The sequence below is a fragment of the Neofelis nebulosa genome, chromosome 9 (assembly GCF_028018385.1).
Source record: "Neofelis nebulosa isolate mNeoNeb1 chromosome 9, mNeoNeb1.pri, whole genome shotgun sequence".
NCBI classification, from domain to species: Eukaryota; Metazoa; Chordata; class Mammalia; order Carnivora; family Felidae; genus Neofelis; species Neofelis nebulosa.
In genome coordinates this window covers 12284257-12427646 of record NC_080790.1, presented here as the reverse complement: position 1 = coordinate 12427646, position 143390 = coordinate 12284257, and the positions used below count along the sequence as shown (strand labels likewise).

Here is a 143390-nt window from a genome sequence, read left to right as displayed (position 1 = left end):
AGGAAAGAAAGAAAGAAAGAAAGAAAGAAAGAAAGAAAGAAAGAAAGAAAGAAAGAGGAAAAATAAAAGAAAAAAGAAAAGAAAGAAAAAGGAAGGAAGGAAGGAAGGAAGGGAGACAGGGAGAGAGGGAAAAAGGAAAGAAAGTTAGAAACAAAGAAGAGGAAGAGGGAAGGAGAGGAGAAGAAGAAAAGGTAAATAAAGGGGGAAAAAAGGTAGGAAAGAAAGAAAGGGAAAGAAAAAGCCACTTATCTCTTATCTTTCATATTTTTCTTTTTCTAAAGCCAAAAAAGCCAGCTATCCCTACTTAATGTTGCTATAGACTCTTTCCTGTCTACAGGAGGATTCTGAGTACTCCCCATGGGAATTTCTATCCCAGGAAGCTAGGGATCAGGCTTTTGTGCATGTGAACACAGGACACCTGGATGGGCCACCTCTGAGTAACGTCCAGACCACTTTTGAAGCAAAGTCCAAAGGTTGCAACATTTCCAGTTTCAGGATAAGTAGTGTTTTCAACTCCTTGAAAAAGAAAATAAACGCCAAATAATCTTATTTTCGATTTTATCAGCACTCAAGGTAACAGACTTTGATACATTACTTGTCCCCTGGAGAACAAAACACTCATTAACGTTTTGGTGCCAGTGCAAGGCTGGTTTGGGCCACCTCTGAGCAGGAATCTCAGCAGTCTGACTTGAGGACGGGGTTCTAGCCACTCTTTGATTCGAGAACAATAAATAGCAATTAACTGAGGCAATTGACTTGCCAGTCTTTGAACCAACTGGAAACTAAGATCTAGCAAAACAATTTGGTATTTCAATGCAAGTGAAACTCTTGGAAGTGTCTGCCTCCACCTAACTCATAACTCATGCTCTTTGAAATTCACTGCATCTCAGGAAATGGGTAACTTTCCAAGCACAGAACTTCCCCCTGGACTCTTATTCACTAGCTTGTCAATCAGATGTTCAACCTTCCTTTAAAGTTTAAGCCTTATTAACCTACACACTGGATTTGACTGGTGATGGGCCACTGCAGACAATGGAAACCCCTCCCAGGTTCCAAATCCTGTAGTCCTGGTTCAGATCCCCACAAATTCCCTGGAAGGGATGAAAGAATCACTCGCATGTCTGATCCTTCGAACGTGGGCAATGAGAGGACAGTGTTGAAAAAAAGAAAGTTTCTGGAGGCCCTGCTGATTGAGACATCTTGGAGGGAAACCAGCTCTGTTCCAAACCAAACTGCCCGGCGGAGCCGTGAGTGCCCAGCCTCGGCCTTCACAGGCTCTGTCGGGAGCATGCTGTGCACGCCATATGCAAGATCCGAACCAAACATATAGTTGGCAAAGGTACTCGTTTCGGAGGCAGGCATGCCAAGGTTGCCCAGATACTGGTAGAAAGTCAGCTCCAGCGCTGGGAGCGCCTAGTCAGGAAGATTCTACCGGAAAGTCAGTAAAATTATTAGCGGAGGCAGTTTGGAGGCAAAAATACGGTCTCTGCAGCGGGGGCAGGGGAAAGGGCAATCTGGGGTCATCCTTTGATTTCTGTCTCTTTGTTTCATCACGGCGGAATGGGACCTCCTTGCTGAACAGCTTTTCCATGAGCCGTGGCACTTCTGTCCCTTTCCACAAATGTCGGCTTAACAACAAAATAACAGACATATCTGAACTGAGTGGAAACTGACTAGAAGAAACTGAGACAGGTGGCGTCACCGACATGGAAATCCACAAATGAGGATTCCATTTGTCACTTTCCAGAGCACTGCTATGTTCCAAAGCCAGGGCGGCTGCTGGAGAAAAAAGAGGAGCTCCCAGTTTCATGAAGTTGACCTGACATCTATTTCACCTGCCTTTTTAAGCACCCAAACCACCTCACGTTCCTCAAATTCTTAGTTACCCAAGGAATAAAAATGAACTTGGAGGAGAATGGAAGTCCCATCCTGCCCACCTGGGATTCACTGGGTCACAGGTCCTGAAGCCCTCGGGCGGCAGGCTCGGGGGGACTTCCACACAGATGGGAACACGGACGGTCCTGAATCACCCAGGAAGTCCCAGGGCCTCAGAACTCCTCTCCCACACCGACCTCTGTGCAGGAGGAAAGGGGACACACGGGGCTTTCACTCTATTCTATTCATTCGTGTTTCTTGCCTTTGACACTGCATTAAGCTAACATTAGTTGTGCGATTACAAAAAGCGAGGCGGGGAGCATCTAAAAACAGATTCGTGCTGCAGCGTCTACTAACTGCTAGTCTCTGAGCAGGAATGCCAGCTCAGTCCCACTGATTGTCATCTGTAGGACTGCCCACCCAGCTGGGAGCCCCCACGGTGAGGGCTCCTGCCCAGCCAGGATGTCCCAGATGGACAACCCAGCTGTTAACCTACCCAGATGCCCAGCACGGGTTGGCGATAAATGCTGCTTCCCTGGACCCCTCAGGTTTTCAATGGACGGACGTTGGGTGACAGTTAAAGACGTTCCAGGTAACGATGACCCAGACCTATGTACGGCTCCCCCAGCTGAGTCCCTGCCTGTCCCTGTGCCCATGTGACTGAGGTGTCTGAGGCTCGAGGAGTGTGTGTGGTTTATGATGGGTAGAAAATCTCCACAATTTCTGGTAACTAATTCTGAAATGACACTGAATCTTTGTCCAACACCCCTCTCTCAAAAGTCACGGGGCTGAACAAACATTCAAAATGTATATATACTATTATCAGTCCAAAAATCTGACTTTGTCCTCTTATTGTCTCTTAGAAGTGCCATCGTGGTGTATTTTTAAGAGAAAATAAAGGGGCGCCTGGGTGGCTCAGTCGTTTGAGCGGCCGACTTCGGCTCAGGTCATGATCTTGCGGTCCGTGAGTTCGAGCCCCGCGTCGGGCTCTGTGCTGACAGCTCAGAGCCTGGAGCCTGTTTCAGATTCTGTGTCTCCCTCTCTCTCTGACCCTCCCCTGCTCATGCTCTGTCTCTCTCTGTCTCAAAAATAAATAAACGTTAAAAAAAATTTTTTTTTTTTAAAAAAAGAGAAAATAAAAACAACAAAAAACAAGTCCTATGTTCTGTTTCAAGAAACACGGGTTCAGAGAAGCTATTGTTTAGTTACTCGGTGATACCCCCCCCTTTACTTCTTAAGGGAAATGGTGAAAATAAATCACAACAACGTAAAGACCGTTATTCATTTAGTGCTTCCTGAGGGTACAATAGCTATTATCGATTTTTTTTTTTCAAGAAGTTTATGAAAAGAAGATGAAACAAAATTCCCTCTAAGGTTGCTAGCTTATTATGTAATTTTCAGACCCTGGGATCAGGTGAGAACTATTTATAGGGAAGAATGGGAAACCATGAGAGAAAACACAGATGCCAAACACTTGAAGTTGTATTTGCTTCCAAAAACCCCTCTCGCAGCCCAATTCCTTCCCCACTCTATTTCCACTCCAGCAACCAAGTCCAAAAAAGCTTGAGGGCCAAACGGTGTCTTTTTCGGAATGCAGGCGTTGCAGGGAAATCATCCCCGACCCCTGTGGCTCCTTCTCCCCCAAACCTGGAGCTTGGCGTAGTGGATGGGCATGCCGGCCAGAAAGGCAGTGAGAGCATGGCTGGGGTTACACAGAGCATCTAAAGGTCAAGGCCACAGCTGTCCATCCACTTGCAGGGTCCATGTTATCAGAGTAATTTACTAGCAGGTGAAATGTCTTACTCCCATCAGGGGCCAGGCATATTCTTCCAAGGACACCCTTGCAGGAAATCGTGCTGAGTTATGAGCAGGAAGGGTCCACGCAGGAGGTGCCGAAACAGCCGAAATGAGGAGAAGAGATTAGGCGTGACTTTGCGGGATTAACTTTTAGTCTCTCTCATTGGGAATCTACTCCAGAAAGTATGACCTGTCAGCCTCCACAGTTATGTAGACCGACTGCCCAATAGAACTGATCTGAGTAATTCAGGACGCTGCTGGATGAAGAAGGCAGCCTTACTGGGCAGAAAAAGCCTGGGGTTTTGAAGTCAAACATAAAATCTTACTCATGAGCTGCCTGACTTTAAACTCAATGAACCCCATTTTCCTTACCCGCAAAACAAGGATGAAACCCCTGTAACTGAATAGCTGTAACCTCAGAGGTGGAAAGGGACTTTTTCTACGCACAAAGTCAACGCATCGAAACACAGAAACATAACACACACAACACACGAAACCTAAGACACAGAACAGAAAATGGAAGACAGTGCAGTCTCTAAAAGTGATGAAGAAATTAATAGAAAATTCCACATCAGAAAAACATTTGCAACTTTACACGTACCTGGTGGAGTCATATTTTTAACATGAAAATCGCTTTGTAGGTCAGTGATAAAAATGGCCCACAGCGACCATTTTTAAATGGACAACAGACATAAAAAAGATACTTCATAAAAGATACATCAATGATCGATAAGCCTGTGAAAAAGTATTCAACGTCACTAAATACCAAAGAATTATAAATTACGTCAAAATGCAATTCCATGTTTGACCTATCAGATTAGAAAAGGCTTTTTGAAAGTGTCCAGGGCTGGCTGAAATGAAAGAAAGCATTCAGAGCCTAATACTGTAGGGGGAAGTAGAAACTGGCATCATCTTTTTGGAGACGATCCAAAAGTTTTAAAGATGGTCATACTCTTTAAGCAAACAACTCCACCTTTGAGGATTGATCTTAAGGAAATAATTGCAGACATGTTAATGATTTAGCTAAAGGATGTTTGCTGCAGTGCTGTTTGTAACAGCAAATATTTAGAAATACAACCTGACTATTCGGCATTCATTCAAGTAAGTCATCCATCAAATATTTACTAAGCACTCAGTCAGCTGTGGGCCATGGACACCATAGACCAAGTGAATCAAAGCACGTCAGTGTAATGAAATACACTTCAGCATGAAAACGAAAATGTTTCATGACGGGAAAAAAAGGAGTCACAATACATTGTTAACTGGAAGAGAGCATGTTAAAAACAGGATCTGTAATATCCCATCTGGGGAAAAATATACATGTATTTCATAAAATTTTGGAAATACGCGACAGATTTTCTTTTTTTTTTTAACTTTTTTTAAGTGTATTTATTTATTTTGAGAGAAAGAGAGCACAAGTTCTCCGGTGACTGTGCCATCCAGGCACCCCTAAAGATGCCACAGACCTTCAAAAAGGTTATTGCTGGATGATAAGACATGATTATTTAATTTTCCTTCCTTTTCTTTCCCTACAACTTTTTCTCTACTAACATGAGTCATTTTATGATTTTTTTAAAAAAGTCTATTTATTTATTTTGAGAGAGAGAGAGAGAGAGAGAGAGTGCAAACTGGACAGGGGCAGAGAGACAAAATCCCAAGTAGGCCCCACACTGTCAGCACTGAGCCCGACTTGGGGCCAGAACCCATGAATGCTAGATCATGACCTGTGCTGAAATCAAGAGTCATCCTCTTAATCGACTGAGCCGCCCATGATTTTTTTTTTTTTTTGAGTCACTAACTTAGTAAAAACACCTACATTGTGCCTTGAAGACAAAATGAGGAAAGTATCTGGTATATAACAAATGTCCCAAACAGTTCATTTGTCTCTCCGTTTGTGGATTATCCTAGCACCTTCGGTGGCCAACCTTCTGGAAACTTGTCGCCTGAGTGCTAGTTCGAGCTAGGTCTTTGGGAATGGGAACCCTGGACACAGAGCACTTGGGGTCCCCCGAACAGCCCGTACATGTGCCGATTCTTTCCTTATCGGGGAAAGAGTCCCCTGTCTTGGTGTTCTTTTCATTCTAATTTTTGGTTACTTCCAAGGTTTTTGGTTTGTTTGTTTGTTAGGTTTTTTGTGTGTTTTTTTTGTATTTTTGGTCTACAATCATTTTGTTTTCTATTTCTTTCTTGAGCTCTGCCAGCTTATTTGAAATCTTGCGTTGATTTCAATTCAACCATTGAATTCTTAGGGTTTCTTCTTTGAGTTTTTAAAGTAATGATAAAAATTCATGTGGTCTATAATGCCTTTGAAACTTTAGAGAACTATTTGAATTCGCGTTCCCTTAGGTAATGTATGTTCCCCATCTGACTTCTCAGGTGTCCCTTTCCTTTTTGGAGGGGTTGGGGGGGGGGGCGGGGGAGAGTATAGTTGTATTTCAGAAGCTTGCATAGCTTCAATATCCAGGTCGTTCTTTGTAGTATCCGTGCACAGATTGGATGCTGGGCGCCTTCATCATCTCCTTCACCTTTAAACATGGACAGACACTTGCTGGTGAGGAGTTTGTGGGACACAAAGTGAGCTAAATCAATCAGCGGTTTTGCCTTCAGCTTGCTACCTGTTTCCTGGATCTCTTATTGCCCTTACCTTCGGAGAGTATCTTCCCATAACTTTGGTGTTTAAGCGGTAGCTTCAGCTCACCTCAAAGCCGTCTAGACAACTCTTCTCAAAGTGTAAAATGCAGGCAAATCACCTAGAGATTCCAATTCTGATTCAAGAGGTCTGAGGTGTGGCCTCAAATTCTGCATTTCTCACGAGCTCTCAGGGGAAGCTGACAGTGTAGGTCCTGAACCACACTTTGAATAATAGGCCTCTGACAAAGGAATTCTGTGTTCCTCACCTAATTTACCTCCCCTGGCCTCTGGCGACTGCCTCACCCCCAGAGGTGATAAGAAGGGATGGAATTGGTATCTGTGTATTTCTTCAGAGCCACCTCCCCTGAAGTTTCTAGAGGCATGATGTTCCCTGCTCGGGAGGCCGGTCCACTTCCTAAACCATGCAGCTCTCTTCAGAGAAACCAACAGCGAAGATTTCTGAGATCTGGGTTGTTACTTCTAGAAAAAAAAAAAAAAAATGTGTTCCATGTTCAAGGTCTGAGGAGAAAGGTGAGAATTTCAGATTCTTAAACTTGTTTTCATACAGATTTCACAGAATTTGGTTAGTATGCTTCATAGTGTGCGGTTTGAGGTTATAGCCTTCTCGTTTTAGTGGAAATAGAGTTTGGTTTGTTTACGCATCTGTGTTTGGTTCTCTTTTGTGGGCTTCATGTGAAGAAAGGGGAGAGAAAGAAGCCTCTGCATCTTTACATGGAAACCCAGCCCTGCAACTTTTGGTGAATTTCTCCAGGTGATCAGCTTCCTGGGATGTTGCCAGAAGGCAGTTAGCTCCTCGGCTCAGCCAGTCCAGGCAGCAGCTGTGCCTGCCAATCCCCATCCGTCCTCCTCCCATCCTTCTCAGCAACTTGTCCAGCTGTGTCCCCTTCCTCGGGTCTCCTGCTCCCTCTCAGAAGAAGACTCTGACTTCTATTTCAAAAAGAAAATTTAGTGACCCCCTCCACCCCCACATGACCTTCGTGGTTAGACCTTTGTTCCCCTTCACTACAAACTCAAGCACGGTCCTCATTGTTTGCAGATGCCGTATTTGCACATTTGCCTACTCCCTGGAATTGATTTGTAACCCCCTCCCAACCCCGCGTGAATATTCAGTCACTCGTGGGCAGGCACCAAGTGGTGAACAGCCTGAGTTGCCCCACGCTCATGTTCCCAGCAGAAGTCGACCAAGGCAACGCTCTGTTTCTTGTCTCAGCTCTCATAATGTAAACAAGTTTCCTTTTTGCTCTTTAGTCCCACGTTTTTTGCATTTTTTGTGCCTTGCGTTGGGGTTTCACTGTTTAAGATGGCGGCCGTGGGAAGTGGGGAAAGGCCGCCCAGTGCTCCCAAGCGTGAGAAGGCTGTGGAGGCCAGGGTTAGGCTCTAGGTGTGTTGGGGTCATACAGCTGTTGGCCATGAGTTCAATGTTAGTGAATCAACAAAATACATTAAATTAGGTATCTTTAAACGCAAACACACATAAACCAAGGTTACGTACCAGTCGACAAAGACGGGAAAGGCTCACGGGAACCTAACTGTACATTTATTTGCCCTGGGAGCGGTGGTTCAGTGTTTACTAACTCAGTGTTCGAGGTGACTGTGCAGGATACAACTACCCTGAATAACGGGAATCGACTCTACCGCCGGAAGCTTCTCACGTCCGTTCCTCCGGTCCTGAGATTGAACGCCATCATCTCCCCTGTCCTCCACTCCATCCCTTCTTTGAGGCCTTGCTCTATCAGTTAGCTCTGTGCACTGTGCCCTTTCCTCTCTCCTCTGACAATTTCTGAAAACCTACACATACGCTGAAGTTTCTCCCATCCTGAAAAATAGTCCTCACCAACCTTTATTAGCCATATCCCATCCTACGACCCTGAGCTAAGTGGTTTCCATGCAGGATTTTCTTTGACTCCTCAGACCAATTCTGTAAGGAAGGCGCTCTCTGCACTTTCCATATAGGGAAACTTAAAATACAAGGGTATAACGGGTCCAAGGTCATAGAAGTAGGAAGTATTGAAGGACACATCCTCCTCTGGCTACCATCCAGGCATTTCCTGTCCTTCTCATCCAAACTTCATAAATAGAATGTAAAATTCATGGCTCTATGTCATTGCCTGTCCCTTACCCCCGAACCCACTGCAGCCTGGCTTGTGCCCTCGCCACTGCCCTGGTACAGCTGTCACCAGTGACCTTGAACAATCTCACCCAGCGGGTCTTTTCAAGTCCTGTCTTCCTCCACCTTGCCCTCGCATGGGACCCAACGGGCCACAACATCACCTTGAAACTATTTCTGTGGCTCTGAGGACACTAGTCTCTCCCTCCTCCTCACTTAAGCCAGTCACTTCCTCTCTGTCACCAATATGCCCCAATATGTCACCCTTGTTCACCAGAGTTCACTGTTCTTTTCACTTGACACCCCCTTACCTAGTACTGGCCTCTGTGTCTTGAGAAGGTCGGAAGCCCGGGGCCCTACTTGCTGACAAGAATTTGCAGTGTCGCCTGGAAGGCAAGACCCCTGTGGCCAAGGTGTACCGTCCTAGGTTCAGCCCTGCCTCTCCCTGCCCTACATCACCAGGGGAGGGAGAGGCCTCTGAGGACTAGAGCCGTGCGGGAAGACTTCCTGGAGGTGGCGGTGTGGACCCCGAAGCTCACAGAAGATTTGGCTATGAAGACACAGGAGGGGAGACATTCCAGAACAAAGGACAGAGAGCTTCTAATGCTTTCACGGACACATTCTCCTCCCCATCCTGACAGGTGCCGCGGGGCTTCCTCCCACCTCCCAAGCACTGCAGGCCGGTGCCCCTATTTGCATGTGGACCCCACTCTGTCTAGTGCCGCCACGGCCTGGCACATAGGCCCGCTACAGGGGGTGGTGAACCCCTGAAAGGTACTCAGCAGACTTGCCGTATAGTCATTGGCACAAGCTAGGAGGTCAGACAAGCCTGGCTTTGAATTCCAATGTGACCACTTTCCAATGTGAGACCAGGGACGGTTTCCACTTTGGTTTCCGTATCCTCATCTGCCTAAAAGTCGCTTTCATGGGTTCTCATGCAGGTTGAATAAAGCAAGTCGAGCGTGGTGGCCGGCACGGAAGTAGATGCTGGATAAATGTTTGTTGGCATTATTTGTCTCTGGACGCCCCCCTCCCTGGGCCTCATCAGGCCCTACACGTGGAACCGAATGCTCCTTCTATCCCCCCAAGGATGAGGGCCACACGTTCCTCTCGGGATATTAGTGCAGGAATTTTCAGAACGTAAAAGAGACAGAGGATGGTCAGAGAAGTGAGAAAAAATTGTGCCGACGGGCACTGCGCGGGGACGATTGCCTGAATATATTTTTCAAAAATATTGGGTGCTCCAGAAAAACCTGCCCAAAGAAAGAGCCAAAAAGATCCCAGGCGGGCACAGCCCAGCTCATGGCCGGGGCTTCTCAACAGCAAGATGAGGCACTGCGGGCTCCTGGGCCCCTGAGAGGCTGTGTCTTCCGCACTGAGCACAAATTGGATGCCACCAGGCTCGAGGGCTGAGAGACCAGGCATGCCACGTGCTTCCTCAATGGCTTTCAACCCAGTTACATTCCAGGGGTTTCCAGGAATGCAGGGGCCCTGCATTAACTGTTAGCCTGTATGAAAAAGGAAAGAGGAAAAAGAAGATATTAAAGAAATGCTCAAGAAAACGTCGCCCCTGAAGTATTTTTAAATCTGATGGAAATAGTTCTCTCCAGATGTGTTTTCCCGACAGGATGACCCTCCGTGGCCGCGATGGTGGCAGAGAGGAGCCTTCCCATAGCCCGGGACACAAAGCTGGTGTTGTTGAACTGAGAGCCGTGTAATCAGCTGAAGAATTCCTAAGCAGAACCAAGGGCAGCAGATACCCAGACCTTGAACTTCTTTGCCTCTCTGCATTTTTCAAGTGCTTTCTGGAGAAAAGAGCACCCAGGGGCCTGGAGCTTCTTCTAACTTAATTAGGGGTGTGCAGGAGTGGTGTGGACCCTGGGGACTCCTTTCTGGAGGCCCAGGGCTCTGATGGCCCCAATGCAGAGGCAGCTTCGGGCTGTGGGGAACAGGGGGAGCGGGGCAGAGGGGATTTTCGCAAGGATGCTATGGACTTCTCCAGACTTGGAATGATAGGGAAACGGCAATCCCCTTCCCCGGCCGGTGGTCCCGAGGCCCTCTCCGGATGTTCTCCACAAGAGGCTCCCATCTCGCCTTTGGGGCCCGCACCCCCGTGACCCAGAGAAATTAATAAAGAGCCAGGAACCAGCCATTGCTTCTCAGCACCTGCTGTGTGCCAGGCCTGGCCACGGGCTCTGACACCAGACTGCCTGGTGCGGCTTGCATCCTGGCTTTACCACTTCCTAGCTGTGTGGCCTTGGGCAAGCCCCCTAGCTTCTCTGTGTCTCAGCTTCCTCATTCGGAAAACTGGGATTTTAAGCGTAACTAATTCATAGAACTACGGTGCTAATTACAACACATGAGGCGTCTATGGGCTCGGAGTGGTTACCTAGCAATTAGAAAGTGCCCAGCGAGAGCGAAGGTCATCTCTCGTTATTGTGAGCACTTGCCCCAGAGCTTTCTGGTGCGTGTGGTCACACCCTTTCCAACAAGGGGAGTGCTAACGTGACAGGCCCACAATCTCACAGGAAATAACTCATGATGCAAGTGTTGAAGGTCTCGGGCTCCCAAGCTTGGTCTGTTGTCAAAGGGGACCTTTGGACCCACCCGTGAAACAAAGCTCACGGCAGCTCGGCAGTTCAGCAATCGCGGCTGCGGGAGGACCTCCCGGGGCTGTGCGGACAGGTGCAGGCGGGAGGGGCTGGGGGAGCAGCCCCAGCCGCTGCCCACCAGCTGCGCTCAGTCTGCCGCAGGGGCCCTGCGCATATTGCCACAACGTAACGAGTGAAACAAGTCAAACAGCAGACGTACTAAAGGAATCCAACAAAACCAAGGGAGAGACCCCGAGAAGTTTATCGCCCCTGGTTCCCAGCGTTTCTGTAGATGAAGCAAGAGGGTTAGAAAGCACGATTTTTCATCTATTCAAGAGTAGGAGCTCCTGCCTAGCAGGTCGTCCAGTAAATATGTATTGAGTTCCTTTGCATTGGATGTCGTTTTCCACGGCTGGGGTTTTCGGGCCGCGCGTTCCTCTACCGCGTGGCCTCCCGGGGCCTTCCCACCGCTCGGGGTCTGCCGTCCGAGACCCTCGGGCCTGGACCAGGCTGACCGTGGTTCTGCTCGTCACCTGCTCTTTCCCACTCACTCCTGGTGTCCTGTGTCCGGCATGGCATGCTGGTGGAGCCACCTCCCGTAGGGAGGGTGCCCTGATGTCTCAAGGCCTTTTTTAGAGCCCCACGGAGGGTTCTTGCTAAAGCCATAGGTTCAATTGCACATACCCTATAAGTGACTGAATCGGAGCCCTTGTGAGATCCTTCGAGATCACTAATTCCACCCCCACAATGTTACAGAGAGAAAAACGAGATCGGTGTGGGAAAGAGATGCCTCCAAAGTGGATCTGAACAAGTGCACGGCAGAGCTGGGACTTGAGTCTAGGGGTCCTGACCCCGCCCCCGGCTCCCTCCTCTGCCCCAGGCAGTCACCCTGACTGCACTGAGAACACGTGGCCTATTTCACTGGCCGTCGCCTGCTCCTGCCTGGCTCCCCGCTCATCAGCTCCGAGGTGACTCTCAGATTCTGCCGTGGCTGCTGCTGCCCAAGCCGGCCAGGCTGGGGCCAAAGGGGGCTGGAGCCAAAGGAGGGAGCCCAGGCCTAAGTCAGACGGCCTTGTCTCCGCCTCCAGTTCCACGATAGCCAGGGTGCCTGCGGTGGAGGACTGGTCAGGACACTGAGATCTGGCCCGGCTCAGGCACCGTCCACAGACAGAGTGACCCTGGGCCTCAGTTTCTCCAATTCTAGAAGCAAGCAGCCCTAGCCTAGCCGCTCCGGGAACACCCTCCCAGCTGGGCACAACTGGAACCCCCTTCCCTCGATGGCCCCCACCACAGTCCCAACAGCGCATTCCCCTCTGGAGGTGGATGCAGCAGAGAATATGCAAACACGCCTAATTAAAGCTGGAAGTCAAAACAGCATTGCTCGGTGTGATTCACCCAATCCCCACGACGCTGCAGAAAGTGGGGCAAAGTGAGCTTTCATCGTATGCCAGATGGAAGCGTGGGCAGCCGAGGTAAAAGAACAATTTTCTCTTGTTCCAAACATGTTTTGGGGGGTGTCACATACCAGTGTCAGCTCTCCTTGCCGGCTGCCTCTCCGTCTCCGGGCACTTGATTACCCCCTGCCCCCAGAAGCATTCACAGTCTTGAACTTTCTAATCATGGCCTGCCTTTGTCTGGGCACTTGGGATCATATGGCATCAATTGAGAGCGTAACCCGACTCAGGTTTGGTATTTACCATACCTGCTGCAGAGGAAGTGTCTTTGAAGGGAAGGCCATGTGTGGTGGCCCTCGACCCTCCCTTCTCCTCGGCCCAGCCCTTCACCTCTTAATCAAGCTCCCAACTAACCACGGAGGTCTCACAATGGAAAGGCAATTACCAGGGCGAGGAGATGAAAGAAACAGCCCCAATGGTCCGAAAGGTTCTTTTGCTTTTAAATTATCCATGATTTACCTGCATAAAAGGAGAGGAAGTGCCTGAAGATTATTCTAATTGAGCCAGACTTTTCAAATCATGGAAATACCAGCATTTCCAAGGGGAAATCCAATCCGTTCAAATTGCCCCCGTGAGTAACTCATACAAACAGAAGGAAAGAGGAGGCTTTCATTTGCCAATGTGGGTCTGATCAGTGTAAATTGGATAAATGGCGAGGCCAGGAGGGCATGAAGCTCCCAGAGTCCTCTGCCCGTGTTTTCTTAGCCAGGTTTGTAAAAGGGGCCATTCTGGAGCAGAGGATGTTTGAGGAAATGCCTCCATTTTGGCACTAAGCCTCCTCCTCGTGTTACTGAAAACAGGCGGGAGAGGGTTTTTCCCTGGTCTGATCTGGGTCCTTCCAGCTTCTCTGCCCTGAAGGTCTGCAGATAGCGGGCACCTTTGGGGGGCGTACATGGAACCAACTTGACTGCATTACAGTCACAGTCCGAGACAAGAAGGAGACGAATACTGGGTGTGACTGCCGGGCCTCCCTCCCAAAGGAGGGTGAAAGCCTTTATAAGAATGGCACCTCTGTAAATGGGACAGGTCTGGAGAGGAGGGACTTGGGACAGAGAAGTAAGTCCGTTCCATAAGGTCAGAGTTCGGTCCCCAGAAAAGCTAGCGTGGAACCGTCCCGCTTTGGGGTTCCCCCCCATTGAGACAATGAGCCTTTTCTTTGGAGCATCAAAGCCCTGTATGCTTAGGAACACTTGTATTAAAACTCTACGTGTGTTCACAGGGGCTGCCTACCTATTTGCAAGTCTGGCTCGAGAACTCACAGCCTAAAAATAAATGCTATTCCTTCCTATATATGTTCCATATTGGTAGTTCTCAAATACAAAAAAGAACACACATCTATGAGTTCACATATATGCAAAGTGCGCGTGCGTGCATTATTCATAAGACACACCTACTTTGCATCTGTACATAACCAGGATCCTGTTGACCACGATTTCAAAATAAATTCCAGACCACACTTGATAAACCAACCCAAAGCCATCTTTTAGGGTACAGAACTTTAATTGGTCTGTTCAAAAAACAGAACCTGCATTTGCTAAGCTATGATGTTGCTCTTTTTGACATTTTCCAGAAAGTTAACCTTCACGTTGCTAGACCCAGTAACCAGACTCTTGTCTAACAAACAGAAGAGCATAGTGCTTTGCAACCCACAAGGTGTTTTCACTTACCTCATTCAAGGATGCAAAGCTCAGAGCAATGCTAGAGGGGACGGATGGGGTGGTGTCTTCTCCTGTTTTGCAGAGCAAGGTCAGAGAGTTGGGGGCGGGGGGGGGGGGGGAGGAGGGGGGAGGGCATACCTAAAAAGCACATCCATGTTCCGTGCTGAAAACGCTCAAGTTGACCCAGAATCCCACACCTTCCCAGTCTGGAATTCCAAACCTTCCCAGTCACTGCACCCCCACCCCCCCCCCCCACCACCTTGCCACCCAGGAACGCTTGAATAAATTGAGTGAGAAGGCTTAGCCAGACAAAGCATAACTTATTCTCATATACTTAAGTCTGAGAAGCTGAGGTCAGGGATGCTTTGAAATATTTCCAAAACTTAAAACACATCAAGAAATGACTCTACCAAGAAATGTAGGAGCCAGTTATATTCGGTAGTCATGAAAGTCTGCAGATCCGAAGTTTATTTAAAACAGCAGCCGTGAGTGGTAACCACAGCTCTGATGCTGGGATATTTATGGGATACAAATAAATTCCGTCTCCAAGAACAATAATGTAGCTGCACATGCTTTAGCCTGTCCGTGTAGGGAACACACACAGCAGTTGATTAGAATTTAAGACATATATCTGTAGCTCATGTTTGGTTTTTTTTTTTTTGCAAGTTCATTTTACTGAGTGCCCCCCCTTCCTATGCAAATGGAAACAATTTCACAGTTAAGGCATCATTTTGACTAAATATCGGAGACATGAGGATAAAGTGGAAAGCCTGATGCAGCTCTGGAGAAGGGCCTGTGTCCTCAACTTCACCTCCTTGGGGCTGTGGCCTTGGGCCTCTCACCCACCTCAGACTCAGCCTCCATTCTTTCCAGGGAGGGTAACTCTTTCCCAGGCTGATTCCTGTGGCTGCTGCAAAAATCTAAAGACAGAGCATAGGGGAAGCTCCTATGGAGGAAAACCAGCACTTAAATCCCCATCTGCCAATTCGGGGCACCTTCTGTGGGAAAACGGGAGTGGCTCCCTTGGGGGGGATATCTCAGCCATCACCCCAACCCTCTTGGAGGTTAGGTGGGCCAGGACCCCTGGGAAACATCCTCCGCGTTCCTGTGAAAGGAATTCCTAACACCCAGCTCTGCTCCTGCCTTTGATTAGAGTCAATCGTCATGACTCGCGGATTCCGTAAGGGCAAATTCACCTGCTCCCTACATGTGTACCCACGGCACCTTCACGGTCCTCTGTGGACACGCACAGACCTGAAAACCATGGATTCACCCGATGCCGCGTTCCCAGCTGGGATCAAACGGGATGAAACTCTGCCTTCTTATCTCAGCTCTCATACCGTAAACACGCGTCCTTTTTGCGGTCTACTCAGTGCCACGTTTTTCACGTTTTTGTGCTTTTTTGTTGGTGTTGGCCTTCAAACATAGTGCTGAAGTGTCGTCTAGTGCTCTCCAGCAAGAGGAGGCTGTGATGTGTCTTACAGAGAAAATAAGTGTGTTGGGCGATCTTCCTTCGGGCATGAGTTACAGCCTTGGTGGCTGTGAGTTCAGTGTTCACGAATCATCCGAAATTCATACATTAAGTAACAAGCCTTTGGGTAGAAACACAAACAAGGTTTGGTGTTGATTAGCGGATGAGAATGTTGCAACCAGACGCTCCCAGGGACCTACCTTGTGTTTCTCCCACAGTGATGGTTCTGGATTCGCTAATTCAGTGTTTGTGGTGGCTGGATAGAACACACATACCCTGAATAACGATAACCAATTGTCCTTCCCCAACATCTTAGTCCTGGCAGGCAGGCAGGCAGGCAGACGGGGCTGGCCTGACCTGGCTCTGATGCCTTTGGCAACAGTAAATACCGCATCCAGTGTGCCCAGCCTCATTGTCACCCTCTCTAAACTTCTCCAGCCTCTTCAGCCAAATCCGTTTCTCCCATCTCTGTGCCTATAAGGCACCCATCAGGCCGGATCGCACATTTCCTCAGAAGGCAGGAGAGCAGAGTGGCTGAGTGATCAGTGTGCTTAACCACCAGAGGTATTGTAAGAAGTATACCCACCCAGACACCCCTAGGCCTTGCAGACCACAACATTCATCTCCCCATCCCCGTGACCCTTTGGTGTCCCCCATTCTAATAACACCCTATGGGTTTACAGCAACATTCCCAAAGGAGCTCAAAGCCCAGAGAAGACATTACCTCATTAATCCTCTCTCTGGCAGGGAGAAGGCAGTTAGTTCCAGCAAGTGTGGTCCATTGGGAGGAAAATGAGGCCCCATGAGTCACCTGTGTGGCTGGATACAGATCACTCCAGACCAGAACGCCCCTAAGGTTCCTCCTGCTTCCCATTTCCCCCCTCCCAGGGGGATCTGGCACCAGTGATCCCACCCGCCTTGATGCGCGTGGTCCCGTCCGGGGGTTCCGAGAGCACACACTCCACAGATTGCTCTGAGCTTGCTCTGTGGGGGCTGAAAATACATCGCATCCAAGTCTGGCCTTGCTCGGTTCGAATCAGGGGCTTTTCTCACAGCAAAGATTGACAGCCTGTTCTAGACAGCCCGGCTTGTCCTCCATACAGTGCCTATGGTGATAGCCAAAATAGGAACTATTTACTCCCTAGGTCCCGAAGAATGTACTAAGAATAAATACAAACTAGATCCCTCTTCCCGAATAATGCATGCCTTCATAATGGGCCTGTTTTCACATCCATGTTTTGAAGGCTTATTTTTTTCAGGGCCCACACATTACACACAAACCCATATCGTATCGCCAAGGCACATTCTTCTTGTGTATACATACTTCTAAAAATACAAACATATGCGCATGCATCACAGACTTCTTCACACATATTCATGTAATAAAAGCCCGTAGCACAAACACTCCTACTTACACCCATTCATACTGGCCATATGTGTGTTCCCCTTTGCACATAGGAACACGCTATGCATGGTACATAGGTTAAGACACACAGCCGGCCTGCACACCCCTCTTTCTTGCTTATGCTGTAGCTCCTTCCCTTGAGCTTCTAGGCAACATTTCCTGTTCCAAAAACTAACTTCAAGGGTGATTCTGACTGGACCCGCGGTGTCTGTTTCCCCAACACAAGACGCTTGCCCCTCCGTGTAAGGAAGTGGAGGGCTTCCGAACTCAGAGCCCGGGACGCTCCCATCCGGGACTGCACCTCGTCTTCTGTCTGTGCGTCTGGTCAGGCTACTCCTGCAAGGTGCATCCCTCACGTGGGGCCATCGCATTTCCTGGGGTGTGTGGCCTGACTGCCCGGCCAGGCCAGCCCTGGGCCAGCAGGGACTATGGACAGCAGGGTACTCTGGGGTTCCCCGGAGCTCGGTCTAGGGTTCCACCCATGTAGAAGAGACCATGGGGTTGAAAAGACAACCTGGGAAGGAGAACCAGACAGTCAGCGGGACCAAGGGTTTGAATGATAGAAGTAGCCAGGAAGGAGAGGCAGGGCCCCTGGCTCCCACTCTCCTGCTCCTCCACAGCATTCCAGAGACTTGTGTCCAGTCCTTTAGCCTCCTTTGTTCTTACCTCTAAAACAAGGAAAATGATAACTACCTGGAGAGGAGTCTGTGCTGGCTACGTGAAGTGATATATGCGAAACCCCCAGCATTGTGCCTGGTACCCAGAAAGTATTTGATAACCAGCATAATTTTCTTTCCTGATAACCAAACCCGCCTACACAGCCAGCGTGGCCGGACCTCTAGGTCCTAGACTGTAAATCCAGGAGAGGGCAAGCTCCCAGATTCTTTGGTCCAACCCCATCGCCATACAGATGGGGAAATGAGAGAAGGAGAGAGGGAGGGACAGGTCCAAGGTCACACAGCTGTGAGGTAACAGCTTAGAGCTGAGATCTCAAACTGAGGACAGATCTTAGAAATCAATGCATGACAGGTGATGAGATGTGTTCTGAAAACCCAGCTTTCCCTCAAGGGGGTCCCCTCAGGGGCCAAGGGGAAACCTAGCAGGAGACAGAGCCCCCCCATCCCAATCAACAATTGTACTCTTCTTATTAAATTATAAAACATGACCGACGTCATCTGCACCAGCCATTTTATGGGTGAGAAAGCCAAGGCCCAGAGAGGGGAGGGGAGGATTCATGCCAGACTCAGGTTTCTGGACTATGAGACCGGGGCTCTCTCTCATCTTTGTGACATCATGCTAAATAGAACAGTGTTATTAATACGCTCTGTGTGTTCAGAAGTGAGTCACCCAGGAAGCTTGGTTACGGCTTAGAATGTGTCTGATCGCAATGAATATACCTAGATTTCTCTACCTCTGGACACCACCTCCTCCATGAAGACTTTTCTGACCACCCCTCGGTCAGGGAGAATTGACACTGTGCCTCACAGCCATCTCCCCAGAATTTTTCCAGGATCCTCATAACTCTGCTTTACATCAGTTGGCTTACATGCCATCTCCACTAGAATCTTATTAATCTCTGTTCCCTGAGAAAAGAAGAGACACAGAATCTGGCAGAGAGTAGATGCTTAGCCAACATGTGAATGAATGAATCCATCAATTAAATGATGAATCAAGCTTCTCCCCTAATGTATGATCTCCAAAGCTGATCTTCTGTCCATAGTAACTGCTCATCGCTGAGCCGCTAAACACAGGGAAGGCACGGCTGGTCCAGTGGCACTCGATGCCAACCAGTCCCAAAAGAAGCCAGAGCCACGCCCAGTACCAGAGCTCTGAGCACTCTGCTACTCTACCCTAGGGTATCCCATGGAAGCCGAGTGCCACCCACACTGTATGAAAAGGGTGCAAATGCTTTGCCCCCATTAATAATGGGCCCATTTCTCATCTGACTTCAGAGCCTGTGAAGCTGGTCCAGACATGGAGGCTTCTTGGCTCCAAGGCCCAGCAGACTGAAATGGGAATTGCAAAATGGGATTTTTTTTTTTTTCTCATGGAAAACTCCCTCTACCCCAAAAGAACACAGACTCTAAAATCAGGTCCACCCAGCATGGCTTTATAAACAATACACCAAACTAAAGTTAAGACAGAAAAGGAAAAATCTATTCTAACTGGGTGACTGCGGAAGCCTGATCCTAGAGGATCTTTCTCTCCCCTAGACTTTAGCCACCCCATGCCCCCCCCACAGCCCTCCTACGAGCCTCAAATTCAGCATTAACCATGCCAGATGGGAGCTATAGGACTGAATGAATCTCCCCACTAGACTGTAAACAGAATGTTATCTTGTTCATCTCCTACCCCCTCAATGCTTTGCACAGCGGTTCAGGCTCAGCACTGTTTTCTTTATTCATTGGTTTGCTGGTCAATTATCTGTCTTCTCTACTACTAGACTTTAAGATCCATGAGATAAGAGACGTGTTCTATTTTGCTTGCCACTATATCCCCAGAGGCTGGAGAAGAGGTGAAAATATAGTTGGCACTGAAAGAAATATCTGTTGAGTAACTGTTAGATATTTGGCATATGCATGAACTTATGAATGAATGAATGAATGAATGAATGAAGTGTCCATCCATGTGGATGATAGCAGTAATGGGAGACTTTTACAAATGGGAAAAAGAAGCCAAAGCTGGTTATTCAGGAAATGGTTGAAGGACGTGGGGTTATTTTCACCAAGAAACCGAGACCAAAGGGAACATGTTGACTCTTCTCAAGTCCTTAAGGGTATCCACCCGGGAGGCAGGACTGTATGTATTCCCTGGAGCTCCAGGGGCTCAGAGCAGGAATCATGGTTGCAGGTAATAAACAGGCAGAGAAAGAGACAGAACTAACAATCACATGGTTCCCACAGAGGAATGGGCTGCCTCGGGAGCACACTGGACTCAACACGACCATTAGTCAGGAGGGTCCTTAACATAATCACAGTATTAGAGCTCTTAGCAATGCCCCTATTAGCTTATAGGGAGCTTTCATACAAATTAGGAAACCATCCCCCTCTGCGTGGACGTACCCCTACAGGCACATCTCGCCAGCTGACAGAGTCACCAGGAAAAAGGTGTCCCTTCTCGGGAGCTTCAGCTGGATTTCACCCCACCTGCTTCCTTACATGTGTATAGTGCCAAAAGCGCACAATTATTGGTGGCTGTCCCGTTGGGTAGACCAGCAGCTCCAGGGGTCCCCACACAAGGTGCTGTGGGGACATTCTTCATACGCAGAGTCCTGGGCCCTCCCCCAGAGATTCTGATTTGCTCATTGTGCTGCTGTTAGGCTGTTCTGTCTGTGTCTGGAGCTCCCACATGACGCCGGTGACCAAGCAGATATGAGAGCTGCGGGTGGATGGCTTCTGTGCGCTCATTCAATTTCAGGACCCTGGTTGTTCAGGACTCACTGTGTGGACCTCACAGCTCCTCCAAAAGGGGATTTCATTTAGAAACCAGTGTGTCACTTCCTCTTTTGGGGAAAATCAATAAAAAGCTTTTCGAAGAAAAATTCCCCCAAGCAATCCAATTTGAGAGACAAGAAAAGAGAGCATTGATTTAACCCAGCTTAGAATCTTAGCAAAGAGCAGCACAGGGCAAATCACACTGATTGTTGATGGAATGATGCCAAATACCCAAATGTTTAGGGTCATCAGGACAAAAAGAGAAAGAAAAGTTGTCACTTAGCCACTTGGCAACGTTGTGTAAGAGTCCAGTAGGTAAAGAAATATCTAGAAGAATGGCCACACCTCCTCCTCTGTGTTAGGGTCAGGACATGTTAGCAATGGCCAGGGAATGTTAGAACTGGCCAAACCAAAACAGAGTCTAGTCTCTGACCATTGTTTGAAACCCACCTTATTCAAGGCCAATGGCCCAGAGTGTGGTTGTGTCCCCAGGAATAGAAGGAGAGGCTGCAGGGAGGATAAGAATGGAAGCAAGATCCAAGTTCACAGAAGGCCTGACCTTGCCCCGTATCTCCCTGCTCTGAGAAGACTTAGGGACTAGAGACTCCTCAGCCATGCTGCATGACCTCAAGGATTTGACTTATTCCCTCCTGTCGACCTTCCCCTCTTCTGGCCATGCTAAGCCTCTCCCTCTCACTCTGTCCCAGTCACGTGTGATGCCCGCTCAGTGGCCCTTGTTTACAAAGGGTGCAAGAGGTTTCAATCCTACTTCTACTACTCATCGTCCATACCACCTTTGGATGAAGTTTTTTCCATCTGTATAATAGGATAATAAGTGTATCTGATTTTAAAGCAGGGTAATAAATGTGAGAATTAAATGGGTTAATGCATTTAAAGTTCTTAGGGGCGCCTGGGTGGCTCAGTCAGTTGAGCGTCCGACTTCAGCTCAGGTTACGATCTCACGGTTCGTGAGTTCGAGCCCTGCGCCGGGTTCTGTGCTGACAGCTCAGAGCCTGGAGCTTGCTTCCGAATCTGTGTCTCCCTCTCCCTCTGTCCCTCTTCCCTCACACTCTGTCTCTTTCTATCAAAAATAAATAAGCGTTGAAAAAAACTTAAAAAAATAAAAAAAATAATAATAAAGTTCTTAAAACATTGCAGAGTGCAGAATATGGTGTGTTTGCACCGGTTCCTTTAAATCACCTGATTTTTGTGTTTGAGTGCCCCCTCCCCCTGTCCCCATGCCGCCCTGTGCTGCTTTCTCCCTGTGTACTTCTCACACTGCATGGTGATTGTTCCATGGCTATTGCCCACTCTGCGCTCCCTGTGGGAAGTGTCGACTTGAATCTGGATCCCCAACACGAACACGCCGTCTCGCCCACAGAGCACACTCCTGGTAAACGTTCGGGGAACAGATGAATCAGCAGAACATCCTATGACCTTATGGTCATAAGGCATTTAGACATTTATTTGAACCTCACGGCTACTCTATGAGATGGGATGAGCAATTTTTATTATTCCTATTTTAAAGCTTATTAAACTGAGACCTACAGAGAGTAAGTGGTTTGTCCAATCACTAGCGACTGGAGCCCAGCTAGGAAACAACTGCCACAGAGCAAGACATAGATGGAACTTTGGTCCTAATAGTTTTCCAACCATCCAGGACCCCTTGTCCACAACACCATCCTTCCTACAAAGATGCACTCAAGGAGGGCCTCCATGATGTCATTTGAGGCCTCTCATAAGCATTCTCAAGAGCCCTAAGGTACGTTATCCTGTCTGCTGCTTTCTAAACATCTTTAGTCCCACCAACCCCAGAGAAAAGGAGTTGGACAAGAAAAGAGAATTCAAACCTTTTGGGTATTCAAAATTGGCAAAGCACATTTTTGGAAATTTAGCGACTCCCAAATGGACAATTTTATGGTTCATTTAATTCTTTGAAGCAATTTACCTAATGACAAGTTCACGTACGAAGATTGGGAGTGGATTTTTTTATGTAAAAATGCCTGGAATGACTTGCATTTGGTCTGTGACCCTCCAGTAACATCCTCCACCACCCCACCCCCAAGACCGCTCGTACCTTCTACTTTTGGCAAAACTGATCGACCTGCTTCCATGGGTTCCTCTTACCTTCCTGAGATTCGAAAGGGTGTGCCACAGGGTTTGTGAAGAGAAATTCTTCACAGTACAGAGACACTGAGAGGATAGAGAGTATCATTCGGGCACCTCGGATGGTTTCCCTAGGGCTCCCCACAGGTGGTCAGCCTTGAAATATCCAGGTCAGCGGCACTTTGCTCAGAGATGCCACAAATGGAGAACTCCTTTTGCAGTGACAGAGATACAAATCGAACACAAACTGTGCAGCTTTATACATAGGATGACCATACAATTTATTGTCCAAACCAGAACGCCTTTGAGAGTGGACAGAGGCACTATTAATAATTGTACTGGGATAAGAAGGGTCAACCTGCACTTGCCCCCTGCAAACCCAGAAACGGCCTCCTCTTCCTGCTCTCTTAGCACATAAAATGGGGCACTTTACGTGGTTATCTGTCCAGACTACTGAAAGTTACCTTCGATGAGCTATCATCTGCTTTCAGTTTTGCTACCGTTAATGAAAACATTTCTAAGGAATGAGACTACGCACCACTACCTTCTACCTTTCTCTTGTGGTTTAGATTCATCTTTTGCCTGGTACCCAGTTCACTTGCGGCGTCGTTGAGCGAGTGACCTTCTATAAATGATCACGGCGGTGTACTATACGATTAACTGTGACCGCCCACAGGGTAATCTGAGTAAGTTATTCTACCACTCTGGGCCGGGTTTTCTCAGGTCTAAAATTAGGGGCGAGGGGCGCCTGGGTGGCGCAGTCGGTTAAGCGTCCGACTGCAGCCAGGTCACGATCTCACGGTCCGTGAGTTCGAGCCCCGCGTCGGGCTCTGGGCTGATGGCTCGGAGCCTGGAGCCTGTTTCTGATTCTGTGTCTCCCTCTCTCTCTCTGCCCCTCCCCCGTTCATGCTCTGTTTCTCTCTGCCCCCAAAATAAATAAAAAACGTTGAAAAAATAAATAAATAAATAAATAAATAAATAAATAAATAAATAAATAAAATTAGGGGCGAAAACCAAAGGATCTTTCAGGTCTCTTCAAGTTCTAATACCTTCTGTTTGAATTTCCTAATTTGCTCCCAGGAGTGTCATTTTAATAAAGCTACTGTAAAAAAAAAAAAAAAATTTAAGAGAGGAATAAAAGACACACCAGGCAACTTGTAAGGAGCCCAAATGGCCCTAGAGTGGTTTTCTATGTGCAAAGGCCCTAGTTGTACTCTTGTGCCAACGTCGGGGTTTGGCAACAAAGAGAAGACAGCATTTTCTCACAGTCAGGGTTTCTTCATCATCTATCCAATGGGCACTTCCTGCTCACCCGGTCCCAGAGGGAATGTGAGTGTGAGTCCACTGATTCCCAGTGCTCCAGGAGGTCAGTTTCTAGCAACTTAGAATAGGCAAGGCTACAAACGGGTTTAGGACAAAACATTAAATAAGAGGGTCATAAGGGGAAGAAAAGATCCCTTCGGGGAAGACATGATGGGGTCCAGCTTGACTAGGAAGTTCAGGGAACTAGGAGAAGCTTCATGAAGGAAGCATCATTGCAGACTTGAACGATGAATGAAACTTGAAGGTTCAGAAATGTAAAGGTGGAGAAAACAGTGTGTACAAAAGCACAGAGGTAAGAAAATATGTTGGCAAGAGCAAACGATCAGATGTACCTGAGATATACAGCACTCAAAAGCAGAGTCAGTGTCTCATTTATCTTTGCCTCTCCAGAAGCTAGCATATGATAAATGCTCAGTGATGACTGACAGATTGTAGGAATAAATGAATGGAAAGTAGTAGAAGATAAAGTTGGGATGGTCATACTTCACTTGGTAGAGTACCTGCCCGTCCCATAGTAGGTACTCGGTATTTATTGAGTGCATGTTGAATCAATGGATGGATGGATGGATGGATGGATGGATGGATGGTTGTGGGGGCCTAAGATCTTGGCAGTTCTTGAAAAAACCAAACTAAAAAGCCCGGACTCGTTCTGGAGGTAACGGGAGCTACCGAAGATTTCCTATAGGAGACCGTGGGAATGATAACTGGATTTAAGAAGGCAAATCAGCCAGTATGCAGGAGACGCAAAAAGGGGGTCTGGCAGCAGGACGCTATTTTTTCACTCTTGTACTGACAAACTGTAACTGTAGCTCTCACAAGCATCCCGTGATAATGAGTTGAAAATGATGTACAAAAAGACAACTGAAAGATCTCATCAGTGGTCACAGAATTTTTTACCTGCGACCAAAGGTGTCTCAACATTTTTTGTTCTCCACTTAAAAATTGGCTGTGGTGCAACCAAGTCTTCCTGAACCAGGGGTTACTGGGTCCGGTCGCTCGTAGGGGAGAAGGATGAACAGGAGGAGGGACAGGGAGGACCACCGGCGAGGCGGGCACTCAGGGTTGTCTGGGCACGTCACACCCCACATCATTTACTCTCCAGAGCAGCCGCCTTTTCCTTCAGTCCCTTCCCTCGAACACCACGGCGGGGGCTGGCCAGTGACTGAGAGAGTGGGTGCAGGAACCAGGTGACCTGGGTACATATCTTGACTCTGTCACTTACTGCATAAGCCTGGATGAGCTCCTGAACATCCATTGGCCAGTTCTTGGAGCCAGTTCATGGGCTGGTCATGCCTGTGTCTTCCCAAGTCGCTGCCCGCCAATGTCACACTGGGACCTCGAAAGTGGGCGCGGTAGGCATACGGACGTCACGGAAATTGGCAAATGCTGCAGATGGGAGCTTGTTTTCCTTTTGAAACAATTTTTTAATGTTTATTTTTTAGAGAGAGCGCGTCCGAGCGGAGCAGAGAGAGACATCCGAAGCAGGCTCTGCACAGTCAGCGCAAAGCCGGACACGAGCCTCAAACTCAGGAACCGTGAGATCATGACCTGAGCCGAAGTCGGGACGCTCAACCGACTGAGCCCCCCAGGCGCCCCAAGGGCTTGTTTTTATGTCTTTCCCAGTGATCAGTTGTTGACATTTACAGCCCACCGTCCTCTCCGCTCGAGGTGTCCATAAGAATAACAACACTGTGGTCCCCGTAGGGTTATTATAATTAAATTAATTGATGTGAATAAAAAGCTTACAGCAGTGCCTGGCACGCAGTGAGTGTTCAATGTTAGGTGTTATCATCCCGGGCGTTTGTGTCCTTGAGCCCAAGAAGAGAAGGACTTCTGTATGCACCCCTCCGCCCAAGGGGGCTGGTTATTCAGCTCTGCCCTACCGCCCAGCACCAAGCCCAACACCTCGCACGCAGTAGGTGCTCAGCGAGGGTGGGCAGGGCCCAAGTCCCCCCTCAGAGCAGCCTGCGGGGCCCCGGCATCGGCGTTGGTCTCTGAGGCCTCGCTTCGTTAATTAACAGACCCGGCCTAACTTTGACTCCGTGGCCTGATCCTCTCCTGCGTCTCCTTCTTTCTTTCAACCCCAGTTCTTTAACAAATCCTTCTTTTCAGGAACGGGAAGCTGATCTGTTCTGGGGACGTGCCAGGGGAGCGGTGCGCGCTGGCACCACCAGCGGCTGTCATTCTCAAGAGACAATGGGATCGGGGCGCCAAGGGGGAGAGTTCTCCACGCAGCGTTTCCCTGCTTAATCCGCTCTTGTGGCTGGCACACAGTCAGCAAAGGAAAGGAACCAAATTACCCGGGCGGCTTTGGCAGGCTGCGGCACTGTCAGGAGGCCAGAAGTTAATTCCCTCGTCTTCCCCCGTGCCACCAGCTCAGGGGGCAGGTCTGGCGAGGCTGGCTTTCCGCGTGAGTCCGTCGGGTGGCGGGAAGGGGAGAGAACAGGAGAGCAGAGGGTGGGCTCGTCACGAGTGTGGCTCCGCAGACAGGCGGACGGACCCATGGCCCGCTCTAGTCCCGACCCCACCCCAAGCCTCAGCACCAGGTTCTGTCTGATGCGCGCGGGGAAGGAGGATGGCCCAGCGCCTGCGGCCCCCACGTGGAAATGGGGGTGATCTTAGCCACGGGGGGACCAGGGCGCGGGGCCCTCTGACAGAGCTCTCGACAGCTCAGCCTGGCACCAGGAGAAGCTGCCGTGGGGCCGGGGTGCCCCACGTCGCCGGTGGAGGAAGGGGAAGGACTGAACACCAGCCTGCCCTGCCGCCAACGCCCCCACCGGCTGCAGCTCGGGTGGGGGCGGGGCCAGGGAAGAAGCCTCTTTCAGAACGTGAAACCCCACACAAGAGATTTAAACCTTTCTTAATCATGTGATAAGAGATATATGTTATCTCATATCCCACTGTAGATCCAGATACACAGAAGCTTACTGAAATAACTCAGACCCTGCCATGTGCAACGCTCTCTGTTTTCTACTCTATTCTCTACTCTTCCATATTTTCCAACGCAGCTCTTGACTTGCCAAGCTGACATCGGGACTCACTAACAAAGCCACAACCATTGTTTGGAAAACACCTTGCTGCCTGCCCGGGGTTCACCTTCCGTGGAAGGAGCCACCACGTACCCCACTTGGTCCTGCTTTCCCTCTGAATGCCAGACTACATCTTGGTGGTAATGGCGTGGGGCTTTACAAATCCAAAGGGGTCGCTTCACATCCGATTCCCCAGAGGATAACCTAGGGGTTCCACTGAGGTCGACTGCAGTGGAGAGATCTGGGGGCGGGGGGTGTGAGGCCATCCCGGGTGAGAGAGGATGAGGCTATCCGGGGCCCGAGAGAGATCAACGGGGCTCGTACCATCCCCAGAAGCCTGCTTCTATCCTGGGCCACAGGGATCCACATGCAGCAGGGAGCAGACCTTGAGCCCCATGGGTCTCCTTCGGCCCCAGCAAGTTGCCTGTCATCCGGGGCAGGTGTCCCAGCTCACGGGTGTGCCTGTGTCATGGGATCAGGGCAGCCCCTGGGCAGAAGAGCCCAACCCTGGGAAGGGTCAGATCGGACTTGCCTCAGGGCCTAGCCACAGTGAGCGAGGCTCCCAGCTGCCCGAAGGGTCCCCTCCGAACGGTGCAGGAAGAGCTCAGAGCATCCTGTTTACCACCCCAGCACCAAAAACGCAAACCTGTGGCATCCCCCTTAGGACAGAAGACACACGATGCGGGACGAGCCACTCCAGCCACGTGAGCTTGGGGACACTGGCTTTCCTCTTGGAGGCTCAGTCTACTCGCCTTCAAATGGGCAGACTGGATCAGCCCTGTCACATGAGCAGCAGATATTGACGTGCTTGGTAAACTGTGGCTCTCTACGCAATTTATAATCGGGGTCGTGACGAGATACCAAACATTGTTCTGATTCTCTTTTTCCCCTCATCACCCCCATCAATATTCTGATGTAGCTGAGGCCCCGGAGAGGGTACATGAATCACCCAAGATCACCAAGCCCACAAACAGCAGGGCTGGGAAGCCGGACTCGGCACCACACGTCTCCCCGCTGCCGCACCGTCCCCCGGCTCGTCTGTCTGCCCTGCGCCCCTTGTGTTACAGCTCTTGTTACCATGTGTGCGTCCCGCCCGAGACCGAAAACCTTAAGGACAATGTCTCATTCATCTTCAAGAAGTAGCAGGGGAAGCACAGAGCGTGAGGGCCACTGGCATTTGGTAAATGCCACTGAATTCTTAATGTGCCACTGAATGGCTTATTCAAAACGAATGATTGTTGTGCTCAGAGATAGGAAGTCTCTTACCGATTTCCCCACTTCTCTGGACTTGCTCCCGCCCCTGAAGGGTCCCTGTCCTTCAGAAACAGGACTCTTGCACTGGATCACTGGTATTCCAGCTCTGTGCCCACGTTCTCAAGAAGTGTGGTCCTCGATGGGCAGGAGACCTGATTCAGCCCCATCCCTCGACTCCACAGCGGCCGTCTCCTCTTTTACAAGGCACGTCTGCCTTCAGGAAGCTTCCTCCGAGCAGGACAGCCGACTCCAGTGCCCCTCTTTTGCACCCCGGGGCCTTGAATGTCTCCACCACTCGCGGGGTACTGATGGCCCCTATGGCACCACCGTAGGCTGGCACGTCTTTTCGGGTGCATTACTCTGCCAGGCTAGCGTCAGCTGCTGTTGACGTTGTTGTGCCTGCCCGGTCCCAAACATCTGGGCCGCTCGACACCATGGAGCCTTCACATCTGGAGTCTGCCCCCAGACTTTCACTCTCATTCCATGGCCTCTACCGTCGGTCCAGTGAGCAGGTGGATGGGCTGCCCTGTGTTCAGACGCCAGGCCCCGTCTCTTCTCCAGGGGCCGCTGACTCTGGCAGGCCCTCCCCCAAACACAGACCTTCTTTCGGCAACACTGAGCCTCTGAGCCTCTCTCCCCTTCAGCCGAGAGCCATTGTATCAGCTGTGATTTATGTAAAGGCTTTTGTTGGACTCCTGGTTTTGACAGTCTCTGTGTTGTCGAATGGTAATAATTACGGGGCCTTTTATCCTTTATTTACGGGACTGCTCTGGGGGGAGAGAGGCCTGGGGTGGGGGGAGGGCTGCTGGGGGAGGCAGACTCGCTTTTCTGAGCCTCAGTACAGAACCAAAGGAGGAAGGGTCCTTTGGAAGTTATAAATAGCAGCTCCTGAGAATAAAGAAGTCACCTCTCCAGGCTTGGGGAGCTCGCGGAGGACAAAGGACGGTCGGAGCTGGGAACACGGCGCTTCTTCAGGACTGACAGGGCTAAACAGAATTTCCAGGGCCCGGCCCCTTGTTTTCAGAAAGCTGAATTTTGTCTGAACTCAAGCCTCAGGCTGAAGTGAGGGGAAGCAACTTTATTGCCATCCGCTAGCCAGTCCTAAAACTCTTGAGCCAGGGAGCCTTCTCGTTGCATCACGAGCTCTGGTCGTCAAGAAGTAGTCGCTGAAACAGAGCTGAAGCCAATCTCTGTGAGCCACCTTTCGAGACCTTTTGTGCTCACTGAAGTCCCGCATGCCCCTCAGTATTTCCCAGCCTCCTGTGCAGCTGGGCTGGAGTCTGTGGCTGAGTTTGGACAAGCAGTGGGGTCTGGTCCTCCCCAGGCCAGGTCCTTGACATCATCCCGTGTGGCCGCTGGGAAGGAAGGAAGCCGCGTGCTCCTGATGGCCCCGCCACACGGATGGAACCAGGATCCCCCAGGCAACCATTAAAGGAATACGACCAGGGAGGACTCCATGTCCAGCGGCAGATGTTAACGTCTTCGAGAACTTCACCCGTGTCATATGAGGCCACCAAAAGGTCAGGGTTTGTTCGTTTCTGCGCATAGCTGGCCCTGTCTGACTAGCTACAGCTATTGTTCTAAGAATAGGCTGGACATATGGATGACTAAGGCCTGTGCCTTCAGAGAGCTCACAGTCTGACGGAGGAGGCAGTCAGATGACACAGTCCCAGGGCTTGTTCTCGCACAAGCCCAGGGCTGTAGAAGCACAGAGAAATGGCACCTAACCAGACTCGGGGTGCCAAGCTGAGCTTCCTGGGGAAAGGAGATACGTGCAGCGTCCCAGAGGACAGAGCAAGACTTGGCCGACGGAGCAAGAGGGAAGGGGACTTCAGACAGGGACAGAAAAGGCAAAGCAAGGCAATAAGGCATGCCCAATTCATGGGAGAAACTGCTCACTGCTTAAGGCTTGACCTCACTGGTCTCTCACTTGACCAGGCTTTAATCCAGCCTCAAGAGCCCACAACGCTTGTGTCTGAGAGACGCTCCTCCATCTGCAATGGCTGGGGTAGGCTTTAGCAGGGAGCTAGAGCGTAGATCATGGAGGAGTACCTATGGGACATGGCGGGTGGTGGCCTGAGTGAGCACTGACCCAGGATGCGGAATTCTTGCTGACACGGATCCCAAGACCGCATTCCCAAGACAAATGACGAACCCAAATGACGATCCCAAGGCCAATGACGAACAAACCGTAAGGTATACCTGAAGGTGAGCGAGTAAAACGTTTCCACTTACCCCCAGCTCAGGTCCTCTGTCCTCCTTTTCTCCTTTACCTAAGAATCCCAGGTAGCATCGCCAGAGAGCAGAAGGCTGGAAGAAAGCCAGACCTGGCCAGAGTCCCCAGCTCTACCTGGTGTGAGCAGCTGGGTTTCTGCTTACCGCAGAGCCTCCGAGTCTTGGGGTACAAGGGCAACCAGAAGATGGACCTTGAAGATCTGTTGCAAGCCTTGTGAACCCCCTTCTCCATCCCTCCGTCAGCACCATGCCTGGCAGGAGACAAGCCCTAATATTTGTTAGAGACTATTATCACTGCCATCTCTGTTATCGAATACCTATCCCATAGAACAGAGGTGAGATGCCCACAGACGAAAGGGATTGTCTGGAAGATATTCTCTGAAGACGCAACCTTACCCCATAGGAAAGCAGTGTCACCTTTAGCCACATGATCCTTGAGAAGCCAAGCTCCTCAGACCCGGGCTCCCTGTGGATGGAGCAAACAAGCAGGGAGTCTGCAGAGAGGTGCTGTCCTGGAGGAGGACCCTCACTGGGAGCACCCAGACCTCTCCAGGACAGGACAGCGATGGGTGGTGAGATACCTACAACCCAATGTGTGTCCTACAGAGCAGGCATTGAGCATCCACCCAGGGAAGAGAAGAGAAGGAAGTGCCCGTCACCCACCAAGGTCCTAACTCAGATGATCTCATTTGCTCTTCACAACAAACCCATGAGAAAGCTGCCGTGACCCCCATCTTACCATTGGGGTAACTCAGGCTCAGAGAGGGTAAGTTACTTGCCCACGATCACACAGCTGATACGGATTTAAACTCCCACCTTAGCATGCCTCCAGGATGCCTACAACCTGCCCTTCAGGCCTCTGGGTAGACAGAACAAGTGTAGGCTCCTGACCCTGACCTTGATTCTGGGAACCCCATCTCAGCATATGAGTGAGTACAGAGTGACAGTCCTGCCATTCTTGTCCTTGCCTTTAATCATAACAATGAGGACGAGGCGGGGCAGCTGCGGGAGAGGAGGGGGCAGACAGGAGAAGAGGGAGGGGGTAGTGGGAAAGGAGAGAGAGCAGGGGAAGGTGGCCCTCGCTCAGCACCTGCTGCTAGCTCAGTGCTTCGTGCTGTGCCCTCACTGTCCCTCCCCACAGCCCCTACATGGGGAAGTGTTCTCATTACCTCTTCCCAGAGGAGGAAACGGAGGCCTGGAGAAGTCAGGCAGCTTCTGACAGGTTCCACACTCAGCTATGTAGCAAAAGCTGGCTCAGTGCCAATACCTGTGTGACTCCAGAGTGCCAGCTGTTAGCCAGCCCGAGCTGGAGCTGCCTGGGGAGAAGGCCAGAGGGAAACTTGCAGGGACCAGTCAGGGAGTGGATGACGAGGACGCCGTGTAGCATGCACGGGGCCTCCCAAAACCTCCCAGATGACATGGCCTAGAAGAATCCACGACCCTCCTCAGATCCCTGAACTACTCACTGGATTCCTAACACAACCACCGTGGGCGGAGCATACCGGCCTCTTCACGGCCCCGCAACCCTGTGAAGTCAGTGTTCCATTTTGAAGATGAGGACACTCAGGCCCCGAATCACTGGAATGATCTCCTCAGGGTCAGTCGGAGGTAACTGGTCTGTCGAATCTGTCCCCCCACGCCAGCCCCCTGTGAACGTCTCTGTCGGAGGATCTACTCCCATGTCCGATGGTTTTATTTTTAACGTGCCTGTTTTCTCCAGAGATCTGGGAGCCCCTCACGAATGGAAATAGTATCTCTGTCCTCTCTGAATCCCAAGCTCTGAACATGAGTCTAGCAACAACAGGGGTGAGCAAATGGAAGGATGAAGTGAAAACTGAACTCTGATCCTCCCTCCCCGGCTGCCCTCCTCCCCAGCCTTCTGCAAGGAATAAAGCATGCCCTTTCCACTCCCAGAAGAAGACAAGAGCTCTTATGACACAGCAATCACTGTGAGCAAAAGCTGTCTAGTGTTCGGACAGCCCTGCCTTCTCCTTTTACATATGGGACAGCTGAGACTTGGAGAGGGGACGAGGCTTGCTTGAAATGTCCACTTGGGCTATGGGGACGTTCTCTGACCCTGCCGCTCTATAGCTGTGTGACCCCATGCCAGTTGCCTAACCTCTCTGTGCCATGCCATGGTAGCCTCACCTATAAAATGAAGGCAACCTTCCTGCCTGTGCGGCAGTTGTAAGGTGTAAATGAGGTGATTTATGGGGCAGAACCTTGATGATTTCCTGGTATGGCCCTGGCCCTGGCCCTGGGCAGACCCCACTCCTCTGAATCCCGGAGACACTGTCTCTAGATGTTACCCTCACTTTCTCCTTCACAGCAGCAACAAGAAGGTGGCCAGATGGTCTCAGGATGGAGGCAGAAGAAAGATAAGGCTGTTGCAGGTCTCCTGCCATATATTTCTGCTTTGGGGATTCAAACGATGATAACTCCCCCTGCTTTTTCTCGGAGACGACTGGGTGACTAGACTGCATCTACGGATTTTCTGAGATGTTTAAGATTTCCTATAAAAATCTACAAGAATCTGGGGTACCGTTATTAGGCCCAAAGTGAAGCGGCTCGTTTCCTTCCGTCGGTGTGAATGAGATCACAGGGCTTTATTGTTCCCCGGGTTAAAAGGTACACTTTCCCAGCAAGCGGAGGGCGAGTCATGGTTAAAAAGAACGTCTCCGACAAATTTGCTAAAAACCAGATTATCCATCTTGAAGGAACGAGGGGATCATTTGAATGCATCCCTGCTTCTCGGCCCACGGCGGCTTTCTCCTGCCTCGTGTGTGAGCACCCTTGTCCCTGCTCAGGCAGCCTCTGTCTGTGAGATCAGAATTCATTAAACTGTGCTTAGTTCACGCTTTCTGTGCCATTAGAGCCGGAGAGCTGTTTGAAATAAGATTCCCGCTGATGAATGGCTCCGTACAATTATCGGTGACAATACACCGCAGCCCCTCCACACCGGGCTGAGCGCGGGGGCTCCTCCCAGCAGAGAGGTGGGCCAGGCCTGGGGACGGGGACGGGAGAGTGCCGGTTGGGAGAGCCAGCGTTCTCCACGACAGGGGCCTGTTCCTTTGATTCTGACGAGCACGGACGATGGCTGCAGCTCTCTGTTGATGTGTCAGCGGGGTACCGCGAGAACTTTGGGGTCGTGCCAACCCGGGCTCAGATCCCGCCTGAGCTCTGAGACTCCCAACAAACTTCCGAGCCTCAGTTTCCCTCTCCGCAAAATGGAGACAGCGGCGTGGACCCTGCGGGTTGCCATGGGCACCAAAGGTCAGACCGGGGAGAAGCGTCTAGCACCTGCCTGAGGCGGGGTGGTGCTCGGGGATGGTCCCCGGCTTATTTCGACATCTCTCGTTTGAAATTGCTGAGGTCTGAGCATGGCTGTTCCCTGACATCAGACTGCAGAAGCCCTTCTGAGAACTCCCTTCCTGCCTCATGAATGAAGACAGATTCTAACAGCTGGGGCCAGACAAAGAAACATGTGTCAGGCTCCGGAAGCCGGTTTCCAAAAGAGCCCGGGGACCAGGGAGGAATCTGGGTGAAGGGCAGGGCGGGGCGGGCCGCCAGCTTCCGTTGCCCGGAATACCTAAGGCCCCGTCACTTCTGCCTGATTCCTCCCTTTTCGAGAACAGTTATGAGCCAAAACAGAAAAATATACAAAGCTTCATTTTCCAAGCAGAAGAGGAGACTCCCGACTTCATGAATAGCTTTCTTCATATGGATAGCCATCACTTGAAGGGATAATGGCTCTCCTTCAGACACTCCGCTAGGAGATGTTTGAAACTCTGGACCCAACAATCACACTTGGCGACACAGGGAAGATGTTCAAAGTGTCATGAAAGGGAATGCTAGCTTTGTTAGGAATTGTTGCCCGGGATTATCCAAGAGATGGTGAAAGATGTCCGAAACACCCATGCCTCCCCAGCGGAGAAAATCAGAATTCAAACGAATAACATCAGAAAGACCCCTCCTGGTACTGAAGCCAGACAGGACTTCCCTCACTTTCTAGGCATATGATTTTGTCAAAATGACGTAGCCTCTCCGGGCCGCAGAGCCTACAGCTCTAAAGTGAGCTCTAGTGAGCATAAAAATGTGAATAAATACGTGACCGGCATTCTGCCTGATACAGCATCCTCGGAACGTCCTTCTGGGGACAGAATTCATCTTCGCCCCCCAACACCAGTAAACATTTGTTGTGTTTATGAATCAGAGGCTTCCAGTTCTAGTAGGGAAAATCGAAACAAGCAAAAGAAACTTGTAGAAATAGAAGAGGGACAGTAAAGAATGGTAGGAGTAGGGCCCACCCAACAACTCTGGATGGACTATTTGTCTAGTGAATTTCTGAAGGTGAGTGCGTCTCAAGGTTTTATTTTCTTGCAATCAAAATAAGCCGTCCGGGGCGCCTGGGTGGCTCAGTCAGTTGAGCGACCGACTTCAGCTCAGGTCATCATCTCACTGTTCCCGAGTTCGAGCTCCGCGTTGGGCTCTATGCTGACAGCATAGAGCCTGGAGCCTGCTTCGGATTCTGTGTCTCCCTCTCTCTCTGCCCCTCCCCTGCTCATGCTCTGTCTCTCTCAGTCTCAAAAATAAAGAAAAACCTTTAAAAAAAATTAAAAAAAAAAAAAAAAAAAAGCAGTCCGGTTTGCGCACCAGGGCAGCTGACCTGTAAGGTACCTATAAAGGTAGCTGAAGTCTATACGGGGTTTTCTGTCTGGTTTGCTGTTTGGACACAGTGTAGGCACGACTGGCTACATACTCTGCGGGACCTACTGCAAAATACAAATGTGGGATGCCTCGTTCACAATGGAAATATTCCAAGAAGGTGGCAGAGCAATAAACAGAGGTAGGGCCCCTGCGAGCTCAGGGCCCATGTGACCACCGTGAAGCTGGCCCTGAGTATGGGACCTGTGAGAGGTGACGGTAGAAGGTCCAGCTCTGAGAGACCACCTCTGTGCCACCCAGGCCAGATACCTGCCATCAGAGCGTGCAATGTTATTTTTCCAATAAAACTTACCAGCAGACATGTTCTTATTTATTTCATTGGTTGCTATCTGTCCTGCTCTTCTAGGAGGTAAGAAATGTTGCTGACTTGATCGACACCGTACATTCAGGTATCGCCCGCGGGGATTCCTAGAAGCACACAGCAGTTGCTCGATAAGCCTTTGTGGGCTGACTAAATGAAAGCAAAGACCAAGCCTGGACATTGCCCCTAGTGTAGACGCCAGCACCTCTTTGGGGTTCTGATGGTGCTGTTGTCTGAGAGGACAGGCGATGTTTCTCTACATCCTGCTCCAAAACTCACCGTAAGTGACAGGCGGAAAGTGCCTCAGCTTGAGAGATGACAAACCCTCAACCGTGGCCCAGCTCTGTTGAGTCCTATCTTCTCCAGGGGATCTCACTCCATCCCATGTCTTTGAATAGAGCCTATATGCTGGTGACATGTCTAATCAAAATTAGATTTTTCTCTAAGTCACAGAGACCTGAAAACTAGTGGCTTTAAAAAATGATGCTGAAACCAAAGGTATGATCCGTAAAATAAAAGTCGATAAATTGGACTTTGTCAACATCAAAGCGTTTTTGCTCTGCCAAAGAAACTAGTAGATAAACGAAAGACAAGTGAAAGACTGGGAGACAGGGTTTTCAAGTCATACACCTGACAAAAGACTTGTTTCTAGAACACACAAAGAACTCTCAAAACTCAACAAGAAAACAAACAAGCCGTTTTAAAAATGGACACAAAGACCTGAGCAGACATTTCACTGAAGATATGTGAATGGCACATAAACACATGAAAAGGCAATCAGCATCGCTCCCCGTCAGAGAACCATAAATTCAAACCACGATGGGGTAACACCTCACACCCATTAGAATGGCTAAGATACAAAATCCTGATGATACCCAGTGCTGAGGAGGGTGTGAGGCAAATGACTCTGTCACATGCGGCCAGTAGGAATGTAAAATGATGCAGGCATTCCAGAAAACAGCTTAACAGTTTCTTAGCAGTCAAACATATACTTACCACATGAACCAGAAATCCCACTGCTAGATATCCGCCACCCCCCGAGGGAAAAAAATTCATGCAAACATCTCTACACATATGTTCTTAGTAGCTCTATTCATAATGACCTAAACCTGGAAACAAGTCAGATATCCTTCAGTATAGAAAACCCAACTGATATTTTTAGTTTTTTTAAGATTTATTTATTTTTGAGAGAGAGAGAGAGAGAGAGAGACAGAGAGACAGAGGGTGAGTGGGAAAGGGGCAGAGACACAAGAAGACACAGAATCCGAAGCAGGCTCCAGGCTCTGAGCTGTCAGCACAGAGGCCAATGTGAGGTTTGAGTTCATGAGCAACGAGATCATGACTGAGCCAAAGTCAGACGCTTAACCAACTGAGCCACCCAGGCACCCCCAAAACCCAAATATTGTGCAGTCACACAAAGGAACATTACTCAGGAATGAACAGGAGTGAGCCGCTGATTCACACGGCGACACGGATGAATGTGAAATGAGTTCTTATGAGTGAAAGAAGGCAATCCGAAAAAGTTAGCATACTGTATGATTCCATTCATATGACATTTTCTAAAAGACAAAACTATAGTGACGAAGAACAGATCAGTGCAATGATACAGCACAGGAGCGTTCTTTGGGGCAAAGGAACCGTGCTGGATCCCAATTGTGCTGGCTGTGACACAAATCTACACACATATTAAAATTCTTAGAACCTTACACTTCCCAAAAGATCAATTTCACTATAGGTTACTTTGAAAATAAAATTAGAAATTAAAAAAAAAAAAAAAATACGAGGTTACTTTTCTCCTACATAAAGGAGATCCAGATACAAGCTTCTAGGGCCGGAATAAAGTCAACACAGTTATCCAACAGGTAGGCTTTCTCTGTCTGCCTCCTTCATCCTATCTGAGATACGGCCCTCAACCTCCTGACCCAAGATCACTGCTAGGGCACCAGCCAACGCAGATAGATTCCAAATATCAAGACGGAGGAAAGGGAAAGATAGTAAGGATCTTTTTAAGAATCACTCCCTGTGGGGCGCCTGGGTGGCGCAGTCGGTTAAGCGTCCGACTTCAGCCAGGTCACGATCTCGCGGTCCGTGAGTTCGAGCCCCGCGTCAGGCTCTGGGCTGATGGCTCGGAGCCTGGAGCCTGTTTCCGATTCTGTGTCTCCCTCTCTCTCTGCCCCTGCCCCGTTCATGCTTTGTCTCTCTCTGTCCCAAAAATAAATAAAAAACGTTGGAAAAAAAAAAAAATTTTAAAAAAGAATCACTCCCTGTGATTATATTTCAATGGCCAAAACACAGCCATGCCTAGCTATAAGGCAAGCTGAGGGATGTAATTTATCATCTGACCACAGTTCTTATTACTAAGATGATGGGAGAAATAAATCCTAAAAGCCTAATCGGCTTCCCTGCCGCAGGGTCCCAATCCCTTTCTTCAGCGAAGACCCCTTCCAAAGTTTCTGATTCATACACGCAACTGCCTTCTTGACATCTCCTCTTGTGGGCAACCTGATGCTATTCTCCCCCAAAGAATCTGATTTCCTTTAAAATATCAGGTCCGTGCTCAAAACCTTGCAATAACTGTGCACTGAATTTAAAACCCAAGTCCAAATTCATTTGCTTGGGCTACAAAGGCCCACAGGACCCATCCCCTTCCTGCTACTCTCCCTTGGCCTCCTCATTCGGGACCCCTTATTCACCAAGCTCCATCCACACTCCTAGAATTCCCCATGCCCCGTCCTGGCTCAGAGTATTCGTGTGTGCCCTTCCTCTGCTTGGAACGCTCTTTTCCACTCCTTACCTGACCCCCATCCTCCCCTGTTCATGCCTCACCTCAGTAGGCTCCTCAGAGTGACCTTTGTGGATGAGCTATAGTTCAGAACAGGTGTCTGCCTCCTGAGTCACAGGACACTCTGTCACAGGACAGCATCCTGTGTTCTTTGTGGGACCCATAATCTATTTCCCACCGGCCTCTCAGCTCTAGAATCAAAGTCCATGAGGCAGGCACCAGAGGTCTTTCTGTTCTCTGTAGGTTCTTGGCTGTTGAGTAAATGAGTAAGTGACCATATCATTTCTCCTTGCTAGGAGTGGGTTTTCCCATGTGTACACAAGCTCAGTGACCTCCAGGCCCTGACCTCCAGCCTTCTGAGCATCTAAGGGCCAACCCAGAGACTCTACACATGCTCGGGATGCCCTCCATCAAAAGGCCAGCAAGGGTCAGAACTTTTCCATGAGCTGTATCTTCTACAGAGGTCCCAGAAGGAGATTCCCTGGAGCCCCCCTCCAAGGCTCAGGTGCTTTCCAAGGACTGGCAGGCCTCAGATTATCGGAGTTTCTTCCAGAAGAGAATTAATTTTCCATTACAATTTGGCATGAAGCCAAACTTCCCTGCTTCTAAACAAATCACCGAGTCAGAAAACACTGGGCACCTACAAAGGTGCTCTGCCCTGGGTGACGCACGGGGAGGGAAACAAGCAGCAGAAGGACACAGGGGATCAGAGAAGCAGCAGGCTCAGCCAAAGGGCCCCGCAGACCAGCGGGGTCAGGACAACAAAGCAATATCAAGGATACGATGTAAGTAAACCCATTTCAACCCAAAGCCCAACTCGAAAAAGCAACTGATAAAACTATTTTGATGTTTTCAGATCATGTTTCCAATGAAACTGGAAATGAAACTTTAAAACTACACAGCCAGTGGGCGCCTGAGTGGCTCAGTCGGTTAAGCGTCCGATTTTGGCTCAGGTCATGATCTCGCGGTCTGTGGGTTCAAGCCCCATGTGGAGCTCTGTGCTGACAGCTCAGAGCCTGGAGCCTGCTTCGGATTCCCTGTCTCCCTCTCTCTCTGCCCCACCCCTGCCAGAACTCTCTCTCTCCTCTCTCTCTCTCTGTCAAAAATAAATAAACATTAAGAAAAATTACACAGCCAAGTACTATCAGTCAAATCGTGGGGTTTCCTGAGCATCTATTATGAGTCAGCCTTTGTGGCAGATCCCTAGAAAAGTGGTGGAATGGAGACTTAATAAAATTAAAGACCCTGACCTTAGGGAGCTCCCGCTCTACTGTGGAGAGAAGGGAGAGGCAGAAAAAAATCATTGTCAGTACCTCTAGGCAACAGAAGACACACCCCAGAGGCTCCTTGATGAATTGGTTATGCAGATGAACCACACCCATCCTGGAGTCCAGGGGAGCTTCCAGAAGACAGGAGATCTGAGCTGGGCTAAGACAGCAGGTGAGAAAGTGATCCAGCAAACAGAAAGCAGAACCAAGATCAAGGAGGAAGGAAGCAACACTCCCATCTGGCAGATTTCGAAGGTTCCTACAGCGCTGACAAGGTGGTGTGGGCAGAAGGTTGGAGAAGGCAGGCTGCAGGGGGAATCTTGAGCGGAAGGTGTTTTTTCTTTTTTTTCCATCTAGGTCACGTTCACCAAATCACCACCTCCTGCAGGCTGAATCTGATCCAAAGCAACTGTTGGCTGGTGTCAAGTGTTTAAAAAGAAAAAAAAAAAAAAAAAAAAAAAAAAAAAACACAAAAGACAGTGAATGCGAATGTGAATGCGAATGTGAATGCCTGTAGGGCGTTTTTTAGTCACTCAAGCCTCCGCCCCTCACAGGTGCCCTATCTGAGGCCATTTCACACCTTTGTGCTGCCTGCTTAGCCTGAGGGCATTGGAGTTTGTGACCTTTGCAGGCAGCATCCTGCTCTGTCTAGCAAATTGGAGAGGAGCAAACACACAGCTGAATGTCTAGAGCCCTAATCCAGTTCCCGTGGAAGAAAGATTGCAGAAGAAGAAAGACGCCTGCAGTGGGGCCTGGACCTTACACAATAGAAACGCTTTGGAAGGGCTCCCTGCTCGTGAGGGTCCCTGAAGATTCAGGGCTGTTCGCTTCAAGGTAAATCTTCCTGTGAGCTTCACTGAGGGGCAATCTGATCATCGCAGACCAGACTCTGAGAAGACCGGAGAAAATGATGCAGGCGCAGCTCCTGGGGCCCCAGGTATTTGAGTGTTTCCAGCTTAGGGACCAGGTACGTGAGGGAGAGGAAATTCATACTCCATCGGTCCTACAATCTTAAGAACCCAAAGAAGCCAAGTCACCCTGCACAAACACCATCAATGTCTCTTCTCATTTGTAAAAGGAACCCCAAACTCCCCTGCCTGCACTTTAGGACACGTCCCAGGGGACCCCAGTGGACTTTTTCAATATCACCTCTAGGGCCACATCTCCTCTCCTCTATCAAGATATACACTACACATCCTGTTCTCGCGTCGTGGTGCACCGTCTGTCTCTCGGTCGGAACCCTTTCTTCCCTACCCCTGGTCTCTCCAGCCTACTCTTATCCTCATGGGACCCCAGCTTCCATCTCCCAGGGAGGGTCTTTCCTGGTCCTATTAGCCAGTCCTGGTACCCCACAGTGAGCTGGAACCTCCTGTTCATCTGGGCACTGCGGAATCAGATACAACCATTGCTCTCTCTCTCTCTCTCTCTTTTTGTTTGTTTGTTTGTTTGTTTATTTATTTATTTATTCATTCATTCATTCATTCATTTAGAGGGAGCGAGCCCACAGAGGCAGGGCAGAGAGATGGAGAAAGAGAGAATCCCAAGCAAGCTCCACTCTGGTAGTGCAGAGCCTGACGTGGGGCCCAAGCTCATGAACCAGGAGATCATGGACAGAGCCAAGATCAAGCATCAGAGGCTCAACCGACTGAACCACCCAGGCACGCCCCACAGTCACTGCTGTTAAAGGCTTCATGGTGCATTGGGAAGAAAGACGGTAGGAATATCATGACCATGCAGCATTAAGTGGGCTGTGGGAATTCTAGGTCCTCTGAGGACATGGAAGACAGAGTCTCTGCCTTTCCCTGAGGGTCAGGTAACATGTCACACAGGAAGGTCACCTGACCACCTGATCCAGCTTGAAAAGCAAAGAGGCATTTGTCAGATAAGCCAAGGAAAGACTTGACAGAGGGCTCAGAATATGCAGGGCATACAAGAACAATTCAAGGTCATGTCTGTTTGCCATTTCTACAAAAGACAAGGCCAAAAAAAAAAAAAAAATCCACTGCACCAGGAGAAAGAAGCCACTAACGAATCTTATGGAAATGTCTTTTCAAAAAATACTTAAATCTTGGGCACTACAAGTTCAAAGACTACTGACAAATTGTTCAGTGGGCCTACTTGCCCCTTTTGTCATACATAAAACATCAAGTATATGACTTAACCCCTTGGATACCACTGTGAGCTTCTCAAGGACCGGGACGAGAGCTTGATGCTCTACATTTCCTGGAAGGCCTGGGCAGTGTCCGACCAGAACAGAAGTCAAGAATTACTTCTGGATAAATAGTTTGGTAGATGGATGGAGGGATGATGGATGGATGGGGGGATGGATGGATGGATGGATGGATGGATAAATGGTGGGTGGTTGGATGAATCATTGATGGATGGACGGACAATTGATAGATGGATGGATTCATTAGTTAATTTGTTAATTCATTAATGCGGAACTTCCCAACCTTTAAGCCCTCACAGAACTTCTGAGTTCATCCTTTTCAAATCCTCATAACTTGAGCCATGCTGGAAAGACCCAAGGCAGATGCATCTCTATTTGGGAGTAAAAAATTCTCCGAAGAGAAATTTCTGCAGAATACTTTGGTATTCTATTACTCCCAATACAGGAAGTTGTTTCCTTTTTAGCTCTGCATTTTATGGGAAAGGTAAATAGTCAACTCTAAGGCCATTTTTGTTCATTTTTCAAATTGTTGACTGTATGTATCACACCGCTGCGACCTGGCACCTGTCTTATCTCTACAACATTGTGTAATAGAGAAACAGGTAGCTCTTTCTGTCTTTCCCTGCAACACCCGTCAACCTACTACCCTCCTGTGTGATCTCTGTGACAAGAGACTCTGTTGGATGGAGAAGGGTGAGGAAGGTAGGAAAAGGGTAAATTCCAAACTCATTCGTATGGCTCACGAGGCCGCTATGATGTACTTTCTTCACTTCCACCTCCCAACTTCCCACATGACTCCTCCACTCTGTCACATGCCAGCCACCGGGCCGAAGCTTCCAGCCTCTCCTGAGCCTCCCTGCTTCCATCTTCCCCCCCCCCCTGCCCCCCGCCATCTGTGTGCCGGCCCCGCCACCCTCCATGCAGCTGTGGGAACTTTCACTCAATGCCTTCGATGACATTCTATTGACAATACACTGTGTGTGTTAGTTCCCTAGAGCTGCTGTAAGAACGGTCACAAACTGTGTGACTTAAAATAACGAAAATTATTCTTTCACAGTTCGGGAGGCCCGAAGTCTGAATTCACGATGTCATCAGGTTTGGTACCTTCTAGAAGCTCTGAGGGAGAAAGTGCTCCATGCCTGGCTCCTAACTTCTGGTGATGGCTGAGAATTCTTGCCATTCCTTAGCCACACCATTCCAGTCTCTGCCTTTGCCTTCACCTGGCCTTCCTACAAAGACACTAGTCATTGGATCTAGGGCCACTCTAATCCTGTATGACCTCATCTTAACTAATTACACCCACAAAGATCCTATTTCCAAATAAGACCACATCGAGGTTGCCATCGTATCTGAGGTATCTACATATTCTGTTTGCTGTGCTCTGGAAATGAATTCTACACGATTCTTCCTTCAAGGTGTTTAAAGTGCAGGGTGTACTTTACGCGTCCCTCTCTCATAATGCTCGTCACATATGTTTGCATTCATTTATACATTAATTTGTCCCCCACGTGGGTAGGAGCCAACTCTTACTTCTTTTTTTCTATCTCGACCTCCTTGAGAGCCGGGCCCCCCGACAGTCTTGCTAAGTAAATTGCCATTTGCAATGCCTCTAGGCTACAAGGTCCAGCGACTGGGTTCACACCACATCCCTGCCTGTGCACGATCACTTTTGCCCACTGGGAAAGTATCAGTTCTTGATCCAAGAGCTGGGGATTTGCTCAGTGCCCTGCGTCTTGTTTTGGGACGCGAGTCCCTGGGCTTGGTGCCAGATATGGTAAGAGTGCCACAAAATCGCTTCTCTGGCCACTGTTCCCTTCTTTCCCAGGCTAGATCCCAAAGCTCAGGGTGTCAGGGAGTCTGGGGGCACTACAGGCAAATCGTGCTCTCTGCCTTCAGTTGACATATCTCTAGAGACACAGAAGCGAACCAGCCCGAACTCAATAAAGGAGTCACAGTGTCAGACTCACAACAAATTTGCAGGGTATTTTAAAACACGTAGCCGCGGGTTATTGACAAGGAGGTGCCAGGAAGAAGGCAAGACCAGTTTGGCCCAAACCAGGAGCTGCCCCCCTCTTCTCGGGGACACAGGCCAGTTGTTTGGTAAACGGACATACATGGCCCTCCGGACATCTCCTCTGGAGGGAATGCGTGTCTCCTTTTCATCAGAGGATTTGGGCTTCATTTTAAACAAGAATGTGTTGTTTGTCAAACAAAAATTACTCAATTCGAAGAATATGTGTGGCTTCTAGGCAGCAGCAACAGCTGAGAAACCCACACGGGTTCTGGACGAAATTCAATACAGGCCAAGCTAATCGCCATGACGGGGACTCTGGAATGAGTCTGACATGCCTTCGCGGTACTGGACAAACAGCTCTCCCTCCTTCCCGAGCGGCAGGGGCGTCCCCCCCATGAAAGCCCTTTGATAAGAAGAAGCAGGCTCCTGGGAGGCGAGCCACCCACCACTTTCTTAGGCGCTATTGTCCCCACTTGGGGGATTGTGATGTGGGGCTCCGGCCCGCGAGCTGCCCTGTCAGGTCCACGGGGCGGCCGCCACACAATGCTGCCCCTCCTGCAACGGGCCATTCATGGCGGCCTCAAGGTTCCCTGATGGGAGCCCATTGACCCCAGGATAATAGATGAAAGTGTTTTCTCACTTGCCTTCGCCTCCTGACCCCTTGCCACCATTTTTCATGCACTGTCTCCTCTCCAGCCAGACGGAGGAATTCTTCCTCTGATGGCGAAGGCCCGATGACCCTCTCCTGCATCCCGCAAGTTGGCTGTTTGCTGGAGGGTTGCCCAGAGGGCGGGGCGGGGGGGGGGGGTGCTCCCTGCAAAATGCAACCGAGCCAGGAAAAGGTCATTTCCTCCCTGCTTCCATGCCGGTGTGCGCATGCGCGCGCGTGCACACACACGCGCGCGCGCACGCGCACACACACACACACACCCGCCACAGCACAAGAGCGGTGCTTCTTTGCCAACACTTTCAACTAGGGGATTTTTGTTCGTCTGCACCCTTACTTGTTTGTTTTCCAGTACGTTTGGCTTCTTGGTCAATCCAGCCCACCCGGGATGATTTCCAAATTCAGTGGCCACAGTCTTCATCCCCACTGGCTTCTCAGAAGGGCCAGGTCACCAGGCACATGGTGGCAGGAGAGCAAAGCTGCAAAGTGTGTGCGTGCAGGTCCTGACTGGAAAGACGTCAGATGATCCAGTGGAGACCGGACACTCCGCTGAGGGACCCCAGGGGAAGTGACGGGCCAGGTGGCACAGCCACTTAGCAACACCCTGCGAGCAGCTCCCGGCCCTCCTGTCCACGTCAGAATGCCTCCTACGACCTGCCTCCTTTTCGTCATAACACACCGACAACATCAGGCTTGGCCAAAGGTGTTGTATTGTAGCTGAACATCACAGAATCGCCACATTCTTCTTTGCGTGGCCCCCAAACTGTGGGTGATGGCGCTCAGAAAGTGGCCCACGGACAAGATCTCCCATGAAGAACGGGAAAACGTGGCTGGGCCCAGCAGGGTCTGTGGTAGCCTTGGGTTCTTCAGCCTGCTGGTAGCTCCTAGTGTGAGACCGTGACCCTGTGCTCTGCCTCTCGCTGCCTCATAGCCTCCCACTGCACTGGCCGTGGAGCATGGAAGGTGGGGGCTGGACACAAGCCGAGAGACCCCGACGTCCTGCTATCTGCGGAAAGTGCTCCAAGACTTGTAGGCATGAGCCATGGCAACGCGGCCAGTCTGTGTGCGGAGGCCTTGTCATCACAGTCCGAGCTGAGAAGAGCCCAGAAATCATGTGGGCCAACCCCTCGTTTTATGGAGGGAAAGCTGAGGGGGAGAGCGGGAAGAGGCTGGCTCGCAGAGAGGATTTCACAGTGGAGCTAATGAACCTTAAGCACTGGGGCTCTTCACTTGCTGGGACCCTTCCAAGGCCCTTGAATTAGTCAGGGTTATCCAGAGAAAGAAAGCCAACAGGGTGTGTGTGTGTATGTGTGTGTGTGTGTGTGTGTGTGTGTGTATGTGTGTGTGTGTGGAGACAGACAGGAAGACAGAGACAGAGTCAGAAACAGAAGGAGACAGAGATTTTAAGGAATTGGCTCACATGATTACGATAAACACAAAATCTCCAGGGTAGACCAGCAGGCTAGAAAACCAAAGAAGAGTTGTGGTTCCAGTCTAAAGGCTGTCTGCTGGCCAAATTCTTCCTTCCTTCGGGGAGGTCAGTCTTTTTTTCTAATCAGGCCTTCAGTTGATTGAATGCGGTCCACTCACATTATAGAGGGCAATCTGCTTTATTCAAAGTCCACCAATTTAAATGTCAATCTCATCAAAAAAAAAAAAAAAAAAACAGAAAACAAATGACAACAACAACAAAAAAACACCTTCACAGAAACATCCAGAATAACGTTCGACCAAATATCTGGGAACTATGGCCCAGCCAAGTTGACACATAAAATTAATCATCACAGCCTTGTTACCTTATTAGTAATTTATAATTCATAGTCTTTTTTTAAAGACGAAGTCTCCCCCAGTTACAAAAGTTCCAGTCACACAACAATGCAGAGGTCTTGCCAGGATTAGAACCTAGGGTTCGCACCTCACCTCAGGAGCTCTGCTCTGGCATTCACAGGAGGATGCCAGAGGTCTGCCAAGGGAAAAGATAAAAAGATGCCCAAAGAGGGGAGCCTGGGTGGCTCAGTTGGTTAAACACCAGACTCTTGATCTGGGCTCAGATCACGATCTCACGGTTTGCCAGTTTGAGCCCAGAGTCGGGCTCTGGGCTGATAGCTCAGGGTCTGCTTGGGACTCTCTCTCACTCTCTCGATAAATTAATTACTTAATTAATTTTAATTTAAAAAGAGAGAGAGAGAGAAAGACTTGGCTCCTCAAAGAGACTGAATACAGACAGGATTTACCAGATGCACACTGCTTCTCATTTACTTTCCTGCAAAAGAAAATGTGCCAGCATCCCGACCATCCAGAATATGTCTGAGTGGAGGATCTGAAGCCCAAAGAGGTGGGTGCCGGGTAAAATAATCCAAACCTCTCTGGTCCTCCAGTTGCCTGCCAGCTCAGGTCACCTGTCAGATCTCCTTGTCCAAATGGAAGTCTCTGGGCGAGGAGAGGGCAACACAGCCAGTGTGAGCGGAGCCCGGTCTGTGGGCCCCGTGCAGTGGTGTCCTGCCAAGAGTCCACCTTGCTCTCCCGGTCTGAAGCTGTCCGTGGGCGCAGCTCCTCGTAGGGGACGCTCTCAGGGAAAGAGGACGTGAGTTTGCTTACGCGGCCAGTGCCTGGAGCGAGAGTGCTCTTGGCTGGCTGGCTGGCATGGCAGGGATGAGCAAGGACAGTATTCCGGCCAGAAGTCATAGCTACAAAGACTAGGGCTGGCAAGTCCCAGCAGATTGCCAGACCAAGACCCACGGAAATCTGCTAGTGCAAGTCTAGGTTCAGAGAGAGAGAAGGTGACTCCCCTGTGACCAGAGTCAGGGCTCGGGCAGACACGGCTCGGTGCCCATTCAACGCCCACCACCCGCATACGGTCCTCCTGGGAGCCCGCTCCACTTGGGGCTCAGGGGATGAGGGCTCTGATTCAAGGCTTGAATCACGATTGGTCTAATTCAGTCACAGCGACTCCATTTCTCTTTGCCAGCGATTGTTTGGGGCTGGGCGAGAGACTCCATTCCGGCCACTGTGATGTAAAGATCGGTGATGGGTTTGCAGTGGGTACAGCAAGGACATGGAGCAGTCGGGGGGAAGGAGGCATAGACGAAGCACACTGATCACACGTTGGATGGTAGAGGGCTGGGAAGGTGAAACCAGGGCATGCAGCTTTAGCAACGGGGCAGAGGGGGGTTGTCGGAAGCTGGGTCAGGAGGTAGCTCCCTCCAACCGGGAGGGTGGCTTCCGTGGAGAACAGTGTGAAGAAAATTGGCTCAGGTGGGGTCAGAAGGAGGATCCTCATACTGCATCATATTGCATTTTTTTTTTTTTTTTTTTGCCGGGGTCTTGTAGGAATCCAACTGTATAAGCAATCCACTGTATTTAACAAGCAACAAACAAAGCAACTTCACCAGGATGGTTTATAAGACTGTGACCAGGAACTCTATAAACGTATGAGCCAAAACTCGGCAGAGGAATATCATGCCTTCCTGGAAGATGGGCGAGCTAAACGTGTCAGACAGACTCTCACGATACAAGAGACGTGATAGAGGCTTCGTGGAAGTGTCCAGCCTCGGACTCATATCCGAGAGGAAACGACGGGGGAAACCGAGGTGTGCAGTCAACTGGGGCTAGAGCAGAGTACCATAAACCTGGTGGCTTCAACAACAGAAATTTATGGGGCGTCTAGGTGGCTCAGCGGGTTAAGTGTCTGACTTCGGCTCAGGTCACGATCTCCCGGTTCGTGACTTCAAGCCCTCCGTTGGGCTCTGCGCTGACTGTGCGGAGAAATTTACTATGTATACCCCCGGAGGCTAGGAAGTCCAAAACCAAGAGGCCGACAGATCTAGGTCCTGGGGAGACCCCTTCTTATTTTGCAGTGGGAGGCCTTCTTGCTGAATCCCTACATGGCTGAGAGAGAAAGAGAGAGATTTCATGCTCCTCCCTTTATAGAAGGGCATCAACCCCCCCCCCCATGAGGGCTCTGCCCTCCGTCCTCGTCTAACCCTAATTAATGCCCAACGGTGCCACCCCCAGATACCATCACCGGGGTCCAGGCTTCAACATACGGATTTGGGAGAGCACAGACATGCAGTTCATAGCACTGGGTCAAGCCAGATGCACCCGGGACCCGCCCAAAGTCACAAGGAAATTGTTAGCTACTCTCGAGTCTCTTGGGCCCCACGATGCTGTATCTCATCTCACTCAGTACTATTGACATTTGAGCAGAAGTCATTGCGGGGCTGTCCCACGCCCTGTGGGACGTTTAGCGGTATCCCTGGTCTCCACCGCGACCTCCCAGGCATGACGGCTAAGTCTCCTGACGTTGTCAAATGTCCCCCTGGGAGGCAAAATCGCCCTTGGTTGGAAATCACTGGGTTAGCTGCAATTCAAGCAAAATTAAGATGACTTCTCCAGGCACCTGGGTGGCTCAGGCGGCTAAGGATCTGACTCTTGGTTTTGGCTCAGGTCGTGATCTCACGGCTCATTTGAGCCCTGCATGGGGCTCTGTGCTGACAGTGTGGAGCCTGCTTGGGATTCTCTCTCTCTCCCCCCCCCCCCCCGCCCTTTCTCTGCTCCTCCCCCACTTGCTTAAAATTTTTTTTAAAAATTCAGATGGCTTCCTATCCTTCTTCAAGACTCAGTGCCAAGGTGGCCTTTTTTCTATAAAGCTCTTCCTCCCCCAGATCAGAAAAGTGACTTCCCCCTCTGACCTCATCTCTATCATAGAATGCATGCATTATATTCTTATGGATCTTTAGTGTTTCATCTCCCAAAAACTCAACTGGAAGCTCTTCAAGGACTGGACTGTGAATTATTTCTCTTTATTTTTTTAAATGTTTTATTTATTGGTTTTGGTGGGGGAGAGAGACAGAGAGAGAGAGAGCACGAGCCGAGGGAGGGGCAGAGAGAGAGGAGAGAGAATCCCAAGTAGGCTGTGCACCGTCAGCACAGAGGAGGACACGGGGCTCCGTCCCATGAACTGTGAGATCATGACCTGAGCCGAAATCAAGAGTTGGATGCTTGACCTACCGAGCCACTCAGGCTCCCTAACACCCGGACAGAACCTGGCTCGCGAGAGAGGTGCGAGTGAGTGGGTTAATTCCACACCTCTGAGACCTTCCATAGCCTGGGCCCAGTGTCTGTTTCTGCTTTCATAGCCCCCCTAGCCCCCCAGTGGCCCTACCCTCCAGCCCACCTGAAACGTCCCCCTCCTCTGCAAATGTCCTTCACGCTCCCCTTCCACATCCATCTACCAAAATCCTAGCATCTTCCAAGGCCCATCTTGCATGCCTCTTCCCCTCAGAAGTCATTTCCAAACCTCCCAATTAAAAATAACCCACCACCTACACCTCCCCCATTATCCCTGCCACTGTTCCCAAAGTGCTTTTTAATTCTGTTACAGCCTTTTCCGGATACATCCCGTGTTCCTTACTAGACAGCAAACTCCCCACGGGCAGGAGCTGTCATTATTTATTTCCATATCTTCCTCCAAGCCTAGCAGAGGCCTGGCAGACAGCAAACATCACTCAAATTTGATTCAAGTCTCAGGGAGAGGACTGGCCCGTGTAGACGGCGAAGACGTAAGTGACTGCTTTTTTTCCTTAATGCAGCCAAGATAAAGATCAGAGTTATTTGAAAACATTGTTAATAATACTGTAAAAAAAAAAAAAAAAAAACTATTGCAAAGGAAAATTGCCCCGCAAAATTACTCTTGATGAAAATCAGGTCTCTTTTCATCCAGAATTATTATCGATCCTGGTGGCAGAAGGTCGAAAGGAGCCCTTCAAGGCCCTTTAGACCAGCCCCCCCATCATACAGGACCAGAAATGTCCAGAAGGACGCCAATATTTGGTTCTTAAAGAACTTAAAGGAAAGAGATTTTCTTGTGGTCCCCTCTGACACCAGAGTTGTTCCAGTCATCTGCATATGCCAATAATTGCATCTACAGTTTAGAATTTGTAATTAGAAATGCTCTTAATAGTTTGTGTTGCCATATAGTTCTCCTCAAAGGGACAACTGTAGGGGCGTCTGGGTGGCTCGGTCGATTAAGCGTCCGACTTCGGCTCAGGTCATGATCTCGCCGTTCCATGGGTTCGAGCCCCACGTCGGGCTCTGTGCTGACAGCTCAGAGCCTGGAGCCTGCTTCCGATTCTGTGTCTCCCTTTCTCTCTCTCTCTCTCTCTCTCTCTCTCTGCCCCTCCCCTGCTTGTTCTCTGTCTGTCTGTCTCTCTGTCTCTCTCTCAAAAATAAATCTGCATTCAAAAAATTAAAGGAGACAAGTCTAAGTGACTGGATGGTACAGCAAAAAAATGGCATTAATTTCTGCACTGGGCTTTAAAAATTATAAGCCTTCACACACCTAGTAACTTCTCTGACTCTGCCTTACAGCCCTGTGAGAGAGGCGGGCAGAACAGGGAAACTCATTCTATCAGGGACTCGAAGAAAGGCACAGGAGTCACCTGCAGGATCCAGTGGATGTGACCGCCACCCCTGTGCTCCCAGCCCCCATCCTCATGATGAACGGGAATGAGGATGCTATTCACACCACGACCACAAGGGCAGATGCAGGGAAAGTGCGCTCGGTGCTCAGTGGGAAATAAGCCTGGGAAGGGACAAAGCCTGTCCCTCTTTCTTCACACAACTAGAATCCAGACACTCCTGAAGCTGCAGGAAAAAAAAAAAAGTCATTTGAACTGCGAATTTGGGAGGGAGGGTCAGTGGGGTTCTGAGTCTGCTGGTCTCCAGCGAGTGACTGGCTGAGTCCAGAAAGAAGCAGCCTTTAAGGCAGCAGCCACGGCCAATCTCCAGTGACTTCAGGAGTCCTCTGTCAGAAGGGGGAGGTGCAATGGTGGGCAAGTTGACAAGAGACACCTTAGAGCCAGATGCAGCTTGAACAGGCTGCAGGTCGCCCTTGGACAGTTGAACAGGTTGTGCACTGAACAAGAACCCTGGTAGAGTGTGTAGGTGGTCAGCCTTTCTTTGGCATCTAATTTGCATAAATTTGTGATAGGGACTAGCAAAGGCCCTGGCTTGGGTGAAGTAGGTAGCCCACCCACACGGGAAGTTTTCCAGGGTTCCTGCCTTTACCCATGCCTGAACATACCTCTCTCTTCATTGATACTAGTGCAAAACACGGGAGCTTAGCTTTCCTTTGGGAGTCAGATAGGATGCCCCCTATTAAAGTGTGAAATCCATGGCCAATCTTTCACACTTTAGCTCAACTAATTACGGAATTAACCAGCAAGGGCCAGGGCTGAAGGGGACAAGGGGTGGCAGGCAAGTTAGCTCCAAAGAGGAGACAGAAGTGAATGGTCTTCCCTCACTTGGACACCTCCTAGGACTTTGAGGTGCAAAACACACATTAACTCTTCTCTCTCACGGCAACCCTTTAAGGAGGGCGCTGTTAAGCTTGCTTTGCTGGAAGTTCAGATGGGCCAAGGTCACACCGGTGATAAAGGGCGGGATCTGTGTCCACAGTGAGATTTGCTCAGTTTCCAGCCCCACATGCCCTTCTCCCTGTTCTGCTGTCTCTTATGGAGGCTTTGCATCATCACGAGGTAGGTTCAAAGGGACAAGGCCAATACGACGTTTCGAGCACCCCTAGAGAGTGATAGTGCCACTGACACAGTGGGAACTCTGCAAGGGACACCGGATGGCATGCACACCATTCACAGCCCCATTTTCCGGGTGATGAAACAGAACCACATCAGGTCAAGCAGCTCCCCCAAGACCTCCCAGCCTGTAGGCAATAAAGTGGGGATCTGAAGCTAAGACGAAATGACGTGAACCAACAATTATCTCAAAATTTGAAAGCTTAATTTAAAAATAAGCAAATAACAACCGCACACCTTCAAACCAAAGCCTCACCCAGACCAGCCACCTTGCTAAATACACTGGGATCACAGAAGGGGCCTCTGGCACGTGGCTTCGTGCAGCCTAGAACCACTCATGCCTTCACTCAACAAGTATTTTCTGAGCATTTACTGCGTGCCAGGGTCCTTGAGGGGCGAAACAACACCTTACTAATGTCTGATCAAAAACCAGAGGTGAGGGGGCGCCTCAGAGCCACCGAGGTGGCTCAGCCAGTTAAGCATCCCACTTTCTTTCAGGTTATGATCTCGCAGTTTATGAGTTCGAGCCCCACGTCAGGCTCTGTGCCGACAGCTCAAAGCGCGGATCCTGCTTCAGATTCTGTGTCTGCCTCTCTGACCCTCTCCCACTCATGCTCTCCCTCTCTCAAAAATAAACATTAAGGGGCGCCTGGGTGGCGCAGTCGGTTAAGCGTCCGACTTCAGCCAGGTCACGATCTCGCGGTCTGTGAGTTCGAGCCCCGCGTCAGGCTCTGGGCTGATGGCTCGGAGCCTGGAGCCTGTTTCCAATTCTGTGTGTCTCCCTCTCTCTCTGCCCCTTCCCCGTTCATGCTCTCTCTCTGTCCCAAAAATAAATAAAAAACGTTGAAAAAAAAAAAAAAAAACATTAAAATTAAAAAAAAAAAAATAAGGGATTTGAGGATAGTGTATTAATTGAAGACAAACAACTGGAAGGGCAAATGGTCTCCATCGCCTACCTGCCCGGTATGCAGTGAATTGCATCCTGCTAAAATTCCTGTGTCAAAGCTCCAACCCCCAATGTGACTGTATTTGGCGACAGTACCTTTAAGGAGTACCTTTAAGTCCTTTAAGGACAGTACCTTTAATTGAGGCTACATCGGGTTAGGTGGGGCCTTGATCCAATGGGACTGATGTCCTTATAAGAGGAAGAGACACTTAGGAGTGTGGGCACAGAGAAAAGGCCATGTGAGGACACAGTGAGAACGTGGCCATCTATGTGCCGTGGACAGAAGCTTGAGAAGAAAACAAATCCGCCAATGCCTTGCTCTTGACCAGATCCAGCCCCAAGAACTGTGAGAAATGAATTCCTGTTGTTCTAGCCAACCAGTCTGTGGTATTTCGTTATGGCCAAGGAGGTGGCGAATGGCCTGGAAAGAAAGGATATGGGGTCCAGCAGACCTGGAAGAACTCTCCAGCATGATCACCACCTACTACGTGTGCCCTTGGGCACATCATCGTGTGTCTTTGAGTCTCAGTTTCCTCACGTGCAAGGCAGGAGGAGCCCCTACATGGAGGGGATGGTAACGATCCCATCAGAGCCCGAGTGCAGGAAGTGGAAGGGTGTGGTGATCCCATGGGAGAGCCATAACCATGGCCCGGAGCAGGCCATAGCCCCCAGCCCACCCCTCGCCACATCCTCTCCAGAGAGGGTGCCAGAAGGATGATTCTGTAGGAAGAATCTCACCCCTCAATGGCGCCCTATCACCCAGTCCAAACCGCATGGAGCTTCAGGTCCCTCGACATCCCCGCCCACCCCCTGCAGCCCCGTCAGCGGCCCTTGACGCCTGTCACTATATCTGGAGCCCACCTTGGACTGCCCCCCCATCCCCCGCCTCAGAAGTTCCACACTTCATTGCACACGCAAACCTCAGCTGCTCCATGAAGACCCTCTTCTTCAGCAAGCCTTCCCCCACCCTCACGTCTAGGTCAGGACAGCCCCTTCCGAGCTTCCAGGCTTGGTGACTGCGTCCCGTTGTGCTGTCATCGAAGGTGTCCTCATGCGTCTCCTGGTCCCTGAGTGCCTGCTCCTTGTGTGCCTCAGGCCATTTGTCCCCGGGGGCAACACAGAGAAAGTCGTTCGAGAAGGGAGGGGTGCAGGCAGCCGTGGTGAGGAGGGGGCTTTGCCTCTGTGTTCCTTGTGGTTCGAAAGGCACGATTCACTTTCGCGGTTCTGGTTTAAACATGACGAAGTCAGGAGGAGATGCCGTGCGAGGAAGCCATGATGGTCCACTCTATTTTCTGAATTTCAGGCTCCTGATTTATAACAATGGAGACTTCATCCTAAAGTTTTTTCCAGCCAGACATTCTGGGATCCTGGGGTTGAAAGAGAAAAGGCCCTCCAAATGGGACAAAGTATTTTTATGGCCAGTGGAGTGGACTATAGCCTTCTGGCCTGTATGAGAACGGACCCCCACCTACTGCCACAACACTGCAGGAGCCCCTGCACGAGTAATGTGCACCCCACCCCCACCGCCAGAGGGCTTGGTCATGTGACCCTCCTCTGCCAGTGCAACAAGAGCAAAAGTGATTTTCCTGCCTCCCGCAGAGGCTGCCAGATGCATTGCCTGGGTGCATTGCCTTTTGTCCCCCTTTGCCACGAGGTCAAGATAAGAGGCTGCTCTTTGTCTCAGAATGAGGAAGTGCTGGGATCAGAGCCTCAGGACTAGGAGAACCTGCAAAATAAATAAACAACAATAATAATAATAACGTTTGTTATCATCCACTGAAATTTGGGTCATGTTTGTTTCCGCAGCATAATCTGGCCAAAGCTGACTGATACAGGTTTGAGTCACATCACTCAGAGGAAATTTGGCTTGTGTGAAAATGAATTATGATCATACTGTGAAGTTTAAGATGAATGTCAAGGTTGGGGTATAATAGTGACCCATCTAACCTTCCAATCGGTCAGAAGGCTCCGTGCTGCGGCCCCAGGCAAGACAAAGTCTCCCTCTCCTCCCCCATGCCTCCCTGTTGTCTAAGAGTCATGGTCAATAATTTGCTAAGTTCTTTGAGAACATATCCGTCGAGTGTCTACTATGTGCTTGACATTGTTAGGTGCTGCGGCTACCACAGTGAACAAGGCACAGTGTCTACCCTCCTGAAGCTTATATTTTACAGAGGCTTATGTTCTGAGAGGCCCTTTTGGGACAAGTGCTGGGTGAGGTCCCCGCCCAAAATCATGCCCCCCCTACCTCCCTAAAGGAAAAAAAGTGGGAGCATCTCAAAGGCAGTGACCTTATTCCAGATCAGACCACGGCCACAACCCTGCTAAGAGAGTTGCACACACGCAGCCCTCGAAGGATTCCAGAGAAGCTCCTGGAACAAAAGTGTGTTTCTTTCCCCCGTGCCATTTACAAGCCTCTCCGGGGCTTACCATCTAAAGATCAAACGAATGAAGTGTAAATGGAGAATGAAATGTGAACCTCGAGTCAAGCCAAAGTCAGCCTAAGCCTGGTTCCCCTGAGTGGAAAGTGTATCCCAAGCACAGAGTAAGAATTCACGTCTACCCAGAGGCGTCGGGTTGGGCACACTTGGGCTGAAACACAGCTTTGGTACTCCACAGCTGTAAGACTGGGGGCGAGACACTTCCTCTTTGAGCCACGGTTTCTTCCCCTGTGCTAAGGGAGTGTGCCCGTCTACAAACAGGACGCTAGCTAAGCCGGATTTTGCAGGGAAGTTGCAGATCCACAGAAAGCCTGAACTAGAGGCTCCATGGAAAGTTCAGCAGTCCTGACAGGAGCCTGCTCTCCAAGGCTCAAGCATGGAGAAAACCTCTCGAATGCCATCGGTTGGTGTTTGGGGGGCATCGCCCAGGATTTCCCAGGTTTTCAGCCCCATGTCCCCAGAGCATGCATTTCCAAAGACCCCTCTGCGTATTCATTGGACGTTCGGGTCCTGTGCGTGTCAGAGAGAGATCACAAGCAATCCTTCCTTTCTCCAGAACAACAAGCCCCCAGGAAGGTTTAAAGAGACACTCTTTGGGCGCCTGGGTGGCGCAGTCGGTTAAGCGTCCGACTTCAGCCAGGTCACGATCTTGCGGTCTGTGAGTTCGAGCCCCGCGTCGGGCTCTGGGCTGATGGCTCGGAGCCTGTTTCTGATTCTGTGTCTCCCTCTCTCTGACCCTCCCCCGCTCATGCTCTGTCTCTCTCTGTCCCAAAAATAAATAAAAAACGTTGAAAAAAAAAAATTAAAAAAAAAAAAAAAGAGACGCTCTTTGCCGCAGGAAGCGTGAGAAAAACCTGTGCTTCTTGATTCAGCTTCGCAGATCGGAAGAAGGAAAGGTCTGCTGCACCGGGCTGGGCGGAGACGCGAGGGGAGGGCTCTGTACAGCACACACATGTGCTCACACACACATGCACACACATACATGCACACACGCACTCACGCACTCACACACACGCTCACACACACACACTCTCATCCATCCCTGCCATTACAGGGATGCCCACAGCCCACAGACCCGGAGATCAAGGGCTGCCCAGAACTCCAAGGGTTTGGCACAGAATTCATCCACCTGGATCCTCTGTCCTCTGTTCTCCCGGGCAACCTCCTGCGGAAACTGAAAGATTAACTGTGTGCCTTCTCACACCAGGGTGGAATGTTCCTTACCCTTTAAAGAAGCTAATGCTGGGGCACCTGGGTGGCTCAGTCAGTTAAGCGGCTGACTTTGGCTCAGGTCACGATCTCACGGTTCATGAGTTCAAGTCCCGCATCGGGCTCTGTGCTGACAGCTGGGAGCCTGGAGCCTGCTTTGGATTCTGTGTCTCCCCGTCTCTGCCCCTTCCCAGCTTGCACTCTGTCTCTGTGTGTCTCAAAAATAAATAAATGTTAAAGAAAAAATTTTTAAATAAAAAATAAAGATGCTAATGCTTCACGGTGTCTTTCTGGTCCCAGGGCCAATGTCTTCATGGATTCAGGAAGCAAATGGCTGGATTTCCTACACTCCGAGCTATCATCGGTATTTCAGAAAAAAACAACATCTCAAAATCAGAACAAATAGAGTCGATCGTTAGCTACCAATGATCAGTAGGTCTAACGAGTTGAGCTCCACACAAAGAACTTCATGTTGCCAAGCTCGTGGGAACCTCACAACTGGGGGAGGAAATGCCATTTCACAGGAGAGGAAACTCAGGTTCAGAAAAGTGAAGCTTCTCGCCCAAAGTCCCATGGCTGATGAGGGACAGAGTCTCTTTCAAGCTATGTACACCCTTCTAGAGAGACTGTGGAAATACTCAGATGGGGATGCACCAGCCCAGAAGGAACAGACCAAACACGATCAACTCTGTTTGTGTGCACCTCCCTGCGCTGGGTTCTTCACAATGGCTCCTGTCTTGATCCTGTTTGATGGGACGCAAAGGCAGATCTCAGGCTTCCAGGGCCACCGGGGTCTGGCCCAGCGGTCAGTGCTGGGAGCTGTAACAGGAGACCTTGCTGAGAGGGAACAGGGCTTCCCCGTGACTCTGTCTCCCTTTCTGCTGCCCTCCGAATTGCTCACTTTGGCTGCAACCTCCTTGCCCTGGGATGGCTGAGCCTGTCTGCCATGACCATGGGGAGGAGGAGGTGGGGACATCAGGGAGGAGGCCACCCATTGGTTCATTCATCCTGGGTGCTCGTCATCGGTGAACAGTTTTGGTGCCCACCGGTCAGCAGAGAAGCTAGTGGAGGGCACAGAGATGAACCAGACAGTGATGCAGCTATGACAAATGGCAGGCAAGACCAGAGGAAGCCAGAGCTAGGAGAACATGGGTTCAGAAGGCCGTTCAAGGTGGACTCGCCAGGACGTGGAGGTCTATCGGATACAGAGCTAAGGAGAATACGTCCCAGACACCTGGGATCCCAAGCCAGGTGACCCCGACGCTCTTCCTTCCATCTCTCACTTTCTGTGGGGACCTGATACCCCACCTGTCAGCACCCACCGGTGCATCTCCCGTCCCCATCTCAAGGAGACCTGCTATCCTCAAGGAAAGAGCGAAGGACCTAACTTTTCCTGAGTATCTGCTAGGTTCAAGGCATCGTGCCCGGATTCTTGCACACAGTATCTTCCATTAGTCATTTCCACAGCACGGAAACAGAGCTGCGGGCATTGTATACATAGAGGAGAAGCCTTAGGAGCAAACTGGTGTGTTTATAACTTATCTTCAAAGAGTTCAGCAAGAAACAAGGCATACATACAAAAAGCATGCATACGCATCATGTACACATATGTACATCATATATGCATCATCTATGTACATAGATTGAGAGAGAAACACATACAAGACGTTTGCAATTGCCGAGTTCAAGTAGAGGATATACAACGTGTTCCTTGTTCTCTTCTTTCAACTTTTACGTCGTATGGAACCTTTCGAAATAAAATTTTTTCGTGTTTATTTATTCTGAGAGAGAGAGAGAGAGAGAGATACAGACAGAGCATGAGTGGGGGAGGGGCAGAGGGAGAGGGAGACACAGAATCCAAAGCAGGCTCCACGCTCTGAGCTGTCAGCACAGAACCAGACGTGGGGCTCAAACTCATGAAACATGGGATCATGACCTGAGCTGAAGTCGGAAGCTTCACCGAAGCGCCCCGAAAATTTTCAAAATAAACATTTGGAAGAAAAGTCTTAAATTAAACAATAAACTACAGGGCCACCCACCCCAACATTTCTGCCCCGTATGAGCTCTGTGCCTCTCTGCACAGCCATTGCTTCCCCACCAGGTCCCCCCATTCTGGGGAGCCCCTCTGGCACGAGCAAGGCCTGATCCCCGGCCCCTCTGCCCTGACTCGCTTGTTGGAGCCCAGCACCCAGCTCACAGGATCACAGGGGTGGTGTCTATAATTCCCTCCCTGTGGACTAACATTCTGAGGGCCGTGGCTCATCCGTCCCTTCTGCACCCCCACCAATGAACACAACACCCCAGCAGGCCCTCAGAAAAAGCTGCTTGACAAGTGAGTTAATGAATTCTACTGATCCTGATTCCAAAAGCCCTTGCCACAAGCAATGGCAGTGACTCACTTTCTGATCCCAGCCCCAAGTCCGGACTAGGGGAGGGGCGGTCCCAGGGTAAAGGGAAAGGCCTCATCGCCCGGGGTTCGAATCCTTGTTCCACCTCCTGCTGGCTCAGTGAAAACTGGCACCTGTCCCTTGGCGTCTCTGTACCTCAGTTTCTCTTCACCAAAACGGGAGCTAGCACATCCTTGCCTTGTGATATTATGAACTTAGCTAGGAGGCGAATAAAGGACTGAAGCTGGAACCAGGCACACAGCAAATGCCCCGGAAGCGATGGCTGCTGGTGTTTCAGACTCAGAAGGGCTGTTTAGGGGAGACGCTCACCCACAGGAGATACTGGGGGTGCCGTCCCTTGCACGGGGTCTCTGGGCTCTCCCAGGAGCCCTCACAGGGCCACAAGTAGGAGGGCCTGAAGACACGGGCCGGGGATGAGCGGTTGTGCGCGCCTGTGTGTGTGTGTGCACGCGTGCACACGTGGGGAGGAGAGGAGAGCCACTGTCCTTCTCGGACAGCCGAGGAGGGTCAACCGGACCAACCCAGCCTCCGCTAACCACCTGCCTGGAGGCTTGCCGGCCCCCCACGGGGTCATAAATCACTGCCTCCTTTACGAATTTGAGGAACCGCTGCATATTTGAAGAGGAATTTGAGGCAGAAAGAAATGGGCAGATTAATGGAGCTTGAAGGAAGCAGAGTTTCGCTTGCTGCTCCCGCCCAAGCACGCAGTCCGCCGGCAACTCGGCAACGCTCAGCAAACACGGCGTTTTCTCATTGGGGCTTCACGCTGGCACTCGTTTTAACTAATTACGGGCACATCTAAATCCACGCGCCGGCATTCAGCCGTGCAAAGCGGCCTCTTAACGTCTGGGTCTCCCCAGCCCGGGCCCGGACGCTTCCAACAGCCCCAGGGTCCACCTCGGGGTCCTTCCCGGCTTCCGTCACCCCCACCCCCACCCCCAGCAGACACCTGAACACACAACGCTGTCACGTGCCTGCTGCCTCTTGTCTCTTGGACATGCTGTTCCTTCTGCCTGGAATGTCGCTCACTTCCCTTCTCTGCCGGGAACGCTGCTGCGCATCCTCTGCGAACCAGCTCAGTGATTAGCTACCCTGTAAGCTGTCCGACAGCCCCAAGGGGGTGAGTTCGATGCTCCCTCGGCGCCCCCCTTGTGGCACGTATTACCTGAACACCTAACATTCTGCCCCCATCTAAGCGCTGAGCTCCTTGAGAGCAAGCGTGGTGTCATCTGTATGCCCTACAAACAACTGCGAGTCAGTGCATGTTTGTTGACTGACTGAGTGACGTACAGAGACGTTCGCTCTCCAGGCTGATGGGTTAAAATAATCGCTCACCTAAAAACAAATATGCTTGTCCGAAGTTTTCAAAGAAATATCAGGGAAACGTATTTTTCTATCTTCTCTCCCCAAACTTTTCTGTCTTAAATTTCTAAGTCCTGCGCCCCCGTCAGCCACAGAGCCACGATGGCAATGTTCTTGCCTCTGTTGTCTTTATCTTCTCTGAGTCCCAGGCTTTCCAAATGTGTCTGGTAAGCGGCCAGCCTTCTTCAACCCCCCCTCTGCTGCAGACCTAGGCTCGCTCCTCTCCCAACTGAATGAGGGCCAGGGTAGGGCAGGGCAGGACCAGACAGCCAGCCTGAGACTCTCAGACATGTTCAGGGGAGAGCAAGGGCCTTGTGGCCGGGCTCCAAACTAAGGACACGAGGACTCCCGTGGAGTCCTCTGAGGAGGCTCAGAGCTGGCCAGACACCGGTCCTCAAATGTCGAGTCCTCAAAGGGCTGATGCGTGGAGGAGAACAGGAGCACACTCAGAGGGGACTCAAAGACCAGACAAGTGCCAGGCTGTGGATCGTGGGCTGGGAATGCGTACCCCTGTTTGCCAGTGACAGACTCCGTTTACGCCTGTCACCGTGACAAAATTTTCGTAGGAGTCCCTGTTCACTCTCCACCGGGTCCTGGTTCGGACAGTAATTATACAACCCCTTTAGTGAGAGGGAGGTGTTTTCGAGTTTGGCAAACGCAGAGTGTTCTGGCAGTCAGAGCTGTTCAAGGACCTAACAGGTTGGCTGTGGATTACAAGTCCCCCAGCAGAAGGAGCTACGATGTGTTCCTCTTGATGGCCCGGCACTGAGCCCGTAGGTGGGGCCTGTGCCTGTCTGGGGGATGGATGAACGATTGCCCTCAGAGGGAAAGAGTTCCCCGTCAGCAGGAGTATTTCAGTACAGGCTGGACAATGCCTGTCAGGCAGCCTTGCAGAAGGTTTGAAGGCCACACACCGATTTGACCAGAAGGTCTTTTAGCCCCTCCTTTCTTGCACAGAGCTTATATGTGAGTCAAGTTCAGGCATTAAGAGCAAAGACCTTGGTAGGCAGACAGGACGGGTTGGAACCCTGGCTCGTCACTTACCAGCTGTAAAACCGGGACCGAGTCACTTAACCTATCTGTGCCTCGGTTTCCTCATCAGTAAAGTAGGTAGAAGCTCAGATCCTTCAAAATGTGAATGTTTTAGAAGTGAGTACGTGTGAAATGCCTGGCCCACGGTGAGCACTTTCTAACTATTTTTTCTGTGACTTCTGTGATGCCAGCGGTGATGCGGGTCTGGGGCGTCCTCCTGTACACAGAGGGGCGTTACTAAGAGAGCTGGGTCAGGGAATCCCACCCTCACAGTGGTGCCCGGGGGAAGGTTAATCAGATGGCGAGCCCAGGAACCAAGATTAGGAGAAAGAAAATCCCTCCAACCCCCTTTGAATTTCAGTTATGTGTCCGTTTTCTTTGAACTGGTTATTCAACCCTTTCTGTTGGAGAGAGAACAAAGTAAGTGATGTGGGACTCAAATCTCATTTACAACTTAATTTTAAAACGGAGGAGATTTGCAGTATTGGAGACGCAGGGGAGAGGAAATAAACTTTAGAGTAATTGCTTTGTCGTCTTTGACAGAAGGCGTTGCACTGCTATTTTTGTTGATGGCATTCAAATGAGAGGATATGCCGCAGCTTCAGGGAGCTAACGGATCCCTGATGGTAGGGCCTTCACTTGACTCAGGAGAAAACCACAGGCCAGAGAGGGGAGGGTCTGTCGCCTGCTTCCCGGAGTCAGAGGCGAGACCAGAATCAGGTTGCGGGTCTCCAGGCTCACCGGACAGGTGTCTGCAGAACTCAAAGAAGAGTAAAATCACAGCCCGAAACAGCAACCCCACGGCCCCCACCGCAAAAGAAGACGACGCGGGGGGTTGATGCTCTGAGCATTTCCTAAAACACAGAGACCCCCCTCAAGAGACATTCTGAGGGCAAGGGGGGGTCACCTCCCCAGGAGGGCTTACCACAGGCCTGGAAGTGGCCATTATGTGTCAGTTCTTAAAGTTTAGGAGCCCGGGAGGCCACACAGAATTTTTATGTCCATTTTATAGACAAGTAAATTGAGGCAGGGGAGTACCTTCTGTTTTCAACCTCAGAAATCCCTGGGGACTCTAGGACCCGCTTCTCAGGGCATGGGACCATCAGGTCGGGACACCCCTGTGGCCATCAGACGCCCGACAGCAGACCGCCCACATAAAACCCATGGTTCTCATACCCGCTTGGGACGCTCCAAGGCGCGGGTTTTCAAACTGTGCTTTGCATCTTGGATGGGGCAAGGGGAATGAGGTCCCCAGTTCTGACGCCAATCAAAGCAGCCTCACTGTCACTTGGGTTGTATTTGGGGGATTCGATACAAGATTTTATTGCAGCAAAGCACTTAATGTTTTCAAAGCCTCTGCCTGAGGTGTTCACATGATGCACCTACAATGTCTTTTGTCACCACCAATTAACTGAGGCACAGTGGCTTCTGCAGAGTCTGGCTGCGGTACTAAGTTGTTCTTCAAAGGGTCATAGCATCCCTTCTGTACGGCCGGCCGGGTGCCCCGGCGGCCTTTGCCCCACCGGGAGCAGCCGGTGGTTCAGGAGAGCTGTGGAAACAGCCGGCAAAATGTAGGCAGCTGCGAGGACACTCTGGCTCCCGCGGGTCACCCGGGGACGGACCAGTTGGGGACCGGTCCATCTTAACGCACCTTGCCTGCTGCTTCTGCACACCCAGCGGCCGCCAGGGCCATTCCGATTAACCCTTCACAGCCACTACACTTGGGACATGCATGTGCTCTGTTCTTTTTGCTGATTTAATTAACATAATATAATGGAAATAAAATAATTGAAGGGGCTGCCACTTCAGAAAAGATCATCGTGGGGCTGCTCAGGAGGCATTGTTGCGCGGTTTCCAGGCAACGCCCCGGAGGCCCCGGCGGGGCTGGCAGCCCCGAAGCAGCCAGCGGGCCGCACCGCCACCCGCCCCCGCCCCCCCCCCCCAGCCTCCCCCGAGGCCTCCCCGGCCCTGATCCGTGGGCCCAGCGGCGAATGAGGCATAACTTCAGGCCCCCCTCTTCACTTCTGGGTGCCTTTGAGACTCGAAATGGCATTCCGCAGTTTGGAAATAGATGAGAAACACCAAACGGGAAATAAACACATCAAAAATTCAACACCCGTTGCCTAATAATAATCATCGTCATTATTTATGTTATTTGTGAGCCTAGGTCCAGCCTCGCTTTCTGGAAATGATCTTTCAACCAAAAATTAGAGTGGTGTAGATATTGCTATGAATGGACGCTCCGGGCATTTATTTCCAAACTCCTATCCTTTTTGAGCTGGTGGAGGCCAGGGTTTCCCCCAAGGATTGTCCCTAATTGCTGAGAGACACTCCCCGGGCCCCATCACTGCTATGAGGCTCACCACCCACCGGGAGGAAGCCCAGAGGAGAATCAGCTGTGGGATTTTTTCAGACGAGACCACAGGCAGACATCTAAGCGCAGATTCTGGTCCCCTCTGTAGCAAGGCCTGAGCCTGGGCAGGCTCCTGTCGCATAGCAGAGCACACAGGTCAGCACCACCGGCTAGACCAGCCCAGAGGTGAGGCCAACGTCACGTGCAGTTCCTCCTTCCTTTCTGCAGCACCCGCCAAGGAGGAGGTGGCTGGACAGCAGAATGACAGAGAGATCGACATTCACTTGGCCACCTGCACAGACACACTCCAGGCTGCAACACACATTACTGTGAATCCCCCATTATAATATCTTTAAAAATGATCCAGCCCAAAGGAAAAGCCATTATCACATGATTCCTCTGCTAGGGGAACATTTTTATGCCAACGATGCCAAGCTATAGGCATGCTGTAAAATAAAATACGTGGTTTTATCCAATTCTGCCAAGTCATGAGAAAGGAGAGGGAGAAGGAGGAGGAGGAGGAGGAAGATGAAGAAGAAGAGAAGGAGAAGGAGGAGAAGAAGGAGAAAAATGTCTGTTCACACAGGAAGTTTCGGACATGTTCATAGTGGGGGTGCTCATCTTTCTCCCTCCGTGACAGAAGTTCAAGAGGATGGGCGCTAATCGTGAGACGTTTAACTGCTCTGTTCCTTGTTCTCGCCATATTGATTTCTATTAGTTAATCCAGGGTGATGGAGAAGTCAATGGTGCCACATTCATGACCCTTGTAGAAGAAACTAAAGTAACGAACGCCGATGGAGAGCAGTTTCATCATAATAAGCACCTGGTAGGTTCCCGTCAGTCTCCAAGATTAAGTGGGCTTGAGGTGTCCAAAACATAGCCCACCGCCCCATGGGAGAGGAGAAGCCAGTTGCAGGCTGGAAAGGCGTGTGAAGATGAGATTTTCATTAAAAGAAAAAAAGAGTGAAACTGAAGAATCAGATGTGCCTAGATTGGGCCGTGTCAGTCCCCCTGCCTTGCCATCTCACAACCCAGCTGTCCACTCATCGTCAGGAGTGAATCCGGGACTCGGAGTCAAGAGACCAGGGCTCTCATTCTGATCGAGCCGTGCCTCCTCCTACAATTCTCTACAAGCTCTAGATCCAGATGGGCGCTCATTCCTTCTACAAACGGCCCTCGGCCACATAGTATGAATGAGGTTCAGATGTTGTTTCTAGCTCTTCTGGGCATCTCACCTGCACATCGGTGCCGCCCCTGAGCAGCCTGAGTCACCACCCCCCACCCCCCCCCGCCGGAGCTTCCACGCTGGAAACCACCAAGCCATCTAGGGCTCCCTCCCCTCCCTGCCTGTTATCCCACCAGCCTGCAGTCTTTACCTTCTAGGAAGGCTATCGTCTAGCTATTTAAATTACAAAGCACATGAAATTAAAAAAAAAAAAAAAAAAAAAAAAAAAATATATATATATATATATATATATATATATAACTGGGAAGAAACTAAAACAAATGCAAAGACTTGGCCTGGTGTAGGAAGTCCTTCTCCAAATAAGTAAGAAAAATAATCCTATAGAAATTGGGCAAAGGAAAGGAACAATTTTTGGAAGAGATACGTAAGTTAAGTGAACAGCTGAAGAAATGTTTTACCTCGAATATTAAGGAAAATCTAATACAACTATTTTTTTCTAAAAATGTCGATTTCTTTTTTTAATTTCATTTATTTTTTTTAAAGTTTATTTACTTATTTTGAGAGACAGAAAGAGAGAGAGCATGCCAGAGCAGGGGAGGGGCAGAGAGAGAGAGAGAGAGAGAGAGAGAGAGAGAGGGAATCCCAAGCTGGCTACACACTGTCAGTGCAGAGCCCACACGGGACTCGATCTCATGAACCATGAGATCAAGGCCTGGACTGAAATCAAGAGTCAAGTCCTCAACTGGCTGAGCCACCCATGCACCCCCAAAATATCAGTTTCTTTTCCAAGTGATCACTCTCGTTGTCCAAGAGGGTAAAATGAGACAGACACTCTGGTGTCCTAAAGATAGAGAACATAAAATGTGTGTAACATTATTGTTTTGTTCTAAGTATCAATTCCAGGGAAATAATTAGAGATGCAAATCAAAGATACATCCTTATGGTGTTTATTACCACTTTATTTTTAGTATTAAAAAATGAGAACAGCTGAACTATCCAAAAATCGAAAATGGGCAACATGCTTAGATGTATCTGTTTGACCATCACACAGGCACAGAAATATTCGTGAAGGATTTGTTGAGGATGCGTGAAGATACTCATGATGTGATGTTGAGTGGAAAGGAGGGCTAGAAAACCAAGCACAGCAAAACCTTAATTTTGGTTTTGTTTTTTAAACTTGTACTTGACATGTGATATCGTAAAAGGAAAGAAACGACCTTCGGGCATCCCATTGAAATCTGAGCTTAGGTTATTATACAAGACCCTTTGGGAATCCAGCCCCCCATCACCTCCAGACCCTTGGATTTCAGCCACCCCACAATTCCTGGCAGTGCTTTATCATGCTTTGCTGCGTGATATCTCCGTGCTTTTGCACGTGATGGTTTGCAGAGGATGCTTTCTGGAAATGCTTCGGCCCCACTCCCACTGTCCCCGCTGACTACCTTATAAATATCTACTTGAGACTCAAGCTTACATGCCCCATCCTCTGGAAAACCTCCCACAGCTGGATTTGGCATCGCACTTTGAGATCCCACGATACTAAGCAGACAACGGATAGCCATTGACGGATTTGGAGCGAGAGAGCAGCACGTTCTGTCCTTTATGAAGAGGCTGTAAAGGAAGCTCAAAGTCTAGGGCCAGTGACAATGCAAGGGGGGATGTTGACAGGCTAGCGTGCAGCCGGCTCTGTGGACCCCGGGCAAGTCTCCAATGATACCTGGACATCTTTGCAGGAAACTCCAGCAGAAGAAATAGAGTTTGTAAAGATGAAATACCCAAGTAAGGACATGATTTTCCTTGCTTCGGTTTCTCTTCCTTGGAAATCCTAGTGGAGGATCAGAGCAGCCTTTTCAGAATTCTCCAAAAATGTACCATAGATGCCAAACCAATCATGTAGCAATTATTTTTGGTCTCGAACCCCAGTCATGTTGGAGAGGGCTCCGACCATGGAAAGAACTCAATAGATGTTCTTACAACACCTTCCTTCCCCAACAAGAGAGCAGAACAAAGGCATCAGGTGTCCCTCATACCTTATCAGATATTCTCTAGCACCAAGTAGGTCACGGGTGCTCAGTGATGCCCAGCTGAGGTTTTCATTTGTCGTTCTTATCTCCTCTCCCACCAGAGTTTACCCTTTTTCAGTTTGGGCTCCATCAGGCAATTTTCACACTGCTAAGGCTCCCGTGGTTCCGAGGAAGGTGTCATAGATAACCAGGGAGGAGAACCTGACTCCTAACCAAGCAGACAGGGAGCATTTGTCTGGAAAATTCCCTTGGAAATCTCGGAAACAGGTGTCTGCTGCATTTTAAGCCCCGACAGAAGGCTGGCTCCCAGACTGTAGGAATAATTGCTTACCCACAGCCTGCAAAGCCTTCCCCAGACAAGTACCTACAGGAACCTCTCCCTTCACTGCCTCCCAAGCCCCCACCTCACTTCCTCTCCTGTCCCCCTCCCCTCTCTCTCGAGTCAGGAATGAAGAGATCATCACCTCCCAACTGGTATGTGCCAAGTAACCTGCTTAAACTCATTTGCTCCCTGAACATAATTCCGAGGAAGTACATTTTAATTAAACTTTCCGGCAAACACGTCTTTTGCTCTGTAATAACTCCCCTGAAAAGGAACAGCTACAAAGAGGTCATTCTGTCCACAAACACTGGAAGTAAGTAGATGGATGTCTGAACTGGTCTTGTGGCATTGGCGTTTTCCACCCCGAACCCTCAGCCTCTTCTGCAAGGCCCTGTCTCGGCTCTCCTGTTCCGGGGGTCCTCCCTACCTGGAATGCTCACAGACCTTCTTTTCACAGGACCAAACTCTGCCGGACCCCACCCTGATTTGCCCTCACAGACCTCTCCCCAAGCAACCTCTCCCCATAGGTCCGACTGCAGAGCCACATACCGTAAAACTTACCGTCTCTTCTCCCCACCCAGATTTCAAGTGTCATGAGGACGGGGACCCTCACAGAGACCTTTGTGCAGAGTAGACGTATCAATAGATTGTCAAGGTAGGGCCACCAAAGAATCTCCAACCGCTGATAAATAATACCCGGCAAAAAGTGTGTTTTTAAGTCATCCAGTAGTCTAGGAGAACTCTTATTTGATTACTACCTAGAAAATTCTGGAAAGGAGGTATGTGACTGTGGATTGCTTCCTCCTAAATTAGTCTAAGAAACGTGTCTGACTCTCCAAAACACAAGTCAACAACCCCTTATCTGCAATCGCAACCTTTAAAAAAAGCTCTTGGGGCACCTGGGTGGCTTAATTGGTTAAGCATCCAACTCTCGATTTCGGCTCAAGTCATCATCTCACGGTCCCTGAGTTCAAGGACCATGTTGGGCTTTGTGCTGACAGTGTAGAGACTGCTTGGGATTCTCTCTGTCCCTCTCTGCTCCTCCCCTGCTCGCTCTTTCTCTCTCTCACTCTCTCAAAATAAATAAACCTGGAAATTTTTTTAAATAATAAAAAAAAAAAATTTAAAGCTCTTTTGAAAAGTGGTTTTGTTGGTTTTTAAGCTCATTTGGCAGCAAGACCTAAATTGACCTAAGCTTGTTTGCCAGTAAAATTGACCTAAAACTAAATTGGGCCTCTTACTTTGCAGATAATCATCCTTTTTTGCAAAAACACTCATCTGCTAATTACAAGGACAGCCCTGGATCCTGCTGGGAGCATTATATATTATACGTAAACTCAATACATTCTGAATTCGGAAGTCACTGGGCCCCAGTGGTTTCAGGTAAGGAATGATGGAGCTGGTACCTCCAGTGTTTCCTGGAAAGGGCTCCTGGGTGGCTCAGTCGGTCGAGTGTTCAACCCTTGATTTTGGTTCAGGTCATGATCCCAGGGTCATGGGATGGAGCCCCACATCGAACTCCACACTGAGCATGGAGCCTGCTTAAGATTCTCTTTCTCTTTCTCTCTCCCTCTGCCCCTCTCCCCCACTCGTACTCCCCCTCTCTCTCTCAAAAATAAAAAAAAAAGTAATTAAAAAAGTTTCCTGTAATATATTTGTACTCTGAATTCTATTTTTTTGATTCATGTGCTATAATTTCTAGGGCACATACAGTAGATTGTATCATCATTTCCCATGATCAGCTTCTTTCTCCTCTGTAATGTAAGAGATCACGTAAGAATGGAAGATTATACATGTTTGCTGTTGCCACGGGCGTCTTCCGTGATTCCTCCTGGAGAATGCTAACTCACCATCGACACCAGGAACAGTGAGACAACGAGAGCAGACACACCACACACCATGTTGGGGCTGAGTTTTTCAAGGCCGTTGGATGGTGTGGCTTTTGTTCTCTTCCCTCTGCTATGAGGATGTCGTGTCCCAGGACACGTGCTTTTAGCCTGGATCCTAGAGTGAAGAAGATTTGGCTTCGCACCGTATGTAAAAATTAACGCAAAGCGGGTCAAAGACCTAGACCCAAGAACTGAAACCACAAAACACTTTGAAGAAAACAGAGGGGGTAATTCTTCGTGACCTTGGATCTGATGATGATTTCCCAGTTTTGACACCCAAAACATGGGCAACAAGATGAATTAGACTTTATCAATCTTAAGAACTTTTGTGCATCAAAGGCCATTGCCAAGAAAGTGAAAAGATAACCTACAAAATGGGAGAAGATACTTGCAAATCAATGTATATATCTGCCAAGGGTCTAATATCCAGAATACGTAAAGAGTTCTTACAACTAAGCAACAAAAAAACAAACAGCCCGGCTTAAAAAATGGGCAAAGGACTCGAGCTGACATTGAGGTACTGTTTCGCATTCCTAGGATGGCTATCATTTTAAAAATGGAAAATCCCAAGTGTTAGTGAAGACGTGAAGAAATTAGAACACTTTATCTGACTGTTGGGATTGTAATGAGAGCAGCCATTGTGGAAAGTAGTTTGGTTATTCCTCAAAAAAAGTTCATGGTAGAATTACCATATGACCCAGAAATTTCACCCAGTATAATCCCAAAATATAGACCTAAACATTGAAAACTGGTACTCAAACAAATGCACGTTCATAGCAGTATTAGTCACAACAGCCAAACGGTAGAAACAGTGCAAATGTTCTCTCAATGAATGAATAGATAAATAAATTGTGATCTATCCATGCAAGGGGCTAATACTCAGCCATAAAAAGGAATGAAGTGTTATTAGGGGTTACAACATGAATGAATCTCAAAAACATTATGTTAAGTGAAAGAAGCCAACGCAAAAAGTCACATATTGTATGATTTTCATTTGTATGAAATATGCAGAAAACGGATGAAGAGAGAAAGGTCACAAATCACTGGTTGCCGGGGATTAGCGGGGAGAGGGGAATTAGGAGATTCATGGTTATGGGGTTTCCTTTTCGAGTCATGAAAATATTTTGGAACTAGACAGAGGTGGTGGTTGCACACCATTGTGAGCATGCTAAATTCCACTACATTAGTTAAGATATTTAAAATAGTTAAAAAGCTTTAAAATAATTAAAACATTACATCATATGAATGTCATCTTAATTTTTCAGAAGAGAGAGAGAAAAAGGAGCAGTGGTCACTACTGGGGGTCTACAAATCTTCCAGCTTGGAACTTCCCAACTAGTGACCCTGAATGGTTATAGATTTGGAAACATATTGATGTCCTTAGTTTGGGGGGCAACCAGGAAAGACCTAAGGTGGCCAGAGCCTCTGGGCATTCCCTCTCGCCTACAGAGCCTAGCCTATAGTCCAGGTGATCTGATCATTTTCCTTATCGGTCAAGAGGTGGGAGAGTTGGGAGACATTGTTTTTCATGTCCCCATTCCCCTTCCACTGGGGTCAGCCCTGGTTGCCAGGCACAGAGAGGGTCCTGGGAAGAATGCTCACCGCTGGACTTTGACACCTGATGTGGCCAGCAGGGTCCTGTCCTGGCAACCTAGGCTGTGCAAATACAGCAGTGGCCTTAGGAGCCACAAAGGGTCCTCTGATGGCCTTGAGCTTTGCGTGATGCTGATGCTGGAGACCCTGTGCCAGGCAATGGCCGTCCTGCCAGGAGAGCTTAGCCCAGGGCCAGACCCCCGAGGACTGTGGGGGAGAGGACAGCTTTCCCCGTCATAGTGGAAGCTTTGCATGCTTAAAACTTTGTACTACAATGCAAGGGGAGACGGAGAACTGGCCATTGGAGTTTCTGTCTTTCTGGAGGAAGGACATCAGTGTGCTGAGGGCTTTAGTCACATTGAATGGAGACTTGGGGCTCTTAAATCAACCATTCTAGAAGTCAGACTCAAGAACAAACTATCAGAAATAGTAAATGTGAAAACCACAAACAATGAGCTGGAACGTGACCATTCTCCACGTGGTCTTAAAATAGACCCTTATAGAATAGCATGAAAAGAAGAGAAATCTAAATGCTTACAGCAAGTTGGGCTGCTGGCTGACATTACAAGTAAGTCTCAGTCCTTGGAAGACTCGACTAAGCAAATCCAATAGCAAATACTGCACCCAAAACGTCTTTCAAAACCCATCAGCGGTGTGCAGAGTAGTGTAGGTGACACTCACACGGGGTTTGGAGAAAGACTCCAATCTCCGGAATTCTCTTGAATCAGGGTCCAGCCTCTACATGGACATTTGCTGAAGAGGAGCCACTGGGCTGCTGGCCGTGATGAATCAACAGACAGCATGAGAACTTGGAATTAGGCATATCGAAGACGCCTCGTAGAGGGGGGACCCTTACTAAATGAATCAGGGGAGTCGTGAAGAAACCGATTTATGTGGCAGAGGTTAAATATTCATTGACAAACCCTCTAACAGAAAAGAAAAGGAATGAACGTGTCGTTACCTGAAGAAGCTAAAGTAATCAATGCACTGAGAGGTCACGTGGAAACCCTCCAAACCAAAAGCCTCACGACGGCCAGAAAACAAACCCTTTGGAAAGGGGGCGTGCCAGACTCCAGCAGAAATATCGAATCCCTCCTGGACTACATGAGCAAAAAGAAATGTTTAGCCCATATCCAATTTACAGAGAATTTACCCCCAAAATAGACAGAAGACTCTCCGGTGCAGATGAAAACATCAGCAATGCACATGCAGGGGTTCTCACCTGTAAAATTCAGGCCAAAATTATGTCGGAAAAATTCAGAAGGATCACTGCATGATATCAAAGCCGCCTTATTTCCCAACAAAAAAAATAGTTTATGGGGGGGCGGGGAGGGGGGCACGGCTGGGTGACTCAGCTGGTTAAGCATCTGACTTTGGTCCAGGTAATGATCTCACAGTTCGTAAGTTCGAGCCCTGCCTCGGGCCCTCTGCTGTCTGCAAGGAGCCCGCTTTGGATCCTCTGTGCCCTCTCTCTCTGCTTCTCCCTTGCTGGTTCTCTCTCTCAGAATAAATAAATAAACTTAAAAAAAAAAAAAAAAGTAGAGCTCACAATATTAAGCTGAGAACTCTGCCAGCTCAGAAACAAAACAAAGAAAAACAAAAAAAAAACCCTCAACAACATAAAGAAATGGACACACCACACAAAAATTGATTGAGCTAAATGTAAAGGTTCTGAAAAAGTATCTTTCTGTCCTTGCTGTTCCAAATGGGGAATTTGACAGAGGCTTGAGAGGTCGACCAGGGACCCTCTGAACAACCGGATCCCCGACAAAGGCAAAGCATCAGGTGGTGACGGTGGGACACTTTTCGTGGCCCTCCAGTCTGGCCAACCCCACCCTGGGTCAGCAGGCTCTCCACAAGCAGAAGACAGTCTCAGTTCTTCTGTGCAGTCAGAAGCTCAGTCTCTTCCTTTGACTCAATCCCCCCCCCCCCCCAAATGCCAGGGGAGCAGCTGGCTTAGGCCCTGGTCCTTTAGTTTTCCTGCTGCCAGAGGTCAGACGGTGGAAAGGTGTCCCCACAGGAAGTTCCTAAGATGAGATCTTCCTGCTCTTCCCTCTATTTTGAAAGCCCAGACAGGCGCGTGTGGGTGGCTCAGTGGGTTAAGTGTCTGACTTTGGCTCAGGTCATCATCTTGCAGTTTGAGCCCCGCATCAGGCTTCCTAGGGTCCAAGAAGAGCCCACTTGGGATCTTCTGCCCCCCCCCCACTATGACCCTCCCCCAATTGCGTTTTCTCTCTCTCTCTCTCAAAAATAAATAAACATCTCAAATAAATAAAAAACTTGAAAGCCCAGACAACGTTCCCCAAGAGTCCTCTCCACCAAGGGTCTTTGCTTTGCCCAACGCTAGCCTCCCTGGCAATAAGAAACTCCCCAAGACCACCACTGGACGAGCTCTTGGGTCTCATGTCCTGGAAACAGAAGTGGGTCACTTTCCTCGTTGGTCTGCCTCCCGCTGAGCTTACTGGCAGATCCCAGAATAACAGCAAGATGGTTTTTTTTCCCCTCTCTCTCTCGCCAAAAAAATTTTTATTTTGTCTTTTAGTATTATTTTATCCAGGGATCATACGTGACACAGCTCTGTAGAAACACGGTAGGCGACAGTTGTTAGTTTAATGTGTTGCAATTGTAGGCTATGTAATATGAATCTTACAAGTCAACCGCTTCTGTTTTATTCAATTTGTAGGTAGTGCATTTAGACTATTTTCGTTGTTGTTAACTAAAATAATCCAGGAACACAGCATATTGGTTTTTACTATTTAAAATGTCTCCCCCATAACATCCACTGTAATAAAAGTTTTACGTGAGACGTTTCACCAGCAGAAATATTTGAAGCTCAAGGTTTGTTTCTACATAACGAGGGCTCCATACCCTCTGGTTACGAGACTAATATTATTTCCTATTGTAAATGTGGGTTAATCGAAACAGCTTTTGGAAAAAAGACACATGAAGTAAAGCGGAGCCCTGGCAAACGGCCGCCCAAGGGGCAGCTTGAGGGAGAGCGGGGAGCCCTGGCTGGCCCGGGCCGCGGGGATTTGGGGAGAGGCAGCGTGTAGTCCCACACGTAGGGAAAGCTAACAATTGTTCTACGGCATGCTAAATAATAAAAATAATAGACATTTCCACGACTAACAGGCTGGAACAACGTGTTCAAATTTTAACGGTCATGATCTTGTCCCCTCCCCACCCTCCAACAGCTCAGTCCCACTGTATCTCTGTCAGGATCGGGCACAAAATCTTCATGCCCTGAGAGTTTCTACCTGTGATCCCAGAGGATGGACGTGGGGCAGGGGGAGGTGAGCAGAGGAAGAGGGTCGGAGACTCCGCGGCCCCTCGCCCTCCTCATCGACAGCCTCTGGTTTGCCAGAGTAAGAGATGTGGTTGGAACCAGTGTGGTCAGACTTTTCCAGCCGATCTGCCTCCTGGATATCACCTCTTCCTTCCAGGCTCCTTGGCCAAGAAGCTTTAAAAGTAGCTAACATTCATTTGAGGCCTCACCACATGGCAGGCATGGTGTGGGAAACAGTCCGCGAAGAAGCTTCCAATAGTAGCCCCATTTTCCAGATGAATCGGCAGAGGCACAGGACACTCTGTACGTAGTAAGTGGCGTTGCCAGACCACACGCTTGACCACCGTTTGCAGCCCTTCCTGCTCCGCAAATTCCTCACAGAGCTGTCAGGGACACCAGGCCGTTCTGTCCTCACCACAGCTCAAAGATGGTCCGTGGCCAGAGAGGCGTGTGGTGGGGGGAGGGGTCAGCCCCAGGTCCGCCTTGTGCCCAAACTCACCGCCCTCCCCCCGAGTCGCACAGCTTCCTGTTTACGGTAGATATTTTGGGTTCATGTGAGGGCACATCTGGGGCCAAATAAAGCAGCAGCTTGGAGAAAAGGGCCTTTCTTCCATTTGTGAAGGTCAGACCGTCTCAGCGAGGAGACTCTCAGAGGGGGGCGCTACGTTTCATGCATGTGCATTCACATTCCAGAAAGGAGGAATTATTAAGTCATAACAGCATTTTTCTCCATCTCAGACGCCAAATCCCATTTCCACTGTGACCTTCAATTCTGATAGACATGCCAGGTCTAATCATTAACACACACACACACACACACACACACACGCACACACACACACACACGCACACACACACAGAAGGCAAAACCCGAATTTGAAAACACAAGTCAGGACGACATGTAAAAGGCAAATGTCATTCCAGGACACACAGGGCACCTCATGACAGAGACCAGACTAGAACCACCTGATACGGGACTAGAACCGCAGGAGGGAGGAAGACTTACCAAACTCATTATTCAGCTTTCTGTTACATTTCCACTCTCAACACCGGCCACGTGTTTCTTTTGAAGGTAGTATGAGACTTTTAACACCTTTAGTGACTTTATGTGAATGAAAATGATTTTGAATTCTTGCTGGGCTGAGTTTCACGCGAGGACTTGGGCTCGGTAACTGATCGTGACCTAACAGATAGGTCTGGATAACTGATTTCTGCCAAAGAGAAGACAAATGGTAAAGAGAATAGCTCAGATTTGTAAAACACACTTAGAGTTTCGGAAGCAATTTTGCAACGGTCCCCTCACTTGGTTTTCCCTGGAGAAGGAGGCAGGAGGGAGCACTGATCACCCACAGGTCTCGGCCTCAGCAGCCCCCCGTGTGTCCTGTGCCCTGGGGCATGCAGGGGGTTGTACCGTGTGGGCTCCAGGCTGCCTCATCCAAGCAGCCCAGTGCTCAGAGCAATGTGGGCAGGAGCCCAAGCTCCAAGAAGCTAAGTGATTCTTAACAAAACATCAGTTAAGACGACAACAAACCCGAAGTCGGATCTCCTGCTCGGGCCGTTTTCTACAGCTTTTCTGCACCGCATCTTTCAGAGCACGTTTTGAATGTACAGGGTGGCCATTTAGAGGTGGGTGAGGATAGAGTGTGTTTCAAAAGCAAATCATGTTCCCAGGATCTGAGCAAATTAGATCCCTTTCTCCCTCACAGTCTATAGCTTCATCACCTACTAGAAACAGGCTCTTTTGAGGTTTTGCAAAAAGGGCCATCAGCACCCCCAGTTTCCTCCCATTGAAAACTAAAAAAAAGAAAAAAAGAAGGAAAGAAAGAAAGAAAAAGAGAAAAAGGAAAAGAAAAAAAAAAGGTAACCGTTCTCTTAAAAAGATGAAGAAGTTTACATATGTTCAAACATCCGCAAATCCAAGCTCCTTATTTGTCCCATGTGTTTGGACCGCGCGCAGACATTCAGCAGCCCAAACGCCCGTCGTTTCTATTGGAGAATGTGGGGTGAGTTTATCGGGTTAAAATCGGCTTTGTTTGGGTTTGCGCCGCCCTTGTTCCCCGGGGGCCCCACATGGGGCGCCAACATGGCCTGGAAGAGGGGCATGTCAAGTGCCCCCCATCACGCATTGTCGCTGCGCAGTGAACTGGAGGCTCAGAGGGGAAGGGAAAAAAAGTAATTCCTCATTTTCATCCTGACCAGGGTTCCCCTTTTCTTTGGCGGCTCGGAGCCGCAGTAATCCGCATTCACGGCGCCCAGCCCCGGGTTCCTGTAGGAGTTCTCTCTGGCTCTCTGGCATTGTCTTCTTCTCTGGGCCCGCTTCTTCCAATAGTGCTCCTTGAAAGCTCTTTCTGCGACAAAAAAGGACCAGCTCTATAATAGCCAACTTGCGTCCTTTCTTCTCTCTCTCTCACCCTTTTTTTTGTAAGCTTTCCGACGGAGCCGGGCTATTTAATCTTCTTGAGGCGTTCAAGATGTCACTTACCTCTGATGGTGGAGACAATGGAGAAATCCTTCCAGCCTGAATGCCAGGCCTTGCTGAATGCCTCTGGCCGCTTTGAAGAGGGTTCTTGGAAGTCTCTGTTTCAGCCGCTGTCCTGGTGGCCCGAGTGCAGGGTTTGTGTGTGTGTGTGTGTGTGTGTGCAATTGCATGCATGCCTCAGGGGCCAGCCTCACCAGAGGCGGCTTAGCATAAAGGGAAGTGGATGGCTTTCTCAGCAGAAAGACCCTGGTTCAAATCCCAGCCCAGACTTGAGCAAAGCATTCACTGAATCCTCTGGGCCTCAGTCTCCCGATCTGTGAAACCCAGGTGCAAAGAGTACCCTCACCCGGGCATATTTCGAAAACGGATTAAAGACAGTACGTTTCTGCTGCCCACCCGGAAAGTGTGTGGGGGTGCAATTAATTGATCGATTGATTATATAAGTTCCTGGCAACTGGTGTGGAATCCTGCCATTCCTCTCTGATGGAAGGGAATCAGAAGAGTTTCATTAATTAATGGATTGGAAGAGAAGGAGCCAAAAGCTCACAACCTTTGTCACCTTTGACCCCCCCCCCCTGCATCCACTGCACTACCGAACCCTGTTGACCCTGCGTTCTGCGGGCCATCCTGCCCCATCGCGGGCCTAGCCTCAGAACACATTTCCCCAGAGCTTGAGTCAGGTGGCACTCCCTTGCTCCAGAACATTTTATCCCTCCCTATTGCCTACAGGTTAAAAGGCAAACCTCCTCTTTCGCGTTCGGACCCTGGATGATCTGCCTCTGTCTTCAACCTCCTCTCCTACCTTCACCTCCCGGGAACGCCACCCTCCAGCCGCCAGGCCCTGTGCAGCGCTAATTCCCAGCCTCTGCTGCGGCTTTACTGCGGCTCGGGATGATGTCCTCTGCACACCAGCTTCTCAAATCCCTCCACCCTCCGAGGCCCAGGGCAAATGCTTCATCCTCCCTGTGCCGTGCCCCTCCCCTGCAACACTGGGCTCACCTCGGCTCTGCAAACCCCGTGGAGCCCCCGAAACCGGAGACTCAGAGGAAAAGAGGCACAGCCCCCCGGCCTTGAAACGCTTGAACCGTCTGTTAGGTACAGAGCTTGCTTGTAAGCCCCAGAGCATCCCCCGCAAAGGCCAGAGTTGTCTTAGTCATCCTTGGGCCGCCCTCCCCGCCAAGCAGAGTGACTGGTCCTCAGCAAACGCTCAGGCTGTTGAAGGAATGAATACGGACCCGTCACATTTATGGAGAACTTCCCGGTGCCAGCGGCCAAACTGGTCAAGTCACATACTTTTCTGTGAGGTGGGTCTGATCCCCATTCTACAGCTCACAAGACTGAGGCGCAGACAGACTTGCCGACTGGACCGCGGTCGTGCGCTGACGTCTAACGCATCCTCCGTCTCCAGGGAAATGTCCCGCCCGGCCCCAAAAACGATTTTTTAAGAATTCGGTCATGTGCTGAGGTTATGGGGGTGGGGGGAGGTTCCAGAGAACCGAGGCCGAAGAAGGGTGTGTGACGGGCCAGAGACGGGAACGACGCGACGCGCGGGTGCTCTGCCGGGCGGGGCCGCCCCATCCCCGCGCCGACCCGGGGGGCGCGTCGGCCGCTCGCGCCGTGGGTACGAGACACACATCGTGCACCTTCTCGGAGCCCCGCGCGCCGTGAGGGCGAACACAGCCTTCCCCTAGCCGCGTACAACTTTTCATTTCCCATATCAATCATGAGAACAAGTTGAAGTTCAGATAATGGCAGCTTGGTTTCCCCTAATTGTTCGGGATTTGGACTGACTGTTTGCACTGCAGACTGCGGCCACTGGGCTCCCGGCGGGGGGCTGTGGCCTGCTCTTTCTCTAACAAACCCGTGTTCATGCGTCCATTCAGATCCATCACCCTGAGATAAACTGTGAATATTGCCCTTTGTCGCGGCTGCATTCTTCCCGGCATCGTGGGGGCACTATTTACGGATTTAAAGGTTCATTTGCACAATTCTTTTGTCAGAGGCCCGGGCGCAGAATGGCAAAGTGAGGGCTGCCTCTTCTTTCTGGGTTACTGCCCCGGAGCTCTCCCCGTGCAGAATGGACATGCCTGCCCCCGGGCTCAGCACGAAGAATGTCAATGCGAAAATTACATTTTTTAAATGACCTGTCTGCTTCCGTGGCCAGGGAGGTCACCGGTTCACAGAGGGCGGGATTACGTGCTGCCACCCACCCCTTCGGCGGCGTTCGCAGACTCGCAGCTCGGAGAAGCAGCCCGGGAAGCTGAACGCTTCCCCGCCTCCGTCTCCAAGTGCCAGGCACAGTGCTCTGTGCTCCTATTCGCACCTCCCACTCTCCAGTAGCACTTAGGAGGCCCATTTCACGGGGCAGGAGACTGAGGCTCTGTGAGTTCGGGGGAATTGTTGCAAGCCACCCCACAAGGAGAGGGCAGTACTAAACTTTGAACCCAGGGCTCTCAGACTCCTGTGCTCCTTCAGGCCTACTCTGCAACTGCCCACAGTGGGCACCCCCCCCCACCCCCCCGGGCTTCCGAAGGAGGGGTTAAGAATCTGCATCTGAAACAATGGGGCCCAGAGACACCCTGTGATGGCATATCAGGGAACATAAACACTCTGCTGTGCCTAGGAATCCCACAGCCTCTGAGACCTCCCTCAGATGCCGCCACCTCGGGGCTCTCACCCTGATTTCCTCTGCCGTGGGCAGCCCTATGCCAGCTTCCTGTCCCATTTGTGAGGACTCTCAGTCCTGCTCTCGCTGGATTGCAGGCTCCCTGAGGACAGCACTTATCTGTCATATTTGTGTCTCAGTGCCCAGCGGGGGCCCTGGGAAATCGCATGCACACTAAACATTCTTGCAAGAGTGAAAGGGAGAGTGACTTTTGTGCAACACGGGGGTGTTTCTGAGAAAGAGAATGATTCTGCACACACCTGCGCAGTCACGCAGCTCCACTCGGAAGAGATCAGAGCCAGAGGAGAAAGATGACAGTACTGTGGGCTCACTTGCTGGGGATGGAAGGGAAACACAAAGGAAAAGAAGAGATCTTGGGGCACCGGGGTGGCTCAGTCGGTTAAGCGTCCGACTTCTGCTCAGGTCACGATCTCGCGGTCCGCAAGTTTGAGCCCCGCGTCGGGCTCTGTGCTGACAGCTCGGAGCCTGGAGCCTATTTCGGATTCCGTGTCTCCCTCTCTCTGACCCTCCCCCGTTCATGCTCTGTCTCTCTCTGTCTCAAAAATAAATAAACGTTAAAAAAAATTAAAAAATATATATATATTTTATAAAGAAGATCTCTCATCCAGTCCCAGATTCTTATTCAGAATCCCACCAAGTTCCAACCTGTTTTATAGGAAAGATCAGCATTTATCCTTTTTTTTTCTTTTTTAGAAATTAGCCCAGACTTTGTGTCAGTCAGAATGTAGCCAAATGCCTGTGCCCCCAAGATTGTGCTTTATCACAGCAGTTGGAAGACAAGAGAGAGAAAGAAGGGCAAATTAAAAAAGCTAGGTGAAGGAATACAGGGATTTGGAAGTGACAAGGATGATAAGGAATACTTTTTTTTAAAAAGAGACCGAAACTGTATTTTTAGCACTGTTATAAAGAATGGCTACATCTTCCAAGATTGCCAGTGCATCCCAAAATAAATAATGCCAGATTTGCATAATCTGATAAGGAATTTGATCCTTCCCAAATACAAGGGATGTTTTAGAATATCACTTATTACTGCCAAACAGAGGCTAAAATATGTATGTTTTCCTGAAGGACAGATTTTCACTTCGCTTAGCAGATAGATGTTGGTTCCATGTCTTGACCTAAAATATAGTTTTGGTGTATATGGTTCTTGCCCCAGTAGCACGGTTAGCATTTGCGGAAAAAGTCTGAAAGTAGTCATGTCCTTTTTTCCTGTAGCCCACTTCCAAAAATGTGTCCAGTCTGAGATAAAGGACAACGGTTGTTTGCAAAAGGATGTTCATCACAATGCTGCTTATAAGTAAAAATTAGATGGTAGGGACTGGATAGGTCCATTAATAGGGAAACGGTTCTAAAACTATGTCAGTGTTACGATGTCAATTTAAACACCCAAAATACAAAATTATGTACGCTGTACAAGCCCAATCATGCAAATATATATATGCATAGAAAAAAGAACCAGGAGAAATTTTGAAAAAAAATGGTTGGCATTGATAATCTTCAGACAAGGATATGATGATTGAAGGATTTGCTGTTTCTTCGTATTTTTCTATAAGGTACAGATTTTATTTATTTGTTGTTTTGATTGCTTTCTTCAACACATTTTTATTTACTTTTTATTTTTCTTCAACACATTTTATTTTTATTTTTGAGAGCGACAGCGTGAGCAGGGGAGGGACAGATAGTGGGGAGTTGCAGAGGATGCGAAGCCAGCTCCACGCTGTCAGCAGCGAGCCCGGTGCGGAGCCTGAACTCACGAAGCGGGAGATCAAGACCTGAGCTGAAGTCGGACACTCAACTGACTGAGCCACCCGACGCCCCTCAACACATTTTTAATGAACATCTATGATGTGTAATACATGTGTTAGTAGGTAGAGATACCACTGAGACGAAAGCAGACAATGGACCTGCCCTCTGGAGCCGACATTCTTCGAAGGTGGGAGGGAAGGACGCAGGCATCAGAGTAACTGTACAACCAGTTACAGCCATGGCCACAGGCGATGTGAAGGGGGAGTGATGACCTGTGTCAGTGTGGAATAGAGAGGTCCAGTGTGTTTGTAGTGGGTGTTGAGAAGGGTTCGGAGAGGGTTTCTATAAGTGATGTTCATGCTCAGCTTTGAACAGTGAGTAGGACTCACCTAGATAAGAAAGAGAAAGGGGTCAATATGGTGGTATTTCATTCTGGAGCTTCCTTGGTACCCCATCTACTCCCCCTCCCCGCCACCCACTCCAAGACTGGAGAATGCAGGTGGTTGGTTTTGTGTGTGTTGGTAGGGTGGGAAGAAAGGGATTTCCTTTACTCCCGGGTCTAGGAGTAGATCCTCATTATTTCAACCCAATCAGGTTAACCTCATCCTCCTTTCACCAGGCATCCATTTTGGTAATTTAGACCCAATCTAATCCATACGTGGCACTCCTTCAACCAAGGAATTCGTTCAGGAATCAGCAGTGTATTCCAAAAAGACCTAAAAGGAGATTTGCCATGGTCTCTTGAGCAGGGAAAAAAAGGGGGCAAGAATAAGCACTCTTTTAAGGGAGCTATAACCAGCTGTTACTCTCCTTCTGGACAGAGGCGTCAGTGGATATAAAGCCTAAAAGACTTCTGCAGTCATTTTGGCATCATGAGGGAAGCCGACATTGGAATGAAGAGCAGAGACATGGAAAGAACCTGGATGAGTTTCAAGGGCCAGGTTATTCGAGGCCTCATAGGACATGTAAGGAATCTAAGCACAATAGCTCATCATTGAAGGATCTTAGACAGAGAAGCACCTTAAAGAGATCTGTGCTCTTAAAACACTGCTTTGGCAGATTATGTACAAAATGGAAAGTAACTTGTGTAAAAGTGATGGCAGGGAAGTCAAAGATTTCAGAGATAAGAAAAGGTCAAAATACCAGGACTTGGTGACTGATTGGATGGGAAAGGTAGAAAGAAGGAAGGAAAGGATGGGATCCACAATGAGTCTGATATTTAAGGATTTCAAAATAGGATGATAGGGATATTCGCTGAGCTAGGAATCCCCAAGGAAGATGAGGTTAAGGAAAACACTCTGAGTTGTTTGTTGGATATACTGAATCGGAGGAGCTTTTGTGTTACCCCAGTAGAGATGTTACATGAGTGACTGGACAGGTGGGTCTTGAAATTTGGGAAGTCGTCAGTGCCTGGGTGGTAGCTGGAGTCTACAGGGTAGATGGGTATGGACGAGCTGACCTAGTAGGAAGAAGAGTCTCCAGGAACTCAACATTTAAGGGTAGGGTTTGAGGAGACTACTGAAAAGGAGAGCTCAGAGAGACAGGAGAAGAGAGGGCCCCGGGAGAGCATATGGCCAACAGTGTTGAAAGCTGCTAAGTGTCACATAAGAAGATGATGGAAAGCGTGCTTTGGATTAATGACTTGGATGACGTGGAGGCACAATGGAGTTGGGAACCGGACTCGAGCCACTAGACAAGCGAGTGGGAAGAGACTGACGTTAAACATGAACAAATGCGCACGGAGGTCTGCGATATGGCCGTGCTCCCGGAAGATGGCTCAGCTCTTCTGGGCACAGACTCTGTGAGCTGGCACAGTGAGGTCAGCAGCCGTGGAAAGCTGTGTCACGTGCTTCACGATTCTCCAGATCTGGGGATGTTGCACAGAAAGGGCTCTTCTCGGAGCACCCCGGGTGGAGAGATCCACAGATAAATGCCCTTTCCTTCTTTGTCCCCTTTTCTCTGACTTGTTCATTTATTCGGTATGGATTGTCTGGGTTGCCTTAGAAGAGTCAAACCAGCCAATGGTGATATTTATTCCTAGATTTTTACTAGTTTCCTAGGGCTGCCAAAGTATCACAAACCATGTGGTTTAAAACCACAGAAGCATGTTGTCTCATGGTGCTAAATGCCGGAAGTCCAAAATCCATATGCTGGTGGACGTTCTCCCTCCAAAACCTCCAAGTGTGGCTCCTTCTTTGCTTCTTTCAGCTTTGGGTAAACCCAGGTGGTCCTTGGCTTGTGACCGCGTCTACGCTAATCCCTACCCCCGTCTTCCCATGGCCACCTTCCCTGTGCGTCTCTGTGTCCAAATCCCCCTCTTCTTGCCAGGATGCCAGTCCTATTAGATTTCAGACGCGGCATAGTCCATTTAACTAACGTAACTAATGATACCTGCCGTGACCTTATTTACAAGCAAGGCGGTACCTGACGGCCCGAGGACTAAGGCTGTAAGCTCTCCTTTGAAGGGGACACAATTCAACCAGTGACACCAGGTCTGAATCTGCACCGTAGCATCTGCAAGCCGATGGCATAAGCATGAGCTGGGAAAGACACGTAACAATCTGCAGCTTTATCTGAAGCCATCCTTGACATAACACTCACCATTTGGCAGCAGGAAAGCTGATCTTGGCTCAGGCTGGACAGAGAAGACAGGGCTCACTGAAGGGGTTTATTCAAGGTTTATCCTCATGGGGTCATGTCACCCACACCGGGTCTCCATCCCAAATTCAATTCCAGCCTATTCTTTTTTTTTTTTTTTTAATTATGTATTTATTTATTTATTTGAGACACAGAGAGAGAATCCCAAGCAGACTCCATGCTCAGCACAGAGTCCGACACGGGGCTCGATCCCACGACCCTGCGATCATGAATAGAGCCAAAATCAAGAGTCAGACGCTTCACCGACTGAGCCCCCCAGGCACCCCAATTGCAGCCCATTCGGACGACAAGAACTACAAGCTCCTTCTTGATTTCCTGAGGCGCTGGAGACGAGGTGTCGTAGCCACTCCACAAACACGTACCGCGGGCTTCCCCTCCGTCGGGCCCTGGGAACAGGCTGAACGGTGTGGCATGACCCCTTGTCCCCTTCGGGATCCTTGTCTAGCGAGAGAACCAGGGTGGCTACGGCAAGGCCTGGACGTCTGCTGAGCAGATAGTGCTAGAAAAACTGTGATAGAGGAAGGGGGGTGTGCGTTCCTTCCTCCCAATCCATAATTGTGATTATTATCCAAATCCCCGCAGATCACCGAGGGGGGATGGCGTACCCCTACTGAGCCAGCCAGGGGAGCTGCTGCCTGTCATTTTTAACATTTTTATTCTTACGGTTTGTTCGAATTACGAGTCCTTGGTTTGCTCCTGCACATAATATGGTAACATTTCCCCCTCGGTGCATATTCTGTTAGTGACTGCTAGCTGATGTTCACAGGGGCAGCAGCACCGGATGCCTGGCTACCTTCCACATTGTAAACGATCCATACACTGCGGTGGAAGAGCCACATGCTGCGGAGTGTCACTGGCCTCTATGTCCCACCCTATGTGTCTGGGAATAATTGCAAAGCCTTACAAGTGTCAGTCAGCTTCCCTGAGACCCACCTCGCTCCTCTGGGCCCGGCGAGCCAACAGGCACCTCGCATTGCTGGGGCGTAAAAGATAAGGAAGGTGAAGGAGATGTCACTCGTAGTAGATGCTCAACAAATGCGCCCCGTGTTTTCTCCTACACTTGCACGTGGCCCAGTGCATCACGGTATTTACCAAGCATCTGTTATATATTAGCCTCTGTTTTAGGCACGGGTGGTACTGAAGTGAATAAAACAAACCATTTTCTTACTTTCTCTGGCCCTACATCTAGTGGGAGGGAACAGATGACGAAGAAGGTACTTTTCAAGTGAGGGTAAGTGTGCAGAAGGAAAAGACAGGACACTGAAAGAGAGGAGACGAAGAGCTACTTCAGACGGTGGGCTCAGGGAAGCCGCTCTGAGGATTAGGAGGCTCCAGACCTGTGGCGATCTAGGGACAGACCCCCGAAGGTCAATGCAGGGCCGGTGGGAGGCAAAGGGCATGCGCCGGGAGCACTACTGAGCCTCAGTTCACCAGGGGCCAAGAGGTAGGAGGTGAGGACGGCAAATGAGCAAAGGCTAGATCCTGTGGGACGGCGTCGACGCTGGCAGGGGTTGGACTTTCTTCTGAATGTGGTGAGAAGCCACTCTCAGGTTCTAAGCGAGGGTGTGGCTTGAAAGACCACTCCGGCTGCTGTGTGGAGAACGGATGGACTGAGCAAAGGGGGGAGCAGGTGGACCCCTGGGGAGTCTCGCTCAGATGGCTGAGTGAGAAACGGTGGAGACTTAGACCAGCTGGGTGTGGGGAGAAGCAGGTAGATATGAAGATATTTGGGAGGTAATTTGACGAGAAGTGGAAGATTCCAGTTAAATATCGAGACCTCACCTGTCACAGGAACAATTAATTCTCTTTAGTCTGTTAGCCAATCGAATCCAAGGTATATCGAGAGCTGGATAGGTATCAGGAACTATGATCAGAGTAAGAAAATGGCTGAAATGTAACAACCCTTTACCCGTGCGTTTACAGCCATCTTCCCTCGCTTTGTTTCAGATAAATAGAAGCCTACACGGCAACGGAATTCTAGGTATGTTTCTGTCTTGATAAAAATCTATCCCATCACACATTCATAAAAGAGCCTGTGGGTCCTGCTGTTGATATATAGTCACCCATTTGTATTTTCCACATTTCCATAACACATCATCTGTGTGCTTCTTTTTCAAAACTAGCAGTAAGCTCCTTCTGTGAAGGGAAACATGCCTGTAAATATTGAGTGATTGATCTCTTGACTTGTTACTGGTGTTGTTCATTAGGATTCATCAGATCAAATGGGACCTTAGGATGCCCAGGGTCTCCGAATGTCTTCTGAACATAGAGTGTGATTTGTTGATCAGGGCCGAGACGTTTTAAGCCAGCACTTGAAATTATTTCACAAGGAAGGGGTGCTTTTCTAGACGGAAGGAGTTGACACGCCTTTTGGGATGAGCTTTGGACTGGGAACCAGAAAGCCCTTGGATCCGGTTCTGCCATTGACTGTGTGTCCTTAAAGAAGTCACTCTCCCTCTCTGGTCCTCATTTTGCCCATTCAGTAATAATAGCATTTGTGGGTGCACCACACATCCTTGTTGTGAGGATGATGTGAGCTTTCAAGTCGCCAAGCACTTTGAAAACACGCTGAGTTAAAGGGAGAGCTGTGTACTCTCGCGCCTTTGGAGTCACTCCCCGACAGCACTTGCCCTTGGCCCTTGCTTCATGCTAAGTTAGCACAGGCTTCGTGCTCACGAGCTGTGCTAGTGACTTCTTGCCAACATCCTCTCTAGAAGCGATGTCTGCCGGACTAGATGAGCTCACCAGACCCTCCCACGTCTAGAAAGGGACTTGCGGGAGCACCGAGCTCCCCTCACCACAGACCATTTTCAAGGTTTTGTGATTGAGAAGTTTGGAGACCGGACGAGTGCGAAAAGTTAGCACCTTAATTGTTGAAAACTCTCAAAGATTCCAAACTTGTAAATCATGAAAGGCCACTGTTTAGCAGGCTGGAATGCTTTTGAAAAAGACCAGCGATCAGAGATTGGCCTCGTTAATAACCACAGTAAAACTAGCTCTTGAAGCTCAAAGACACAGCTAATTAGGGCAGAAAAATTCAACCTCAAATTAAGAGTGTGTGTGTGTGTGTGTGTGTGTGTGTGTGTGTGTTTCTGAAGTGTAAAAGCTTTTCTCCCAGAGAAGTATGTCTAAGTATATTTTGGATATGTTCCAAGATCCACTGTAAGACAAAGCCAGGACCGCAAAAATGTCAGGGTGGGGTTAATGAACTTCCCAGAGCATCTGTGTGCCCATCTGTCCAGCAAAAAGGAATAACCAACTTCCTCATCTAGAAGATTGCCTAATCCTAAACTATGAAAAGAGAAATGCAAAAACTGAGATTCTCTGAGGATGTGTTATGATTCTTCCCTGTTTTGTTTTGTTTTGTTTTTTTAGTCGTAACTTACGTCCGTGGACCTGTGCGGTCAGTACCTGAGAACTTACTGAGTAGGTCTCCACGTTCTAGATACTGGGATTTAGACGTGAATATCAGCGGGTCCCTGCCTGGAGAAGCTTGTATCTGCTGCAGACCAGAGCCTAGTAGAGCAAAGAAGCTCTACGTATGTTCAGGCCTTCTGCTTTCTGAGAAGAGATTTTTCCCTAAGTACAGACCAGCGGCAATGGACTCAAAATTCGCCAGTTTTAAAGATTAGAGGCAGACTTACAGCCCAGCGTCTGTTTATCAGCCGTCTTATCAGTTTAAACTTAGAGCAGCCCCACAGCCCGAAAGCGTGGCCTTGTCAATATTACCGTAAGATTTTATCGCCTAGTGAAACGTCCCAGCAGAAAAGAAATGGCGAATGAAGACATCAGCTCAGCTGCCCAACCCAGTGCTCATTTTCTCACCACTGATGTCGCCTACAGTAAAGAAATCCAGAGCCACTGTGAACCCCACCCAGTGTGAGCCATGCCCGGCGAGGAGCGTCTGAGATCAAGGGTCAGGTTAGTGTAAATAGCAGGGGACCTGGGCCCTCCTAGGAGAGCAACAACCCTACAGGATGGCACTGAGAGAGGAGGCTGCACTCCCAACCGAAGAAGACATTAGGGACGTTTCCTAGGTGCAGGGGTCATCAGCCTGCATTTCAAAGGATGGCTAGAATTCTGACATCTGAAAACGGGCCAGAGGGTGACCTTTATTACTCAACGCGTAGACCATGGAGCAGCAGCACGGGCACCCCCTGCACGTGGGCTAAGAAATTCAGAATCTCAGGGTGCCTGGCTGGCTCAGTCAGTTAAGCGTCCGACTTCGGCTCAGGTCATGATCTCACACATCGTGAGTTCGAGCCTCACGTCCAGCTCTGTGCTGACAGAGCCTGGATCCTGCTTCACATTGTGTCTCCCTCTCTCTCTTCCCCTCCCCACTCATGCTCCGTCTCTCTCTCTCTCTCTCTCTCTCTCAAAAATAAATAAACATTAAAAAAATATTAAAGAAATGCAGAATCTCTGGGGCACCTGGGTGGCTCAGTCAGTTGACCATCTGACTCTTGATTTTGGCTCAAGTCGGGCTCCGTGCTGAGCGTGGAGGCTGCTTAGGATTCTCTGTCTCCTCTCTCTCTCTCTCTCTCTCTCTCTCTCTCTCTCTCTCTCTCTCTCTCTTTCTCACCCCCTCTCCCCCTCTGGCACTCTCTCTCTCTCTAAAAAAAAAAAAAAAAAAAAAAATGCAGAATCTCAGGCACCATCTCAGACCCAGAGAGTCAGAATTTGCAATTTAGTGAGATCCCCAGGTAATTAATTTATACATCGAAGTTTGAGAAGCACGACTCTAGCTGGACCACATGGAGCTTTATTTCGCAGAACATAATCTCTGGACAGTTACAGAGAGGGGAAGAGACATCTCTGTGGTAGGATCAGAAAGCCTTCATCCTTCCAGTCATCGCTGTGAGACCTCAGGAAAAGTGATTTTCTCCTTCTGAGTCTTGGTGTCTGCATCCTTGAAATTGAACCATAAGCCCCATTTTGCCTACTTCACATGTCCGCTTCGAGGGACGGCAAGATAACGAATGTGAAAGCACTTTAGTGGACTACCCTTTTTGGCTGACAACCAGCTGATGCTTTTCTCTTTCAAAGTGCTCTTGTTGAAAATGAGACCGCGAGATGTGACCACAGCCCCCCAACATTGGCTCTGGCGGGCGACGGCCAGTGGAGACAGCCAGCAAAGCTTCGGGGGGATGCTTCCCTCCCAGAGACAAACTGCCGGCGGGGTGAGCACAGACACAACAGAGCCCAGAAAAGACTACACAGGAGCCTGAGAACCAGTCCATCTGAGAATACCCAGATGTCTAGGGGGGATGCAGAGTCTAAGAAAGCGCCAGGCCTGCCCTCAAGCTGCCTACAGACTTGCAGGGATTTGAACCTTTCCATAGGAGACCTTCAAAGGAGGTTCTAATGTACAAACCCAGCTTGCAGGGTCTCTTCTTGGGGTAGACAGAAGCACGCAGAGGTGACGTACGCAGGCTTGGGAAAGAGACAGAGAACTGCGGTTTAAACCCCAGCCCTGTCTCTCGGTAACTGGGATCCCTGGAAAATCACATCACCTCCCGTGAGACTTGGCGTCCTCACGCGGCAAACGGAGATGCTGGGAACACTGCCCTGAGGGCTGTTGTGAAGAAAGATCAGGCTGGAAGTAAACATGCCAAACGGATGTATCCTCCCCTCCACTGTCACAGCCCTCATTTTATTTTCTCCATAGTACTTAGAACCACTCGTTTTATTTGTGCATTCTCTGCCTCTCTCACTAAAATTTAAATCCCTGAAAGCGGAAACTGAATGTCTTGTTCACCGTGGTATTTTCAGCACCTAGAACAGTGACTCGCACAAAGGAAGTGTTTAATAAGAGCCCGTTGAATGAACAAATATTAACACTCCTTCTGCCCAGATATAGATCTTTCTGGAGCTAATTTAGATGTTCATGTCGCAATTAGAGTTACAAGTCCCAGTGCTGTGTCCTGGTAGTCACGTCTTACACTCCGAACCAGGGTTGGTCTTGTGACTAGTAGCATATTGCAGAAGGGATGATACATCACTTCCAAGATTAGGTGACAATAGACTGCAGGTTCAACCTTTTCTCTGTCACTCTCTTGCTTCTGGATCACTTGCTATGGGGGGAAGTCATGTCAGGAACAGGAGACGTGAGACACTCTCGTGGTGAGGACTGGAGTCTCCTGCCAACACCCACGTAAGTGAGCTTGGAGTGGGTTCGTGGACCCATCCCAGCCTTCAGACACTGCAGCCCCAGCTTGACCGCAACGTCATGTGAGACCCTGAGCAGGAACCCAGCAAAGCCACAACCAGCCCCTGGCACTCGGAAACTGTAAGAGATAATAAATGGTTGTTGTTCTAAACTACTAAGTTTGGGGGTAATTTGTTACACAGTAATACATAACTAACACATCCCTACTGAATGGCCTCCAGATCCATGGCTAAAGAGATGACTGCACCCCTCCCCACCCCCAGGAGCAGGTAAAGCAGAAGCAGGCCAAGATGCTGAGTTATAGGCAAAGATGCCTTTAGGAGGATTTCTGTCTTTCCTTTGAAAAAAAGAATGGCTTCCATGGGGCTGGCATTGCCCTCAAGCACTTTGTCAAGCTCATTTCCTGATACAAAAGTGAATTTGGCTACAGCAACCAGGTAGCAGAACATATTGTCCACATGGTATCCAAGGAGTAAAAGCACCCTGGACTATCAGCCTCCATGAGAGCACGAGAGCAACAGAGAGGTCCTCAGCTGCTGGGGAGTCCTTGCCTCCATGCCTCCTCCAGCACTCTGAGAATCTCCCCATGTTGACAGTTTCCATCCCAGATGCCCTGGGATGTTCCGTCAGTAAAGTACATCAAACCAAATGAAAGAGAAAGAAAGAAAGAAAGAAAGAAAGAAAGAAAGAAAGAAAGAAAGAAAGAGAGAGAGAGAGAGAGAGAAAGAAAGAAAGAAAGAAAGAAAGAAAGAAAGAAAGAAAGAAAGAAAGAAGAAAGGTGAGAGGGAAGGAAGGAAGGAAGGAAGGAAGGAAGGAAGGAAGGAGGGAAGGAGGGAAGAGAGGAAGGAAGAGACAGAGGAAGGAAGAGAGGGAGGAAGGGAGGGAGGGACGGAGGGACGGATGAAGAAAGAAAGGAGGAGAAAGAGGAAAGAAAACAGCATCTGTAGACTCCACAGTTGACATGGAAGGTCATACTGGGCCATAGGGGTTCCCTCTGGGCAGAGATCGCACAGGCCCAGTGGATGTTGGAAAGGGGTCATCTCTCACTGATCCTTAATACTTTTTGTCATCTGGCATTCTGCTTTTAACACTCTACCAAACACAGCTGAGACCTTATTACAACAGTGAAACAAAACTTTCCCAAAGCCTTTGGGGAAAACACACACACACACACACACACACACACACACACACACAAAATACACACCACCACCTATTGAGAAAATTTGGTGGATAAAGAAAGGCATATTTATCCTCACACTGTGAGAAGTGCTTCCTTCTTACCTTCCCATCTACCTCTTTGTACCCACCAGAATCCAGGACTTTAGAGCCCCTGGTGGAAATCTCAATTCCTCAAAATTGTAATTGAGCAGAGACTCTCCAAGTCCTATCTCCAGGCTACTTACGCATCTATTTGTACGTGCCCACTACTTCTCTCATTCTTCAACACTGGGAACAGCTGATCCATAAGGCAGGACTTGCATCCACAGGCTGTAGCTTACGGATAGATATCAGCCGTCCTTGGAAACCGTATCTTCTTACCGTGCTCTTGAGGGCTGCCTCCTTATGGTAACAGAGGGTGGGCCGTATCCGCCCACAGCCCCTACTTCAGCCATCTCCCTTATGTAGACACAAGCCCTCACCTATGTCCTAGGCTTCTCTTCCACCTTTCAGCAAATAGAAAGGCCAAAGAATGATTGATGCTCCTGATCACAAAGCCGATGGCCAAAACAGTGATGGAATTACTTCCAGGATGTCTCATTGCTCGTCACATAGCTGCTGGCATCTCCCAATAATATCTGTATTGTATGCTCTGTCCCATGACTGTGCAACCATAGGACCGGGACCTCAGAGGCTGTCTAGTCTAGCCACCCACTCAGTGCTGGAACCCCACCCCTCCACAAAGGCTTCTTGGACTTTCCCTGAAAATAGTCCTTGTAATGTGACAAATCTGGACCTGCACATCATCCTCCGGGCAACATCTGGTCAGTGGGAAATAAGGCTGGACTCACTTCCTCTTAAGTTATCACTGTAATTTTATGCTTCTAACCCAAGTGGGCACCAACTTATTTAGAAACGACATCATCCTGTTGGTTCACAAGAATCTCGTGGTACAAATAAAACAAACCTCTCTGGCTCCTTTTCTCATAAACTCTTGTTAATCCAGGCACCATCCACCATCTACTCCCAATCCTGCTTAAGGAAGAAAAGCATTGAGGTCTAATGGAGCTCCCCATGCACCGTTCCCCTCTCTCTTTCCTCGAACAAGCTACCATTTTGAACAAGGTGCTTATCCTCCCAATGCATTTCTTTACGTATTTATCAGGTTGCTTGTGTGTTTTGAAACCTCATATGAATCACTTCAGATCCTACCTGTATCTCTGAGACGTACTCTTCTTCACTCGGAATTGTATTTTTGCTATTTAATCATGTTGATACATGTAGCTGCACTTTATTCATGGGGCCAAAGTCTGGAGAAGCAGTCTGGTTTCAAGTTGATGACCATCAAGGCTTGTGTCCAAATTCCTCCGTTACGAAAATACTGTCAAGAGCATTATTATGCACGTTCCCCTCTGCATGTGTACAAGGGTATCTCCACTTATTTGCCAAAGAGGAGAATGGCTGGCCCACTAACTGTGAGCATCTTCTGATGTAAAGACACTCCAGCTGGTTTCCCGAAGTGATGGCAGTGTGGGGGAGGTGCCATGGCTCCACAGTCTCACCCAAGGTCAGCAGGCACCAGGCTCGATTATCAGCCAACCTACTGGGCATGAAAAAGTTCTTCATTATTGTTTGACTTCTCATTTCCCTGTCATTTGTCTTGAGTCTTTAGCTTGTTAGCTGTCGGTCCCACCTCCCCTATTCATGAGGTACATTAATTGGAATGCTTTCGAACCCAAATAACGAAAGAGTCAACTAGAAGCAGCTTAAACGTTCTAAGAAGCCTGGAGGTAAAGTGCTTCTAGATTCGGTCAGTGTAGTGGCACTAGGATCATATGCTTCACTTTTCTCTCCCATCTTCAGCTTTGGTCCTTGTCTGTCTCGTGGCGACAAGGTCGCTGCCCCACTGAGTTCATACCGCTGCATCCGAAGGCAGGTGGGCAATTCCTCTTCCTCCGTCTCTTTTTGTCAGCGAGGAATACCCTTTCCAGAAGCCTCCTGAACGGATGTCCCTGATTTTCCTTCATACCATATTGGTTAGGATTGCTCTACGTACCCATGACTAAAGCGATAACAAGAAGGGAATAGAATTTCCACGGTCAGTTTAGACTAATCAACATTCACCCACGGGGACAGAAAGATTCCCCTGCCCCTAAGCACATGGGACAATAAACTCCTTCCCCCACCACCACCAAAATTGGAACTCTTCTAACAATAAAGAAGAATGGGGATAATGGCTGTCCAGTGGCAAGGTAAGTGCCCATCACAATGGAGAAATGAAGTCCTTTAAGGCTGAATTCTAGAAACTGAATTCTACGGTCATCCCGACCCTCCAAATCAGCCACAGGGGGGTTCTGCGCACCAGGGCTGGCTAGGACTCCCATGCTGAGGTGAGGAACCCCTCACACCCACACACACACTTTCACATGCACTGACTGGAGTCGGAGGGGAAACTGAGGCAGGAGAATCATGACTCTGTACTAGGAATCATGACAGTTTCCCTTGGCCCCTCATTCCTTCCCTTGTTCCTGTTTCTTGAGACTCCCCAGAAATTAAAAATGCAGAAATGGAAAATTGACTTTAAAAAAAATAAAAAAAAGTCTGCCTCCAATCCAGCATTCAGGAGGAAAGGAAAGGCGATGTCATTGGAGGGGTCGAGGGGAGGGGGGAGGGTGATGGGGGGGGGGAGGAGAGTGTGTCTGAGGCTGCTGGCTGCACAGGTCAGGGAGGAGAGGTAAGTGGGGCCTCTGAGGTGAGTGGACAGAGCAGGGAAGCGGCCCCCCTAGAGCCCTGGCTTATAGTGGCAGCCCTTAGCCTTGTCCTCTCTCCTGAAGCCCCTGGGGACAGTGGATCCTCTGTAAATAGAGTGATGAGGCCCGGAGCCCTCTCGTAACTTGGGAAGGTGAAGTGTGGTGGTCCTATGGTCTAGTCTGCCAGTTGGAAGTGACGGTTGTGAGTTACCCTGGACTTCAGCAGCACCCCCTCATCGGGCCAGTGTCCGCAGGTGCCCCTGGGGACCTGCCGGCTGGGCTAACATGACTGCCTGCCAGCCAGGCCACCCCAGGTGCCATAGAACAGGCACCGAGCCCATGTGACCCAGACAGCGAGACGCCCCCACGAGGCGGGAAGCTGAGAGCAAGGCCAGGAGGGGGCAGAAACATTTTCAGGGAAAATAAGACAGGACTCAAATTTTTAGAAGTAAGTCAGGTCTCGCAGAATGGGTGTCTTTGGAAGTAGCCCAGGGCTGTGGCACACGCTTGTGGTGATGGCCCCGCAAAGCTAAGCAGGTCAGGGTGCAAATTATCCTGGAGTCATCAAAGTGTATGGTTTAAAAAATAATAGAAATCTCTCTGGTGAGGAAGCCGCTCTTATCAGAGCACATGCACCCCGGCAGTTTCTTTGCTGTGTAACTCATGAAATTTGTACTGCTCTTACTTTTTAAAGCTCCATGAGTCCTTCCGACCTCAATTTCCCCTCTCCTGTCTGTACCTACTATTATACTTAAGGAATTTCTAGGGGCGCCTGGGTGGCTCAGTCAGTTGAGTGACCGACTTTGGCTCAGGTCATGATCACTCACTTCCTGAGTTCGAGCCCTGCGTCGGGCGCTGTGCTGACAGCTCAGAGCCTGGAGCTTGCTTTGGATTCTGTGGCTCCCTCTCTCTCTCTCTCTGCCCCTCCCCCACTTGCGCGCATGCTCAGGCGCACGCACCCTCTCCCTCTCTCTCTCAAAAATAAACATTAAAATATTTTTAAAAGAATTTCCTAACTTTTTCCTGATTTTTTTCTCTTCACTTCATATTCCAAATAACCCCTGGAAACATAAGGGGTTCCAGTCTCCCATCCCAAGCCCCCATCTTATGCCTTTAAGGATATCCCTTCCTCATCCCAGCCCCTGTCTTTTCTTAGGATATAAATTGACAGAAATGTTGATTACTGTAGCTAGCCATCCAGCCAATTCTTTCCAAACTACGGCTATTTGCAATTTGCTTATGGTCTTTGAAGATGCGACTTTCTGATCCAGAACCTCAGATTGGTATTAAGCCCATTTTTTTTTTCAGAGCCCTTAAAAATATTAAGCTCGGTGTAGAAATAAAATCACCACTGATACCTCTGTCCTCTGAGACCAGAACCAGAGATCCTTCAAAACTGGCACCAGAGACCAAAAGTTTTCCTGGGTGCTGATTCATTACTCATCAGCCATATCAATGATTAAATATTTACGTGCCAAGGAGTCTGTGATTAAATATTAATTTCCAGCCAGTCTGCTATAAAATATTTAAGGGCTGGTGAGTCTGAAGTGTGCAGCTTTCAGCTCAGAGCAAGAAGGGCCCCGTCAAAGGCCGGATGCTGGATGATGAAGCAGGTGCATGAAGACGAGTTGATGAGAAGGTGTGCTGGCCCCAAGTGCACCTGGACGCCCGGCTACACAGAACAGAGATTTTGCGCAGCCACGTGGGGCTGCTCTGTCTGTGAGTGATAATTCACCAACACAAACTTACCGTGTGCATTTTCAGAGGTGGCAACACTGAGGCCCAGCGAGGTGGAAGGAATCACCCTGGATTTCAGGGTCAGCAGGGAGCGACGTTAACTAACTTGTTCGCTTTTGAGCAAGGATCGTTTCCATTTCTGCCCCAGAAGGAAAGGACAAAGAGTGTTCGTACTGTCTTTGCATCGATAAGAAATCTTTGGCTCTAGTGTTTCAAATGGTGGGAAGTCAGTACAGGAAATCGCTTACAAAGAAGGTAGAAGGACTGGAAGACGAAATAAGAAAGAGGTGCCATTGTTAGAATTAAGGGAATCAGAGGGTAACGCAGAGAGATCAGATGCTACTAACACCTTACTGGGCCAAAGCCCGTTCCTGATGCTGAGTTACCAGACATGGTGGTTGGTTGGTTCCAGATGCACCAGAAAGGTGCCTTCTCAACTGGAGCTGCAGCTGCGGATAAGGACGCTGACTCTTGCCAGCGAGGGCTGGGACCTCCCTCAAGCAACCCGCCTTGGACAACTGCGGTTCCCTTGAGTCACTCGGGCCTTAGTTTCCTGCATTGTGCTCTGTCTGTGCCTGGCAGGCTTGTCTTTCAATAGAGATTTTCTTGTCTTTGTTCCTCATCGCTTCTTACGCATTTCTTTTATCTCCCCAGCGAATAAAAGTCATAACGAGAATAATTCATTTTACGTATTTCACAGTTTATAAGGTATTTTTATATCCATCATCTCCATTGATCCCCAAAAGAACCTTGTAGACTGAAAGCCAGGGTAATTATTCCCATGACTGAAGGTTCGAGGCACAGGAAGTTTAAGTGACTTGCTCAAGGGTACACAGCAGAGTACCTGCCGTATGGTAGATGCCTGAAAATGCCTGTTGAATAAATTAGCAACTGAAAAACTGAATGGGCCTTTGTCATCATTCATAAAAACCAGGGATAGAAGAAGTATTAGTCGAAGTTCAACAGCAGAAAGACTTCGTTAGCAGAGAAACAGACGGGGTTGTTAAAGAGAGATGGAAACTGCGGGGAAAACGTTAGTTTCTCCACGTGGCTCCCGGAATCTGCAGACAACTGCACTTCAGCCTATTTTAAGATTGGGCGGGAGGAAAATTTTAATTACAGGAACCCATGAACACGGGCTGTCGTTTCTAGAATCCCTGCCTCTTGCCCATCTCCCCCGTGCAGTCGTGACTTCTTCAGGTTTGGGGAGTGTCCGACTCAGCCCAGCTGCTCAGGGGATCCCACCACGTTTCTGATCGTCTATGTCCTATTGTCCTTGTCACCCCCTGTCACCCCCGTTTCCTACCCTCGCCAAACCGTCCTTTCCTTACCCCGAGTATCCTAGGTGTCCGTCGCCCCCTCCACAAACCACCACCCCTCACTGTTACGAAAACAGACACAGCCTACTGACCATATTTCCCCGATCCCTAATCCAGGGTGACATTCCAGGCAAACCACCACATCGCTCCCTTTCTTTCGCTGTTTAGGGCCTGCTTTATGCTGACTCCATTGCACTTGTTCTGAGACAAGGGGGAAGATGTGCAGTCTATTACCCTTATAAACCAGCTCCTTTCTTCCTCTCTCTGCCATTTAAAAGGGCCTTTCTATTTGACTGAACAAGAAAAGGAACTCTAAGAGGGGAATTAACATTGTCCCCATTATATTGTCCAATTAACACTTGTCCCGTCAAAGGCTGAGTAGGAAGCCGGGAGCCTTGGTCAATGAGAACTTTTAATCCCTCAGGTAAATGCAAAGTCGCATTGAACACGATCAAAGGGCAGATCTCAATATATTCTCTCCCCAAGCCCCTTCCCTCCCCCCTCATGCATAGGACTGTATGAGGCTGCTAAGTTCTGGTTTGAATGAGTCTCGACCTCCCTTTGTGGCCATGTTGGGTGAAAGTGTGGGGGATGGTTGATCAGACGTTTAAAAACTCACACTAAGGCTCTTAATTACATTCAAGACAAAGACACCAACGCAGACATAGTGGAGTAACGATGACCCAACCATCTTCTTTTTTAAAAACCTATTTCCTCTCCGTAGGTACTAGGCCCAGCACCATTATTAACAAAGTAAATTATGCCAATAATTAATCCTTTAGAAGGATGGACTTTCGGGGTCAGTTTCTTCCTTCTATAGAATGCCGGCGTTCGCTGCGATCTGACCCATGAGAAACGGATGGGGGCTGAGGCTGGAGGGCAGGGACCCCTCAGCACTTGTTGGTCATTTCCCCACCTCCTGCGATCCTAACACGCCTTTTCTCACGCAGTGGGTGTGTGAAATGACCCTATACATGAAGATGTCTGAAAAAGTTATTAGTTAAGGATTCATTTGAGACCCGGGACCCTTCAAAAAAGATTCAAATTGGTTTACTAAGATGGAAAATTAATCTAGGAGAAAAGCAAAAGAAGGCACAGCAAATCAAAGCCCGGGGTTAGTTCCTTCCCAGAAGTTCACACTGGTCAGCCCCGCCTGGTTGCTACTGAGGGTCCCCGGGGGCTGATGAGCCCTGTCTGGCTGCAAAATCTGTCCTGTACTGTCCGGAGAAGATCCACTTAAATACACTTAAAAATAAGAATGCAATATGACCAAATTCAGTAGCCTGGAGCAAGCATGTAATATGAGTCCTCTCCGAAGGAGCAGGCCACACTCCTCACCTTCTGGACACACAGTCTGGTAGATGCCTCATGAAATGCTGCAGAATGGTGTCAGGTGAAGAGGCCATTCCCCGGAGATGTGCCCCGGTCAAGTTCCGTGGAGCAGACTGAACTATAGAGAGGTACCACGCACTCTTTCCGGAGTCTGCTGCTATCAGTGACTGTCGGGGGCGGGGGGATGGGATGGCCTGGGGTTTAGACTGTTTGGGAACCTCAGTAAGCCCATAACAAAATGTCAGCAGTCTGACCACACTGGCAAGGCTGTCCCCTGAAACTCTGACCCAGAGCCACCGCTAACCTGTGATCCAACCGCCGCACATCCAGCCAGGTGATCAAGATGTGAGCTTCCGTGTCAAGCCAGGCTATGGGGAGAACAGAGAAAGTGGCCCTCGGGTACTCCGAATCCACACGCACTCTTCCCTCCTGGCATTGACATCCACACACAACCATCCTTGCTAGTCCTCCCTTTGTAGGATTTTTTACATACTCGGCTCCTTTAGCCTCGAATGCTTTCTCCCCACCGGGGTCCCTCACTCCCTCACTCCCTTCAGGCCTCTGTTCAAATATCACCTCGTTAGGGGCACCTGAGTGGCTCAGTCAGTTGAGCATCTGACTTTGACTCAGGTCACGATCTCGCGGTTCATGAGTTTGAGCCCCACGCCGGGTTCCGTGCTGACAGCTCAGAGCCTGGAGCCTGCTTCGGATTCTGCGTCTCCCTCTCTCTCTGCCCCTCCCCCACGCACGCTCTGTCTCTCTCTTTCTCCCTCTCTCTCTCAAAAATAAACATTAAAAAATTAAAACAAAAATAAACATTAAAGTTTTTTTTTAAATACCGTCTTCTTATGCAATGCTTTGCCCATCTCGTAAAAAACTAGGACACACACATTCCCATCACTTTCCGCCCCCACCCCACCCCAGCTCTACTCCTTTCCATAGTCGTAGTCCTCAGGGAACATAATCTATATCTATACACTTATTGTCTCTGCATTTGGCTCCTCCTGTTTTGCCAGGGCCTGGAATACTCCGGGTGGTGGTAGGTGGGCACACGGCCCTGGTTGGATGAGTGGAGGAGGGAAAGGCATGGCAGGGTGGGATCGAGAAGCAGCAAAGCAGTTCTCCTGGAAGGGAAGATCAGCTCGAATTAGCGTGGCAGGAGGAGGGCTTCCTGGAGGGGGGGGGGGGGGGCGGGGGAAGGGTAACTGTCAGGCGGGCATTGAGGGTCAGGAAGCACTCTGATCGTAAAAATGATAATTAGGGTGACCATATAATTTATCGCCCAAAATAAGACACTTTGGGAGTGAAAAGAGCGCTATTAATAATTACACCAGGGCAACAGGCGTAAAATAAGACCGTCCCAGGAAAACCAGAATTTACGGTCACCCTGGTGATGATTAACTAGTAAAAGAGACACGCTACTTGCAAGTGGACGTGGCCGGGTTGTATTCTGAGGAGCACCCTGTAGAGGTCTCGAAGGCCATTCCCCTGAGGATAGGAAGGGTCTGTCCTGAAAAGAGTGGACATCCCCATGTTATCTACCGTAAGCAGAGGTGGGCCTCACATGGGACACTGACACAGAATCCGAGTCTTGCATGCAAAGCAGAGGGGACTGTTTTCCATTGAGTTCAAAGTTCTCCAGGTTTCGCCTTATTTTGAGTCCGGAAGAGCTCCTAGCAAGGCACTGAGACAGTGGCCAAGGTAGGGAGCTCAGGGGTGTCTCCTTGAATTTGTACTAGGAAATGAGCCGGCTCTTAGCTGCCAGGCTACCTCAATACAAGCTTTTCTGGGTTTATTTCCCTCCTGTTGTCTCACGAACATTTAGTCTAGTATCTTCCTGTGACAGCCTGGCCTCAACTATCTCATGTCTTTGTCCTCAATGGGCTGGGGTGGGGGGTAGGAATCAAGGGGAAATAGGTGATTTTTAAGCCAAGAAGTGTCCTCAAAAGGAATTAATAAGATATATCTTAAATTTTTTTTTTAATCTTTGTTTATTTTTGAGAGAGAGACAGAGTACGAGCGGGGGAGGAACAGAGAGAGAGGGAGACAGAGAATCCGAAACAGGCTCCAGGCTCCAAGCTCCAAGCTATCAGCACAGAGCCTGACGCGGGGCTCGAACTCACGAACTGTGAGATCATGACCTGAGCTGAAGCCGGCCGCTTAACCGACTGAGCCACCCGGGCGCCCCAATAAGATATCTCTTAAGACAGTGACTTTCAACCTGTTTTCTTGACGTATGAAAAATTCAATCCAATATTCTGATTTTAACCGATACAACTTATTAAAACTAAACTCAGGTTTGCTCAGGAGTTGGAGCCCAAAGTTTTACCTTCTTTTCCTCTCTCTCATCCCCTCCCCCCGTGGGGCTCCCATGAAGTCAATAAATGATGCAGAGTTTGAAGACCCCCGTCCTGCAGAAGCACCCGGCCTATACAGAGCCTATACAGAGCCAAAGCTGGTCTGCTGGGGCAAACGTGGCTCGGATTTTTTTTTAATTTCATTTTTTAAATTTCATTTTGTTTCTTTTCATATTTGGGGATGACCTTTCCAGGATGTCCCGCAGAGTCTGAAAGCTGATGCAGACATAACATTGCCAGGAAGATTTATTGGCTGATCCGAAGCCAAAGAGCCCAGAGTCTCATAAACAGTGGCCTGCCCGCTGAGTCACCCAATGGTCCACACAGAGACAGCCTCTTGTGACTTGGCCCTTCTGTCATCCCTGGCCAAGGACCACCTCCTGGATCTCTCTTCAGTCAAGCCACAAAGATCAGTGTTGACTCCATCCTGAGAGGTGACCCCAGCTCCCCATAGCCAGCAGGCACTGGAACCCCCGGCCGGGAACTGGGGTGAGGCCAGAGAGGCACGTAGGGCACAAGTTCAAGGAGACGTCACTCTCGGGAGAGCTAGTAACTAAGTGTGCCCCAGCTGCCTCACTTGTTTGGTCCCAGTCCCGAGAGTGGGCTCCAAGATTCCAGATCCTTCAGAGAGAAGCACCTAGAATTTCTTTTCCATAATTTTGAAACCTTTTCACCGAATCGTACTGGTGAGCCACCACGCTAAAGACCCTTCCCCGTGAAGGGTGAGCCAGGGAAGCAACGAAGGAGAAATGGAACATCCACCCGCCTGTACTTGTACTCAGAAGGTCCTGTGTGCAGACACGCGGACTTCATAGTGGCCGGCCACGTGCACACAGCAGGCCAGGCAACGTGGCCGCTGCCGTGCCTGCTCACGTTTTCTCCCTTTCGCTGGGTTTCCAGATGCCATCTAGGAAAGGCCACGTCGAAGTCGACACTAAATTTTCTGACCCATCTCTTTCAAAAGAATTACGATTTTCCCAAAGCAACAAAGAAAGACATCAGCGTGAAAAATGGTCTGAGAGAAGACAGAACATAATTTGGGAAGTCAGGTCACCATCTATGCCTTTAGGGATGCACACTTGTCTGACATGAGCCTTGTCGCCCCAGCAAAATCAGCAGGAACAGCAGCAGCAGCAGAAAGGCGGCCAGATGTAGGAGCCCCAACAGTGCTCGGGGGCTTATCTCCTTTCACCTCCCACAGGTCCAGGTGTGACAGCACCAGGCTAGTCTGAATCCCAGCCCACCCCTCCCTAGGGGTGTGTCAAGTCACTTCACCTCTCTGTGACTCAGTTTCCCCATTTGTAAAATGGAAACGTACTAGCTCCGAATTCATCAGAGTGGTAGGAGGGTAAGCAGAAAACATAGACAGACAGACAGACAGTTCCTAACCATACACAGCATGGTTAAATAGGTGTGGGCCACAACCTTATGAGTGGTGGCTGTTATCTTTATCATCGCCCTTTTACATCTGAGGCCGTGGGGGCTCTGTGTCACCCCACTGGGTTAGATTGAGGTCTGTCTGATGTGGCCCATTTTACAGGCGGGAGGACTAATCCATGGGATCCCTCCACAGACACACTGCGGGCCCTTGGTCCTCTGAGCCCTCTCGGCCAGGCCATGTCTGTCCAGCCACCCCCTCACAGCGGCCCTGCGCTACGCCTGCCTCTGAGCGCCCAGCCCTCCCCGTTCCCCAGCACATTCACCCTGGGGCCGGGGATGGTCAGCTCTATGTCGCAGAAGAGAAAACTGAGGACAAGCCAAGTAAGGACTCCCAGCCTCACCGTCAGTGACAGGCCTCACTGGACTGGTGCTCGGATCCCCTGGCCTCACGGCCCAGCACCCCCGCCCCCCATCCCTGAGGCCATTCCTCTTGTGCGAACATCCCTTTTCAGCTCAGGCAGTGGTCCTCACATGCAGGGGTGCTGAGAACCCCCACTTCCTCCTGCGGCCTCAAAAACACTCTCTGAGAACAACGAATCTAATCCCATCTTCTCCTTGTATTGATAAGGAACCGGAGGCCCTGCGAGGAAAAGGACGGACCAAGGCGGCACAGGGAGTTGGGGGAAGGATCAGTCTAGCCGGTTCCGGTGTCTCCAGGCCCCAGCTCGTCACCCTCAGAGTGAGGGACACTGTCTTCCTCCCCTCTCTCCCAGGCCCCTCCCACCCAGAATTTCTTCCCCATCACTCTATCTACCTCCACTCCAGAAACCAGATCGCCTTCAGAAGGCCTTCTTCTCTAGGGAATTTGGGCATTTAATCCGACCACTTTTATCCGCTCACCTGAGTGTCAGCTGTGTGACTGATGATGACTTAGGCAGGTGACTTGAGCAGGTGACTTAACGGCACTGAGCCTCCAATTCCTCTCCTCTATAACAAGGCGTTAGTGCCCCCCATACCCTACTTTGTCTTGAGAATTAGATGCAGAAAGTGTAAGTTACAACACGGAATAATTATCTGCCATCCCGGATGCACCAAATGTCATTGCCGCCGCGAGTTCTGGGGACCCATCCAGGAGCAAAACAAGCAGAAGCCGCGACATCGCGACACTTTTGTTCTGATGCTGAGGACGTTGTCAATTATGGAGATAGTTTTTCAACATTTTTACGTAAGGTAAGGGGAGGGGAGATCCTGGAGACGGAGGGTCAGGAAGGGCTCCTGAGGAGGCGACGCTCGGCAGAGACCTGAACGAGGTAGGTCTGTGAAGACAGAGAGAGAAGGGTCCCCCCGACACAAGCGAGCTGAGGCCAGTGGCCCGGGACCCACCAACCCTGCCTGCGCTCTGTTCTGAGCAGAGGCTCAGACAAGACCTGTGGGCACGACCAGGACAGAATGCCTTTCTGGAGGGTTTGCCTTTCATGTTCCCGCCTGCAGGTGCCCGGAGTCTCCTCTCAGGTGTCCCTGGGACCTCGGGAGCCAGCACACGGTCTGCCCAGCGCAGGGTTCTGGAGACCAGCGAGATGTTGCTGCCCGCTCCGAGCGGGCAGAAGCCGGTTAACCGACAGAGAGGCACGCTGAGCTTGCAGGTCCGAGGCATGGACACCGGCCGGGAAGAGAGCCCCGCTCCGGAAAGGGGTCTGCGTCCGGTGAGTGGTTTGCCTCGATCTCACCCTTAAAGTCTTCGCCCCGAGCAGCACACTGTGCACAAAGCCCAGGGGCCCAGCCTGGCCTTTCTGCTTCATTGCAGGGTTTCATTTTCCCTGTTTTCCCCCGCTTGGCAGCGTGGTCTCCTGAGGTGACGGCAGGGTAATGGTCGGGAGCGTGTGTGCGTGTGTGTGTGCACGCACGTGTGCAGACATGGGCGTGCATGCACATGTTTGTGCATGTGTGCCAACACTCCCCACATTCCCCACTCCTCATCTTTCCTCTTCTCCCACTGCTTTCTGTATCTTTTGAGTATCGTCATCGCTGGTACGTATGATGCAAAGATAGGTCAGTCCCTGTGATTAACAAGAAAGTGGAAAAGAAAACAGATCACAGAGGAGCAAAACACATAGCGAGTGTAACATACGGCTACCCTTTGGTGGCCATTATTTCAACTCTCCCCATTATTATTCCAGGGCCCCCTCTGCTGCCGCTAGGTACGCTGAGTACTGCTATGTGTTTTAAATGGGGGAAAGATGTGGGCTAATGGGTATCCTGGAAGGTTCTTGGGGGAGAGGTAGGGCTGGTCCCGTAGAGTGCGGAGCCTTCGCCCTGCCTCTGGAAACCCTTGGTCCAAATAGAAACTGTGCACGCCCCCGCCCCTTGACTTCACGAGGCGTCCACCCAAGTGGGCACATCTCTTACTGTCCTCTTTTTTTTTCCAGAAAGCAATCCCTTTCTTTCCATCGTATGTTATAGTCTTGGGCTAATAATAATAATTCAATCCACTGGCATTCATTCAGAAGGCAATGGTGTCTATTGATTGATCGTAATTAATTAATTCAGTGTCATTTAGTGGGTGTGTTTTTTTAAATAAACTTTTCTGAATCTTGGGAGGGACAGTAAAGCCTTGGACACAGATCCTCACCCCTGAAAGCTTGGAGAGATCACGGAGCGCTTCCTGCGGGAGATGGTTTTCAGGAAGGGCATCGGAGGAAGAAGAAAATATGAACAGAGGAAAAATACATTCCAGGCAGAAGAAAGCTCAGGAAGAAATGCCACGAGTCTGGAACACATGAAAGATTTTTCAGAGAGCAGTGCCTAGACCGATTGGCTGGAGAACAAGAAGTGTGATAAGCTGCTGGGGTTAACATATGTGAAGTCTTCTTTCATAAAGCGCATTAATCTTGCAAATGTTAGGTGCTATTTTAAGGCTGGGAAGGCCAGCAGGGGCCTAGTGAGAAGCTTCGAATGCTCCGCCCAGAAGCAGGAGGCTGGTAGGGTCACTCGGTGGCTCGGGAGCGGCTTTCCGGAAGCCAGGTGGTGGGGTAGGCGAGGGGGAGAAAAGACCGATATGCACGTGCCGACAGCGAGAGCTGACGAAGTCCTGACCCGAGGCGGGAAAGAGGACTCGGAGGGGCAAGAAAGGAGATGTGGGCCATGGCGAAACACAGCATCGAGCAGAGATGGTGTCGTGCCAACCGTGAGAATATGGAGACGCCCAGATGCTGCCTTGCCGTGTCCCTGCAGGGCTACTCACGGGACCGTGGGCAGAGGCTCGGAGCCTCAGTCGCTCGGCAGGTGCACAGCTCTGTGCGTTCTGTGGTCCCATCAGTCAGCCTCCCGCCTCTGAAGGCTTCCAAGCCTCTGTGACATGCCTCATATCAATACCAAAAGCAGAGTCTCACTGGCAAATCATGACAAGATTGAATGAAAAGGCAGGAGAATCTATTAGTCACTTATAGTCAGCACTTACTCCCGTTGGATCGAGCAGGGAAAAGAAAGTGAGAAGAGATACGACAGAAACAGAAACGGGCTGTGCAGTTGTGAGATCGGGTTTCAAGACAGCTTACAGACTGCGTGAGGGACAAGTGTTTTTCTCTCCGTGACTGGCTGACGCCACGTCCTGGCGCGATGCAGGGAGCTAACCAGACTTCTCCAGATACCGTCATCCAGACACAGAGCAGCCAGCCGAGGTCCCGCGGGCTCCCCGTGAGCACCGAGCGAATGGGCGTTCCCGTTGCGGAACTCTGAGCAAGTCTCCGAGTTTGCCAGGGAAGATTTCTCCCTTGTCAGCCGAGTTTCCAAAGAGAAGGGGTAGCCCCTCCACCTGGGAAAAACGTGCGCGGCGCCCGCTAGAAGTCAAAGGACAACCAAGGTTGCTGACGTGGATGGACAAGGGATGACCTTGAGGGTAAACAACCAGAAGCTGGGTAGGTGGGGACCCCAGGTCCGCGACCCACTCGCAGTGTGATCCCAGGCAGGTCACACAAAATTGTGGACCCTCAGTTTCCTCATCTGCAAAATGGGCCTAAAAGGACCTATGCTGCTGCAGGGCTATTTGGAGGCTTAAAGGAGATCATGGATACAAGAGTGCTTTGAGATTCAAAAATGTTCCTACAGGAGACATTACTTTGATGCCAATTTGCTCCCTAGGACATTAGCCTTATATCAAGGAACAGCCCCACACCACCCACCCCCAGCTCCAGCCCCTACTCCCCCCCCCCCCCCAACTAAGCTACCCTCAAGCCCTCACAGGTCAAGGGAGAGCTGGGTTGGGATTCCATTTAACATTCAGCCCTGCCACCACATTGCCTCTCAGCCATCCAGGCATTCTCTGCACATGTGATCTTGAGTAAGTCACTTTACCTCTCTGAGCATCCCCTTCCTCGCCTATCCAAAGGGGACCGCGCTGGGAGCCCGTGGCTAAGGCCTTTCAAATGACGCGCACATGCTCAGCCCGTCTCACCTGCTAAAATGGAACCCCTGCCCCAGCCTCTCCCGCACCCTGTGTGAACTCAGGCAGGCTGTGTGACCGCTGTGAGCCTCAGTTTCATCTTCCATAAACAAATATTGAAAGTACTTCATGCTGGGGGCCGTATGAGAAACGAATAACTTGATTAAAATAAAGTGCCCACCGCCATTTTGGCTCCTGGTAGATGGTTAACAAGGAGTGACCCCCCCCCCCCTTTCTCATTTCTGTCCCCTGCTCTGCCCCCAGGGCAGCTTAAATCCTTAAATTGCTGCCCCAAATCTTTGGTAAATTATAAGTCCACCTGACAAACTTCTTCAATCTCCTTTATCCATTGTTTAATCCTGCCCTGATTGGTGAGACGCTATATCACTATAGTACCTCTGCTCTCCTGCTCCTGGAAAGAAGCCAGAATCACCCAATTGGTAAGTGCCTTGACGGAACCTTTTTAGTGTCTTCATCTTGGGGATAGGATCCAACAAGTCAGCTCTGACCCATACGCCCCCGAGCTTAGGAGGCCAGAAAAAAATATAACCACATTCCTGAACACCTAAATAATGACAGGATAAATGGAAATCCAGTTTATCACCTACTTACAGCTTAGAAAGTGGATTCCCATCAGCCCTCTCATGAGTAACAGCAGGCTGAAAGGTTATGCGACTTGCCCGACGTAACATTTGCTGAGGATCCACTATGTGCCAATCGTCGTGCTGAGCACCTGGGATGCGGTGGGGAGAAGACCAGCGGTCACTCTGTAAGACAGAGCATGACAGGTCCCAGAGAAGAGAAGGCCAGATGGACGGGGCCTAATCTCACCTTGGGGGGCCGAAGGCACGTGAAGGGTGAAGGTGGAGAAGGGGAGAGAGCCAGCTGAATTCAGAACCTGGGCTCACCCAGTTTGAGAGGCCACCGGCAGGGAGGCCAAGGATCCCCTGGGGACCAACCAAGACGGCTTGCCAGGTGTCCGTCGTGTGTGCAGTTCTCTGGGACGAGCCTCAACAGCTTCCTGAATCACCCCCAAAGAACCCGCTCCATGTACTGTCCTTCCCTCCCCCCAAGGTCAAGGACAACTGCAGTCCGATATTTGCACACATTTCCCTGCTGGAAAACTGCCCTGCACTGTCCTCGGGTGGGTGGACAGGCCGCTGTGGCCTCTCCCTCATGGGGGGAGCCTCCTGACTGCTCTCAGAGCTTCCTTTCGCCCGCCCATCCACACGCAAAACAAACCCTGCTCCCAGCAGCTGTGCGCAGGGGCAGGGGCGGTGTGCAGAGGGGGCATCTGAGGGGTTATGCCAGGGTCACTAATGGGAAGGAGTGTTTCTCATCAGAACCCTTCTCTAAGAGCTCATCGATTATTCATGGCCATTAAGAGGCCAAACTTCCTTCTAAGGGAGGGACCCGTGGCTCAGAGGGCAACCGGCCAGGCCAGGAAAGCAAGCCTGGGGACAGCCCCAGCAGGCAGCGTGAAGTCCCCATCACGGAGGTCGCCACGGGCGAGAGGCGGCCTCCGGAGAGCAGGGAGCGGGCCCGGGGCACGCTTGTAGGTGGCTCCCTGGGCCTGCTGGCAGATGTGTTCATCCACTAAATAATTGACACCCTCCAGGAAATGGACCACAGAGATGCCAAAGCCATTAGAGGCTCTGCCGATGGGGGAAGGGGACACAGAAGAGAAGAAAACACAGAAGAACCACCTTCTCTGGCCTCTAAAGGCTTCAGGGTTGCCAGGCACGCTCGTGCCCTTGTCTCATCTGAATTCACCACAGCCCCGCTGGGTGTTCATTACTACCTATATTTCCCAGGTGAGCAAAACAGGGCTCAGAGAGGTCGAGGGCATTACCGCCAGGCTGCACTGCCTGATGGTGTTCAAATTGGAACTCAAGCCAGGTCCTGTGATCCTAAGCATGTCCCTTAAGCAGAAGAAATTTCACCAAGAAATGAAGTGCCTGGTTTCTTATCACGATTTCTGTGTGCGACCAGATGCTTTGCTCGCCCCTGTCTCAGGCCTCTGTACCTGGGTCCAGGTATTCCTGCCTTCCCTGGACACACTGGAGGGACTGTCCCCCATTGGGACGTAGCCGCTAGAATATTTGGCGGGCACAGATTGTGACCAGTTGTGTCCATGGAGAGAGAGCCTGAGGTCCAGAGAGGAGTTACTTGTCCAAAGCCCCGTATGGAACAGAATGGGACCCAATATCCAGGACTTCAGGTTCTAGTTCCCTTCTTGTCAGGGTGCTAAGAGGCAAAGGCTGGCTGGGACCTCTGCCTTCGAGAAGCCTAAGAAATCCCCCCAGTGGCCTACGCAAAACCAGCGCGGCAGGGACAATCCCAGGCTCCCACACACTGAGTTGGATGATAAAAATAAAGCTCTGGCTTCAAAACCAGCTCTCAGTCTGACCCACAGAAGGGAAATAAAATGCAACTCCGGGGTAGATACAGACGAGTCGCAGGCTGCAGACACGCCCGGGGTTTATTGATCATTTCTCAGAAACTAGGTCAGCACTGGAGAAGAGAGTTGGAGCGTGTGTGTACGTGTGCAGGTGCTCACAAGGAACCTCACTGCCTCCCGAGGGTGGGCTGGGCCACACCGTGTGTGACAGCCTCCGAGGGCTGCTGAACCCAGTGCCACAGACTCGGTACTCGTTGCCTTAGAAAGGCAGAAATTACCGTCTCGGTTCTGGAGGCCAGAAGTCCAAAATCAAGGTGCCAGCTGGCCATGCTCCCTCTGAAGCCTCTAGCAGAGGACCCTTCTTTGCTTTTTTCAGCTTCTGCTAATCCCAGTGAACTAGCAGTGAAACTGGTTTTAGCAGTGAAACTCCAGTCTCTACCTCTGTCTTCCATGGCCACCTGCTCTGTGTGTTTCTATGTCCACACTTCCCTCTTCTCATAAAGAACCTGTCAGAGGGGCTCCCGGGTGGCTCAGTCGGTTAAGCGTCGGACTCTTGATTTCAGCTCAGGTCACGATCCCAGGGTTGTGGGATCAAGTCCTGCATGGGGCTCCACCCTGAGCATGGAACCTGCTTAAGATTCTCTCTCAATCTCTCTCTCTCTCTCTCTCTCTCTCTCTCTCTCTCTCTCTCTCTCAAATAAAAGAAAAAAATGTTAAAGATACCAGTCATATATGGAATAGGGACCTACCCTACTTACTTAATGACATGTGTAGTGACTCTATTTCCAAATAAGGCCACATTCTAACATATTGGGGCTAAAGGCTTCCATATATCTTTCTTTCTTTTTTTAAAATTTTTTTAATGTTTCTTTATTTTTGAGACGGAGGCAGAGCACGACTGGGGGAGACGCAGATAGAGAGGGAGACACAGAATCTGAAACAGCCTCCGGGGCCCGAGCGGTCAGCACAGAGCCCGACGCGGGGCTCGAACCCGCGAACCGTGAGATCATGACCTGAGCCGAAGTCGGGCGCTTAACCCACGGAGCCACCCAGCTGCCCCTATATATCTTTCTAAGCAGCATAATTGAATCCGTGACACCACACCAGATTTAAAAAAAAAAAAAAAATCGCTGGTTTTAAGGGCTGGGCAAGTATCAGTTAACCCCAGTCTCCTTTTCCCACTGCTAGACACTGTCACGGCCCCTTGGTAGCAGCAGCCTTTTGGCCGAGGAGTGCAGGCCATGCCCAAGACAGAGCTCTGGGCAGAGTCGGCAGCAATCATGGCACGAAAGCTGTTCCATCACTACCTGCTTTTGAGAACTTCGTGAACAAATAACATACTCGTACAAAGTCGTATAAGGGTTCCTTTTCCTCACGGTCCAGATGACAGCATTCCTTTGATTCAGCAAATGTCCACTGAGCAGGTACTGTGTGCCAGCACCCTGTGCGGAGGAGCATTGGAGATACAGGGATTCGTGACATGCTGTCCATCCCCACGCAGAGCTCAAACTCTAGAGGCAGAAGCATTTGAGTAAATGGATAATTACACCACAGAGTGATAAATGCTGTAATAAAAGGGGGTCCCAAATGCCGTGGGGTACAGAACAGCGAAAAGCAAATGTCTGTGTGATCTTCACTCACGTTACCAAGCTCTCTGTCTGTCCGACCCGCAATAGATGTATCGCCTCCAGTAAGTACACGCAAGGCCGGGTCTTCTTTTGACAAGAACAGGTGGCTTACTGAGGAATTGCATGGTACTCCGGGTGGGTAATGAGGCTCGAAAGCTCTCTCCCAGAGCTTTCAGCATCTGACACCATGGAGCCAGAGATGAAAGGGGACAGTTCAGGCCAAGCAGCCTACGGTGGCCTTGAAACCACCCAAGCAGCACAGCCTTATGGCGTCCACTTCCCTCCTGGCCACAGCAGGTCCTTGGATCACTGGGACATTGAAAGCTCTCGACGTGCTGCTACGATTTGGAGCGCACAACCCCCGGGGCGGAAGTGCTATCGAGTGCAGGACCCCGGAGACAAACGCACACAACGGAGCCTCAGGTTTGCGATTCCAAGTCATCCTGTAGAAAGGGCTGTGTCTCAGCTCCCTGGCAATGCCACCCAGGTGACAGCTGCAGCAGTGGCCGTGTGTGGCAGCCCATCCTATAGACATTTTTATAGGAGATGACAGCTTTCCTACTGCACAGCCCGAATCTCGTGGGAGGCAAGGAGCAGCTGGACAACCACAAAAGGACTTTGATGTCAATATCAATTCTCCAGACCATGAGCAGTCAGTTTGCGGGAAAAGGGAAACAAAGAGCCAATAACTGCATGAGAAATGTGCAATCTATCTCAAACTTCAGGAAATGTTAATTAGAGCTGCAATGGGTTACCGATTGGCGTTTATTAAACTAGCAAAATGGTATATGTGGGATGATGCTCGACGCAGGAAAGAGACCATGGAACGAGCAGTATCCTTCGTTTGTGAAGGAGAAAAAATTAGAACCCACTTTCTGGGAAAAGAAGACATTTGGCAATACAAACCAAGTCCCCTTTAAGAATGGGTACACTTTGGCCCACTTCTAGCAAGGACTCTTAAGGAAATAATCAAAATGTTTTATATAGAATTTTATATAGAATGTTTTATATGTATAGTAGCTCATGGAGCTACTTACAATACAGCAAAACGGTAAATAATATAAATGCCCAGCAAAGTGGGGGAAATTAAAGAAACAATGGTTCTTTCAGAAGGTGAAATCTAAGAAGCCATTTAAAATCAGACTTTATGAGGCACCTGGGTGGCTCAGTCGGTTAAGCATCCGACTTCGGCTCAGGTCATGATCTCACGGTCCGTGAGTTCGAGCCCCGCGTCGGGCTCTGTGCTGACAGCTCAGAGCCTGGAGCCTGTTTCAGATTCTGTGTCTCCCTTTCTCTCTGACCCTCCCCCATTCATGCTCTGTCTCTCCCTGTCTCAAAAATAAATAAATATTTAAAAAAAATTTTTTTTTAAATCACACTTCATAGCTAACATTAAAAATGAATAAATAAAATAAGAATAAAATCACACTTTGAAGACAGTGTAATAAATGACAAAATATTTGTTTTAAAAGAGAAAGTGAAAAAATCCACACGAAACTATACCTACCACTTGATATCAGCTGTGCAAACATGTATTTTAAAAGACTGGAAAGAAATACACCAAAGCAAAAACAGTGACTGTATCTCTGCTGATGGGATTACAGCTTAGGTGAGAAATTTTTCTTTATAAATCCCAAAGTTTCTTCAATAACTATACATCGATGTTCTCCTTAGAAAAATATTTGCGGCAATTTACTTGTTTTAAAATATACACTTGCGTGGGGGCGCCTGAGTGGCTCAGTGGATTAGCATCCGGCTTCGGTTCAGGTCATGCATAGTCTCATGGCTCTTGAGTTCGAACCCCACATCGGGATCTCTGTTATCAGTCTGCTTCAGATCCTCTGTCTCCCTCTCTCTCTGGCCCGACCCCGCTTGTGTGCGCTCTCTCTCTCTCTCTCTCTCTCTCTCAAAAATAAATAAAAATTTTAAAACTATATAAATAAAAAATAAATAAATAAATAAATAAAATAAAATAAAATAAAATATATACATATGATGTTACTATGTCTAATTAGATGGACAGGACTCCGTTACAGGCCAAACAAAAAATACTTACGGAGTGAAACAGAAGGTAGTGGTGACTTCAAACTTGTCACCCATTGTGCCGGACCTCTTTGTCTTAAACTGTGTTAAGTTACATAACCACTTCTCTAAATATTTGGCCACCCTGGTGACAACTCCAGGTATAGTTTCGTGTGGCTTTTTTCACTTTCTCTTCTAAAGCAAATACTTTCTCATTTATTACACTGTCTTCAAAGTGTGATTTTATTTCTATTTTATTTATTTATTTCTAATATTTGCCATGAAAAGTGTGACTTAAAACCATTTTTTTTTTTAACGTTTATTTATTTTTGAGACAGGGAGAGACAGAGCATGAACGGGGGACGGGCAGAGAGAGAGGGAGACACAGAATCTGTCTGAAACATTGCTTGTGTTTCGATGCCCAGCTCAAGTTTCGTCTCCCATTGGAAGATTCCATGGAAAATCAGTCCACGGGGTGTGCCTCCGCCTTGAAAATCTTTCAGATGTGGCTTCCTGCACGATTCACTGATGCTCCACCATTTGCTTCCATTCCAAGCGTGTACGTCTTCGCTTTGCTAGATTCCGCACTCTTGGGAGCCCATGTATCGGTTAGCTCTTACTGCATAACAAACAACTCCAAAACTTAGTGACTTAAAATCACAAGTCAATGAATTGTCTCAGGGGCGGCGACTGGTTGTTTTTAGCCGCGTCACTCATGTGTCTCTGGTTATCTGCCGGGGTGATGCGGGCTTAACTGGTCTAGAGAGGCCTCAGTTGACACAACTTATCTCTGTTCCACGCGGCCTCTTAACCTCCGGCAGGCTGACCTGGGCTTTTTCTCTCAGTGGAGACAGGACTCCAAAGATAGTAAGTGGAAGCACATGGGCCCTTTGAAGCCTAAGCTCAGAACCTGCATATTTGACTTTTACTATATTTTATTGGTCAAAGCAAATCACAAAGCAAGCCTAGATTCAGGAGGTGGGGAACTAGACCCCGTTTCTTTTTTTTTTTTTTAAGCGTATTTATTTATTTTGAGAGAGAATGAGAGAGGCAGAGAGAGAGAATCCCAAGCAGGCCCCACACTGTAGGCGAGGAGCCTGCTGTGGGGCTCGAACTCACCCAAGATCGCCACCTGAGCCGAAATCAAGAATCGGACGCTCAACCGACTGAGCCACCCAGGTGCCCTGACCCCACTTCTTCATGAAAGAAGCTGAAAAGGTACATTGCGTGGATACAGGAAGGAAATAGGTGGGGCCATTGTTGCCATTGGGGGGTTGATTTGTTTCAAGTCGAAATTGTGCCTACTCACTTGTCTGGTGATAACATATGCACCAACCGTTTTACTGAGTGCTAACAGCTTCCCTCCCCCTCCCCCTCCCCGCTCCGAATTGCAGGAGGCTGGAAGCCTGGAAACTATATGCAAGCCCAGATTCCCTTGCCAGATGGCTTCGGATTTGGTTCTGCCAGTGAGAGGCTCTGCCAGGAGCGTGAAAGGCAGGAGGAAGAGAGAAGCCACTTTGTTCTTCCTACTTTTGCTTCTAGCAACAGCAAGACACGCAGCAGCCAGACGTGGGCTCCGGGGTGTCTGCTCAGGTAACACAGCTCCGTTGGGGATGAGTGTGGTAAGGGACAGGCCAGCAGGACAGCGCCCGCGGGCTGTGGCACCAGGAGTGGCAGCAGCACGTCGGCCATCCTGGTGGCATGGCATCCGAGGATTCTGACTCTAGAGGAACATTACGGCAGCAGGCGCTGCGGTGGCCTCTCAAGATCCCGCGGTGTTAATGACGGCAGGCTCCCACGGTAGCCCCAGCCACACCGGCAGGTCGGTGACACAGATAGTCCTAGACCCTGGGCAACTAGCTCTCCAAATTGGCAGCCTGAAATTAGCTATCTGGATATTTGGTCAAAGTGGCAGGGGAATAGACTACTTTCTAGTACTGGTAGATGACAATTAGTGGAACTGCGAGGACAAGTTACTTCAGCAACTTGCCTGGGTGGCTCAGTCGTTTAAGCATCAGACCTGGGCTCAGGTCAAGATCTCGCGGTTCGTGAGTTCGAGTGAGTTCGAGTGAATTCGAGTCCCACATCAGTCTCTCTGCTGACAGCGCAGAGCCTACTTGGGATCCTTTCTCCCCCTCTCTGTCTGCCCACCCCCTCTGTCAAAATAAATAAATAAACTGTAAAAAAAAAAATTCATTTAAATACTTAGCTTAAAGTACAATCCGAAAACCAGGAAACTTCCGTGCCCGCCCTAAAAGAATCTCCGATTCCTCATATTCTCAGGACGGACACCAGTTGAAGTCAGACCCAAAATTTATTTCCACGAGTTGCAGAATTACAATATAAATTGAATTTACAGCCTTCCCATATTGAGCATGCGACACTGACAGGGAAAGAGTAGCATTCCAAAAGCTAGAATAAGTCAGTTTAGATGACTTTCGATAAACGTCAAAATCTAGATTTATCTAATACTCTGGGAATTTTTCTCTATAGAAGCACCCTGTCCTTCTCTCCATGAGGAAACCCTACAATACAAAATGACCACCATGTCATAATACATAAATAATTATGGGTTGATAGATTCGGAATATTCACAGGAAATGACTCTTAAAGAAACTACAGAAAGAACAGAACTGGACCTTTAAAAAGTCATCCCACCTAAACTTCTTAGACACTTGGGTAAGCTGTGTCCCAGAGAAGCTCTGATCAGAACCTTCATCGCTTCCCATCACTTTATGAAAATGAAATGGGAGCTGAACATTTGCAGGCTCAAGTTGAAGTCACCCTTATCGGGTCCACTCAAGGAAAGTCCCCTGTGTGTTCATTTCTTGAGTGTCATCCCTACCGAAAGTCCCACGGGAATGTGACATCAGCTTATCAAATGTCACTACTAACTGCTACATTTGATTAATGTATATTCCAGTCTGGCTTTCTACAGACCTAGTTAAAGGTTATACATTCTGGTATATGCCCTTAGAAGGTAGGCTCTCACCATCTGTGGAGGGTTCCATCACTCAACTTTATCATTTTTTAAAATAATTTTTTAAGCTTACTTATTTTGAGAGAGACAGAGAGAACACAAGCAGTGGAGGGGCAGAGAGAGAGGAGAGAGAAAATCCCAAGCAGGCTCCGCAGAGCCCGATGCAGGGCTTGAACTCACGAAGCAATGAGATCATGACCTGACCCGAAATCACGAGTTGGACGCTTCACCACCTGAGCCACCCAGGTGCCTCCCCACCATCACCCAACTTTAGAGTCCATAGGGAAAGTTGGCCTTGCCCATGATGATGTTTCGATGACTGAGTGGCTATTATCTAGATAAAAGCACACATTGTCTCAGCCAGCTCCCCCGGACACTGTCCTCAACATGATGCTGAAGCTGTCCTTCCTTTCAGATTTGCTCAGACTTGGTGTATTTTCCATGGCAATATGAGATGGGAAGCAGAGAGCACTATGGGACCTGCCCAAGGTCAGAGCCAGGATGGAAAGAGAGCAGGTGCGTAGGATTCCCAGCCTATGCTCTTAAGCCCGGCCCCAGAGAGCTTCCCCAGTGAGGACATTCCTGGAATATCTCTTTATGAATGTCCCCTCCTGTCTACTTCCTCTGCCACTGCCCAGCTCATCACTTCTCTTCTGAAGGTTGTCCCAATACTCTCTTAACGCCCTGTCTACAGTCTCCTTCCCACAGGCTTTCTCCACAAGGGCTCCTGAGAGAGCTGAAATGTCAGTTTGACCTGCTCCTTCAACCAGTGGCTCTCAAAGGTCAGCAGAGTGAATTCCCAACAACGCAGCCTGCGGACAAGCCTTCCCGTCACCTTCCCCGCTGCTTTCACACCTGCAAATGAGCCTACGTTTCAACTGGGCAGAATGGCTTGGAGTTCCTCAGGCACGGCAGATCTCACACGGAAGGTGTTCTCCCACAGGGATCTCACTGCCACCACCGCCCTGCCACCAAAATCTGCTTTTACGTGGCTTGCTCTAACTGCCACTTCAAGATTTGGCTCGCTCGGTGTCCCATTGCCTGGGCACCATTCCTGGGTACTTCCGGTCTTTCTGTTCCACCACTTGAAAGCTGAGCTCTGTTCTGAAGCCTATCCCTATATAGTGTACTTGTTTAGTGACAGAACTCTCTCCCGCTATGTGTGCGAGCTCTCTGGAACCATCTCTGTCTCCTACCACACAGTCTGACACTTACTTCACACTCAATGCTATTTAACGGATGGATGGATGAATGCAGGGATGGATGGAAGGATGGATGGATGGATGGATGGATGGATGGATGCCTAACATGCTGTTTTCTTTTGCTGAAAAAAATTACCTCGTACTCGCCCTCCCCCACCAGACTGGATTTTTTTTCTCGATCCTTCAAATTAGAGGATATTATTGCTTCTATCAGTCATAGTTTCAGAAATGTAAAGATTAATACTCACTACAAGCAGCAAATGTTTCATCCTTAAGGTGCCACAGGAATAACATTTGCTAATTTGTATTTGCATTTGAAATTGAAACACAAATTGGCACAAGAACTATTACACATCCCGGCTAATTAATGTTCTAAAAATGAATTATGCAAATCAACCTCAACAGGCCTCAGAAGCTCTTTCCCTGTATAATGAACGACTCGGAATGTGAACCTTGTTTAAGGGCTGATTCTGATGGGGCTGTGAGCGCAGATAGAAGCCGGGCTTTGCAACCAGACTCAGCCAGTTCCGTCTCTTGTAGCCAGGTGGCAGTCGGCCTGAGCCTCACTTTACCTACCTGTTAGCTGGGAATGAGAACGTCTCCCGAACCGGGTTCCTGAAAGAGTCAGGGAAATGACTATTACAGAGTTCCTGACTATTGCAAGGAGCTGCCTCTAAACATGTGCCTCCTCTACGCTCCAGAGCATCCTCCCTGCTCCCACGCTGACCGTGCCCTGCCTCCTTGGCCAATGTCGGTCCTGCCTCAAACATGACTATGTCCTCCGGATCCCTGAAATGGAGACTCCGCCATGGTGGGCTGTTTCATTTCCTGCACTAAGAATCCAGGGAGTGATGGGACAGCTAGCTTGGCCACCGAGTACGCCTTAGGCCTTGAGAATGGAATGTCAGAACAGCTGGGAGGAGGTCATGGTGACTGACTGGGGAGAAAGCAGACGGCAGGGAAATTCTGGGCAGCTGCCTGTGTGGTCTGTAGGAACGCCCCGATAACCTATCATCCTGACCACTAGCTGTCTCCTGACTCGGCGGGGCCTAGACCAGCTCCTGCAAACCCGTCCATACGACGCAAGAGCGTGGATCAGGGACATTTGCTCTAGAAGGACTTGTGGGCTTTCACTAGAATCCTACCGCAACCCCTGCAGGCGGGTCTGGCGGTGAACATGATGATTCGAAGTAATACATTAATGTGCTTCCAGGAGCCCAGTAAGAGCTAAAGGCTGGGGCAAAAGGGCAGGCATGTGACCATCAGGACAAAGCAAGGGCTTACCAGGAAGACTCCCTGGCAGGCGAGGTCTGAGCTCTTGTGGCCAAGGCCATCGGCGTGTTGATTCCCTTAGTTTTGCAGCCATTCATATACACAGTGAGGGTAACAGCACAGGAGGAGCCCGACAGCCAGTTCCCTTCTGAAACCACTACTGCCCCATGTGGTGACCAGCCTGGCCTGGACGAGCTGAGTCCCCAGGAGAAGGTGGCACCAGCGACAAGACCAGGACTCACGGTTCCTGCCGTCAGCCTTCCACATCTAGGCTAGAGGACGTTCCCGATCCACTAGTGGGGGAAAAGAGCAATGTAAACGAGCGTCACATGTCACCCGGGCACACTGCAAGCAGCTGGCCTTCCTGGGGGTCCCCTACACAGACGGGGGGTCAGCGTCTTCCTTTCTCCAGGGGAGATAATTTGGTTCCTTTCCATGTATTCCTTTGACTGAAAAGTTCACGTTCAAGGATCTCAAGTTAAAGATATTATTTAAATAGCAGCAACAGAATCAAGAGCCATGTGTTCACAGTCTCAGTACCAGGGACGTTTTCCTCTGATGGAGAGAGCTGATTCCCCACCCCCCCAACACACACACACCCTGTACCCACGCTTATTATGTGGCTCAGACACACAAAGAATAGAAAAGCCTTGGGGTTTTCTGCGCTACAGAGTAGGAACTAGTTCTCAATTGACGTATTTAAAGTAGGGATTATAAGAGAAAATTAGAAAGTCTCATGAGAGAAACTGCCTCTAAATTATTTATGGTCAGCACCATGTTGTTTTACGCCCAACCTTAAGCTCGGTCTGCTGACATGATGAAAAGCAGCAGCTTCACAGCCAGACTTCCCAGCTTCAAATCCCAGCTCTGTGGCCGGATGTGTGTGTGTGTGTGTGTGTGTGTGTGTGACCTTGGAAGAGTCATTTTATTGTTCATTAAGTGTCCATTTCCTCAGCTACACAAGGAGGTTTACACCTGCGGCACGGGACTGAACTTGACTGAAAAAGCATCCAGAGTAGCTGCTGTTGGAGGCAAGATCGCCTGGGACTGGACCCCCACTCCAGCACACTCCACCTGAGTGGCTTAGGCAGGTGATTCTGCGGTGCCCCAGGGCCTCCACAGCCCAACAGGGTAATAATCGTACCGACCGCCTAGGATCCGTGAGAGTATTAAGTGAGGCTGCCATGATCTGAATGCCTGTGTCCGCCCAGAATTCATGTGTTGAAATCCTAACTCCCAAAGGTTTCCGTATTAGGAGGTGGAGCCTTTGGGAGGTGCTCAAATCATGAGGGTGGAACCCTCTTGCGTGAGACCAGCACCCTTATAAAAGAGACTCCAGAGAGCCCCCTGGGACTTTCCACCGTGGGAAGACATGGCCAGGGATCAGCAGTCTGCAACCCAGAAGAGTGCCCTCACCTGACCGTGCCGGCAGTGTGACCTCAGACTTCCAGAACTTTAAGCAAGTTATTTCTGCTGTTTATAAGCCACCTAGTCCGTGGCATCGTGTTACAGCAGCCCAAACAGACCAAAACAGAGTTAATGCATTAATACAGGGTCCACTGCATAGTAAGTTCTTCTATGTTGGCTTTTAGGACCATTGATTTCTTCGGGCACTCATCGAGGGCACCCTCCATGCCAGGTCCTGTCCTAGACACCGTAACGCAGAGATTAATAGAACACCATGCTCAAGCGGTTCCATGTTCACTGGACAAGATGGCGTGCACACACAAATAATTCTAGCAGAGTGCGGGCTCCACATGAAAGCCAGGCTAAAGAATTTCAGAGAAGGTGACACTTGAGACGAGCCTTGAAGGATACCAAAGTGTCCAAAAGGGCGACAGTGGGTTCCAGAGAGCAGTACCTGAATGTACAAGGCACGGAGGTGAGGACAGTAGGGAGTACAGCAGGTCGGGTGGGAAGAGGGGGCGGAGCCTGGAGGAGAGGTGTGGTCCAGCTTATACCAACTCTGTCCCAAGTGACCCGGAGCCAAGACACCTTGGTTTTCAACTCTCCCGAGCACCAGCTCCGAGAGTGTGGATTAACTTCCCAACTAGCAAAATGAGAATATTAAGGCATGATCCTTGGGGGCCCTCCCAGCTCTAAAGCGATTTAATTCTCACCAGACGGCAAACTTGCTGGGGACAGATTTCAGGACCTATTCCTCTGCTTCTCCTCGTGCACCTCAGCGACAGCAGGTTCGGTGCTCAAGAAATGCCTTTTAGGCTTTTGGAATTTTCTAGTCTTTTCTAGCTCAGGAATGTCTCGTTTTAACAGTTTGCTCACAAGCAGGTCTCAGAAAGCATGTATTTATAAAACTGAGCCCCCCAATCTCTAAGGTTTTTCTCATTAAAACAAATTGGAAGTGCCTATACAAATGATGTCAAGGCTTTGAGAATTCAAAACCAAAGTGTTGGCCATCACCTGACTGGTCTGGTTCAAAGGACGCTGAGGTCCAGAGCCTCTTTGACAAAGACAAGCCAGGACTCTCCAGAGCAGACAACTTGGGAAATGTGCAAAAGGGGCTCCCAGCCCAGGCTCCTGCACCCGATAAAATTAGCCGAAAAATGATCTCCATGGCAACAGGAAATTTGTTCTTAAAGAAGGTTAGAAATAATGCCTTTGGAAGAAACTCTGCAGCAGATAGAATATTCTCAGATTACACATAAATGGTGTCTATGCCAACAAAGTGACGGGCCAGGCGGCTCAATTACCTGGATAATTTAGGCCTGAACCAGTGATTTGTAAAGAATAGGAGGCTTTTAAAATCTGAAGAATGGAATGTGGCAGGTATGGCCGCCAGGGCTCAGGCGAGGACATCAGAAGCCCTGCCTCTCCTCCAAGTTTTCTCTGCTAATCTGGGACCCGGAACAGGACTCGTGGTCCCGGGGCGTTGGTCTCTGCCAGCTACGTCCCAAGAATCAAGGAGGGGTGCACGGAATTGTTAGATGGATGGTCAGGAAGTCATTGGGTGAGGGTGAGTTCTGGAGGACCGATTCCAGCACAGGTGCCCAGACGTCCTTCTTTCTTTTTATTTTTTAATTTTTTTTAATGTTTATTTCTGACAGAGAGAGAGAGAGAGAGAGAGAGAGCACAAGTAGGGGAGAGGCAGAGAGAGAGAGAGAGGCACAGAATCCAAAGCAGGCTCCAGGCCCTGAGCTGTCAGCACAGAGCCCAACGTGGGGCTCGAACCCACGACCCGTGAGATCACGACACTGAGCCACCCAGGTGCCCCCAGACATCCTCTTTTCTGCCCCCCCCCAAAAAAGAGAGCCCAGATCCCCAGACCCTCCCACCCACTTTCTCTCGAACGCATCTCTGTTTTCTACACATCAGCCATCTTTCTTCTCTGCCCCCACCTTTACCTCCTTTATTCCATCCTTCCTTGGAAGATTGAAAGGCATGTGGCAAATTGAAACCCATTCTGCTTTCATCAGTTTTGAGAGGAGACTGCTCAGCCTGGAGGACCCAGGCTCCTCAGCTTCGGATTCTCCAAAGTCCGGGCCTCGCTTCCTCATCTGTAAAAAGGGGATGAGAATAAAGGTGATTTCCTCATGGCACTGAGGTGAGGAGCGAATAAATCAGTATTTGTAAGCACTTCAAATAGTGCCTTGCACGCAGTAAGAGCTATGTCTGCATTTGATAATCCCTCCAAATCATTGAAAACACTCAAGCCACTGCAAAAATCAGACTGGACTCTCAGACACGGAGGCACCCTGGCGATTCCTGGGTTCAGATCTCTTTCACTGTGAATCATTAAGGAATCAAAATGCTGTGAAATGCCACAGGTCACCCTGCGTCCTTGTCATACAGATGAGAAACTGAGGCCCAGAGATAGAAGGCATCTCTGGGGTACAGAGTCCAGGTAGCCCCCAGGGGTTTTCTGAAGGAGACTTTCTGTCTTCCAGGCAAGCCCTGGGCATCTGAGTGGGGGTAGATCTCGGCAGCTCCCAGCCCCGGAAAGGCCTGGCATCATGCTCTGCAAATGTTTGCCTAACATCTCGGCCTCCCCTTTGCTTGTGTTTATTTATTTACTCGGTAGTTTGCTCATTAATGAACGAAGGTATTCCTCAGGCAGAGATAAGGATCCCAAGGGCCCGTGAACGTTTCACGAGCTGAGCGGATAAGCTGTATCTCCAAAGAAGTTACAGCTGACAATTCATGTCGAGACCATCCGGCTGCGGGGATCCCTCGCACCACGACGGCTCACGGTGTTTCCGCAGCACCAGAACCTAGCGCAGAATCCGGAGTGTGAGCGTTAGGAGCCAGGTGGGAATCCGGGCTATGACATCGTTCAGCCTCGTGGGTTAGTCAAGTTACTTAACTGCTCTGGGCCAGCTTCTCCATCCTGAAGGGTAACAACATCCAGCACGTGTTGAGCATTTACTGTTTTCCAATTGCTGTGTTAACAGCTTCACGCATATTACCTCATTTAAATCTTACCATCAGAAAGGAGAAAACAGGGGCGCCGAGAAGGTATTTTCCAACAGAGTAAATAACGTGCCCATACCGCAAATTTACTTCTTGGTTAATAAGTAAATGGCACAACTTGGGCAATTATTCTCAGGGTCTTCCTGGTGGCTGTGAGAACGGAGTTTTATGGTGCATTGGCTGGCCGTTGAAATCAGCAAATCTTACTTCCTTCGCTCCTCTGGGTTCCAACTACTAGACTGGATACAGAAGAAAATGACCTTGTTTCCCCCCTCCCTCCCTTCCCTTCTTCATCCCACCCTTCCTTCTTCCTTGCTCCCTTCCTTTCTACTTCCTGTCTTCCTGTCTTCCTCCCTTCCTTCCTTCCTTCCCCCTTTCCTTCCTTCTCTCCTCTCTCCTTCCCTTCCTTCCCTCTCTTATTTAAATCAAACATTTATCAAACACATTCTCAGTATTCCATATCAAGTTTCTTATTAGCAACTAAGCAAACAAAACTGAATAAGGCAGGACCTTCACTGCCCTTAAGCAGCTAGCAGTCTTGTCTTTTGTTTTGCAAAGTTACCTAATTCCACGAAATGACAAAGATCCCCCCCCACCCCCCCACCCCCCCGCCAATAAAAAAGCTAGCCAAGATCCCAAATCTCCATATCGTTTTGTTATCAAAGGGAGAAGAAAGAAGATTCATTTCTCTAGCCTCTCAATGGGCAAGGTGCTCTCCTATCATCTCCCTGAATTATTATACCCTTTGAAGGGTATTATTATGTTTCGTTTTTATGGGAGGCCTGGGCTGCTCATGGACTTGTCTGCGGAAGCCAAGATGGGCTCGACCCACAGTCCCTCCCCTCACCGCGCGCACACTGTTTTCTGTTGTCCCGGGCTTCGCGATGTCCCTTTCTCTGGGTTGACATTGCCGACGATGACTCGTATATTTCTGGGAATGCTTTTCTCCCCTTTTGGGGGGGGATCTGTCTTCAGCCCCGCTCATCAGCCCCCTTCCTGTGCACGGTCACAACGGGCCCGTCCCACCGCACCCCTGTCTCCCCCTCCCCCCACCCCTCTCCCGCCCAGGGAACGCGCAGTCCCGGCCAGATTTACAGCCACTCACACAGCTGTTTCCAGCCAAGGTGAGGGTTTCCTCTTAACGGTGTCGTTTACAAGTCAATAAAGCCCCGGAGCCCCGTTTCCGGCAGCGGCAGTCAGGGTGCCCAGGGCCCGGCTGGGGGCCTCATTCCTGCCATAAAGACCTCCTCTCCTCAGAGGGCAGAGTTCAAAGCTCTGGCTCCCCAGGACCCCGTCCTAAACCGTCGGCCCCGCCCTGCTTTATGGCTCCCGCTCCCCTCCCCTGCTCCCCTTCCCGCAGCACAGAGCCCACCCTGGGCTCTTATCTGCCCCGGAGATAAAGGCCGGGCTCTGGGAAGCCAAAGGCGAAGGCCCCGGCTCCCACCGCTCTGGGGTGTGTTTACTGAGCTCGAGGAAAGAAGGCCTCTCTCAAACCGCAGAGAAGACACTCCCTCCGGGGCTGGCTTTCTGTCTTCTAGGGGGAGGGCCGAGGGGAAACCTCGGCGCTCTCAGGGGCTCCCTGCCTCCCCGGAGGCTTCCCCAGGCCAAGGCGATAATGAGGTGAGAGAAGATGGCGGCTTAATGGGCCTGGGCCTGCGGAGAAGGGGAGCCGGTCAGGCCCAGGCCCTGCGAGCCGACACCCTGTGGGGAAGGGGGAGCAAGTCAAGGTCACAAAGCCCTGGAATGCCAGAGCAAGGTCAGAACCGCCCAGGGCGTTCACTTAGGCACTTCTTCAAGCAACGTAACCAGAGCACCTACTGTGCCCACGGCACTGTGGTTCACGCTCTGGGGTTGGGGGGGAGGGCGAAGCAGCCCCAAGGCTGCGGCCCAGGGATGTTGCCAGAGGCGAGAGGGTGCATCCTGACAAAGAATAGAAACCCGCCTGGAAAGCAGAGGGAAGTGAATACATTTGCTTTAAAAGGGCTTGTGCATTCAGGGGGCACCAGTGCAGGTGATTTGAGGTGGGGCGGGGCTCTGTCACTCTCCTGACAGAGGGGAAAGAGGTGCTGGCTGTCGCATCTCCCCCTGGCCTGTATCTAAACCAGAGACACCGCCCCCCCCCACACACACACACACAGCTTTCTCCCATCTGGTGGTCACAGGCAGCCCCGAGGGGAAGGCCAGGGTCATCTACTTTGTACCCACACGGTCCAGCAGGGAAGCCTGCATTTACCGAAACCCACCCCGGGAACTGGACCAGCCAGTAGGAAACACCACTGGCGTAAGACTTTAAGGGATGCGTCGCATGGCCTCACCACCCGGCAGGTTACACATATACAAACAGTGGGTGCATCGTGCAGCCCTAACCCTTCCGTGCCTGGCCCGGGGCTCGCAGCAGATGGCCGGAGTAAGATCGCCAGTTTTCAAGAGAAAAGGCTGAGGCCCGGGGAAGTTACAATGACCGCAGCTAACATAAGGCCATCACAGTACCTTTGCGTGGTACCAAAACGGTGCCCCTGGGGGGAGGCTGTGGCCCCGTGGGAGCAGGCTCCTGAGCAGATAGAGTCTGTGCAGAGGAGGTCCCCTTCCCTCTGGGCAGAAGCAGAAGCAGAAGAGAGCCCGGGGTGCACGAGGTATGGACAAAAGCATGTACTGGACTTCGGCCTGCTTGATCAGGCGTCCTGTGCGACGCGAGGAGGCCACCATGAGCTCTAAGAGAAAGTGTCCAGGCCACATACAGCCGAGGCAGAGAGACCGGCGGGGGCTGCAGTCAGGCAGAAGTGTCATTCAGCCCCAGCTCCGTGACACGACCCACTGGCACCGCAGCCGCGGGGAACTCACTCTATCGTTTCTCTGTGGACTAAGGCTACTAATACCCACTTCGCCAGGGTTGGCAAAGATTTAAAAGTAGATAGCAGTTCTTATTTTCCCAGCGCCTCAAGAACAGAAGATAAAGAATCCCCAGAGCCCTGGATGTCTTCCTTCCTTCCTCACTTGGAGACAGGTCTTAGCTATTTGTTTCCTGCCTACATGTAATTACAGTGCGAGGGCCTCACTCTCCAGGCCTGCTTTAGTGAAGGAGGAAGGAAGTCACTCAGGCCTTTTCACCACAGCTCCCTGCTCAGAGACGCCAGCTGGGAATCTGACTAATCTGTGACTGCAGCCAACAACCCCCCCCCCCCCCCCGGCATGTTCCAGATCAAGGTACTGCACAGGCCATTCGGGACGGCTCTTGGGGCCACCAACCCACCACTGTTCTCAGGCCCGCCTTCCAGGACACCAGTCCTCTCCCACCTCTCCCACGGCCCTGTGAGTTTATGGCCGGGGAGAACGAGAGTCCCCTCCACCCATGCTGCAGAGCACCCCAGGGCCACTCCAGCCCTCGGATGTTCCCACCGTGAGCTGGGCCATGAGAACGTCCACAGCGTGTGTCCCTCTCTGCAGGGTCTGCGCGGAGTGCCGCATCAGAGAGCACTTGGCAAAAGTCTTGACAGAGCTGGGAACCCATCAGATGATGAAACCGCTTCGTGGCTCAACTTGGTGACACGGCGTATCCAGAGAGGACCGCTGGCTTTATCCAGAGACGTCCTGGACAGTACCCATTTCCATTGAGTTAAGGAAAAGAGACGCAACTCCTTGCAAGACTGGCTCTGCTCTATGACCTTGAACAAGTTCCTTCACACTCTGCAGCAGACCTTCTCCCCTACAATAGGGCAGTAGGAATATGTAACTCTCGAGGGCCCTTTTGGAGCTGACAGTCCCGGATGCTGCGATTCCGGGAGTTACAAAGGACCCTTGCCTAATCGGTGGTATGGATCAAAAAAGAAGATTATTTGTGAACACTGAGCTGCAGGAAAGGAGAAACGCCCTCCCCGGGTTGATGGCTGCAGGATTCATCTGGCTTCATCAGAAAAAGACCATAAAGCTGTTTTGCAAAACAGGTTGATTTCAATGCAGCATCCTGTGGATTGATAGACTCCTGGTCAGCGCAAGAAGAGTTTGGATCCTTGACAAGAAATGGTCTTTATTATTTAAAGCATCAACAGGGCAGAAAGATTCCAGTTAAGGTCCATGTGCATTAGGAGAGGTTATTTTAGCTAAGATGTAAGAGATTTACAGCTTTATTCCTCCCGGGCCCACCCAGTACCTGGCCACCATGTGCCAGACCCTGTGCCGAGGACAAAGAAACGACATACCTCTTCCCCCGCAGACTGGGTCTGCCAAAGGGACAGTCATAAAGAGGATAGTAGTTTACCACACACCGGAGTTCCGCGGGGATCCACAGGAATGTCGAGCCCGAAGGTGGCTTGAACAAGAATTAGCATCACCATCTTACAAAACGGTAACCGAGGCTCAGAGAGGCGCATTCATTTGTCCGAGGCCACACGGCCAGGGAGTGGAAGAGAAGTTTGCAAATTCTGATCTTCTGACTCGTAGGCCAGAGCTCCTTCTATCCACTTCCGTGCCTGTCTGCACCGGAGGACCCAAGCCTGAGAGGTTATCATCCCTCAGGGACCCCTGCACGGAGTAGGTAGGTGCTCCACGAGGATTTGTTAGCCAACTGGGTTCTTGGCTCCACTACTCTAGACAAAGGCTTGATTGCTTCTTGTAAGCCCTTAATTTACTTCTCTCCAGTTCTTTCATACCGACTGTTTGTTATAGGATTGTGGCTTCTGCAAATGGAAAATCCTAAAAGACATTGCTCCTGCAATCTCCTTAAGCCTGCTGGTATTCCAAGCACAAACCTCAAAACATGCTGCTAATTTCCTCCAAAAAATCGTAAGCATGCCTCTCCATCGCAATGGCAGGAAGACATAGCAGAGCCTTGGAATTAGGCAGCACTGGGTTCCTGTCACCGGGTCACTTTGGGCAAATATTGGCCTATTTCAGCCCGAGGGGTCCAATCTATGAAATGGAGTTCAAGCTCCCCTTGAAAAGATGTTGGACTGGCCAGATGAAATTCATCAGAGCCTCTGCCACGCCATAGGCTTTTTAATGACGTGAGTGGCCTTCTCTATCCCAAATTCCTTCCATGACTGGGCTCAAGCAAGTCCATTTCCCTGGCCCATTTTCTTCTCCGTAAGAGTTTTTCCCTCATCACACTCTCTGGCCCACTGGTATTTCAGATCGACCTGAACTGATGACCAGAATTGGACCATCTGAATTAACGATGGAGAATTCAGAGCTTCCCGGATTATTTGGTCATCCTCCTGGACTCAGTCCGTTGACTGAGTGGCAAAGGTCCCCGCCAGCAACAGCATTTAGAGCAGGACAAGTGTGTACGCTTGGCCCAAAAAACACTTCGTAATGAGGAATGGCTTCTCTTCGTGGCTTCAGCTCTGACGACACAACCATAGGGACTTGGGGGACCCTTTTCATTGAGAAAGCACTAGGCTCTGTGCAATCAGAATCATCTTATCGGCCAGGCTCCATAGCTCCAGGATCCAGCTTGTGAGCTTTTTAAAGGGTCCCACAAAAAAAATTTGAGAGCTGACAAAAAAAACAAAACAAAACAAAAAAAAACACTGGTTCTGAAACACAAAACAAAAACAGCAAAATCAAAGTAGGTAAATGTTTAATTAATTGTCTGAAAAAGCTAACACTATGTCCCATGCCACTTCGTAATTGTTAAATTTATCACTTGTGAGCATTTCATTGCATTAGAAAACAGTGTGGAGGTTATATATTTGCACGTGGCATGAATTTCCAAATAGATTGAGAAGGAAAAAAAAAAAGAAAAGAAAAAGACCTTATGGTAAATTAATCAAGTTACCCATAGCTAAATAATTTTAAAAGCAAAACTGCAGAGTTCTTTTGAACTTTTTTATAGCAAAATAACAAAAACCCCATAATACATAATATGGAACGAAGGAGTCGCGTCACATACGACAGGATGTGGGGCGGGGTCTCCAAGAGTGAGAGAACCAGGGTCTCCGGAGGACTTTCAAGGGTCCAGATCATCGTCTGCTCAGTCCTATTACTTTCACCAAGAGGTAGGCACCCACCTAGACTGCCCAGACAGTGGTAAAGACTTTCAGATATTTGCTCACTCAAGAATTGGGTGCCATTTTCATATGCCGGGCCACCCTTTCTCCCAGTTCCTTCTGCCGAGCATTCCTTCCGCTAATCAAACCCCGGTCATCCAGCTCTGAGGGAATGTTTACTCAGTACACACCATTCTCGAGTCAAAGGCTGAAGGCCACGCTAAAGTTAAAACATTAAAAAGGAAGTCTTACCTTTTGGGTCAGTGTTACAATTTTCTGGGTGTGGAATGTGACCCCTGGGGGGTTGCAATCACAGCAAGAGGCGTTGTGGAGGAGAAGACAGCCGTCTGGGATTGAAGCAGAATATTTAGATCTGTTCCCCAGTCCGCGAGGTGCTGACACTGCAGAAATTCTTTATTCCCTTCTAGACTTCAGTTTCCATGGCTGTAAAACGGGGGTGATGATCCCCACCGGGAAATTGTGAGCGGCGAACAAAGTGGCTTTTGAAACCCGAGAAGCGCTATACAGGGTCAGATGGTTGTGCACCATGTAGCCAAGATTTTTTCTTTTTTTTTCTTTTTTTTTTTTTTTCTTTTACTTTAGTGCAACAGTAAAGGACTCCCAGCTGAAATAATTGTAGCTTCATTGACCATCTTAACAGTTCGTACTGAGATTTCATTGTGAGAAGTTATATTCCCCCACGATGGCCACATCAGCGCGTCTCCTTCCTGGATGCTCTCCCTGCCGTGGGATGGTCACATTCCTCCACTGAGAGGCGGTGTCCAGGCTCCCTCTACTCAAACCTGAGTGGAAAATCGTAACTGCCCCCAGCAATGCAAGCCGGTGGAATCCGAGTGACTTCTGAGGCTAGGTCACAAGAGATAGTAGAGTTTCTGCCTGACTGTCTCTTGGGACACGGCCCTTTGGAGCCCTGGGCTGCTGTGTAAACAGTTGGGCTACTCTGAAGTCACGGTGTAAGAGGGACCATGAAAAGGCAGACGATGCCCAAGTAGCCTGGCCAGGTGCTCAATAGCCCTAAATGATAGCATAATCGTTTTCTTCACTTACTTTTTTAAATTCATTTTGCTTATCTGCATTTATAAAATTTCCGTAGCAAGCATACTACTTTCCTCAAAATAAGTCATTTTTTAAAATTCCCCTCATATCCCCACCCTCTCAAAGCATCAGCAGGCATTGGCTGATATCTGACTCTCCATAATTCACCAAAATAACTGCTTGCCCCCAAGTCCTGACAAGCTTATACCGGTGGACAGACTCCAGAAACCACCGAGGTCCTCGGCTGGGCAACATGAGTGAATCCAATGCTCGGATTCACCCATAGTTAGACCTACCAGCCCAGCTGCCCCAAGAGTGGAGCAAGCTTTCCCGAGGCCCGAGCATCAAGGTTTTTTTAACCAGGAGAAAGTAAAGCTTCATTCATTCATTCATTCATTCATTCATTCATCCATTCATCGAATATTGGTGAAGCCCTGTGTGTGCCCGGCATGGGGTAAGGTGCTAGGGATACCTCTGAGAGCTGATGGAGGGCTCTGCCTACAGGCAGTGAAAAATACAAATGAAGCCGTGATCTGAATGTGGCATAAACGCCACGAGAGGGGTCACCTGAGGCTGTAAGTGGACGGACCAGGTGCACTGGCCCAGAGGGGGAGATGCAGGAGGGCCGCCCCGATAACGGGGTGTAGTGATGGGGATTTAAGGAGTATCAGCGTCAGAGGGCAGAATGCAGTGTGCTGTAGCACACACGTTTATTCCTCCCTGAAGCCTTATGTTGAAATCCTAACCCCCAGTGTGACGGGACTAGGAGATGGGGGCTTTGGGAGGTAATTAGGTCACGAGGGTGGAGCCTCAGAGAGGTGCCTTCTCTTCTTTTCTGCCCTGTGAGGACACATGAAGAAGACAGGCCATCTGTGGACCAGGAAGCTGGCTCTCACCAGACACCGAATCTGCCAGTGCCTCGATCTTGGGGGTCCCAGTCTCTAGAGCCGTGAAGGATAAATGTCTGTTGCTTAAGCGCCCTCCCAACCCCCACCAAGTCTATGGTAGTTTTATTGTAGCAGCCAGAACCGACTAAGACAGAAATCAAATGAGACCATTCTTGTGAGCGCACTTTGCAAGATGGAAATACGGGATGTGGTGGCCAGCCCCTGCCCACCCAGCCTCTGGCTGCTTCTGTACTCCAGCCGGGACTCTGGTAGGGCGTGAGGCTTCTGTTTGCCACGTTGATGAGCACAGAAAACCTCGGACCGTGACATGGACACAGGTCTTTGGCTGCCATATCTCTTGTACTTTTATCTACCGTTCACTAACCAGGCAGGGCAGGAACAGCCTTTCTCGCTCCGAGGCCAGTGGCCAAGGTCCGAGATGCTGCCGGGGACACATCTCCCCTGCCAGCCTGGCCCGACCATGCTGCCGGCCAGGTGGGGCTTGTGAGACAAGGGCCCTTAATTTGTTCTGACGTCCAGCCAGAGAGAAAGCCAATCTTCCAGGGAGCACGGAGAACTCATGTCCTCCCATTATCCACTGGAACCGAGGGTGAAGGCTGGAGCCCCACCCCTCTCCTGCAGCCGTCGCCCTGGGCGGGTGCCTGGGGACCCTGGCCTCAGCCACTCAGTCCGTATGTGTCCTTCTGTGTCACGGTCCATCATCACTAAGAGGCTCTTTCTAACAGAAAAGCCCTGCCATCCCCCCTGGGGGGTCCTTCAATGCCTCCCCTTGGTCCCTAGACCAGGAAGCCCAAGCTTGTCAGCCAGGCCCTCCGTCTCCTGCTCCTCTCCAGCAGCCTGGTCCCTGCCATTTGTTCCCCCCAGAGCCAATTCTGACCATTTGTTCCAGCCAGGCCCCAAATGGGACCCCATACCTTCTCCTTTGTATGACTCCTGCCAATCTTTTAAATCTTTGTTAAAGTGTCACTTCCTCCAAGAAGCCAACCCGGAACTGCCAGCCTCCTGCCCCTGTTGATATGTATCATTTATTAATCTTGCTGCCTCGATGTGGCAAGACGGCGTTCTCCCACCTTCTGCCCTGCTTTTCCCCACCATGCCCCGGGGGCGCCTGGGGAGTCTTAGGTGAAATGGAGACTGAAGCTTGTCAGCAGAAGTCTCCTGAAACAAGACGGATCAACATCGGCAAGGGGGGGGTTTCGTTCGTCATGTAGACATTTAACTCCGAAGGCCTTGCAAGGGCCCCCAGGTGCCGGCAGGAGCTGGGATCAGACCCTGATGGTCCCTGTGATGCTCCTGCTGAGGGAGCCCAGTCGCCCCCCTCCACCCAGGGCAGGGCAGAAGGTGGAGGAAGCCCAGGAAGGAATCTTATGCACACACTAACTCTCCTAAAGACACAGAGCCTGGCTTTTAGAAAGTACCCCAGTTCCCACAAAAGGGCCCCAGGAAAACCAGAGGTTCCTCCAAATTCTGGTACTGTCACCAAAAAACTCTGAGAAATAATTATTTGAACCAAATTTACCCCATTTCTTTTCCTCAGACTCTTTCAAGTCCTCAGGAGAATGGAAGCATTGCAAATCTCCAAGAGGGAAATTAAGTGTGAATATTAATTACGTTCATCTGGCCACAGTGTCTGATTTGGGGGAACACTTCTTCTTTGGGGGGGAACACCTCTTGATGCACCCCAGAATCAGTGTTTCACGGAACACAATTCAGAAAATGCTGCCCTAAAGATATTTATGAACTTAAGAGTTCCCGAAGGAGCCTATCTCCCAATATCTAGATCTTTTAGAGAACTTTATTGATATTATTTCTTAATATATCATAAAGAGCCTGCTTTTGAGGCAGCCGCGTTTCTTGTTGATGACGCACACCATGTATATGAGTGTTTCCCTCATTACCGTGATTACCAGGAAGCTCAGAATTGAGTCCTGGCCCACATCCAGCTACTGCCCAGACCTCTAGAGGGACAATTTTGTCTTCTTACCTTTTCTCTGTTATTGTCTTGTCTCTTCTATTTTTCTTTTCTCTTAGCCATGATTCCTTCATGTATTCATTGTAAACCTATTTCACTGGTATGTCAAAACCCTCTCGAAAGAGAGGCTAGGGGTGCATAAGTAAATGTAAACAACTGTAGTATTGTTAGCAATAATGATAAGAAACACAGTTGCATTCCAAAGAAGAGGGGACTGTCCAAGAGACGTTGAGTATTAGCTCTTTCCTGACCAGGAAAAGAGGAACCAAGACGTGTTTCCTCTTGGCCTTAATCGTCACGTTTAAGTGTTTCTAGTCTCTGAAGTCAGAAGACGTGCCTCCTTCCCTCCCCCCACTCCCTTGAGAGACTGGAATAAAACCACCCTCAAGATCAAATAGATTACATTAATGACACAGAGAAAAGAGGATGGTCTGTGCCCACTCTCTGAGCTCCCCAGACAACAGGCTTTTGTGCTCAGGAGAGAGACGGGGGCCAGGGGGCACTTGACAGGCTGCATCCACTGGACAGGGCCTGCTGGGCTCGCACTCGTGCCCTCCAAGACTCCGTGAGTTGGGTGGACGGAGGCCCTTTGATTCTTGGCCACTGCCCCCACCACCCGAGGAACCCTGCCTACCCAACACCCAAATAGCCACCCCCAGGGCCTTTCGAGGCCCCAGCGGAGAGGTGGAGTCTTCAACAGGCCCCACCCTATTCAAATATTCTGCCTCCAGACAAACTCAGCTTATCGTCCCTTCTGACAACTTGACTGTGAAGTGACCCACGTATGAGAAACACTCTCCTGCAGGCCCTGTCTTCCCTGAGCCGGAGCTGGAGATGGTCACCCATAAGGCCCCTTGTCCCCATCTCTGGACAGTAACCATCTTCTCTCCCTTTAGCGCTTCCCTCATGGATGGTGGCCCAGGAGCAGACCAGTGGCTGCGTGAATCCCCTTGGATTCTCCGTGGAGGCCATGAGCCCCTGGTGGGCTCTCTCTCTCTTCTGTTGTGCACACCCCCTCCCCCACACGCTGAAGGACGCTCCTGGGCAGAGGCGCAATGGCTATGAAAACAGCTGTATTCATAAAAGCTGGGGAAGGTGCTGCTCAGACCCAGAGGGACAGTGGAAACTGTCTGGATTAGACCTTCCCTCTCTGACTCCATCAGCACAGCCGGTGCCACATCATTACCAATCTCCTTGGCTGTGCGTTCTAGCAGGTATGATGTGCTCCTTGAAGACTGGAACCTCGTGGAATTCATGACTCCATGTTTACGCCGGGGCCTGCCTCTGAGTATGACCTAACAAGTCCAGAGGAAAGGCGGTAAGAAGGGGGAAGAGAGAGTGAGGACTTCAGAGTTTGGGGAGGTCAGACCCTCTCTTTTCATGACCTCCTTCAATCTGCACAAAAACCTTAAGGGTTTAGATGTTATCGTTAACCCCGTCTCAGAAAAGAGCAAATGAGGCTCAACCGGGAAGTAACTAGTCAAGTTTGGACCAAGTTCCAGCCACTCGAGAGGCCCTGACCCTCCTCCGGCTCCACCCAGGGCTGGCCCAGGAGTTTCAACTTTATCCCAGAGGCAGCGGACCATGAAATCTTTCTGAAAACTTCGGAGTTGACTTTGCAAAGCAGTGTTCAAATTAGAATAGGGATTTTCCACCACGAAATTCTCGGCTTTCCGCAGCAGCTCCGACCACACATCAAAGGCATACTCTTAGAGCAGTTCTATTTGTTGGGCACGTAAGTCAGAAAAAATCAGAAAACATCTAGAGAGAGAGATTCTTCCCCATCCTTCTCTACACGCAGGTTAGTGTCCTTCTGCGAAGCCCAGACTTCATTCCGCAGAAGTCCCCAATTCTCCTGGGAGAAGAGGAAAGGAGCTATCGGCCTATCGGCCGGATCAGCTCACTTCAATACAACAGACAAGGCCTCATGAGGCAGCCGTGGGCACCCAGGGGACCCCGAGGCTGCAGACCCCATCCCTGGCCCACTGGGCACTAGCATCCAGACGGGAAGTTGGAGCAGAAATAAAGCGTTCCCAGGATCACCACGTGCAAGGAGACGTTTATGTGAGGCCTGTGAAAGTTTGACCGACCCTCGGTTGTAAAAACTGCAAGGAGATTTATTTGTGGCTGTCCCTTCTGTGGGTGTCTGCTCCAGGGGAAACAGCAAATCTTTGTGAGGGACCTATTGGTTCCTGTGTATGGCTTCCTCTGCTTAAAAGAAGAAAAAAGAAAGTCATTTAAACTATTTAATTGGCCTAATTTGTGTTCTTAAAAAACGAAAATGAAAAAAAGCTGAGATTTTATGGGTGGTGTTACATTTTTAACGGGCAAGTATCCCAGGCCCATACTTTTAATTGGAAAATGTCAAACAGCTGGTTGTTTTAGGCTCAGAAATAAGAATAACACCCACCGTTTGCTTCAGGGCCACAGTTTACAAAGCGCTTCGTGTCAGAGATTCTGCTTTGCTACCAGCACGCGTGGAGATTAAGTTATGATGGACATGTGTATCTTCACCATAGTCTCTGTTCCCGAGATGCTTCGAGTCAACCAGCAGGCTTGGCTCGTACAAGACACAGGTGTAAGGCCTCACTGAGGTTAAGCTCTATCACAGACGGGGCCTCCAAGCACTTGGAGCCTTTCCGTGGCTGAGACTTTTCCAGAACGTAGCCCATCATCCTGCGGTTATCTTAACGAGGCCTGGAGGTTCGGCCTGTCCCCACGCTTCTTGGCCATTTCTGGGGGACGAAGGGCCACGTTCGCTCATCTGAAGCCGGACGTGTCAGGACGAGGGCTGGGCCAGAGGCAGGAACAGACTAGCGTCCCGTCTTTTGCCAGCATCCTCCTCTCTGCCTCAGGCCTCGTCTCTGTCGTCCCTGTGCTTCCGTTTCCTCCCGTGCGGAGACTGAATCCCGCCACGTCCCATTCTCAGCACCACGCCACAGATGCTGTGTGATCTTGTGCGAGAATTACAGGCGTTACCGCACTATTGTTTCGTTATTGTCACAGACCTTGGTGACCGCAGGCCCAGGCCCGGCTGCCAGCTCTATCTCTTGCTGTGAAACCGTGGACACGTCACTCCCTCTCTCTCGACCTCTAAGTCCACGTCTGTAAAATGAAGACAGTGCCCTTGGTCAGGGCACCTTGGAGTAAAGCCACCAGACGAACACAAAATAAAGAGCTCGCGCTAGAATGTAAACCGATGCCCTGCCCCCTTCATTGAGAAAGTCTTGCTGTGAAAAAAGCAAAACAAAACAAAACAGCTGGACTAGACAATATGCTGAATGAGCAGTGGTGCTGCGTTAGCCCTTCCATGACTAAACAACATGATTCCAACGACATTCTTATCCTACTTACGAGATAAACTGGGACCTAGGAAGTGGGTTTGATTTAGAATTATTGCTATCCAGGTGGGGCCACTATTCTAATTAGCCCACGGGGCTTCACAGGGGACCTAACATGGCCCAGCACGGCCGCACGTCAACACGGTGATCCCTTCCCAGGAGGCTCCCAGCTCGATGGGCAGATGAGACTTGAGCAAGAGTTTATCAAGAACTGGCCAGACCTGTAGCCCCAGACAGAGCCCATCTGTAGAGGAGTCGTGGAGAGAAAGTTCCCTGAGACCAGGCAAGTGGGGAGGGCTTCCTAGGTGAGATGGCATTTGCATCTACGTTGTTAGTAATAACCTACACTCAATAAAATGCAGAGAGGTCCACGAACACAGTGCCTTACACACATTATCCTTGTGTTCATTTTTCTGTCATCTAGAAATGAGCTCTGGGGCCCATTTGTGGGACACCCGCCAACTTTCTCAGGCAGGTAATCTAGACCTCTTACATATAGTCACATTCCTGCTAACACCTGGATATGCTTGGACAGAGGCAAGCATCGACATGTACATCTACGTGTAATACAATATACAATAGTATTTATGCAGGTGGATCCCAATGGCTGGTTTTGGTGATGCCTCTAACTCAGTCAGCCCCAAATCTCAGCTAGGACTCAGACCTGCTCTTGAAATGCAAACCTGTTCTCGTGTGTCATCAACTCCGTCCTCTCTGCATCCAATTGGCTTTGACAACTGGAAAGTTAGATGAGCCATCGGGCCTTTTGTTCATTATCCACACTTCGCTGAAATTATTAAGGAAAATATATAGGTACATCTGCTGGGAAACTCTTTCCTCCCCTATAGTTCAGAATCTCGCATTTGGGGATATTTTGTCGTATTTTAAGTCACCTGATGATAATTGAGGGCCGCGTCTGCCCCTACAGTACTCTTTTACCTTCCGGTTTCAGGCATGAACTTTCTTTCTCCTTGTCCCTCTGCATTTCTTTCCATTTGTCTGTCTTTTGGTAGACTTTTTTTTTTCTGTCTTTATGGTTTTTCTACACAATCCACTGGCCATGTGATGGTTTAAATTTAACTTTCAACTTTCAAATTACTCTGTGTGTGTGCGTGTGTGTGGTTTTCCCTGTCTAGAAAGGAAATATTCCCATGGGAAAAGATAAGTGTGAAACGAGGGTGGCTAGGGTCCTATCTTTGAGGTGTCCAGACTCATACAAAGAACTTTTTAATGAATTGTTTTTCCTGAAAAAAAAAAAAAAAAAAAAAAAGGAAGACATGTGCAGTCTCTCCCCCAGAGGGTTCTGAATTCTTGGCTGAGGAGGATAGAAAGAGGATGCTTCCAACCCCTCCCCCTTCAAATCCTAAATCTTTGAAAGCTACCCTCGGATCAAGCAATGTTTTCTTGCAAATTTTGCAACGAGAATTCTAGACTTTTTGACTACAAGGCACATCTGAGCTTACGAAAGGAGTGAATCGCTTTGGGTTTGGGGGGCCCTTCTAGAATCCTTGGGAAGGGCTCCTTTTATTCCTGGACCGCCTTTGATGACACATGACCTTTGACTCTGATCAATGCATCCTCCTCCTGGGGCAGCAGAGAGGAGATCAAATCTCTCAACGCCCAGAGGAAGAGCCGGCCGTTAGGCCCTGACCTCCCGCCCTGCCCCTAACCTCACTGATAATTGAGTTTTCCAGCCATGCTCATCAGCAGGGTCGAAACACAAAGAAACAAGCCCCTCCTGACTCTGTCTTTGCCCAGATGAAACCTCCAGCCAAATCTGTTCAGCTCACACCAACATCCGGCACCGGAACACTCCGGAGAGCCGGCGTATCTGGGAGACGGCTCCCCCATTCCAGCCTGGGCCCCCTGACCCCACCCACATCCCTGCTGCAGGCTGCCGCTCTGACAGCATTTGCTCCTCCTAAAAGAGTGCTCCGAGAGAGAGGCCCTCCTCTCCTTGAAAGATTGCACGGCGATTGAGAAAGCACCCCCACCCCCAGTGCCTTCTGTAAAAGCACATTTCCCAGACTCTCCTTGAAGGCTAAAAATTTAAGAAACTTTCTCCAGGGCACGTGGGGGGCCCAGTCCGTTGAGCGTCCGACTTCGGCTCAGGTCACGATCTCGCAGTTCGTGGGTGCGAGCCCCACGTCGGGCTCTGCGCTGACAGCTCGGAGCCTGGAGCCCGCTTCGGATTCTGGGTCTCCCTCTCTCGCTGCCCCTCCCCTGCTCACACTCTGTTTCTCTCTCTCAAAAATAAATACACATTGAAAACAATTAAAAAAAAAAACCCTTTCCCTACCTCACCTTCAATCCTTGTAAAATTTCTTATTTTAGAATAAAGTAAGGGATAAATAACCTTCTTCAGAGCACCGCCACCCTAGGTTTGCCCCCCTCGTGGGAGGAGTGGACAGCTAGCATCACGTCCGTGGCCAGCTGCTGAAGAAGCAGGAGGTGATGGCTGGGAGGCTGGTCTGCACTCAGTCTGTCTGTGGCTTATGGCTCACTGGGGACTGGTTCACAGGCAGCCAGAGGAGAAGCCCTCCCTGTGTGGTTTATGAATAATAACAATGCTTTTCCCACCTTGCATTTTACATGGTCTCCTCTGGCCCTCACCCCCACCACCCCCCCACCCCACCCCCCACCGAAAGAACCATACTATGTCCCAAGGACCCAAAGGGTAGCAGACTTCTCCAAGGTGACCCGTGCCCAGACGAGGTGGAGCTGAGCTCTGGAGCCAAGGCTGCGGACTCTGAAGCCCATGAACTCTTTGCAGCGTCTCCCTGCTTCAGGAGGAACACGCCAGGGATAGGGGCTTGGAGGCAGAGGGAGGGACCAGGTGTGGAGGGCCTTGGCTCTCTGGCCAGGACTTAGGGCTTTCTTCCAGAGCCTCCCGGAGTAGCTGCTGCAGGGAGGTTATATATGTGCAGCGTTGAACAGTCAGGGTATTTCCCCATCTGGAAACTGGAAACTGGAAAACCTCATCCGAAACAGCGCCTTAGCACCTGGGCCTGCCAGACGCGCCCTCCCCAAAGCTGGGACCCGTTGGCATAAAACCCTCCTTGCCATCACCGCTATTTGCCTTCTTGCCTGGGTGGTGCGGAGCTCCTAGGGGCCCTTTGCTACAAGGTCCCTGTGCTGCCTGTTTGGATGTAGAAGGTCCGGGAGTGAGGTGCGATGCTGTGTATTTGCCCTCCTTAGATTTTGCACCCTGGATGAGTTCCTCACTCTCCTCGCCCTAGTCTTGGGTCTGAACAAAAGCCCCAGGTGACCCCAAGTCCAACAGCTCAGCACCACCTTCCAAGGTCTTGCCCGCATCTCCGGCTTCAAGCCCTTCCACTCTTCACACTGCCGATGGCCTCAGCCATAGGCACAGCGTCTGCACCCCTACCTACTGCACCCCTCCCTGATGGCCGGGTCTCGGCCCGGCCCTTGGACATGCTCTCCTGCAACATCCTTGTTTCCTCTGGGATCCTCACTCCTCCTGGCCGGCTTCCCCTCCTCCAGCACCAGCACAACCTCCCTCGTGCGCTAGGAGCTAGAAGCCCTGCCACACACTCTCCCATTTAAACCACCAGACACTCAGGGTGCCTGGCGTATGCAACTCAGGATCTTGGGGTTGCGAGTTCGAGCCCCATCTCGGGTGCTTGAATGAATTGATGAGTGAGTGAGTGAGTGAGTGAGTGAAACTCAGGACACAATGGGATGAGCACAGGCTTTGGCCTCACAATACAAACTCAAGCTTGAATCCAGATCCACTGCTGACTACCTTACCACTCCCGACAGAGACTCAGCACTTCCGGGCTCCATTCTTCATCTGTAAAATGGGGCTAATCAGGCCCCCCTTGCAGCGTCGTGAAAATAACCGAGTGTCGACACCACAGTAACTGATGGGCCATAAACTTAGAAAATACTAGGGACCGGCTGGTAGATCTTCCCTTCTCACCATCTTCTGGTGCTCTCTGCTCTCAGGGGTGTGCACTAAAGCCTTCTGAGGCTGCCCGTTGTGGTTCTTGTATCATGGCTAAGTTGGGTTTGATGGGCGGTTAATAATGCTCAAAGCTGAGATGAGAATCAGTCCCCAGATCAACTAGATGTTTCGCACCGTCTACAGCCAGACATAGCAAGGAATTAAGGTGGGTCTTTGTTGAATGTTACTGATTCAACCCAAACGTCAGGATCATCATCTGGTATCCGAGCTTGTGTGTGGTGTCAGTCTGTCGCGAGGACTCCTAGATACGGTCACAGATAGAGTCTCCTGAAATCCTCCTGAGGCTTCAAAAGTCATGAAAAAGATCTTCCTCCAGAATAGATTTATCCTGACCCTCCCTGTATTAGTAGCGTTCTCCGGAAGAACAGACGTATAGAGGGGAGAAAAAGAGAGAGGACAAAGAATTGGCTCATTGAAAAGTGGATCACCCCGTGATCACGGGTGCCAACAAGTCCGAAATCTGCAGGGCAAGTCAGAAGGCTGAAGGTGCAGGAAAGACTAGACGCTGCCATCTCGAGTCCAAAGGGCATCTTAACATAGACTTCCTTCTTCTTTGGGGGACCTCATTCTTTTTGTCAATGCCTTCAACTGAGTGGATGAGGGCCACCCACACTACAGAGGCTAATCTGTTTTATCCAATGTCTTGGATTCAACACTAATCACCTCTAAGATGTATCTTCCCAATGCCATCGAGACTGGTGTCTGACCAAAAACTGGGTACCATAGCCTAGCCAAGGTGACACAGGAAGTAATCATCATACTCCCTGAGTTTACACCACGAAATGAAATCAGCCCCTCAGACGGTCAACATGTAACCAAACAGGAAACAATCATGGGAAGGTGCTCTGTGGGCATATGGGTAGGGTCCCACGAGCAAAGGTGCCACTGGGATGAGAGCTATGACCAGCCTGCTGCTGGAGAACAGCCAGGAGATGCCAGGCGCTCTACTAGACTGTAGGGAAGTCCCAAAGTTGCCTGACAGAGTTCTCTCCTCAAAGACGGATTCGTTCACCAAACACTTTTGGCTCTCCAAAGTACCAGGCATCTCGACTGGACTCTGGGGTGAAGACATGAGTCTGACAACAGATCTCAAGACCTCACAGTCCAGGGTGGAGGCAGATATCCAAAGGACAAGAGCTATGACAGCACGGGAAAAGCAGGTCTGAGCACCTCCACTCGAGGAAGATGTGACCTTGTTTGTGGGGATAAAGGACTAGCACCAAACACAGTGATCATCACTCGGGAGATGAATAAGGAGAATTCGGTGATGTACAGTGTGAAAATTTTTGCAGCATTTAGAAGCAAAGAACTAAGTGTAGGCACGGCATTAGATTTTAAAAATGCAGTGCTGAGGGGCGCCTGGGTGGCTAGTCGATTCAGCGTCTGACTCTTGACCTCAGCTCAGGTCTTGATGTCAGGGTTGCGAGTTCAAGCCCCACACTGGGCTCTGCGTGGGGCGTGAAGCCGACTTAAAAAAATAAAATGAAAATAAAATAAATGCAGTGCCAAACAGGCGGAAGAAGTAAGAAGCCAAAGAACGGATAGCGGAGTGTCATTTATATAACTTAGACATACGTCACACAGGGCAACGTGCTTCAGAGATGCGCCTATGATTTCAGGGGTGCAAAGCAGATGCACTGAGACAGTCGTCTGTGCAGAGAGGGGGATGGGAACGAGGAGGGCTGAGCACATCAGTGGGAAGAGGAGCCTGGCAGGGACCGGTGAGAGATGTCTCATGAACTGAGGACTGTGCGCGACTCAAGCCTCTGCACGGAGTTCTATAGAATCTCCACATTGACCACCGCGGGAGAAAAATGCCCATGCAATACCACCTGGTTACAGTGATTTGGTCCATGCCTGTCTTCCCTTCCAGACAAGAGGTTGGCAAAATGTGGCCCATGAGCCAAATCCAGCTCACCGTCTGTTTTTGTAAATAAAGTCTTATCGACACACAGCCGCACTCATTCACTGGCAGAGCGCCCGTGGCGGCTTCCACAGTATAATGGCGGCTTCCACACACACTACAATGGCGGCTTCCGGAGTTGCAGTGGGGACTGTGTGGCCCGTAAGGCTTAAGGTATTTACCAAGTGGTCCTTTCTAGAAAGACTTTATCAACCCTGTTTCAGACTAAAAGCTCATGGCAGGGGCCACGAATAGAGAGAAAGGAGGACCCCGCAAATGGTGAGATGGATACGGTGAGCAAACACCAGACAAGCACACGAGCATCCCAAGACCAGACTACAGAACTCAGGCCGTGAGTAGGGTCATTCAGTTCTTGGTGAGCACCGGGCCTTTGTACATGCTGCGCTTCTATGTGGAACACTCTCCACCCCTGCTTTTCCTGGCTAACTCTGGAGGCCTCTCTGGCCCCCGTCCTCAGGTGGTGAAGCCCTGCTGTGCTGTGTGCTGTCCTTACATTCTGCACGTTCTGATAGTACATGGCACCCTGGTAATTATGTGTTCAACGTCCACCTTCCTTTTTTCACATGGGTACGGGCCACATCCTGCTCCATTCTGGACTCCAAGCAACTATAGAATGTGTAGGGGAAGGGCGAGGAATACGATCAGAAAAGACTTGAGGAAAAATGACAAAAGGCCTGCGATGCCAGAGAAGTGGATGCTTTCACCCAAAGGACACGTGCTTAGGCCTGACTTCCCAATACAAAGAAAACAGTCTGCTCGAAGAATGATTGACCTGGAGCTACAAGGAGCCAGATCTAGGTCAACCCAACTCCCTCCTGGAGGCTGTGCTGCCCTATTCCCATCTTTGTTCCTCTGTGAGACCAAGACTGCTCATAGAGCACAGAATGCTCTATGTCTTAAAGGCTGGTAATGTAGGAAAGCTGAAATCAGGAAAGGGGTGCCAAATTCGCAACACAGATCACCCCCGCCTCCATCCATCTCCAACCTCCAGGCACTGTTCCGGGGGCTTTACATAAACTCACCCATGGAATCCTCGTGACCAGTGATGTTACAGATGAGGAATCCACGGCACAGGGAAGGCTAGCCAGCCTCCAGCCCCGGGTCACACATCTCTCCAGCAGCAGAGCCAGATTTACTCCCTGGGAGCCCGGTGACAGAGTTTAGGCCCGGACCATCACTCGATGCCACCTCTCACGTAAGATCGCTGGTGGCCTTCTCACGTGTGACATTCAGGTTCTTACGTGCTCCTTGGAGCACCCTGTGTGTGGGGGTGGGGGGAAGGGCCACCTAGCAGGCGAGAAATCTAAGAAGCCAGGTGCTCTGAGCAGCATTCTAGACTCTTCTGTGCCCCTGCTACCAAACCCCAAGACAGTGCACCCTTGCAAAAGGCAAGTCATTCCACATAGGAAATGCTCGCCCGGTACTAGGCCAGGCCAGGTCCCAAGCTGGGCACCCAGGAGACCAGAGAGAGGGCAAGACTGGACCAGCCCCGGAGAAGGCCCTGGGCCTGTGGAGGGTGGGGCCTGGAGACACATATCTGGAGCCACGGGGAAAGTCAAGGTGCAGGGCAAACCCCTAGGTGTGGTCATTTCCTTCCACGGTTATCAAGGAGTCTTCCTGGAGGAGAACGCGGCTGTCGAGTTCCTGAACTGAGTCCCACGTTCCCACATTTCTTACCCAGTAGCCAATAAAAGGACGCCCGGGGCTTCCTCTGCCCGTTGAAGGAGACTTCATACCGGGTGCCCTGGCCCCGATTCAGCCTTGGTGCCGGCTCCCAGCTCCGCGCAAAATGTCTACACGCGGCCCACTACCCGGCAGCTCTTCCGTCTCCAGCCCTATGACCTCCCTGAATGAGGCACACGGACTCTGACCCTCATGATCACCTGGGGACCCCGCTGGAATTCACGGGCTCCGGCCTCTCCCGTTGCCCCGCCCTGCTCAGGCCTGGGAGCTGCCCGGCATCGGCATCGGAGGGACTGGAAAGGACAGAACCCGAGATGAGAAGAACCACCACCCCCCCACCCGCACCGCACCCGCCCCAGGCTTTCTTCCTCTCCTGGAAGTCGAGCCCTCGCTGGTCTGTCTGGTACTTCCTGTCCTTCCGTTCTTGAGGC

At 49.9% G+C, this 143390-nt stretch overlaps 1 protein-coding gene across 3 annotated transcripts; it reads right to left on the bottom strand.

Annotated features, from left to right (window-relative positions):
- Positions 1-74969: 74969 nt before the first annotated feature.
- LOC131484388 (uncharacterized) lies at positions 74970-127766 on the bottom strand. Of its 3 annotated transcripts, none has more exons than XR_009248213.1 (4): positions 126300-127766; positions 121038-121190; positions 92070-92457; positions 74970-75169 (listed from the first exon to the last, which is right to left on the bottom strand). XR_009248213.1 is itself a non-coding variant. In XM_058682576.1 (3 exons), the coding sequence occupies exons 1-3, from the start codon at positions 124888-124890 to the stop codon at positions 98967-98969; spliced, it is 603 nt and encodes a 200-aa protein (XP_058538559.1). In that variant the 5' UTR covers positions 124891-125883; the 3' UTR covers positions 98910-98966. The 3 variants fall into 3 exon arrangements, 1 of the variants encoding a protein (XP_058538559.1); XR_009248212.1 differs by lacking the exon at positions 126300-127766 and adding an exon at positions 123209-123405 and having other exon boundaries at positions 121038-122342; XM_058682576.1 differs by lacking the exons at positions 74970-75169; positions 92070-92457; positions 126300-127766 and adding exons at positions 98910-99119; positions 124594-125883.
- Between the last annotated feature and the right edge of the window lie 15624 nt (positions 127767-143390).

Coding starts and splice junctions, on each gene's coding strand:
- LOC131484388 (XM_058682576.1), bottom strand. CDS start 124,890: ATGACACTTCTGCCTGACTGCAGCCCCCGCCGGTCTCTCTGCCTCGGC. Junction 121,191..124,593: donor CGTTTTGGTACCACGCAAAG/GTACTGTGATGG, acceptor CCCTTTTTACAG/ATGAGGAAGCGAGGCCCGGA. Junction 99,120..121,037: donor GGAAGGATGGAATAAAGGAG/GTAAAGGTGGGG, acceptor CTTCCCTTCCAG/GAGAACTGCTTTGCTGCTTC.